Below are 144,179 nucleotides of genomic sequence, written 5' to 3'. Positions count from 1 at the left end.
AGTTTAATATGTAGGGTCCTTGTTGTAGATTAACGTATCAAGCTCAAATACAGGTATGGGATCCATTATCCAGAAACCCATTATCCAGAAAGCTACAAATTATGGGAAGGCAGTCTCCCACAGATGCCATTATGATGAAATATTTCCCATTTTTAAGATAGATTTCCTTTTTCCCTGTAATACAAAAACAGTACCTTTTACTTGATCCCAACTAAGATATAAATAATCCTTACTGAAGGCAAAGCAAGCCTATTGGGATTATTTAATGTTTCAATATTTTCTTAGTAGACTTAAGGCATGTAAATGATTGTAGTTAACAATAATCATAATTATGTCATTTAGGGGCCTGAAAACCCAAATAAAAGAATGGGCATATATATATATAGCCAGCAAGTTACACAGAACTTTACATTAATTTATACAATGAGAAAGGAAAATTGCCAGTGCACGGTTTGCCTTTAAAAATAATTATGGCCAAAATATGTAAGCTCACATGCCATGTCAAGGCCCCTCATTGTACGTGAGTCCTACACTATCCATTAGCATTCTAAGTATGTATTGCATTTAAAAATCAAGTCCCCCAGCAAACAGTGTGACCGAGTAGTAAGACCAACAGTGCACTTACCCTTAACTCAGAAGCTCTAGTGAGAAAGCAGGGAGCTTTTAAGCCCCAGTCCATTAACAACACCACAGTGTGGGTTAGACCCTGCGCTGGCAATTTCTCTCTGTCTTTTGTGTACAAATTGTAGCCAAATTTTGCTTATAGCTGCCATTTAGCCTTTAAACAGGGAATAATTTACAGGTGTATGTTAATGTATGTCTCCTCTCACTCCCCGCCGTCGCTCTTTCTGTGTTTAGGGGCTATAAATTAATTTAACACACAAGGGTTACAAAATACATTTAGGATCAGAGGGCCCTACTCACAACAGCTTATGGTTCACAGCTATTGTTAAGCAGATTCATCTTTACAAGGGAAAATAATTTCAACTCCTTACTGGCTGACACTTAGGTTTTCCAAACCAAGACATGTAGATTTCTTTTCTTGATCTATTTTCATAAAAGTAGACTGCATAGTGAAATGGGCAGGTGATCAGTTTTAATTCCATATATAGCAAAGTCTAGTTTCCTTCTGCTCTATTCTACTGAGAATATAACAACAAAATTAACAAAGAAGACAATTTCTGGCACATCTATTTATCTCAAAGTTGTCGCCTCTATATTTAGTAGTGTATCCTGCTGCCCAACTTGTAAGATATGATGAGCACTCTATGTTACATATGTTTCCTTTATTGTATTTTCTGCAAAACATAATTTTCAGACTTTTCCCAGGCTTCTGCAAATGATTTGTTCTACAAATTCTACAAACTTGTTTTAATACAGGGCCCCTTGCTCCTCCCTAGATTTACTTAACACCTCAAAATGATTAGGCTCACATTAAGTACATTATTAAGATTCAACTGCCACTCTGGTCTTGATATATTTCTTGATATATTTGGCACCATGTCAATTTCCTCTATAACAATTCTGTTTTCCCATGTAGTGTGCTGATTACCTATATTTTCAACGATTGTATTATAGCAAAACTTTGGGCATATGGGCTAACTGGAGGCCATACAGGCTTTCAGTTGGATATATCATCTTAGAACCAAACTTCTGTAAGGTCCCTCTTGTCTCATGTTTTATATTTTCTTCATATTATTTATGAAGAAAGTATAAAACATAAGACAAGAGGGACCTTGAGGCACATTTTTGAGGCACAGATCTGCTTTGTACAGATGTTAGCCGTCTCAGGCACAGATATTACAGCTTTTGTTCCTTAAGAAATTAAGACATGGCATTTCTGTTGCTGAGATGATTACCTTCCAGTGTTCATTATGTAAAATATCACTTCTGAAAATGACAAGTTCACTCATTAATGACTGATTCTTTGCCACTCAGTTTTTCGATGTAATATCCCGTTAACCTGCCTTTCTTTTGACAAGTATAAGGGTAGCAGCTTTATGAAGAGAGAAGCAAGATGACAAGGTTCATCAGCTAATGGGGAGGTTGGCAAGTGAAGAGTAAACGTGTAAATCTGTTTTTATTTGTGAACTCAGCTATGAGGTGTTGAGTAGCGATCATATTGATGTGAAGTCAAAGCTACTAGCTTGTCAAAATGTGCTGTCATTCATTCCCACCCACCCGCTTTCACATGAATAGGTAATTCCTGTTACTGAGCAGCGTATTACTACTTCTCTCTATATCTTCTCCTTGTGTCTGGGTTTAGGTTTAGAGATTATTCTTCTGTATCTATCTCATTTTTTTCCACGGCAAGTTCTGACCTACAGTATACAGAGCAAGTTTATACTAATGAAAGGTGCACGGTAGATAATTCAAATATTTCAAAAGAAGACCAGCAACTCCGGGATATTTGTGCATCAAAATAAAGGTGTATTCACATGCAAAATGTGAATACACCTTTATACGTGCTGTGCCGGCATTTCCAGTTCTAGATATTTTATATATAATACAGGTATTGGATTGGCAACCGATTTTCCAAAAAACTCCAAATTACAGAAAGGCAGTCTCACAAAGACTCCATTATAATCAACTAATGCACATTTTTTAAATCATTTTCTTTTTCTCTGTAATAATAAAACAGTACATTCTACTTGATCCCAACTAAGATATAAAAATCCTTAACGAAAGCGAAAGCAGCCTATTGGTTTAATTTAAGGTTTGCAGGATTTTCTGGTAGACTTTAAGTATGAATATCCAAATTATGGAAAGATCCCTTATCCGGAAAACCCCAGATCCCAAGCATTCTGGATAACAGGTCCCATACCTGTATATAAATAACAAGCAAAGTTCTACCACACACTCTCAATAATTATTAATAAATGCACAAGTGTCCTGCCTTAATAGAAGAGATGTATAAAATATTTTTTTGTGAAAAACTGTTGTATATAGTGAATAATGTAAGAATATTATAAGTCACCGATGAGTTCCATGACTTGCTTTTATACAGGTTGTGAAACTCTGAAGTGACATCTAATATCCTCATATTTTACAGGGTGTACATTATTATATATTATAATACACGAGAATCTTGTGACAGATATTACATTGCTAAACATCATCATTTATTAGGATACTAGACATTAAGCCTGTTAAATTAACGGCGCTAGAGGTCCGTGGGGCACATGCGCAGTAGCGCAATCCCAGGGACACAGGGACTGGACGCAGAGACACTTCAACTTTATTATATAGGATAATTTAGAGAATATTCATGGCTCTTGCATATTATATATAGGTGCTTTAAAATTTCCTTTTCTCCTATGTCTCACTGGCAGGCTGGCTGCAAGTTCTTTACCATTATCACTCACAGGCGTGCAGATGGAGTGCCATAATGTTATTGATAGTATGGATATATAAGGTTACCAGATCATCTGAAAGCCAGAACATGTCTGGAAAATTAATTACTCCTAATCTAAAAGCAATTTACTAGTGATGGGCGAATAAATTTGGCAGGTGAATTCACGGCGAATTTCCACATTTTGCCACTGATGAATAAATTTGCGAAACTGTAGAGAAAATTCACTGGTGAAAAATCCGCGGCGTCAAAAAAATTTAGAATAGTCGCACGCATAAAAATTGTTGCGCGTCAAAATTATTCGTACGCCCATTGACTTTTATGCATTTGGACAAAATAGGCGTCAAAATTGATGTGCATCAAAATAACTTTGACGCCCATTGACTTCAATGCGTTTCGCAAATTTTTCGCCGTTTCACAAATTTCACGGGAAATTTGCGCATTTTTTGGCGAAGCAAAATGGGACAAATTTGCCCATCACTAGTCTTTACTCTTCACACATTAAAGGGGAAGGAAACCTAGTTGGCGCAAAAACCCTCCCCCCCTCCCGTGTGTTGCCCAAATCGAACGATTCGAAGGATTTTAATCCATTGATCGAACGATTTTTCTTCGACCAGAAAATTGTTAGAAAGCCTATGGGGACCTTCCCCATAGGCTAATATTGCACCTCGGTAGGTTTTACTTGCCGAAGTAGGGGGTCGAAGTTTTTTTTAAAGAGCCAGTACTTCGAATGATTTTTAGTTCGAATCGTTCGATTCGAAGGTCGAAGTAGCCAATTCGATGTTCGAAGTAGCTAAAAAAATCTTTCGAAATTCGAAGTTTTTTTTATTCTATTCCTTCACTCGAACTAAGTAAATGTGCCCCTAAGTCTACTAGAAAATCATGTAAACATTAAATAAACCCAATAGGCTGGTTTTCCCCTAATAAGGGTTAATTATTTCTTAGTTTAGATTGAATACAAGGTATCGTTTTATTATTACAGAGAAAAAATTTCTGGTTACCGGGGTTACCAGATAACGGATCCCATACCTATATTTTAAATGAGAGAAACAAGAAGTTCATGCCAGCATAGCTACTGTAGCCCCTGTAGTAATCTCAGTTTTGCAAAAGGCTTAATGCTACAACAGTGGAACTATAATTTGGGTTCTAACATCCCTAAGCATAGGCTGGTTGGGGAAGAAGAATTCTCTTCTTGGGGTATTGAAGCCAACAACCACTTTAGGTTTCCTCAGCTGTGTTGCAGTTAGTAGGCTTAATAAATGAATGTGCAACATTTCTCTGACTGTACCAGCACCAGGGTGCAACATATGAACTGTGGCCATTTTATTTTTTCATTATTCTTATTGAAAACAGACTCAGTCGGTAGCCTAACTGTCATATTTTCCACTAAGAAAAAATCAGGTTGCTTTTCAATACAGAAACTCAACATCTCAACAGAATTTAAAATTTCAAACAGGTAATCTTAAAATATTTAATTGATCTCGGTTGGCCTAGAGCAGTACTGCCCAGCTTATCACATGTATATTTCTCACATAGCATGTTCAACAGCTGGATTACATTAAAATGATGATGTCATTCAGTGAAGTCTTTGGAGCCTTTGAGCAAAGTGAGGGCCATAAAAAATCTTTTGGAGGGTCACATGCGACCCATGGGCCTCCAATTGGACAGCTCTGGCCTACAGCATGAAAAGCCTGACTCTTCCTTTTCCTCCAATTTCTTGCTAGATAAATAACCTTAGATATATATGCTCTGATGAGTTTATATCAGAATGTCAGACAAACTATTTCATTCAGTTGTAATTATGCCACTAAATATTAACTGTAAATGAGTTATGGCTGGCTTCTGGCACCCATGGGTTAATCATTACCTTGTTAGCTCTGGCAGCCCTCTGCTGACTTGGATACTATGTTTAGCAGATGAGGATTAAATGGAGTGAGGAGCAGTTCCATTAAGGAGCCTTTTCGGATCCCTTGCCTTCTATTTAACTTTCCATTAAATCTTCCATCTGGCTTTCAATCTGCTTTTATTTCTTATTTCCCTCAATGTCCAGCGGTAATATTCTAACATTTCAAGCAGATATACTTAGGAACTGTTCTAAGGTTCAAGGGTTTGGGATTGGAAATTGAGCAATTTAAGTTTAAATTCCAGCTGCACTGTGCTTTTTATGATGGACCTCAGGGGAAGAGATATAAAGCACAGACTGCCTTTGGATTCCTGGATTATTTTTATTACAGAGGAAGCATCAAGTATCAGATACGGGTAACGGATAAGCATTTTTACTGCAGATGTTCATCCAGCATTAAAATGTTTAGGCCAGTTACCTGCCATGCGTGAATATTTTATTTTCTAGAGCATGTATAAAGCATAACATTTTGGTTTGGATTCAGTCTGCTAAGATCACGTTCCCTGCTGCCACAATGACATATTATGTCCTTCAGATCAGAAGTAAAGTAACATTTCCATGCCAATTTAATATGCAGGCCCCCAAATGTATATACATATATATATATATGTAGCGCTATAGTAAACTGACTTGTGCTAGGGCAGTTTTAGCTACTTTCCTTGGTGGGCTGAGACCACCGATGAGCTCTCTTTCTCAGGGGTAAGCCCTCGCAGCGGGGTGGAGGCAAGGGTGTAGTGCAACTGTAACCTGATACGATAGCACAATGATGGGCGCCAGTAGTTCTTTAACAGTTGAACCAAGAACAATATTTATTGAACAATAGCACAAAGATCATTTAGCACATTGATCCACAATGGAGTATAGAACATACACATATAGCAGCATAAAGGAAGCATATACTCACAGCACGTATAGGCTGAATCCCCACAGGCTAGGGAATATACAGCAGAGAGTAAGTTGACAGCATGTGATGGGTATTGCCCGTTTTTCAGGATATCTTCCAGTGGCAGACTAGGGGAACTCCTGACATCCCTATCTCAACACTTGGTTCCTTACTCTGGGTCAGTAATACCCTGGGATCTTAATCCCTCTAATCTCCTCGGCAGAGCCTTGAGCTGCTCAACTAAATTACCTCTCTATCACTCCTAGAGCGATCTATAAAACGAGTATAGCTGTCTAATTACTAGGGCCAAGGCTCCTAGGGTCAGCACTACCCATTCCCTTCCAGCCTGCTTGGTTGGGCTAAAGCAATGGACCCAGAGCACATGGTTCCTAAACCTTTTATACTCTGGCACAGTGCCATCTGGTGTACACTGTGTGAACTGCAGGGGTTACACAAGCACAAGGTCCCCATAAGGACCCACTGAGGTGTCCATATTACTAGGGATGTGCCTGTCTGTAATGTGTAAGGGTGTCTAAGATTTTCACATCCCCCCCAACTCCCACTGTCACTATATATATATATATATCGATAGATATATAAAATATATAGTGAATAAAGTACCCCCTATTGTAAAATATAATGATATTATAAGTTACCGAGGAGTTTCATGACCATATAAAAACACGAGGCCGGAGGCCGTGTGTTTTTATACAGGTCATGGAACTCTGTGTATTATATATATATATATATATATATATAATCAAACTGATAATCTGACATTCTGATTGGCCTGCTCAGAAAGCAGTCCCGACCACTGATCACTATCTACTGGATATCTCCCTTATCTTCTAAGCTTTCCCACCATGGTACAGTTCATGTACCAAGGGGATATACTTTGAGAAGGGAAAATAAAGGTTTAAAAAGAATACAGTTTTAACTTTTTGTGCAAATCACAACCAAATGAAGTTAAACTCCAAAATGGAAAATGATCATTACGTTGGTTTGAAAAACCAACATACTGTTCTTCGACTTCAGCTTATTCTTGCACTTCTTATTCTTAGAGCCCCCTCATTTTCTGAACACTTCTGAACAAGCATCCATGACAATGGAATACATGTTATATCAATGATAGTTTTTCCTTATTAGTTATTATCCTTTTCTTATATATGAGTGCTTTATATAGGCTTCACCCTCACTGGAGCTTACAGTCCATTAATATTACATTCAATACTTGTTAACACCTGAGTGGCTGCTGATCAAAGACACAGATACCTTTTAGCACAGCAACACAGCTGATCCATAAAACAGGAGAGGGGCTTCAAAGTAGATTTGGTCATTCAAGTATATTGGAGGAGAAATATTAATGTCCTCTCCTGTTTTTGTACCACTAAAAAGGTTTATGCATTGATTTTGATCATTTTGCTCTTTAACACCTTTGACATGCAGTGCAGTCTTCATGCAAAAGACTTCAGGTTAAGGTGACCATATATTTAAAGATTTGTTCACCAAGCAAGCTGCTCTTTCCCCAATATGCCCACCTTGAGGGATTCAACAATGTAATCACAGAAATGGTGAATGCAGGCTGTTGGTGCAAATGACTGCATCAACAAACTGATGCGATTCTCACCCTGAGGGCATTTTTGAACCCAGATAGCAGGCCAATCAGAGAGCCCGTACACAGGCCGATAAGCTGCCAACTCAGTCCAGAAGGGCCGAATCAGCAGCTTTTACCAGTCTGTGTATGGCCACCTTAAGAGTGCAATAATTTTAGTGTACAGTTGGACTGGTCTGCTGAAATTAGACTCACTGGTTCCAGAGGATCCCCCAGTATGTCCCAGTTTGTAATAGGTTTCTGTAGCAACTATGTATTTTAAAATATATAGTAGAGCTAAGTCTAAAGCAACTGGACTTGAATACTCAGTTCAAGAATAGTCCAGATGCTTCAGACATATCTCTACTGTATGGTTTAAAATGCAGTAGTTGCTACAGAAACCTATTGCAGACTGGGACTTACTAGCATGACCTGGAAGAATGAAAACCTTCATAGACTTATCCATACTAGATACTGTATATCATGACCTGGATAAATGAAAAACTTTACATATTGACAAATTTATTTACAAACTTCTTCATTATGATTCTTCTGTATTTGGGCCATCAATGTCAAGTATTTTGGTGGGCCCTAGGAATATCATTTCAACAACAGAGCAAGAAATTACTATGATTCCAGGCCTAGTCCATAGACTGAAACACCTAATAAACCAGTGTCCAATGTGTGTCCCATATGCAAGAATTATATGCTCTACAAAACATTCATTTCAGTACCCAGAAGATGTACCTACAGTTAAGAGAAGTCCATCATATAGTGATAGTTAAACTGCCATGGCACCCATCTATTAGAAGCATGTGTGTACCATCCCACCCATAGTTAGGTGTAATACTGAAGTGCCATAGATCCCCCAAGAAACTTTGCACCAGGCCCACTCACTATGGGTAGGACAAGGGTGGTTCTGGTGAACTATTTGCTTGGGCTCTAAAGAGACAAATTAATTCTTCATTTACATCCATATCTGTAACAAAGACCATTATTTTGCAAATTATATTAATGTATATTGTGTTACCCAATAGCAGCAGCTACGTGTACTACTGAACTCCAGACCACTAAGATATTTACATTTACATTACAGTAAACGGCATAGCGAGTGAAATCTCGAAAGCCAAAATCCACTGTATGTCCAATATTTGTAAAAAAAAAGTTAATATTCCCCATTGTATTGTGTTTTTAATGCAAAATGGTTTGCAGAGTTTGCAATCTGTGCATTTAGGGTTCATATGTAGCTGTAAATTGCCTGTGTTTTGTTCCTTCGTCTCCAGGGAGTCAAATTGCTTACCTGTTTATTTCCTGGAATTTGAATTCCCCAGACCACTTTGTGCAACCCTGCAGAGGCTCAGTGTTGTGGGACCATGGGATGAGCACACCATTTCCCCCAGGCGCTCGGAGAACAACAAACTGCTCTGAGAAAAGCTCAGTACTTTCAGGTGTTTACTACCCTCTAACACAATTACTCGTTTTACACTTACAGTGATTACAGCTTTAAGTGGCTCAGTAAGAAAAGATAAATATTGCAACAGAATTCAGAACCATTTGTGAATATGACTGAGAAATACATAATATATATATATATATATATATATATATATATATATATATATATATATATATATATACAGTGTATATATAGAACAATGGCTCAGTATCTATATATGGTAAAAAATTTAAAGAAATAGATTGTAGGTCTATGACTTTCCTTGGCTGGTATGACCAACAATGCTTTTAAAATGTGTGTGTATGTTGGACATTTGACACAATATGAAGAAAAGAACTGGCCTGTAAAGTAGAACTGTTATGAACAAGATGGCAGCTCACATGATTCTTTCCAAATCCTGTGTTTAGCATCCCATAATATTTAGAACACGTGTGAATGCTGAATTCAATGGCAATACATGCTAAATACAATGGCAAACTCTTATTTATAGGATTTCTAGTTTAATTCTATTAGCTGAATAAAGCAAAGCAACACAACATGGTGCAGTATTTCTGCTCCTCAAATGCCAGACTAAATCTAAATCCATGAAAACAGGAGTTTTAATTAGTTGAAAAGATGGAGTAATGATCTTTGTCACCAAAAAGGGAGACTAGAGCAATACGTTAACAACACAGATCAAGAATGTCTGGGCAGTACAAACCCTGTCTCCAAAGTGTTACTTTTATTAGAGAACTTTAAGGGCAGAGACACACGCTGCAAAATACTTCTTCTTCAGCGACTAATCTCCTGAACTTCCTTCCCACCGGATAGAATGTAAATCGAAGGCAGTGGGATCGATTCGGCTTTCTGAAGTCGCCAAAAGTTTCCTCGTGAGGCAACTTCAAGTGACTTCGGAAAAGAAAGCGGTCCAAGTGCCATCCCACCGGCTATTTACATTCTAGCCAGCTTGGGGAGATTAGCCGCCCGAAGAAGAAGCAATTTGTCACTGGACAACTAATCTCCTGTAGCAGAAATGCTGGGAAATTGATTGAAGGGGTCTATGTATCATCCAGATTTCTGTCATACTGTTTATAAGCAACCCGGTAAATGTAAATTTTTCACGGGTCTGTGGCTAGAGTGTAACACGAGAGTGTTGGGCGGGATCTGATTCCAGATGGACAGTCCGGGTTTGCCCAAGACCTGAGAAAATAACAGGTGTTTTCTCTCCTTAAGTAGGAAAGGGATTGTGTGTGTCTCTCTCTCAATCCTGTGGAAAAGAGCAGGCAGTGCAGGCCTGTTAGAGAACCAGATTCATGTGAGTACGTGCTGTGCCACAAATACTGTTTTCTGTTAGGTGCTGGATTTTAGGTCCTCACCTAGTTAGTTAGAAGCTAATTGTTTAGTTAGTGCTGGACAGGCAAGGTTTTATTTTTGTTTGTTTTGATTCCTGTCTTCCTGACAACCAGACAAATAAAACTGGTTGCGGCCAGTTGCACATTACCAGCCAGTTTTGTGTTGTTTTGCGTGGACTCTAATACTGCTGTGCACCCGTCTACCCCCAGGAGATGACAAACCTGTTACCTCAAACGGTTACAATCCTGAAATAGCAGTGTGTGTCTCAGCCCTTAAAACCTTTATTGCAGCCAAAGATTAATATTGCCCTAGTGATTTCTGTCTCTACTATACCTTCAAGAATGTTCCTGATGACTTTCGCAAGTGCTTCAGCTAACTGGCAGTTGCAATATGAATTGCAACAAGGCAATAGCTGATGCATCTTCTTGGAATTCTTGAATTTCATCATGGACATCTGCCTTACTAAAATATGGATTTTAGGATAACATTAGTGTTGTGTACAGGCATGATGCCTCACATTTATCACTTCTTATTAACCACCTGATATCCGTTCAAATTCAAAGTTTGTGGGTCAGTGAGATAAGTCCTATCAGCTTAATATATTATTTGGATTTATACAAATATTTTTTACAGATAATGAACGGTTATGCAAATGTATAGTACTATTTCCTAGACTGAGCTATTTAATTGGCAATATATGGTCATTGTTCCTTAAGCTTCCCAGACTTTTACCACCATCTTTGTGTATCAAATTTAAAATTGTGCTATCAATAGGAGGTCATGACTGCCTCTTAGCTCACTTGCACATTTACTTGTAATATAACAGGGCCTGCCTCTTGTATTGTGCCACTAAAGCAGATAAGGAGGCTGCTTTCCCATAAATACTGATGCATGAATCAGTCATTTACAGTACCCGGTGCTGAATAAAGGACAGACAGGTAAAAGGCACGTTCTAGAATAAACTCTTTATTGTAATTGTGGGAATCTTATTAACAATAATTGGGTAACGGTTTTACTGAGTAAAGTGTTATGTTGTAGGGGGAAATTCACTTCGCTTGGTCTGAGGTGGTGAAGGCAAGTCTGGCGCAAGAAGTAACGTTCATTAAAATGCGCAAATTACTGAATTAGTGTAGTTACGTCCCTTCACTCCACCTGGTGTAAGGGTGCGAAGTAGCGCTAGAGTATGTCTAATGTATAATTACATCACGCTGGCGAATTTTCGTTAGCGTTAGCCACTTCGCCTTTTAGTAAATTTGCCCCTAAAGCTGGTGCCTTAAACCCATTTCTTTAAGTTAGAACCAGAGGGAGGCTTTGCTAGGGCTACAGTATATAAAGCCACAACAAATGAAAAGTCATTCATGTGCCAATCACCCTAAAATGGCCATATATTGCTTTTTTATGATTTGCACATTTCTTACATAAAAATCCACTGTTAATTTTTTACTTTTGACAATTCTACTGTATTGCTGAAAGCATTGCATAATTAAACAGATGCAATTTCTGTTCTCACACTGCAACTGCTGTCCTGCCACAGACAGTCTTTCATTTATATATATCCCAGGACCTGTTGTCTGACAGAACAATGCTTTATCCTGGCTGGGAGCACATCTGAAATTAAATTCTTGCTCTTGTCTGTTTTACTGATGACAAGGTGGTAGAAAATAGGCATTTAAAATGTTCAGATAACAGTTCAGTTTTCAATCTTTCCATTTAGATTGTATGCCTTATTTGTTAAATTACTGTAAGACCTATTGCAAGACCCCTGTTCATTATAAATCAATATAAAATGCTGTGTAACTTGTTGGCGCTATATAAATAAATGATGGAAATAATGTTATTATAATTGTTACAGTGTGCACCTCCCATTCCTGAGCTACATAGCTTAAGAAACATGGCAGAACATGACTTGCCCCCCAAATATTCCTTTTCTTTCCTTTAAACTGAATGAGACATAGGCTGCCTACATAAAGGGAAGAACTTTTTTACAGTTATATTTTTATTACAGAGAAGTGGAGACTTTTTAACCAATTTAACATTTTTCATTAGTAAGGGTTATGTGTCCTCATTATTGCAGCACTGATGCCCAACCTTATTGTCTCTATAACAACAACAGCGACATGACAGAATGTTTGGACAAGGATACCATCCGGGGAGGACAAAGGATACTACAGTCCATGGCCCAGTGGTAGTAGAGGGCCAATAAGTGGGTCAAGGGGAACGATGGGGCAGGGTTTGCAGAGAGAGTGTGAGACTTGGGTGGATCATGGGTGGTGTGCTGGCATAAATGGGGGTAGTATGTGGAAATCAGGGGCATGGCTATGTGTGTGATGGGCATTGTTTTTCCACTGGGTTCCTATTTAACTGGTTAGCAGGACTCATGACCCAGGGGGCCCAGATAACTGGTTGGCTAATAATTGTTAAAAATTCCCCCTGGGAAGGAACCCTGCTAAGTGAGTAATATGGGGCCACATAATCACTGATGGCAGCCCTAGGTTTGGACATCTTCCACATGGGGTGACAGAATAGTGCTGCTTAGTGAGCTCTGTACATTACCAAGTCAAAACATATCTTGTATACTGCCCCCCCCAGAACATAAGTTATTGTATTTGTATTGTATTATTGCTATGTGGTTTTCCATAAAACTCTCTGTCCAAATATTTAGATGGTCAGGTGTATAGCCAGCTTAAATATTTGTATGCAATCTTAATGTTCGATGTGTATACCCTTTTTTGCATACCTCCCAACATTTTGGAAATGGAAAGAGGGACAAAAAAGATTTACCGCATGGAGCACGGCAAAATGTTTTAAACATGCCTGTTTTGTGGTCACAACCCTTACCATGTCCAATTTACAAAATTTGGCAGGTTATTCTGTGTTTTTATGTGTTATTACAGTTTTGCTAATGAAGGTGAATACCCTTTAAACCATGAGTCTAAGTTAATCAAAGAGACCTCCTTGTCTCAAATTGTTACAAAAGTATCTTAAGTATCTATTTTGGGCTCTCTGCCAAAAGCCAATTCAGTTAGAAACATTGTATCTTTTTCTGGCTGTTCAGTGTAGGAGATCAAAGACAAAGTTGGGGCATTATCTTCTGAGATGTCAAATCGAGACTGTCCAGTGACCTCTAGTTGGGAGGTAAGTTTTTTGTACAACTCTCTCTGAACAATATGTTGGTGCTTTAAATATTATTTTTAAGAATGTAGAGACCCTGGGGTTTAGAAATGTTTTTTTACTCTGCAGTTTCCCCTGCATCTTGGACACCCCTGCATGTTTGTTTCACCCAGGCAGCTATTTACCTTTCCTGGGGTCATTTGATCTAGTGCAAGGTTTGCCCAGTAGGTGACATTAAAATTTGGTATAAAAGGGAAAGCACACGAGTGCTCAGGTCTCTCTTCCTGTATCCCACCTTGCGGGGAGGTACAGGACTGGGTCTGAGATGGTGCCCTGTTTAGGGACAGTTCTATTTAGTGCTTAGTGAGCAGCTTTTTGGCTCCAACAAGGAGAGTATATGGGGTTAGCACCCTTGCAGTGATCAAGTGAGTGAGCTCATGAGCAGGGAACATGCCAGGGAGCAAGATACTCCGTGAGATCCATAGTGTTGGGGAAAATCACCAAGACAAGCTATACTATGATCCCTAATATGGTCTGAACTGGATTTATCTCAAAGTATGATGATTTAAACTGATTGATCTGAATGTGCCAAAGAGCTTTAATTTCTATTTAACCTCTGCTTTTCTGCTTGTTATTCAATAAAGACGTACATCTGGTTTGAAGCAACAACTAGACTGCAATTTATTTCAATCAAGTTGATCGATACACCAGGAAATAAGCCAGGATCCACCTGAGAGTAAGGTGCTAAAAGTGCCATTGCATACCTCTGGGAGTTGCCCATTGACTAAGGGTAACCTAGGTACACTATCAGCAAGTCACACTACTCATACACATCTCAGGCCAACCCACGGGTGCGCCACACCAATAATAATAATAATCATAACATCACAAATAATGTGATGAACAGGACAAAAGCAGTGTAAACCACAGGTGTAATGGAGTATCTATCTGTCTTCATGGCATGGCATCTATATCCTATTTCATTCTGCCAATATATATGTAATATAGGTCTCAGGCTTGTGCTATTCTAGAACAACCGAATTTGCATGGAGAAGGTCATTTGGAGATTACGTTGGGGTTCAAATTAGGTTTGGAAAGAAATATGTTACATAAAATAGGATCAAGAATCCACATCAAAAGCTTCAATAACTTTCATTGTTAACATTTCATTAGAACTCGGTTTCCTTCAGTAATATACAGAGTTATCTACTTAATCTTTTACTGAATGTCACGTTGGATCAGAGTGCCACCCGTGGTCTATGAAACCTACACAGAAACGTATTAGCAGCAACAGGGTTAAAAAACTAAATGTGACAGGTTACCGTGACAACCTCAGAAATGGAAACGGCAATTAGGCATAATCTAACAATCATGCATGAATCCTCCTGATACATTCCACCCTGTTATTGCTTTATCCTCATGAGCAAAAGATTCTTAGAAGCTCAATTAGGTTTTAATCGCTAGTTGAGGTATAGAAGCTTTAAATTAAAGTTTACGGGTGAAAGGCTTTTTCACGGGTCTTATCATCTGAAACCTGCTGGCTTCTGTGGGTTTTTTTTCCCCGTTGGTAAGTAGATAAATATTTAGAAGCTTAAGCAACTATTCTGAAAAGCTTACAGTCCACAGCAGAATGTTCAGCCGTCTAATCAGCTATATGGCAGCAACCCAATTATCTGACTATGTATTGTTTATAAACCTTATTACTTATAATCCTTTTGGCACATTCTCCTTAAATTACCGTCAAGCACAGAATAACTCCAGATATTTTTGTTTTATCCTTGTTTTACGTGTTGGGATATTGTCCAACATATTAAACGACTATTAAAATAATGCATTATGTATCATGCCTTACAAAGAACTGTACCTTTGCGCCAGCTATACAAGCATCCTAGAACAGAGCCCAAATAAGTTAAATAGCACACCCAAATTCCACACATTGGTCAACCAATCTGAAAGCGGACACACAAAGGCAAAAGATTGTAATTTCTCCCACACGACAATTTTCTGTGGGCCCCCCCATAAAAGTTCTATTTAACAACATTGGCGGCCAGGGTCCCCCATAAAAGTTTTTTAAAAAAACATTGGTGGCCAGGGGTGTTCAGAGAAACTTACCCAGGCCAGGATTTGTGACAAGGCCACAAAGGCCCGGGCCCAGGGCGGCAAAATTTTAGGGACGGAATGCTGCCTTGCCGCATCCTAAGGAGCATTGGGTGCTCTGGTATTTAAGACCGCAATTGCGTGCGCACAGGGGCCGGCACTAGGTCTCTGCACCCAGCGGTAGGACCGTGCGGCCACAGAAGGGGGCGCTCGTGCAAAGCTTCCTGATTCCCCTCTTCTTCAGGTATATTTGCCAACTTTCGGCTGGCTTTCGTCTCCAATTTGTGACTTTCCACTACTTTTTGTGGCTTTCAGGACCTTTTGGTGACTTCCGGCAGCTTTCAGCGACTCAAAGTGAGCCTGGCTAATCCAGGAAGTGCAGCATGGCCAGGCTCCCCTTAAAACACTGGGCCCAGTATAATTGTGCCCCCCTGATGGCAGCCCTGCCTCTACCTATGTACACAGTACTGTACAGCAGAAGAATAAATTGATAGACACACAGGAGTCAATACAAAAAATAAAAAACAAGAGGAAGGAGGTCCCTGCCCTGTAGCGCTTACAATCGAAGTGCGAGTGCTCTAGTTTCTGGTGGTTATCACCAGAACTAGTGCCAACAATTATATGCAGAAATATCTATATACATCTATCTCCAAGCACATAATCCAAAGGTACTATGCACACTAGTTACACACAAACATAAGAGTATGAAATAAAATATACACATATAGTGCAACCATAACCCCTAGTTAAGTATATTTCTGGCCACCAGCGTCACCCTACATGTGGCCTACTATCACCCCACAAGTAATCTACATGAATATCAGGTAGTGAGGAGCCTGCAAGTACAGAAAACATCATGGCATTTTTAACTCTTTACTGGCACCAACTTCTAAAGTGGGATTACATTCTATATTCTCAAGCCATTTACATGCTGTCAGTCAAGCAAGTCTGTAGCCCTTTCTCTGGCTCTCACAATGGTAGTCCCACTAGAAATTAAAATACTGACAGTCCAGTATGAAAATATTGTTGTATTTTATATGAGAAAAATAAAATAATGACATAAAACCTTCTTATGGGGATATCTGATGGAGGGTATCTGGTTAATTAGCATAGCACAACCTATCTTGTTGGCTACTGCATTATATTTAAATTAATTTATATCCTCGGAAACTCTGGATGGGCAAAGAATAATGGCATAGTTGGATGTTTACACAAACTCATGCCATACCGCTCAGTTACAAGTGCCAGCTGCTTATTGGATGACTCTTGCTAGCCTCTGTGTCATGCATACAGTATGAAAGGGAATCCAATAGCCAACCCTATTGCTGTTGAAAGAAAGGTGATTTATTAGTCTATTAGCATTCACCAAACAGGCTGATGGACTAATAAATCTCTTTATTTTCACCTGGCAATACAATATGCTATTGGATTGACTTTCATACTATTTGCACAAAGTCCTAGCAGGGAGTACTTTTCTACCCAAAGTACCTTTACTAGGACCAAGGCAGCTGCTTTCACTTTCATAAACAAAACCTGTCCCCAATTCCTGCCAAAAGATGGCATATTAATTGTGGTGCTTTCAGGGGAGCCATCTCACTGCAGATAACAGGCAGCTTTGAAGCATAGGGATTCTTAAGAGCAGAGTTGGTTAACCCTTCTATGTAGCACCAAAGCGAGACATCTTACATTTGGCTGAGCTCGGAAAGGGCATCTTTTTCTCTTCCTCCCTAGAAAGTGTTACCCACAAAATAGGCTGCTAGGGACCTTTTATATATGGCGGCTGAGCCTCCTCTCTACTAGATGCTAAAACCAGGCAACTCTAAGCTCCATCTGTTTCCCCAGTTCCCTGAGCTCCCAGCATGTTCTGACCATTTGGTTTACTCTCCTGCCAATGACACATCCTGATGAAGTTACCAGTGAATGGGGCTCCAAGTGGGGGCAAGGCGATCCAGGGGGACAGATGGAGAATAATGCCATAAAGGGTAATTGCTGTGCTAATCTTAAATGGTGGCTTAGCAAAATGACAGATTGACACTTTCATTTCGGAAAAAAATTATTTCATTTACACTGAAAAAAGTATACTGTTCAGTTGAAAAAAAATAATTTTATCTTGGGAAAAAATAAAGCCACTTTAGCCATTTTCTAATTACAAAAGTCAATTCACTATACCAAAATATCAAGACACAGAATACTACCAAAAGCATCTGAACCCCCTTCTAAAAATCCATGTTATAAGCTGGAACACTCACTACAGAATTACGAACTATTCAACATATACCAGGAGCAAGTTTTCTTTATGGACTCACAAGGCCAGCATCACCAAGTACCATGCCTAGAGTCCACACTTGTTTGCACTAGTGATCACTATCAATTCCATTCCCATTTGAAAACCAAGACTACTTAAAGGGATACTGTCATGGGAAAAAAACATTTTTTCAAAATGAATCAGTTAATAGTGCTGCTCCAGCAGAATTCTGCACTGAAAACCATTTCTCAAAAGAACAAACAGATTTTTTTATATTCAATTTTGAAATCTGACATGGGGCTAGACATTTTGTCAATTTCCCAGCTGCCCCTGGTCATGTGACTTGTGCCTGCACCTTAGGAGAGAAATGCTTTCTGGCAGGCTGCTGTTTTTCCTTCTCAATGTAACTGAAGGAGTCTCGGTGGGACATGGGTTTTTACTATTGAGTGTTGTTCTTAGATCTACCAGGCAGCTGTTATCTTGTGTTAGGTAGCTGTTATCTGGATACCTTCCCATTGTTCTTTTGTTTGGCTGCTGGGGGGGGAAGGGAGGGGTGATATCACTCTAACTTGCAGTACAGCAGTAAAGAGTGATTGAAGTTTATCAGAGCACAAGTCACATGACTTGGGGCAGCTGGGAAATTGACAATATGTCTAGCCCCATGTCAGATTCAAAATTGAATATAAAAAAATCTGTTTGCTCTTTTGAGAAATGGGTTTCAGTGCAGAATTCTGCTGGAGCAGCACTATTAACTGATTCATTTTGAAAACATTTTTTTTCCCCATGACAGTATCCCTTTAAAAACCTTTATGGGAAATAATGTTTCTTTCTTTTCCATGCTTATGGAATGTACCGGCATTATTTTATACAATGAAGCACAAGCTTTGCTATTGCAGCTGAAGCTAACAAAAACAGAATAAATATCATTAGTTCATTCAGATCATTAGTTTCTATATTCTGATGTTTGAACCATCCCCAATCATTGCAGTAAATCATAAATGGATCTACAGCAATCCTTTCCTTGATGCTTTCATTAGTGTCTTTAATGGTCTTCCAAAATATTCAATCCGATGGAGCAGACTCCAGCACAATTAATCAATAGTTTCATGTATGTTGTGTTTCTTATGTAGCATCTGTTGTGTGTTATCTGCTATTACCATGTTGAGCGCTGTCACCTCATTCTGTCTGATGACAATCTTGTCAAAACGATACATGCCTATTTCACACATTCACAGACCTTAGATCACCTTTAAGACCTTCTTGATGAACTGATGTTTGAGCTGTGATAGCACATCATCACTATCATTCACAATGTCATTAGTCATTATGTTGTTCACTTGATTTGGGGGTAGAAAGTTCAGTTATAGAGATATTTGGGGTAAATACTTGTTAGTGCTCCTAAATATTCTTTGGATTATAGATGAATAGTGGATATGTTAAAGGGATACTGTCATGGGAAAACATATTTTTTTTCAAAACGCATCAGTTAATAGTGCTGCTCCAGCAGACTTCTGCACTGAAATCCATGTTTCAAAAAAGCAAATTTAATTTTGAAATCAAACATGGAACTAGACATATTGTCAGTTTCCCCAGTGCCCCCAGTAATATGACTTGTGCTCTGATAAAATTCAGTCACTCTTTCTGCTGCACTGCAAGTTGGAATGATATCACCCCCCCCCTTCCCAGCAGTTTATCAGCAGAACAATGGGAAGGTAACCAGATAACAGCTCCCTGGTAGATATAAGAACAGCACTCAGTAGTAAAAATCCATGTTCCACTGTGACTCCCTTGAGTAGGAGAAACAATAGCCTGTCAGAGAGGTTCCACTGTATATTGTTCCCCACCCACAATGCTGCAAATGGCCCAGGCCACATACTGCTTAAAATTGTCCCATAGCATTATTGTGCTTAAACCCTATGCTTTATATACTGTAGATCTATACTAAATGCATAGTACAGAAGTAGTAACTATGTTTTTCCTTCAATGGTGATGGAAGCAATAAGGTAACAATTATGCTTAATATGGCAGCAATGCTCATTAAGCAGCTGCACTCTGTTTTCTGAATTATTATTATTATTAATATATTGCTCTTGTGCAATTATTTTTAATTACAATTATTATTCTTACACACTTAACAATGCTTTGAATCAGAGATGGTGCAACTATGATGTACAGTTAGGTCCATAAATATTTGGACAGACAACTTTTTCTGATTTTGGTTCTGTACATTAATTCAGTGGGTTGAAGAAAAAGATTGCGGAACTAAACCCATTTTTTTTTTTTTTAAAAAAACCAATCCATTTCAGGGGCTCAAGAGTAATGGAACCAGGGATTCAAAAGTAATTGGACAAATTAAAAAACTGAAAATAAAATGTTCATCTCTAATACTTGGTTGAAAACCCTTTGCTGACAATGACAGCCTGAAGTCTTGAACTCATGGACATCACCACATTCTGGGTTTCCTCCTTTTTAATACTCTGCCAGGCCTTTACTGCAGCGGCTTTCAGTTGCTGTTTGTTTGTGGGCCTTTCTGTCAGAAGTTCAGTCTTCAACAAGTGAAATGCACGCTCAATTATTCCACTTTTTTGCTTTAATAAACTCCTGGGTTGCTTTGGCTGTATGTTTTGGGTCATTGTCCATCTGTATTATGAAACACCTCCCAATCAGTTTGACTGCATTTAGCTGGATTTGAGCAGACAGTGTCTCCGAACACCTCAGAATTCAATTGGCTGCTTCTTCCCTGTGTCACATCATGGATAAAAACTAGTGTCCCAGTGCCACTGGCAGCCATGCACGCCGAAGCCATCACACTGCCTCCGCCCTTTTACAGATGATGTGGTATGCTTTGGATCATGAGCTGTTCCCCGCCTGCTCCATACTTTTTTTCTTGCCATCATTCTGGTATGGGTTGATGTTTATTTCATCTGTCCAAAGAATGTTTTTCCAGAACTGTGCTGGCTTTTTTAGATGTTTTTTTTTTAGAAAAGTCTAGCCTTCTATTCTGTATTTACTTTCATGCAGTCTTCTCTTTAAGGTAGACTTGGATATAGATACTCCTACCTCCTGGAGAGTGTTGTTCACTTGTTTGGCTGTTGTTAAGGGGTTTCTCTTCACCATGGAAATGATTCTGCGATCATCCACCGTTGTTGTCTTCCGTGGAAGTCCAGGTCTTTTTGCGTTGCTGAGTTTACCAGTGCTTTCTTTCTCAGGATGTACCAAGCTGTAGATTTTGCCACTCCTAATATTGTAGCAATTTCTTGGATGGGTTTTTTTTCTGTTTTTGCAGCTTAAGGATGGCTTGTTTAACCTGAATGGAGAGCTGCTTTGACCGCATGTTGTTAGTTCACAGCAAAATCTTCCACATACAAGCACCCCCCCCCCCGAAATCAACTCCAGGGCTTTTATCTGCTTCATTGATAGACATAACAAAGGAATTGCCCACACCTGCCCATGAAATAGCTTTTGAGTCAATTGTCCAATTACTTTTGAATCCCTGGTACAATTAATTTTGAGCCCCTGAAATAAAGTGATTGTTTTAAAAAAAGGGTTTAGTTCCTCACATTTTTCTGCAATCTTTTTGTTCAACCCACTGATTTAAAGCTGAAAGTCTGCAGTTCAACTGCATCTGAGTTGTTTCATTTAAAATTCATTGTGGTAATGTACAGAACCAGAATTAGAAAAAAAAGTTGTCTGTCCAAATATGTATGGACCTAACTGTATGTAAATGATAGGGATGGTAAATAAAGGGAATAACACTGCACGTTCGGAAGGGATTAGGACAGGTTAACCCTACAGACAATAACCATATATTATTTGACAACCAGACAATCTGTGTTATTCTATTTCTCAATTCTCAGTAATCCCTCTGGAGTTCCTAACCCATCTTTTCAGAAATACTAACTTAGAGCAGTTATATTTGTTCATGTATCCTCCACAGTAGTTCAGCAGTTACCTACCTACCTCTTTCACATTAATTTGCTTTATAAAGCTGTTGCCAGTAATTGCCCATGATCTCATCTGATTGTAATTAAAACTCAAATACCTGTACAACTATAAATATCCACACCGATGGAAAAATATAATATTGGTTACTGACATTACTTACAGTAAGTCTCCTTTCATCCATCCATTTAGTCAAAGCATTTCTTTCAGGCCAGAAAATATTTGTTTTGCAGATAGCATATTTTGAAAACATGCGGAAAAAGATATTTATTCATGCAGAAAGACAAAAACATGACTATAATCACTCCATCCAAGTATTTTCTAAATGCCCAAGAAACTAGAAAAGAACTGGGAACAATAAGTGACAAATATGCCAACAAGGCTATTGCTGCTGCTTTGCCCTTGGAATGGACAATGACAGACCTACAGGCAATACAAGAATTACAATCCAGGAAGGCAATGAGCACTTAATCACTTTCCATGCCTCAGAGTTGAATTCCCCTGGAAACCTGCATGAGACCTGCAAATATGTGACACGACAAGTATAATTCTGCACACTTTTAATTGGCTATTAAATTGATCAGGGGGCTCCACATAGTCCATGAGTCTTACAGTTTGTACTGCCATGAAGAATGTTTGCATGTGTCAGTATATTTTCTCCTTCCAGTGTATCCATCCAAAGAATGAATAGCCTGAGATAAAGAGATAGGTATATGGTTAACTTGTTTTGTTGTTTTCCTACAGAAAATACTAAAGCATATATTGAGCCATCCTTAAGTACTAGCTACCAAACTCCCTGAGCCTCATATAATGTTTCAAGAGGATCTATAGTCAGCCATTATTGGTACTGAAAAACAACTTATACTATTTATTGACATGCTTCTGGGAAGGACAAACAAATTGACACCATTACAAAAAAAGTAAAAAAGTTTAAAATGTTTCTAAACCCGCAGCCTTTCAAAGGATTGGATGGTAACTAAAAAGTTATTTATGAAAGCAGACCAGTAAGGGGCAGATTGATTACAAATGAACCGGGGAATCCAGAGGGAATATTCTCCTGCCAGTCAGAAATGGATTTTATCCAATTGCCACATTTATCAAAGCCTTTTTAAAATGTGCCACTTTGTCACAAGTTGTTGCAAGTTGCCATGTTTTTCCCGCTTTGGATCCGCTGGGTGTATTGAAGAATCACAGACAGAAATGGGCACTGGAAGTAATTGAGTTTGCATGAAAGAAATCAAGTTTTTTTGGCCAAATGGAATTCTGTGTAAATATAAATAAGCCACTTAGTCTAAAGTGTCTGCCACTTGTACTGTGAGAGAAAAGGACAGGGGGAAGTAATGAGGCAATGGAAGTGGCACATCACAGACCCAAAACCTAGCGCTGCTGCTGCTGCTGAAACTGTGAGTGTCTGACCAAGTGCTTCTTGTGCACTGACTGCAGCTCCCATCACTGTGTCTGCTTCCAAGAACTGTGTAAGTAGAATGGACTGTGTGTGTTCAATCCCATTCAAATACAACCAATCTTCATTCTGCCTGGCATAGGGGGCAGGGGTGTGTGAAATATGCGCCCAGAGACCGCACTATATTACCAGTGTCAGACTCTGCTGTATAAAACATGACTGTAGTCGGCTTTTGCACTTACTCACCCCCTCTGCTTCTTTCACTTCACCGATTCTATAAATCACCTAGGAAATTGCAGCCTCTAGTGTCTCCCAACCAGCAGAAAGCAGCTGAAACAAGTCAGAATTATTTCCTGCACTGCTATGGGACCATGATGGGTGCAATGTCGATTCCGCACCACTCCTTTCTCCCCCCACACCATATACCTCCTACCCCAATAACACACAGGCACGCCACTGGTTTGGAAAGAGATGGCCACAGTTGTTTATTAAACAGAATAACAATAATTAACCAGTATAACATTTTACACACCGTTTGTATAACAAACTTTTAACATTCTTTTTAATATTACTCCCCCATCTGAGGGAAAGAGGAATGGGGGTGGGGATGGCTGTACCCAAACTGCCAAGGTAGGTTCCTGTTCTATTTCTCCCAAGCCCCAAACTGGGCTGTCAACCTTCCCATTGGGACACAGGCCTACCAGGCTACTTCCACTCCCTATGAAACACCCCCTTTTAACTTCCCCTTGTAATGGTACCCTCCGACAACTGCGACGAAACCAACCCGTATATAAGGAGGGCGGGCGGGATGCTGCGTCCTGCTGCCTCCTCGTCCCGGCGCCGAATGGTGAGTACAATCACCGCCTCAATCCTTCCACAAGCCTGGGAACCTTTTCCTCCAATCAGGCCCTGCAACAAAAGAAGGGGGCGAGGCTTGGCGCTACTCCTAAGCCCCGTCAAGTCCCTGCTTACCCTACTAGTCATTGGGTCCCAGGACAAATGCTGTATGTTGTTATACACTGCACACCAGGGCTGGAAAATCTAACCTGTGGCCCTCCAGCTATTGATATGAGATACAGCTCCTTACACCTTCAGCTGTCAAGGATCAGCCTTATGTGTCACTTATTTCCCATCCCTATTGATTGTAAGCTCTGCCATTCATGGCCCTACTTTTTTATTCTATAGAGCTGCATAACTTGTTGGAGCTTTGTGAATAAAGGATGATGCTGAAAATTGTATTTCATCAAAGAAATTGGGGCTACAGGCTGGATATTTCTGATATGAATACAAAACTACAATATAACTGTATATTATATACAGCATAATAATAAGCCCTTTGCTTGGCCAAGGGGCCCAGGATAGATGGCCATACATTACTATGTATAAGATATACATTTGACTGCCAATCTTTCCTCCCTCTCTCCTTCTGTATGTGGATGTGGGTACCTTTGCAAAACGAACAAAACAATGTTGTGCTGATTGCTTGCACACATTACACATTAATAATAAGACTGCACAATAATGAAATAATACTAGAACTGGAATAACTACAGCTATAATTGTCAAATCCATTCATGGGCTGAACAATTGTATTCAGTGTTAAAAATAAACTGCATGGAAACATTCTTCTTGTTTGCTTTCATTAGGGAAGCACAATCCAGTTTGCAGAGCTGGAGGTAATAGATTGAGCTGACAGCGGCGGGGGCCTGCAATATAAAATTAGTGAAGTGATAACATTTTTATTGTTCACAAACAATGCCCTCCCGACTTTATGAGGATAGACAATAGAGAGGTCAAAGAGTGTTAAAGGTCAAGAGAGGTCAGTTGTAAAATAGAGTCTTTCTTCCCATACTCTTCTTCCCATACATTTCCATAAATATGTAGGGCAGCCATGGTCGCAGTGTATTTCTCTTGCTACAAATGCTGTGGAGGGACAATGATGACCATGCGCTGGTTAATGCTGAATTATACTGGGGAAAACTGGAGGATCCCCAGCAGCTCAGATTGTGCTCATAGTTATTAACACTTCGTTTTCCTGACAGACAGGAAAGTGTTTAATGAATTAACACAGTTATCAAAGCAGATCAATGTGTCAGTTTGTAAGAGTGAAATGAACTTTGAGCAGTTGAATCCATTCATTTCCTTGTGGGTGTTCGAGTTCAGCACACAGAAATGAATTCACAGGCTAATGGTACATGTGTTTTGTCACGTTTCACCCCCATATTCAGTTAGATGCACTGTGCCTGTCAGTGCAAGCACAAGAAGGGTTTAAGCCTGAGAATAAATACTTTTTTGGGGGGGAGTAACATTTGCCCTCACATGCAGATACTGTGTCTATCAGAAAATAAGGCATGTAAGCATTAATGAAGCTGAAGGTAAGATCAAATACAAGCGGGGAGCAGATTTTGCCCCTGGATCCCCTAGTTACATCACTGGGATCACTGAGGACAGGTGCAGGGAGAATGTGTTTAATAGTGTTTAATATGAGCTTGCTTCCAGTGTTCACCTGAATGGAAAGGAACCAAAAAAAAATTTTTCCCAGGGACTCAGGGTCCATGCAATTAAATCTTTGCCTCTTTGTAAATCCACTCATAAAAAAAACAACAAGATTTCATTAATCAGCCCCCCAATGTATTTTCCTAAGATAAAGGTATTTGTTAGGAGTATGACACACACAATAATGTAAGGCCTTGAGTCTACATTTCCTGAAGTGGCCCCTGTTGCACTCTATGTGAACACAGCCATCACACAATTCTATTTTATAAACACATTGTCGTTATAAATATTTCGACACTTTGAGTCTTTGTTATGAGAATAGAAACAAAAACCTCTTAGTTGTGCCATATAGAAGTTTTTGGCATCAATTATACGAAAAGCAGCCTAGTTAGTTCATATAGTGTAAATCCTTTATAAAACCACTTTTTTACTTTACAGAGCAGCAAATATGTCTAGCTCTAGCCGGTATTATGAAGTAGCACATCTTCTTATATTCTATTAGTAATATGAAAATGCTCTTTCCAGGGCGCCGCACATCTCTGTGTTTATGGTGCCTGTGAAATTGCACCATAAGGACAAACTGTAGTTCCATCTTGTTTATAACTAGCTAGATATTGCCATCTGATGGTAATGAGGAAAACAGCTCTGGTATGTTATACAGTGCTTTACAGAGATCAATGTCAGTGCCTGCCCATGTGAACTTATGGTCTTCATTACTAGCATTTATTTGATTTACCCAATGAGAGGGAATCGATCAATCAAAGAATTCATAGGAATATTGACCTTTAAATTAAAATAATTATAGCAGGCAAAAGATAACTATGAACTGTTTAGGATATTGGCTACTTTGAAAGTTAATCTGCATGTACAGTGTATAAATCCATTTATTGCACCGCTCTTCAGAATATCTTGACAACTTATAAATATATGATAATAATCATTATGAAGTGGTAGGGTGACATCACACTGATGCCAGGATACAAGGTTTACATACAAACTCATTGACAGTGCAGTGTATATATATATATATATATATATATATATATATATATATATATATCTATATTGTATCATAAATATAACTCTCAGGCTGTACAGTCGGAAAAATAATACCCTAATCCCAATATAACCTACAATAACGGTAAGATGTTTGCTTTTAGTGATGAGCAATTTTTTTCGGCAGACATAGATTTTTCCCGAAGCGGCGGCATAAAACAGCGTGAAAAATTTTGATGTGACAAGAAAGTTGCCAAGACAAAATAGTTACCAAAAGAAAAAATCGACCATTGAATTTAATACATTTGGACAAATAAGTTGCCAAGACAAAAAAAGTCGCTGAGACAAAAAAGTTGCCACAAGAAAAATGCCCATTGGCTTTGCATTCAGAGTGAGAATAAATTGTCACGCACATAAAAAATTGTTGTGTGTAAAAAATGTTTTGACGCCTATTGACTTCAATGTGTTTTGCTAATTTTCCGCCGTTTCGCGAATTCTTAAGCGAAACAGGACAGATTTGCTCATCACTTCAGATGACTGGAAAATGCTAAGTAATCTGGTTGCTACAGGTTACTCCAACAGGGCAAATTTAGGGTCCAATTTATCCATATAATAATCAGTTGTCGGTGGATAAAAGCAAGAAAGAATGAGGACAAGACATTTTGAGTGCTCAATTTTACACTAGGAAGACAATGGGCAAAGTGCAAAAAAACATGCACATATTGCACCCTGCCTTCCTGGATAAATGAATTGCAGCAGGTCTCTGCACTTTTGGAGCACACAGACCTGCAGCTGCTCCGTGGGCACAGGGAGGCATACAGATGTTGCCCCTACCTGTTTATTAAGGAGACTGGACCAGACCCTGTACTTACTATTTGCTCTATGACAGGTGTAGGCACAGGGCTGGCCTGAGCCAGTGAAAGCTGCAGAGTGCTGCAAAACGTTCATGCATACTTCCCAACTGTCCCGTTTTCTGCAGGACAGTCCAGATTTTGACAGCTCTGCTTGCAATCCCGGCTTTTTATTAAAAAGTCCAGTTTCTCTTTGATCTCCTGGACTGATGCCAGAGAAAGATACAAAGTTACTGAAACTTAATTCAGCAAGTCAGAACACTCAGCAGCTGCACTTAGATACATTTAAGATAAGCAATGATACATTTGTAACTATTTAAGATAAGCAAGTCTCTTGGGAGAACTGAGACACAGCTTAAAGGGCAATTCACGTTTATTAGCAAAACTGTTATAACACATAAAACATGGCCCTTAAACTCCCAGAAATGTGTTGAAACTTTCATAACCTGCCAACATTTGTAAACTGGACATGATAATTAGGGTATGTGGCATAAAATGGGCATAGTCAAAATTTGCTGCTCTACGCAAGCCAGATCTTTTTGTCCCTCTTGACATTTTTCAAATGTTGTGATGAAACTGGGTTGAGTAAGCAGCATTTTATCCATTACAGGCATGGGTTTTGCTTTCCGGAAACACATTATCCAAAATGCTCCAAATTATGGAACGCCCATTTCCATAGACTTCATTTTATCCAATAATCCAAATTTTGTGGTGGTTCGCCTTTACATCAACTTTTAGTATGCTGTGGAATGGCTAATTCTTAGCACTGTTTCAATTTGTCTTCATTCTTTCTTTCTTATAGTTTTTGAATTATTTGCCGCCTTCTTCTGACTCTTTCCAGCTTTCAAACCAGGGACACTGACCCCTGTAAAAAACAAATCCTCTGAAAGGCTAAAAATGATTGTTATTACTACTTATTATTAGTAATCTTTCTATTCAAGCCCTCTCCTAATTATAGTTCAATCATTCAAATCAATGCATGGTTGCTAGGGTAATTTGGCCCCTAGCAACCAGATTGCTGAAATTTCAAACTGGATAGCTGCTAAACAACTCAAAAACCACAATGAAAACCAATTGCAACTGTCTCAGACTGTCACTCTCTATATCATACTAAAAGTTAATTTAAAGGTGAACAATCATTTCCCTTTTCTCTGTAATAATGAAACAGTACCTTGTACTTGATCCAATTTAAGATAGACAATTAATCCTTATTGGAAGTATAACTGGGTTTATTTAATGTTTACATGATTTTCTAGTAGACTTGGTCCGAATTATGTAAAGATCCATTGGTGTAACTACTGGGGGTGTGGGGGCTCCTTGGGGCCTGCCGACAGTCTGCGCTAAAACAAAATCGCAGTGAAAATCTTTTCTGGAGGGTGGTGGGGGGCCTGGTTGTACGGCCTGTACCTTGGCCCGCAGCCTATAGTTACGTTACTGATTATTTGGAAAACCACAGGTCCCGAGCATTCTGAATAACAGGTCCCATACCTGTACTAGCAAACTGTATTATAACAGATGAGTGCATAAAAATCACAATTGTTCTATTCATATCTATTCATATTATTCCTGTTCCACAACCCTGCCCTAAATCCAATCTTATCTTGCAACATATTGAAATTACATGTACCTTCAGGGGGGAGTTGCCCTAAAAAAAAGGAAAGGGTGGCCCTTAGGGTTTCCACCATTTCTGGAAAAAAATACCGGCCTTCCGATGTTTTTATCAGGGATGCACCGAATCCAGGATTCGGTCAGGATACGGCAAGGATTCGGCCCTTTTCAGCAGGATTCGTATTCAGGCGAATCCATCTGGCCGGCCGAACCAAATCCAAATTAGGGGCGGGAGGGAAATCGCAAGGAAGTAAAAAATGTTTCACCTTCCCACCCCTAATTTGCATATGTTAGGGATATGCAAATTAGTATTCATATTCGGCCGAATCTTTCGCGAAGGATTCGGGGGTTCGGCCGAATCCAAAATACTGGATTTGGTGCATCCCTAATTTTTATGGTTTTTCCCTATAAATAACATTGACATCAAGCAACATTTTTACCAGCCAGGCCCGTAAAATACCGGCCAGGTGGCAACCCTAGTGGCCCTTCTTATATCCACTTTGGAAAACTTCCAAAGTGGGTTTACCCAGCTGTTAAAGTCTGGGATGACATTAGCCTTAGGGCTCTTACACAAGGCCATTTTTACCAGCGCTCCCCTGCATTGTGCTTTCTTCCGCAGGAGTAGACGCACTCAATTATTCTGAAGGGAGCTGTAAACAGACGCATGTATGCACCAAACGCAGGTGAAATGCAACATACTGCATCCCACCTGCGTTTGCCGCATACATGCGTCTGTGTGAGTACAGCCCCCTTCACAATAATTGAGTGCAATTACTCCTGCACTCCCCTGCGGCTGAACGGAAGAAACCGCAGCGCAGGGGATCACAGGCAAATACGGCCGTGTGTAAGAGTCCTTAGGTAGATATCTTGACTGAGAAGGTATTATAAGACACAAACTTGGATTACTGGGGGAGCCATTCAGAAGAGGAATGTTTGGCTATGGTATTTGTGAAGACAGGAGTGACTACAAGGGTTTTATGACTTTGGAAGGTTGTTATTTTTGGTGAAAGACAAGGGTAATTATCTGCAATCCACGAGCAGTTTCAGGCCTAATTTCATTACTGCTGTACAATCCTTCCCAAGTTGCTAGTCTATCAATGTCTCACAGAAAGGATTAGCTGGCATTTTCTTGGTCTTCAAATGAATCTCAGCTGTCATGTCCATGATAGATAGCGCCTGGCTAGAGACAGTCACAGGTAGAGCTATTGCAGCTTCTCTTGTATTTATTAACTCTTTCGGTGCAATTCTTTTGATAATTATCTTATTTTTATGCCATACCAGAGTCTTATTAATAACATACATCTAACTAGTCTGCTAAGGTGCATTTCATTTAATAGAGCTCTATGTAGGTCATTCTAGACATGCGTTCACCCTGGTTTAATTAGCTCTTTGCTAAAGTTTTGAAGAAAGGCAGACAGGAAAAATGAAGGACAGTGAATGTATCAGTGTTGTAGCAGGTGCACAGCGTTGGGGTGCCTCCTCCTCCTTCATGCTCTCTTTGTAGGGTCTAACAGATTAAGTTAATGACTATCGAAGTGTCATAAATATTTGTGAACTCCCATGCTTTGGTTCTGTCACTGATTACTGGAATTTTTAATGTTATTTAAAAGAACCATGCAAGATGGATATATGCCAGGATTGCAAGAATTTAATGCCTTAGAATGTAATAATACTAAGGTTCCCAGGTTGGGACTCTTTTGAGGCCTTCATCAGTGCAGAGTGCAGTACCAGCCAAGTACAGAATTCATCACTTTTTGACCTGAAACAAAAGCTTTGTACCCTTGTCAGCAGCCTGGCACTCATCACATACTTCATTCAGAGACTTCTATCTCATTTCTAGTTATGGGTTTGCTATTAATCAAGCATTCATAGACCATATATCTAAGCAAAGGGACCTATTTCACAAACATTTGCATCATGGGGTGCTTTAGTTGTCTTTGGTTGTAGTAAAGTGTTTAATGTGAATATTATAATAAGGAGTACTAATAATGTCACAACAGCAAGTTTCTGGGACAGATGTCTGCAACCAAAGTCTGGGGTCAGTCTGTCTGGGTTGGTCTTCCCACAGCTGTTCTCTGATGGTTTCTCTGTATAGTTCACTATAGCTTTGAAAGGAAGCCTATCAGCTTTCATTAGTAGTGGGGCAATCAGGCCTTAATGATAGGCAAAGTAGTAATTATCTATTCAGCTGAGTGAGAGAGAAAAATTAAACTGTCTCCTGTATGTCCCAGATTGCTAAACACCAATTAGCATCCTATGGTTACATCACACGCAAACCTTTAAAATGCATTCATTGTTAAGGCCAATACTGGCTGGCAGCATGATTTCATTACACAGCCATGCAAATGTGAAATGTAAAAGTTCTGTTGCATGGAAATGAGCATGACTTGTATTGGTCCAATGTGACAGTTTTGCAGTGTCCTAAATATACTGTATCTTTTGAGACCAGATGGGCCAGGAAGGGTGGAGCTGATGGACATTAACGATTAATGCTCTGCAATATAGGTTTGAGCCAGGCAATCCTGGCTGCTATTTTAAAAATGCAAAATGAATATAATTCTACATGATTAGTTGTTTTTTACAGTTTGGATGAGAATTTGGGGATTTATATTTCCAAATGACAATGAATTGGGGGGGGCTCATTTAATTGTAGGTCTTTCTAGTACGTTAGATGGCCACATTCTTTCCTTCAAACAGTGGGTTTTTTTTTTAAAACTATACTGGCACTTTTCTATGCCAGTTTTCAGAGACTTTGGGGCAAATTTACTAAAATGCGAAGTTGCTAACGCTGGCGATAATTCGCCAGCGTGATGTCAATTTGGCACTTCGCAAATTTACTATCAGTGACCCTGGCGAAAATTCGACAGCGAAGTGGATAGCCTAGCGCAACTTCAAACCCTAACGCTGGTGAAGATTTTATTTTTGTGAACATTACCTCCTTCGCCAGAGTTTACTTCGCCAGGTCAGAGCAGGCGAAGTTCAATAGAGTAGATAAGAGTTTGTAAAAAAAAAAAGTTGAAAAAAAAGTCCAAAAAAAAAAATCGCTGGCGTTTTTTGGGTGATACGCTGAAAAAGAGCAAAAATTTTTTAGGGTGCCCACCTTCTCCCCAAAATTTGTCAACATATGGCACCTTGCATATACTGTGGGCACATGTGTAGGGCATTAGAACACCTATGTAAACTTTTATTAAGTTTCCCTGGGCTTGTGTATGCTGTAGCATACACATCCATTCAAATTTAAATTTGGCACTGTATGCAAATTAGCCTTTGCTAAAGCAACTTCGCTTAGCCTGAAGAATTAACTCTAGCGCAACTTCGCTACCTTTCGCCTCCTGAGCGAAACTTTGGATTTTAGTGAACTAGCGGCGGCCTGGTGAAAATTTGCCAGGCGAAGTGCGGCGAAGGCTGCGCTAGCGCAACTGCGCAGGTTAGTGAATTTGCCCCAAAGTGCCCCCTGACATGAGGACATCCTGGAATTAAACAGAATAAGGTATATAGTGTACCAAGGTGGAACACTGTTGCCTCCCCTTTGCACCTTACATGATGTTAAATAACATGTGCCTTACATGGGTATATTCTAGGATGTAGCTCTTTAATAGCCTCTGTTACAGTGCAAAATTCCCTGTACCTACCACCTGCTTTTCAAAGTATTTCTAATCAGTTCTCCATGCATATTCCTGGTGCAGTTTTTGTTTTTACTGTCCTACTACTTAAGCAGTATTGCACACTTGCTGTAATTTAAATACAGGTGCAGGATCCGATATCCAGAAAGCTCTGAATTACGAAAAGGCCATCTCCCATAGATTCCATTTTAAACAAATAATTAAAAAAAGTGATTTCCTTTTTCTCTGTAATAATAAAACAGTTCCTTGTACTTGGTCTTAACTAAAATATAATTAAACCATTCTATTGTGGTTAAAGGGGTTCATCTTAAAACACTTCAGTTGGTTTTAGATAATTCACCAGAAATAAAGACTTTTTGCAATTACTTTCTATTTTCTATTTGCGATCATTTTTCTAATATTGAAGTGTAAAATTACATTTTTCACATTCTAAAGCAGCATGGTAGTGGCGGGTGAAGAGATTTGCGACCCGCACCCAACCCTATCCTGCCCGGCATTCCCCCTCTATTTATAGACCCATGCCCTCCCCACCCCACAGTGAAATCACAAAAGTCTGTAAATTTAGGCGCCAGAAGCCAGCAGTGCTAGGTCACGGGCAGGGAGAGCAGGAGAAGACCCAAAGATTTCGTGCAGGAGTCGGCCCAAACATGCCCAACCTGCTGGTAAACCCGCGGGTTTTGGGCCAGCCCACACATCACTACAGCATGGGGGGAGGGTCACCTGCGCTTAATTGTTCTACATTGATACATTTGTTGAGCAAAATCCCTGAGTTGAATTAAAGGCAGCTGTTAGAATCAATGCTGCGCAATATGTTGGCGCTCTAAAACTACATGTTAATAATAATAATAATAATAGAATTGATAATACTAATAATAGAATTGATACAATAGTTGCTAATATTCCACAGATGCTGCTGAGAAATGTATCAACTAATTGCAGCAACTAAATGTAGCAAATTGTAACAGTTCAGATGCTCCTGAATCACTGAACTGCCGGACTGAAACACTAGAAAGAGGAACGTTACACTTTAAACTTCAATTTTGGGAAACCGGTAAAAAATAAAAGATGGAAAGCAACTGAAAAAAAGTCTTTGTTATGATGAACAATCTGAAAACAACTCAACTGAAAAAAAAGTGTTTGGAAGGTGTACAACCACTTTGATAAATGTTAACATTTTTGTAAGTAGACTTAGGGTCAGGGCACACAGGCAGATTCGGGAGATTAGTCGACCGGCGACAAATCTCCTCTTCTTCGGGGCAACTAATCTCCCCGAACTACTTCCCCTGCCTTCCTGCCGGCTAAAAAGTACATCGCTGGCGGGATGGCACTCGGAGCAATTCGTTTTCCAAAGTCGTCTGAAGTTTCCTTGTTAGGCGACTTCGGAAAATGAATCGCTCCAAGTGCCATCCCGCCGACGATTTACATTTTAGCTGGTGGGAAGGCAGGTTGGGGAGAATTGTCGCCCTGAAGAAGAGAAGATTTGTTGTCGGGCGACAAGACCAGATGCAAGACCGTCCAGGGTGCACTGGCTGCACTAAGCAAATGTATTTTTTAAGCTAAGGAAAACCTGCTTGAGTGCAGATAATAGATATAAAGAACAGCGTTCTGGTGTTACACACCAATTTGTGGGGAAAGCGAGGGATGGTGAGCCACTAATCTTTCTTATGGTGTTAGGTAACAGATCTCTTGTAAATGAAGATAGTTACATCATGTTATTGTGAGTTATTGAGCCATTGCAAGGAAGGTGTCAACACTGAAGAGTAATGTTTATGCTTCCTTCACATCTGTAGCTAAAAATGAAAACCTGTTCAGGAACCTAGAGGTCGCCATGCCTGGCACACAACTTTGGAGATGTTTAATGATCCTTCCAGGCACTAATGAGATTAAAAACACATTTCCTTTCTACAAGAAGTGCATATCAGCACCTTCATATTTCATATCAGACATCTGCCATTGATTACATTATATTTAACTAAAATTAGATGATACTTGCGGAATGAAAGTGGGCTCTGCCAAATCATCCTCAGCAGATCATTGCAGGGCTGGTTAAGACCTAATTTGTAATTAGGAGCAACTTTTTAAGCTCAGAAATTGGCTGTTCTTATTAATCATCCAGAGAAACAGGGAAAATTGCCAGATTTTTTCCCCTTTTTTTATGAAATATCAATCAATATAATAGGACTTTTTTTAAAGAATGGATTTTTTCCATAGGCATTTTATGAAGGTTGATGAGAAAAAAAGAGTAATTACCATGCTTCTACTACATATTAACAGAACTTCAGATATTTATCACTATATTTGCCTTTCTATAAATAAAAGTAAAATACTGGAGGGAGAATTTTTTTTGCTACCCATCCCTTGCTGTTCTCCAGAACAGAAAGCTGCTCACAGCATGATATTATATTACACTGAAAGCTATGGATGCACACCAGTGAAACATATATAAAGTCTTAATAAAAAGGGAAATATAGAATGATGGTGCTCAAGGGTATTAAAGTCATGTAAACTCGTCAGCGCATACTAAATCCTCGCTTATTCTCGACTAGTTGTAATTCATAAAAGGCAAAATCCTAATCAGAAAAATGAATGTTCTAATATATTACTTTAATTAATTTAATTCAAAATTGCTAAAAGTTCATACAAGACACACAAATCTGAAGGACATGTTATATACTGAAATGCCATCCTGAAGTTGGGAATCATATGTTAGAAACAATGTAAGTTACGTTCATTATGGCATTTATACTTGCCTGGAAACATTAGTTAATCTCTATCTGTACATTTACCTTCTATATCTTTGCTTTCCCAGAAGCTGCAAACAGGACCTACTTGGGGAGAACAGCTAATTAAATGGTTCCTTCTTCTATGCAGCAATGAGTAGGTCTAGGCACTCATCTATAAATATTATGTGATTGTGATGTCTCCAGTTACATCTCACCACCCCTCTACATCTACTCTAGCATGGGATCCTAAGTGGGGTTGGAACCTCTCCAACGTTTTGTCCTTAGAACCTGTGCAAATTCTCTAAGCATTACAGACAAAGTCTGTGCATTCGTCTTGTACATACAGGAAATGGGTTGTCCTTATGATTTTATTCAGCAAAATTAGGGGATGGATTGACTGTACAATTGTGAGGGCTACTCACCCTGGTGGTCTAGTGGGCCGGCGGGAACGCCCGCCGCTCTCTTGGTGGGGACGCCCGCCACACCGGTCTTCCTCTTCTCAAACGCCGGTTCCTTAGTGCGCACGCGGCACGTCTCTGCTAGATTTAAAGGCGCAGTAAAGCTGGCGTAATGACGCCAGTGCGCATTGCATTGAAATCTAAACACTATAAAAGGAAAATTCCAGTGTGCAATTCTTTGCCCGTTATAGGTTTTCTACTAGTGAGTTCCTGGTGGTGGTTCTGTGCTGTTAAGTTTCTAAATTCTGTGATCTGATTACCTGTTGTGACCCCTGCCTGCTAATGACTATTCTGATTTCTGAAATCCTGACCCTGCCTGGTAACAGACTCTTCTGTATCCAAATCCCTTCTGATTGATCTCCTGGTTTGATCCTTGCCTGCCTGACTCCGCTTGTACTCTGCCTGCCCGACCCGACCTGATCTGTCTACGCTTTCTGTCTATGCCTTGTACTGTGACCTTCTGCCCAAAAGACTTTGCTTTACCGTTGTGCCCCTTTGCTCGTTCAGAACCCTTCGCTTGGCACCTCTCTTATTAAGACCTGGCGGCATCCGATACCGAGGGCTCCTCCCGAGGTGAAAGGCGACTGTTAAAGGCGGAAGCAAGAGCCGAGAACAGGGTGCTTAGCATTGGTTCTGAATTTAGGGTGCCGACCGTGACAACAATGTAAACTAGCACAATAAAGGATTGGACTATCGGTGCATTATACTCGACTAGTACATTCAAATAGTGGGGGCACATTATAGGCCCAGTTAGGAAGTGGTTTATCTGTACATTAAAGACTACTAGAAGTTCCTTTAACTGAGCAATCATGGCTTCTTTTATATACAGACACCCAGATAAATAAGGCACCCTGTGCAGTAAAAGGAGGAATATTTTCCTAATAAGAGAGAACATATTCAGACATAATTGTACACAACTACTAGTTATTTTTCCATACTGTCAAACACTACAACCCCGTCTTATCTTCCGAGTAAATATTTTATAAACACTATTAATTATTTATTTTGTTTAGTTGTAATAAATGTATTTTGTTCTAAAATATACGAAGATATATAGTTAGAGGTAAATGCTGCACTGGTGTCCAAATAACAAAACATATGATTTATCTCTATATTCAATACTGATAATTATATTCATGATTTTGTTTCCTATTTCAGACTGGCAACATAGAATACAAATACAACTTATATATACTTTGAATGTAACTGTGTGTGATACATATATTTGTTTTTCTACTTGCAGCTGGGACACTTTGATGAATGACCTTGTACATGTCTGCAAAAGGAGAGAATATTAAATAATTGATGAGCTACAGTGTGCTTTAGCAGGCTGCTTGATACATAGCCCATCCTTTGTTTGGTTTAAGATGGTCCTTCATGCTCCTGGGATGTATAAGCTTCTATAAAGAAGACTGGTTTTCATCTTATCCAACAATGAGTGGTCTTTGTTTCAGCTGAAACATGATTCAATGATAATGCCTTTCCTCCTGAAACCCAAATCCCAGCAGATCAGTCTTGTGCTGGTGTGAGTTCTGAACTGACACTTCAGAGATAATTTAGGAATTTGTGACCACAAAGCCTGGCTTACTGTGAAATATTCAGTGGGCAGCTTTTCAGTGAGGAACAAAAGCATGGCTCTGACTTCTGTTTCACATAGGTCTGTCCCTTGTCATTCAAATCAATTGCCATTTCTGGATCCATTATTAGTAATTACTCTATTAAAAGTATAAAGCCTTACTTCCCAAGTCTACCCCACTACGTTACTGTAGTCAACAGGGGTTTGTGTATGCATATTGAGCATCAAACTGTTCAGAGGACCCCAGGAGTTCATATTTAGGGTGTTTTATCTTGGTACAGAATATTATGTGCCAGATAAGATGCTGCAAAGTGGACTTTTTTAAGTGATTTTCAGAAATGTCATCAAATTTAGGAAAGCTTTGCGGGTTGCTACTTTAGAGTAGAAAGACATGTGTACCCATTTTGTAGTCGGGGGGAATGCGTACTTTCCAAACATATATGGCTTTCTAGGGTGAGTGTACTTTATTGTAGCTTTCCCCTCATAAAATGCTGTAAATGCGTTGATTTTGCAGTTGTCGGAAATGATAGCTTGTGTGGAAGGCCCCGAAAAGGCTCATAGTTAGGTAAAGCTATTGGGCATCAAACTGTTCAGTGGACCAACACGTTTATAAAAAAATTATAAGTTTAGGAAAGAAATGCAACTTGGTAGTTTGGAGTAGAAAGATATATTTACCCATTTTGAATTTGTCACAATCTCATTTCCAAAAATGAATAGTTTGCATGAACCAGCGCCACCTCAAACTCAACCTAACGAAAACACCACTGTCAAAACTTGTCACTTTTTCTTGCACAATATTGCCAAAATCCGTCCCTTCCTTTCACCTGATACATCCAAGACGCTCATGCATGCTCTCATCCTATCCAGACTAGATTATTGTAACCTTCTACTAACTGGCCTCCCTAACTCCCATCTCTCCCCTCTACAGTCTGTATTAAACACTGCTGCCAGAATTATCCTCCTCTTATCCAAAAGGGTACAGTCCCCCCTGCTGAAGTCCTTATCATGGCTTCCTATAAAACAAAGAATAACTTATAAACTCCTCCTCATAACCTTCAAAGCCCTTCATTCCTCTGCACCTAACTACATCTCATCTCTTGTTTCTCTATATGTTCCTGGCCGAAACCTCCGCTCCTCTCAGAGCAACCGCTTGGTTGTACCCCCCACTACTACTGCTGTTTCCCGTATTAAACCTTTCTCTCTTGCGACTCCTTATATTTGGAATGTCATTCCTGAAACTCTCCGGAGAGAGTCCTCCTTCAGTGTTTTTAAAACTAAACTCTGGGAGCACCTGGATAACTGCTGGGAGAATTTGACCTATACAAGTGAGAAATCTGCAAACTATATATATTTGGTGTTGGCGCATTCAAGAGACATGGACCTTCCCAAATTTGCTGTGTTTTCGTGCATAAAATAAATGATGTTAAAATAAATTGATATTGAGGGACTGGGCACCACAGGGTACACTCACCAACTTTACAAATAGCAAGTGCTGAATGATAATGGCATGGATTATTGGTTGCAGGGAAAGCTGCAGCTGCTGTTGTGGAACAGTATGTGCTCAAGTGCAGGGAGTTGCAGGGAAAACAAAGCTGCAGCTGTTATGGGACAGTATACGATCAGGTGCAGGGAGTTCCTGGGAAACCAAGGTGCAGCTGCTGTTGTGGAACAGTATTTGTTCATGTGCAGGGAGTTGCAGGGAAAATACAGCTGTTGTTGTGGGACAGTGTAGGATCAGGAGAAGGGAGTTGCAGGGAAAACTCCCTTCTTTGATTTGACTGACAGCTTCTCAATCCTCCAATCGCAATAACCGAGCAGGAAGAAATGAGCAGGAGAAGGGAGGTAACTGCCTGGCTGTAAGAAATGAGCATTAGAAGGGAGGGATCTGCCTGGCTGTCACGGAGAAGCAATCTATGGTCAGAATGAAGCTCAGTACATCTGTGCCAAAGTACTATAACTTATTGATTTAGCCAGCACTGTTGGTTAAAGGACCCGTAACATCGAAATATTTTTTTTAAAAATTCTTTATTATACATTGAAAAAACCCACCAAGACAAATGAAACTTTAAAATAGCAAAGCCTTAATTAAGAAATAACTTTCCGAAACTCCGTTTCTCCTCCTCTTCAGAAAAGGCGACAGGGCGAACATCCATCCTGCGGTGCTTGATTTCTTCTCCCTGGCTATTCTAATGACAGTGTGTCCTCGGGTGGGCTGGAAAGAGAAGGTGGCACCGGGGTGGTGGTGCTGGTGGTAGTGGTGCAGCTGCAGCCCATAGTTATAGCCGTAAGGTCCATATCCAAAGGCGGCAGGCAAGAAGCTGCTGGGGTCCCTCGCTACTTGTTTGCCTTTTGAACCTTTTTCTCCTTCACAGGAAGCTGCCATTATCAAACATGTCGGCTGACTCCGGGTCCAGAGTCCAGTTGTTTCCCTTGCCGGGGTTGCCGGGTTCCCGGGGAGTCTTTACGAAGCAGTCGTTGAGCAAGAGGTTGTGGCGGATGGAGTTCTGCCAGACTGGAAACTTCTCTCGGTAGCAAAGGAAGCGGTTGCTGATGAACTCGCAAATCTCGCTGAGGGTCAGTCTCTTCCTGGTTACTGGTCCTTTAATGCTTTCTTTTTAGGTTCATGTAAGTGTATTATAGAGTCTAAGCAGGTGTTCTTCTTTGAGTCCAATGTATTAAAGTTTTTGATCATGACTGTAGCATGCTTTTGAAATAACTAGCCTAGAAGAAGAATAAAAAGTGGGTGTTTCATGCTCATTATTTTATTTTCTATGGCTAATAATCTATATATCCATGATGAACTTGTTTTCTCCTGGGATGGTGAACTTGATATTTACTTTGCATTAATTTTACTGTGTATTCTTAGGGTATATTATGTGTCATTTTAACTGTATTTAACCTGATGTGTTCCATGGCTATTAAACAATAAATCTGTACTGAATTTAACCAATGATATGTTCTATATGTTCTAGGATTATAAAATCACTCTGTCATATGTTCTTGTAGTATTATACATTCTATTGTAATTGCTTTATCCTACCATGAGTTTTTAGGGTATTAGACAGGTTTTAGAGTATTATACATTAGATTGTTAAATGTATCCTGCCCTTCATTCTGGAGTGAATTAACGGATTAAACTTGATGGGCGTGTGTTTTTCTTCAACCTATCTTGTTATGTTACAATTTTGAAGAAAATTGGTCTGCGTAACAAAAACAAGAGAAAAGCATTTTGGGATAAAACTCATACCTCCCAACTGTCCCATTTTTCGTGGGACAGTCCCAATTTTGACAGCTCAACCTGCAGTCCCCAGATTGTTACTGAAATGTCCATACTTTCTCTTTGATCTTCTGCACTGAACAGCCAGAAAAAGATACAAAGTTTTTAACTGAATTGCCTTTTGGCAAAGACTACAGAATAGATACTTAAATACTTTTGTAACAATATAAGATAAGTAGGTCTCTTGGGAGAACTTAGACTCACAGCTAAAAGGACAAGTCACCTTCATTGGCAAAACTCTAATAACGCATAAAAACCACAAAAATTATTTCAAACTTTCATATCCTGCCAAATTTTGTAAAATGGACATGGTAATTGGGGGGTGGCCACAAAAATGGGTGCGGTCAAAAAAAATTCACCAGCCCGGCAAATCTTTTTGGCCCTCTTTCCATTTCCAAAATGTTGGGAGGTATGGATACTGCATAGCTGTGGTGTCAAGATCTTTATACTGGGAAGTGAAAACATGGGAAAAAAAACATATTAATAAAATACTACAGCCCACAGTGTATTTTTCGACGAATGAGTCGTGTCTTGTTAATCATCATGTTAAAATTGTAAATGCTTGTTAAAGTAAAGTAAAGTTTTGGGATCCCTTAACTGGAAACCCATTATCCAGAAAGCTCCAAATTACAATAAGGCCTTCTACCTTGTACTTGATCTGAACTAAGTTGTAGTAAATCAAGATTGGTGGGTTTATTTCATGCAAATTTTTTAGCAGACAGTTATGGAGATCCAAATGACTTATATAAAACACCCCAGGCCCCAAGCATTCAAGATAATACATCCTATACCTGTATAAACATTAACTGCAGAAAAAAAAAAATATATGACATCCGTATCTATAAGAGTTTGCGTAATGTTTGTACATGTCTTGATGCACACAGGCTGATCTTAATATGTCCCTTTGTAGCTGCTATGTTCTTTAGCCACAGGAGGGAGCTCATGCTTTTTCTGCAGTGGTCTTACTAACTGAATATGCTGCTGATTGACTGAGTATAGAGAGAGTAGTGCTCCCCACAAGCTGAAGCAGGAAACGGCTTATAGAAGAACTGTGGCTAGGAGCTTGCACTTCAAGTATTATGTATGATGTTTTTCATTTAGAGAGGCTTTGAATGCTGTCCCCTCAAAGATAACGTTCTTGGATCCATTTGTTTTTGCTTTGTATGAACAAAAACTTTCTACTTCCCAATCATTCCCTATGTTTGTGGAGTACAGTTTATTTATTTTAAGATACTCATGTGTGACCATCATTTATTTTGTGCATATTTATCTTGTGTATATTTATGCCAGAGCAGCTTTCCCCTACAACGGTATTCACTGTACAAAATATTGGAGAATCACTATATGTGTCAATTTATTTTCCAAACAATAAGCTAAAGCGAAGATGGGGCAGAAGTTATTTCAGTACCAGCCATGATACTGAGTGAATAATTCAATGAAGAATGGGGATTGCACTGCTTGTTGCTTGGATAATTATCTATCCCAGCACTGTGTCTGTACGTGCTTGGGGCTGACATGGAAACATTTATCCATATCATTTTCTGATTGTAGAGGGGCTATGGGACAAGTAGTGTTCTGTCTGACATTTCTGAGCAATCAAAATGCAATCTCGTCGGCGGTTGCTACCCATCAATGACAATGTATATACAAATGTGTGACAGTTTCGCTGCTAATCTAGGCAAGTCCAGACATAAGCAAATAACGGGATAAATACAGGCATGTAAGGAGGCTTGATGTTCAGCTTTCTCTGTTATATATGTTATATATAATGGCATATGCAAATTCTTATCACAAGAAGCAGGGTCTATAAGAAGAACAAAGAACAACAGTAAAATGAAAACACTAGAGTTTACAGAGAAAAGAACTGTGAGTTTAGTGCAAGGGAAACAATGAACAGTTATGTGTTATAAACAAAAGGACGTGGTGTCTAGACTGATTTGCTGGGGTTTGTATCTTTCCAGCTTAGTTCAAATTAATTTTTGTTTCATGTGACTCCCTTTTTATTTTGTCTTTCTAATTGTCATGTTGTTGTTCTCCGTCATTTCTCTCCCCATTTATCTACTTCCTCTGACATTTTCCCCCTGGCCCGGCCCTGCTGCTGCCTTATCGTATCTTACATAATGTCACTGCCTCGTTTGAATCAATTCATCAGAGCAGAAATTAACAAGTGCTGACGGCCATAGCAAAAGAAAATCTGCCATCTGTGCATAGGCAGACAAACTGCATTGGTGCAAACAACGGCATTAGCTGAATCAAACAGTACTAAATCCCCACTACAAAAAAAAAAAATAGTTCTAAGGCTTTTTAATTCCTAAGATATGCAATACAGGGGTCTTTGTTTTATTTTTAAAAAGCGGCACTAGAAGGAGCCTGTGATGCCATAATTGTAGCCATGATGTCATCTTGTTTCAAAGAGATGTCCATAGTGAAAGTACAGAGAGGGCACTGCAGGGGAGTTCACCCTTATCTACAAAGCCATGGAATAGTGGGAGAGAAATCCGATAACAATGCAGTGCTCCGATCTTCATGTAAATAACACTATTTATGACGTCAATTAAAGTTGCACCATAACTAATTGCATTTTGCATTTGGACCATGCAACAATGAATTTGAATGGGAGCAAAAATAACAAGCACAGTTCCATGAGACTCTAAAGGAAAGGAAAGAAGGCAGGGGGAAGGCAGTTCGGGGATATCCCGATTTATCCCCGAACTGCCTTCCCCCTGCCTTCTGCCTACTATAATGAGAAAACGCCAGTGCAATGGAACTCGCGGCACTTCGATTTCCGAAGGCGCCCCACAAGGAAACTTCGGGCGACTTCAGAAATCGAAGCGCCGCGAGTGCATTGCCACAGATGATTTTTCATTTCACCAGGCGGAAGGCAGTTCGGGGAGATTGTCACCCCCGAAGAAGTGACGATTAGTTGCCAGGCAACTAAACCCTCCCCCGAATCTGCCCGTGTGCCCCTGCCCTGATCGGCAGCTTATTGGCCGTGTGTGGGGCCCTCTGACGGGCTTTCCAGATCGATATCTGGCCCACGATTGGATCAACCCAATATCGCCCACTTCAATGTGGGCATATCCGGGAGAGATCCGCTAGTTTGTCGACATCGTCAAACGCGCGGATCTCTACATCGATGGCCACCTTAATGCAAGCCAACATTCACATATATACAAAAACAAGTCATAACAGAAAGACAATTAAAAGATATATATCTTTGTGTTCACTACATGAGGAATGTTGTATAAAATACATCTATTTGTGCTATATAACAGAGACCCTTATGCCTTGCCTTATGTTTCCCTACACAGACCGGGATTATGGATGCACTTGGTACCAAGATCATTTGTGTTTAATCCAAACATTTATGTTGCATTCATTTACAGCTTCTCTTGTCAATGACAGGCAAAGTCTTTTGGCCGAGGGAAGGTCTGATACAGAATAGTCTTTCATACAGGAGTATGTGGCTGTCCAACCCGTGTCCTTTAGATGTAGCCAAATAACATCTCCCAAAACGGCAATAACAGCTATAGGCTGGTGTAGCAGGGACTTGAAGTTGAACACCACCAGAAGGGTTTTCTATTTCTGCTTCTTTTTAACAGTACATGTATATTAAGTAACCCTGCTTCATACAGCTTGTGTGAAGAAATTCCCAGAATGTTACTGTGAACAGCAATGCTGGTCACAATTTAAAATAATGGTTTATAAATACAGAATGAAAATCCTATATCTCTTCGCACCAGTGTTTTTGGCATTAAATTTAAGGGTGAAATGTTGTTCTGTAATATGTATCACTACATGCACAGCGGGGACTGACAATGTCAGCTGGCACATCTTCTTTTGGAACAACATAAATGACCTTTTAAGCAAGGGCTGATGCAGCAGCATTTTGTAAATTGTCTTGCAGCAGTCATCTTGTCGATCATAAATTACTGAATGCTTCTCTAGCATCCTCAGTCAGAGATGAGGCCAAATGTACAGTAACTCCCAGGGCCCAGATACTTGACTCCCAGCACTGGAATCCATAGTCTGTGAGTTCCTGTTTGACTGTTTCCACCACTGCGTGATCCGTATCTAATGGGGCACAAAAAGGTTAATTGAATCAGAACTTGGCATTTTCCTATTTTCCACTCAGTAGTAAACTCTTGATGTTTTTCAAGAAAAAAATTAATTCTTTAAAAGGATTATTCGCCTTCCTATCACCTTTTGTAGTTCAGGTGTTTTCAGACAGTAGAACAGGAATAAAGAGTTTTTTCAAGTGCTCTGTATTTAATTATTTTGTTTTTGGTCTTTAAAATCTGGTGAAATGATCACACTTTGAAGCAGATTTATCAAAATGTGAGAATAGAGCTCACCACAGAAAAGCTCAACCACTTTTTATTCATTCCTATTGGATTTTTAAATGGGGATTTATCAAATTATGAACTCTAATTTTGATTGATAAATGAATAGGAATTAATAAACCTGACACCAAATGGAAATTATTTAATAGTATTTTAACTCACCTTTTAAATTGCATTGCTTTACAGCAGTGTCAAGAGTTATTGTATATTGATTTTATCAGTCATAATTGCAAGAATATATATGGCAGCAAATCCCCCCCCAAAATCTCACCATAGCTACTAGTAGCAGCTACTTGTCACGCCTACAAAACAGACAAAAGTGATAATTGGCTCTGATAAGGCACTACGTGTGTTTTAGGGCAGAGACACAAGCTGCGATTCGGGGAGATTAGTCGCCTCACGAGGAAACTTCGTGTGACTTCGGAAATAGAAAGCACTCCAAGTGCCATCCCACCGGCGATTTTTATATTCTACCCGGCTGGAGGCAGTTAGAGGTGATTAGTCGCCCCTGAATAAGAGGAGATTTGTCGCCGGGCAACTAAATCTTCCCGAATCTGAGCGTGTGTCTATGCCCTTAGGGGAAGACACACATAGCTACTAGTAGCTCCAGAGCGACAAGTTGCTGCTACTAGTAGCTATATGTGTCTGCCCCTAAGGGCAGAGACACACTCTCAGATTTGGGAAGATTTAGTTGCCCGGCGATAAATAGCCTCTTCTTTGGGGCGACATCTCCCCTTCGTTTTCCGAAGTCGCCCGAAGTTTCCTCATGAGTGCTTGTTCTGCTAAATTTCAGATGTCATTGGTCATTTTACAGTTATACTAAATTATTAAGATTTTCTCTTAACAAAAGTTTTGAAAGTTTTTGGGTTTTCTTGCAAATCACAGGATTGACCTTTACAATTTTTTTTCTAATTTCTAATACAAGAATCTGGAATCTTTTGCCTCGTTTTGCAATCAAATATCTAGATAATATAGCTTCGGCAATCAGTTAAATAATTAACAGTATACTGCACTTACCAAGTTGAAGCAAAGTTGTTGCACAAACCCCTCCTCCAGCTCCAGTTAATTTACTTTACAGTCTATGTGATTTAGTCACTTGACATATAGTTTCCAAAGATGGGTCCCAACACCTATCACACTTAAGTAATGTTGGTTGATATCAATTAATTCCTGGAGAGTAGTAAATGACAAAAAATGAAAGGTCAATCCATTCCAAGCAAAATACAAAATGCATAGAAAAGAGTAGCAATACTACTGGCCCCCAAACATCTTGCAAATATAATGCTATAATAAGTATAATGATACAGCTAATTGAGCACTGTAAAAACATGGCGGAGACTTCACTTGCAGCCATTCAACATGGTTTATCAAATGGAATGAATATAATGTGGGTGAGATTTTATTTATTAAAATCTGAATTTACATTTTGATAAATTTGCCCATAAATGTTGAAGGTGATGGGCTATGGTGACCTTCTTAATGGAGGGAAGTGGGGTGAAAAAAATGGTGTCCGAATATCATTTTCAATTCTGTATACTAATTTAAATAATCAGATAGGAGGGCAATCATAAAACTGAACAATAGTCAGTTTGGCCATTCACAGTCCTATAGACATCTCTGGGGTGACCAAATCCTGATTCAGTGCAACCCTGGGGGAGGCTCCTGTGTATTTAGTAAGGTAAGACTAATTTTCCTATGGCTAATTTGCACATTGGCAATAACCTATAGCAACCAGTCAGGGAGTAGTTATTTTTTTAGCCTGCTGAAAACATTTGATTGGTTGCAATGGGTTATTGGCTAGGCGCAAACTAGGTGCAATGTTGATAAATACGTTTGGGTGCATGTACTGGTCTTGGGATGGTATAATACAAGAACAGTGAAAAAACTATAGAAATATGTAAGCAACACTGTGATTCTAGGTAGACGTTTCTAGGTAGAACAGAAAGTGGGGGGTCCATTTGTCCATTGGCATCCCATCAGTCATCTCTTTCAGAACTCGCTGGCACTCTTGGGAAACGGCATGACTGGATGAGAGGACAGGTTCCATGGTATCTGGAAACTGCAAGACAAGAAGATTTCATTTCAGCCCATGCAGCTCTTATATTCCTTAGTGTCAATTATTCAAGATGCCAGACCTGCTTTCTATTTGGGGAAGGACATGCATTTCATATCTATGTGTATAACCCCTGGGCACAGGAACGAATGACACTTTATACATGAATAGGGAAATGAATCTCAGTGCTTGAACTAAAAAAACAAGAGTAGATCTATTATGTCACAGGTAGAGTCTCTCATTAATCTTAAACCAGCATTCCTAAAAGATAAAGGGGTAGTAAGGGTTATTAAAGGTCTACTGTGCCAAACAATACTTACATTTCCTGTGTACTGGAGGTGCCAATCTGCACTTTATAAACATGTCACTGGCAGCTTATCAGTTCTAATATTACAGTGTGTGCATTTATGTACAATAGCGTCTGTACTGCTGCCTCTGAGCCATATACAGTCGTTAAACCCATGACAGACTGCAGCTCATTTACCTATTTAACTGAGTTATAACTTATTTTGAAAAATAATCTACCCATGGTATTTTCAAAGAAATTGCAGCTTTGTTTGCTTATACATTATATCTCACACCTGGCAATTTAAAGGTGAACATACACCCCCTGCCTTACTTTATTACAGGGGTGGCAACACTTTAAATGATTCCCTAGGGGTGCCGTTTCATTAAATTATACATGCAGTACCAATCTGCAAAGGCATATTATGGCATCTTTTGCTTCTATATATCAATGCAAAGGGGATCATCTGTGGACACAATAAGCTTTGTGAGAGAATGTCTTGTGAAATGGTCTTGTCATCTCCTGTTCTGTAATGAGTGTGAAGATATATATATATTTTTTAATATGAATGAGACCTAAAACATCCGCTTTTCAAACAAGTCCTAAAAGTAGATGTAGAAAACCTACAAATGAAACAAAAATATTAAAGTGTTTTGTAAATATTTACAGATGCTCGTTTATGTGTATTGGCCTATAGATTATAATGGTGCATAATTTCTCTAAGAGAGATTATGGGTCATGTGATTGCATCATGTGATCGTATCATGTGGTTGATAACTTGATGTGCTTTCTAAACCTGTGAAAGATAGACCAGACATTTATGGCTTGATAAAGAAAGTAGATGCTTCCTAAATGTTAACGTTGCTGTCTGGCCATTATATATCACTGTTATGTGATTTAAATTCATTAAAAGCAATGCAAGGAATTATGGTAGTGCTGTGACCTGCTGAATCGTTTGTATTCTGAAGGAGTGGATCCCTTGTACTGCACTCTGATACCTGCATTAAGTTTCTTTATTCAGTGCTGCCATATATATATATATACACCCACACACATACACACTTGCATGCCCAGGCACCTCTACTGCAAGTATTAATGTGAGTGCCTGCAAAAACAATATATATATATATATATCACATTTTATCACATTAATACTTGCTGTAGTGGTGCCTGAGTGCAGTATATAACACCCAGGAGATATATATATTGTACCTTTGGTTATAAGGGACAACACTGTTATTCAAACTTACAATATAGAACCATTACCTCTCCATTGGAGTTATGCTTCCAGACTGGTACTGTAAAGCACCATCTTGAAAAGAGCAAATTATATATTTATTGAGCAAATCAATGTCAAATGAACTTTTCCTGTTGCTATTATACCAAATTTATGTTTCAATGTTTTTTATTGGGGTTTTTCAAGAAAATTATTACAGCCATTGGAAAGAGAAAGAAAAAATAGGCATGTTGTAAATAAGTAATATGTTTACATTAAAGGTTGTACATATATGCAGCGGACCAACATCAGCATCGCAGCACAATAAACAAATTACCAATATTCCACTAACTGTAAAACAGTGTTATCAAAGTGGAGCAGAGTCTCCCTGGCAACCTCCGGAAGACGCATCCACATCTTTATATTAATATGTATCATAAGATGTGTGACACTTAACAATAAACTTGTGGAATACTATATTTTTATTACTTAATGATACATTTTTATTAAATAAACGATTTTACCCCATGGTCATCAGGTAACTGTTTTTAAATTATCTAAACCTAAATCTAAGGGGGAACTAAAGAAAAAGGAAATTATCCAACCGGACAAATTGCTTAAGACTTAGTTATTCATTTTTCTCTGTCTGATGGAAATATTACACAGAGTCAACTAGAAAATATAGGACTGTGGGAGGTCAAGAATTCAGTGCTTCAAGAAGCTATATCTCAAATAATTTTGACTGAGGATATAATGAGGACCATAAGCTAGTTCTATTGAGGAATGGTTGTAAGTTGTCTGATTTCATTGCCCAGGACTTTTCTGCTCGTAGGTTGAACTCCACCATCTTAAGGATGTCTTCAAATCTTGGTAAATGTTCAGATTTCCAGTTATCTACTATCTGCATTCTCGTTGCTATAAATATATGATTAAATAAGATTCTCTCTTTGGGGGGTAATTCAATTGTTTTTATATGCAATAATGACATATATGGGGGAATATGGACAAGGTTTACTGGTAATTTTTTGAGACAGACTTCCACTTTTTTCCATAAAGGTTGAATCCTTGGACAATGCCAAAAAATGTGTTCCAAGGAGCTATTATACCAAATTTAAATGCTAATACAGCCAAGTTTATCATCTACAAGGACTCCAAGGTCTTTTTCCATAATGGATTTGCCTAGTGCAGTCCTATTAAGGGTATAAGTGGCTTGCATATTTTTACATCCCAGGTGCATGACTTTACACTTTGAATCTCATTTGCCACTTAGCTGCCCAGATTGCCAGTTTGTCAAGATCCTGTTGCAAGGATGCCACATCCTGGATGGAATTTATTGGGCTGGATAGTTTTGTGTCATCTGCAAACACTGATACATTACTTACAACACCCTCCCCTAAGTCATTAATGAACAAGTTAAATAAAAGTGGACCCAATACTGAGCCCTGGGGGACCCCACTAAGAACCTTACTCCAAGTAGAGAATGTCCCATTAACAACCACCCTCTGTACCCGATCCTGTAGCCAGTTTCCTATCCATGTGCAAACGACTTCATTAAGCCCAACAGACCTTAGTTTAGAAAGCAGTCGTTTGTGGGGCACAGTATCAAATGTTCTGGCAAAATCCAAATAGATCACATCTACTGCCCCCCACTGTCCAGCATCTTACTTACCTCATCATAAAAAGCAATCAAATTTGTCTGACATGACCTATCCTTCATAAAGCCATGCTGATTGCTGCTCATAATGCCATTCACTCGGACAACATTTTGAATGTGATCCCTTAACAATCCCTTAACAAGCCTTCAAATAATTTGTCAAGCTTACTTGCCTATAATTGCCAGGCTGAGATCGTAATCCCTTTTTAAATATTGGAATAACATCATCTTTTCTCCAATCCATAGGCACCATACCAGATGAAAGTGAATCTGAGAAAATCAGAAATAGGGGCTGGTCTAAAACTGAACTAAGCTCTCTTAGAACCCGGGGGTTTATGCCATCAGGCCCAGGAGCCTTGTTTACATTAATTTTTATTAAAGCTTTATGAATCATATCCTGAGTCAGTCACTGACTAGATTGAGCTGAGCCATTAGTGCAGCTATAAAGTGAGCCTGGGAACTCAGACTCCTCTATTGTATACACTGCATAAAAAACTGATTTAACACATTTGCCTTTTCTGTATCTGTTACAACCATACTGGTCACAGAACACACCGGCACAACATGGGTACTACTAGCAGGTATAACCTTGCTCGTTTATTGCGGATGCAACGTTTCAGGGCGTGACCCCTTTCTCAAGCATGGACGGCCAGGGTGTGCGAGTGTAAGTTTTTTCTTTTTACAACCATACTGGTACCATTATTTAATGGAGCAACACTCTCAACCTGCATCTTTTTACTATTAATTTATGTAAAAAACTTTTTAGGGTTAGTTTTCACCTCCATCGCATTTAACTCTTCATTTCTTTTCTTTGCCTTCCGGATTGCTGATTTACAACATTTATTACAGTGTTTATATTCATTAAATGCAGCTTCTGTCCCAACAGATTTGTCGTTTTTAAATGCCTTTCTCTTCTTCCCTATTAACTTCTTTACTTCTGTATTAAGCCACATAGGATGATTCTTAGAGCTTCTATATTTACTTCTTAAGGGAATAAATTGAGAACAGTAATGATTTAATATCATTTTAAATGACAACCATTTTTCTGTTCTGTGTTTTTGGCTGAAAACTTAATGCCCCAATCAATACTCTGTAGGGCAGCCCTCAAGGCACAAAAATTAGCTTTTCCAAAATTCATGGTTTTTGTTGTCCCAGTATATATTTGTTTTTTGCACCAGACATTAAATGATATAACATTATGGTCACTATTACCCAGGGGTTCAATGACTTGCACATTTGCTATAAGTTCTTAATTTGGTCATTTGAGATCACTAAATCCAGAATAGCAGTTTTTCTGATAGGCTCCTCAACAACCTCTGCCATAAAATTGTCATGCAACAAGTTTATAAATTTGTTCCGATTAACTGATCTGGCAGTACTGTTGCTCCAGTCAATATCTGGGTAATTAAAATCTCCCATTATCATTACTTTACCCAAACTAGCAGCCTTTTCTATTTGCATGAGGAGCTTAGCCTCCTCCTCCTCACTTACATTAGGGGGTCTATAGCATACGCCTACAATTAATTTGCTGGACTCTTTACAATTGGTGAAGAACTCCACCCATAAGACTTCTGCCCCCTCATTTTCTAACATAACCTCCTCCTTTATATAAGCTTTTAAATCCTGCCTAACAAACAGACATACCCCTCCTCCTTTTCTATTGCCTCGGTCCCTCTGAAACAATGTATAGCCACTGATATTTCCTGCCCAGTCATGTGACTCATTCAGCCATGTTTCAGCCTCATCAATCACATCATATTTTCCCTCCAGCACCTCCAGCTCTCCCATTTTACCAGTCAGACTTCTTGCATTTGTAAACATACATTTAATACTGGTACCATATTGAACATATGACATGTGGTTCTCCCTATCCTTAACAGTATACCAACCAAATCTCCTCCCCCATTTTCCCTTTCTTTGCCCACTATCTCATCTAATCTGTCTTCCACTGAATCTTTTACTGAACCCCCCCACACCTAGTTTAAAATCTCCTCCAACCCTCTAGCCATCTTCTCTCCCAAAACAGCTGCACCATCACCATTGAGGTGCAGCCCATCACTAGCAAAGAGCCTGTAGCTGACTGAGAAATCAGCCCAGTTCTCCAAAAACCCAAAACCCTCCTCCCTACACCAATCTCTTAGCCACGCATTAATCTCCCTATGCTCCCGCTGTCTCCTTAGCTTTGCTTGTGGCTCAGGTAATATCTCTGAGAAAATTACCTTGGAAGTCCTCGCCCTCAACTTTACACCTAGTTTTTTAAAATCGTTCTTGAGAACTTCACTACCTCCTCTAACTTTGTCATTGGTACCTATGTGTACCAAGACCAATGGGTCTTCCCCAGTCCCTCCCAATAATCTGTCCACTCGTTCCACCACATGCCGAACCCTAGCACCATGCAAGCAGCAGACTGTTCGGCATGTAGGGGCCTTCCAACAGATTACCCTATCCACCTTTCTAATAATTGAATCCCCTATAACTATAACCTGCCTTTCCTTCCTTGCACTACCCCCACCACCCGTATTAGAACCACTGCCTCCTGGGGTGCTCCGAGAGTCAGCCTGCTCCATACACACCAGTTCGGAGTTTTCCTCCCCAGCATCTGCAGCCAAAACTGCGAATTTGCAGTTTTGGACAAGCTGTGGACCAGCCCCCCTACCCTTCTGTCCCCTACTTCCCCTCCTCATACTACAGAATGTTTTCCTACTGTAGGCATGTATACAGACTGCGTTCATTTTAAAGGGGGAACTGCAGGCTTGTAAGTATAATAAAATATGCATAAAGTCCTCCCCTCAGTACTGGCAATTTGTTGGGTTAATTCAGAAGCCTCCTTATCAGCACTTTCAGGTATCTATGCTGAGCTGGCCGCGAGAGATTCAGCGATGTCACCTACCCCCGTCTCTCCCTTTTTGTTATTTGTCTTTCTTTTCTGTTCTCCTCAGTCTCCTTGCTTTAGAAATAGAGCATTATACACATTTATTAACATGAGTGCAATAAACAGGAAAATCAAAGCTATTCTATGTGTGTCCATGTGATGTAGATAGATTATCACAACACGGACAATCCCCTGCATCATGAACTTTTGTTTATCTGTTCACTGTGAATCTAATTATTAACATGGAACCAAACGTGGAGTAGCTTTAATTTAATTTAAAAGAACCCGTCAGCAACATTCAGAAGTAAAAGGGGTTGGGGAGCAAAACTAGCATGAAAAATGTTCTTGGGGTGCCAAATAAGTGCAGTGATTGGTCATTTGGTAGCCCCTATGTGGATTGTCAACCTACATTGAAGCTCTGTTTGGCAGTACACCTGAGTTTTATGCAACCAAAACAAGCCTGGAATTCAAAAATAAGCACCTGCTTTAAGGCCACTGGGAGCAACATCCAAGGGGTTGGAGAGCAACAAGCTACTGGTTGGGGATCACTGGTTTACAGAGTCCAGTGAGTCTAGCGTGTAAGTGTGGACCCCAGACCTGAACCCAATCAATCGTTTGGGATGAATAGGAAAGATGACTGTGGGTCTGGCCCCATCACCCAACATCTGTGCCTGACCTTACTAATGCTCTTGTATGTAGGCTATTTCTGCACATTTTGTTTTTCTAATTAATAAATATATATATATATATATATATATATATATATATATATATATAAATATATAAACAAGCATTATTATTAGTATATATTATTATTTGTGTAATTGGATATATATATATATATACAGTATATATATATATATATAGATATATATATATATATATATATATATGTACAATTAAATAAATTAGTCATATAATAATAATGCTTGTTCATTTATTTATTGAGAAGAAACAAACCTTAAAGTAAGTGGTTTGCACATTGATCCTTGATAGGTGGGCTTCCTCACATGAACTACCCACTTCAGGTATTTCCACAAACTTTCTTTGGATTAAGTTTAGGGATTTGACTTGGCCATATTAAAACATTATCTTTCTTATGCTTTAACCAGTCTTCTTAAACATGTGTGGCTGGGGTTGTTATATTTTTGCATGACCCACCTTCTCTTGAAAAAGGTCATTTTTTTTAACAAACACAAGCTCTATGTTTTTGGCTCATTTGTTTGATTGGGTTCTCAGTATCTAGTTTTACAAGTTCTGGAAAAAAACATCACTTTGGAAGTAATATTTATGATATATATAATATGATATTTATGATATGTGCAATACATTTATTTATTTGTACAGGATCCAAAGAACTTTCATAATTATATTAGTGGAAATCTGCGGAATGTTAAAATCTTATTCGTATGAAACAAATAACAAAGAAGCCTTCTTCCTAGAGTAAACACAACCCCCTAGGATTAAGGAATAATGATCATTCATCCCCACAGTGAAAGAATTTTCACACACTCCAATGACTGTTTCATTTGTATAATAAAGTGTGTCAGAGCAGATTTCACTACATTCATTACAAAGCAACAATTTCTACATTTTAAGAATAATTTTGACCATATGGTGGATATTAGGCCAAGATAAAGAGTCTATTCTTGGCATTCTAGAAAGCATAGAGAATATGGGCATACACCAGTTGTTCAGACTATAGTGTTAACTTAGCTGGCATTGTAGTGATATTTGTTTTAGGGAGTAAAAATATAGTCCAGTTTCATACATCCTAGAACACATAGCAGGATAACAGTGCCAATTCCATATATAATGCCTGAAGAACCCATGATAGTATAAAGTGCCATTTTCATGTATAATACCCCTGAATATACAGCAGTATAAATGCAATACTGACTTTATGGTTAGAATAATACTTTCATTCTGTATGTCATGGGAATTCATTAGTGTTAGTTTGGGGTGGCTAATCCTCCCCAAGTTTTATTATGATCCGCCCATGTTTAATGCCACACAATGTGAAATGCGGCATAGCTTCAAGCCATTGGTGCTCCCCAAAAGATTCTCTTCCCACATTACTTAATACAGACATCAGTAATGCTAATTTTGGAGAGTGTGATTTGCTGCATGTTAGGTAAGTTCTCCTACTTAAATACAATACTCTTTCTGAATAAGTACAGTTCTTAGTACCAACTACCCTGCACTTACAAGACTTTTTATGTAGAAGAGAGCAAGACCTTATTTAAAAGAATATGAATAAATATTTTGCAATTGATCCATTCTTGAATTGCCTACTGAGACTAATTCCATGTCATTAGGGAGAACTTCATCCAATTCTAGTAGTCCAGGTCACCCTTTGAAGTAATATACAACATAGTCTTGGACATGACCCCCACAGAAGAGCATTATGAAGTGTATCAGAACACTGAATGAGCTGGCATCACTAAAAAACTTTATTCGATTTTAAAGGCTCAGTATTAAGTGCAACATTTAAATTGTAAAATGTAATACTCACTTCAGACATCAGTTGGCTTTCAGCTTTGGTTTATTGCCAGGGTTTCCTCTTGAACATATATCCCTGTCTTCTTCACTCCTTGCCTCTTGTTTGTTTTATTGTGGCATTTGAACTTGAGGACTATCTGCAAGGTCTATTTCTTTTCCATCTTCTAGTATTCATATACAGTTGTGTTCAGAATAATAGCAGTGTGTTTAAAAAGAGTGAATAAAACTCAAAATCCTTATAATAGCTTTTATTTCCATTGGATTAAGGTCTGAGGATTGGGCTGGTAACTCCATAATGTCAATCTTGTTGGTCTGGAACCAAGATGTTGCTCATTTACTGGTGTAAACACACAAAAGGGTCATGTTGCCTAATGCCAAAGAGGAAATGCCCTTGAAATGGGTGTTTCAACAAGACGACCCCAAACAGCAGACAAGGAAGTGGGCAGCCCACTTGAACCCACGATAGAGCAGCCCCTCTCGCATTTGCCTGAATGGACAGATTACTAGTCTGGGTATTGTTGACTAGTTACAGTTTGCTAAAGATCACCAGACGTTTACTGGAAGAATGTTTTGTAGACTGATGAAGCCAAAATAGAACTTTTAAGGAGCGTTATAGCAATGGACTGGGAGTCATTTGAAGGACTTTTTGTTGAAATATTGTCTTATTGCAATCCAAATTAACCGGGTAACTATGATCATTTTACTAAATCAAATGGAAACCTCAATGTTGAGCACCAATAATCTGAAAAAACGGGCAGTGATCTAGCAAGTGTGGCTGAAAAGCAAACAGTGAGAGAAAAGCAGGTTGACAAAGTATGAAGTGCATGTGTGAAGGGAGAAGAGGAATCTAAAGGCAACCTGACCTATTGGAGACAAGCTTCTAGCAAAAACTTTAATACAAACATTTTTATGAAAAAGAACATGGATATAAAAATGTTATACTACACATAGCATAGATATGGAATAGGACAAAGCATCAGACTCAGAGACCTAAACACTACAGAACCAGTTGTGTTTTTTATTATGTATTTTAATTGCATGCAGACAAGAATTAACCGTATCATTTTCAGAACAGTTTCTATAAATGTAGTAAAAGTACATAAGTTAGAGGGTGACATTTCTGTTATAAACAAGTGACTATCTGCTCACACAGGGTGTCTGTAGCTAGATTCCAAAAATAATAGTAAATGCAGCTAAATGGATACACCGAATCTTGCCTTTTCCTATATACAAATGTAGAGACACACTTACTACACACGTGACATGTGCTTTTCTGGAATCCAGTTTGATAACCTTGGTGAGCAGCCATGCCACATTCTGTACATGTGTCTTCATTTACAGTGCAGGATTGGAGTTCTTTAAAAACTATATACATAACAATTAGCAGGCACGCAAACTTAAAAGTCCAGAATCCTTTTCCAAAATCCACAGTTAATGCAAAGAATGGGAAAATATGTAACATCTTTGATTTGAACTGAATGGTTTCAGATTCAACAAGGATCACTAAAATGAATTTATGAGATTCTTTTTACATACTTCTTACATTTATGTTCTTTGTACATTAAAGTTGCCCAACCAGGTACACAATGGCCTTAGATCAATGGCTTATTTGACTACACATGGTTGGTCAAAGTAGTTGTATTGTGGAAATTGCCTCAAAACACTGGATCATGCAAATGTGCTAACACCTCCTGAATGCAATTACAGATACGGTACTTGGCCATAAGGAATTTACCAACATGCCCAATAGAATCTGGTTAACACTATGCAGTTTTCAATAAAAATTATATCATTTACCAAAAACACAAGGGGGAGTTATTGCGATTATTTAGTTTGGATGTCATATATAGCCCACTCCTAGTCCTTCAGGAGTAATATACACACAGTCAGATGAGGAGTCATGTTGTGTGTCAGCAGGTGATCTGTACAAAGTCTTAATTGCTTGTTTTGTTGCTGTTTTTTCCCAACATAAAAAACATCAATTTGTGCATAGTTTTTATCCAAATTTATATAATTACAAACAGTGTTTCTGAATAAAGCACCTTATATTTTAGGTTTAACGCTCCTTTAATATTTGTCAGCTAGAATCCAACCAAAAAAAAAAAAAGTGACTTTGCTTTTGGAGGGTCTCTCTCTGATTGTATATCTAGACTGGACACTACACAGTGGGAGGGACATGGACGAGAGTGCTGCACTTCTTCTGCAACAGGAACAGCAGGGAACAAATTGACTTCACTGTCAGTAAAAAAAAAAAACTGGTTAAAATACTGGTTATAAATAAACGAACATCAAACCTAATGTGAAAATGAAGAAAAATAGAAAACAAAAATAAGCTTAAAAAAAAGCTTAATTAAATTTGAAATGTTACATGCTCTCTTCTAAATCCTGCTTAATATGGATTCTTTTGAAATGACAAAAATGAGATCAGTTCTGAGGTTTAGAGTCTGATTAATAAGCTCTGGTTAGATTACTGTACTAGAAACTGATCAGGTTACTGGAAGGTGTATGTGTGTGCTTGTGGGGTGGGAGATAACCAAAGGATCAGAAAACTGTTCAAAATGATGTTAATTTTGTATACAGTTCAGATTCATTTCTTGTTCTTTTGTTGCTATTCTAGCTTTACCTTCCTAAAGGTAATGTTCACTTTCATGAATATTTAGGAATATGTTATGTATGTTGTCTGTAGAATCCCGAGATCTTGGCTGCATGTAGAATTATAAAGTGCAGCAGTATGCATAGGCCTGTGTTTATGCATGTTTCAGGCAATAAGGGACAGCGTATGGTGGCCTGTGGCATTTCCATTAATTGTAAAACAGGATACCTTTCCTGGTGCTGCTCTGTTTGGTATACACAATCAAAGCAAAATCTACAGTATAAGGCAGGGGTCCCCAACCTTTTATAGCCGTGAGCCACATTCAGATGTAAAGAAAGTTGGGGAGCAACACAGGCATGCTAAAAGTTCCTGGGGTGTCAAATTTGGGCTGTGATTCGCTATCAGTAGCCACATCCAAGGGGTTAGTAAGCTCCCGAGCCACTGGTTGGGGAACACTGGTATATGGTATTACTATAACAGACAGTTACAGTGTCTTGTTATAAAAAGAATAAAAAGTGCAGAAAATCTCTACTTCTGCCTACTTCAGCACACTTAAATTCTCCCCAAGGTAGCCCTGTATTACCATATGGTAGGACTAAAAAGTATTTTTAGGGAAATGAGAAGTTTCAACTCTATGTGGTTGTTGAGTCAGTCAGTGTTGTTGAGAACTTTTCCTCTTAAAAAACCTATGGTGATACAATCCTTTCAGTCACAACCTACACTGCAGATATAATACATTGCATAGTGATAGAACCCTGAGTTTGTTCCACAGGGGACTGAGTCAAAACGGTATAAATTCTGGGAAACCACCAATCCGGGAAATAAAAAATGCAGCTTGCCTGAATGGGATGACGACAACATGGGTTCTACGGCATACAAGTAGTAAGAGTGGAAAGATAATATTACAGGTATGGGATCCATTATCCAGAAACCAGTTATTCAGAAAGCTGCAAATTACGGAAAGGCCATCTCCTATATACTCTATTTTATCCAAATGATCCATCCAAATAATAATAATAACACAGTACCTTGTACTTGATCCAAACTAAGGTATAATTAATCCTTATTGGAAGCAAAACAATTCTACTGGGTTTATTTAATGTTTACAAGATTTTCTAGTAGACTTAAGGTATGAAGATCCAAATTACGTAATGATCCCTTATCTAGAAAACACCAGGTCCCAAGCATTCTGGATAACAGGTCCCAAACCATCTCTGGGACTTGATAAACAAATTCCAATACAATACTATTCATACTATTCACCCTATATTAAAATTATGTGTTGAGCCTGGGTTAATTTATTAGTTTGGTATAGGTCTTTAGTTCTCTATTGCAATTCCATGTGTATATTTAATATATATATGATTTTTTAACCATTTTTTTTAAACCCTACCAGTGTTTCCATATAAATTCATATAGTGCAATTTAGCCAGTTCCACTTTCTAATAAGAGAGCTAATGGGTATGAACAAGGGTTCTGACGGCCTACAGCAGACTATTTGATCCTGTCATGTGATGGTCGGTCAGCTATATGCATACAAGACGACATCAGGGGAAGAGTGATGAAAAACAATAGGTATTTGGAAAGAGAATCCCTAAAAAAATACTGCTAGATTCTTGAGGCAGAAAAGAAGTAAAATTAGAAACCTCAAAAATAAATCTGTAAAAGAACTGCATATTTTAAAGATGTTATCATAGGCATTGCAACCAATTTCATTTCAGTGATGACATTTCTTGCAATGAAACACTAGGAGAGCTCAAAGCCAGTGTTCATGCTGATAGAATAGCGTAGCTTCTCCCGTAGAATTCCTTTTTTACTGTAGTTGGGAAGCTTCAGGAGATTGAAGCAAGTGGAGGAAGTGGGAAGGCGGCCACCAGGCTCTTTTTTTCGGATGGTGAAGAACCCACGTAGAACACTGCCCAGGGTGTCACCTGTATCCTAAAAAGAGGGAAGTTGAATTTGATGTTACAACACAACAAAACTTCACAGTTTACAGTTCTTGGCTTTAAGATAGGCTAGGAAAAAAACTTGTTAAAGCCTTACATTGTACTGACAACCCATTAAATACATTGGTGGAGAATTGCTGATATTTGCTCATAATGATCTTCCCTATCATTACCTTTGCCATTAATTTTGATTTAAAGTTTCTTCTCTTTTTTCACTTGCCTATTTGTCAACATTCTGACCTTAAAGGATAAGTCAATCTTTAAAATAAGTGAATGCAAAATTGATGCAAGTGTTATTCTAAGAACTTTTGCAATGTACATTGATTATTTATTTATTTTTTTCCAAGATATTAAAGAATACATGCACCGTCAATATGAATGAATTTTGTTACAACAGCGCCACCTGCTGGTCAGTTTCAGACCACTAAGTAGTCAAGGAAGTTGTCAGGAGAAAGAAAGAGACTGCTCTGATGTTCTTCTGTTTAGAAAAGATTTGAGAAAGGCTTCTAATTCTTTTTCCTAAGCAGAAGAACATGAGAGCAGCCCCCTTTTTATTCTCCTGACAACTTCCTTGACTATTTGGTGGTCAGAATTATCAGAAACTGACCAGCAGTCAGTGCTGTTGTAACAAAATGAATTTATATTAATAGAAAATATATCCTTTAATATCTTGGAATTAAAAAAATATAAATAATCAATGTACATTGCAAAAGTTCCTAAAATAGCACTCTCATCAATTTGACATTCACTTGTTTTAAAGGTTTACTTATCCTTTAACCCATGGATCCCCAACCTTTTTTACCCATGAGTAACATTCAAATATAAAAAGAGTTGGAGAGCAACACAGGCATGCAAAAAAGTTCCTGGGGGTGCCAAAAATGAACTGTGATTGGCTATTGGTACCTCTGTTTGGCAGTACACACGGTTTTTCTACAACCAAAACTTGCCTCCAAGCCTGGAATTCAAAATGAAGCACCTGCTTTGAGGCCACTGGGAGCAACATCAAACGTATTGGTGAGCAACATGTTGCTCACGAGCCACTGGTTGGGGATCACTGCTTTAACCCAATGTTCTTGATATGCTTCTTGTCTCTAACAATGATATAAATTGCCATCAGCCTAAAGCTGGCCATAGACGCAAAGATCCAATCATATAATCGAGGATTCGAACGATTTTCGAACTGTGCGTGGAGAGTCCAGACATTTTTCGTCCGGCGGAGATTGGTCGTTTGGACAGGTTAAAAAATTTCTGTCGGCTGCCGATAATATCTCTGCATTTATTGCCGATCGTACAATTTTCAGTGGGAGATTGTCACTAGCTTTGTCGGACATAACTTTCGTACGATTGCTGTCAGGGGCAGAACATCGGCTGATCTGTTCTTTTACTACTTTATTTGATCTGAATGGTTAGTGGCAGGTCGGGAGATGGGGAAGTCCAATCGTTCGAGGATTCGTACGATCGGGTCTTTGCATCTATGGCCAGCTTTAGACATCTTCTGCAATTTTGTATAATTAGCTTCCAATTTAAAAACAAACTAAGGTCCAGAAAACTGGTAGTACTACAATTGAAAAAAACATAGGGCTACTGTCCACAAAACTACTATTTGGGATACAATCCACAGAACACCCTAAATGTCCTACAGATTGTCGGGTTTTCTATCTCCTTCTCCTTCTCTTCTGGGGTAAAGCTCATGCTCAGTGTGCTAATTCAAAGCATAGGGTATCAATTCACTTATGCATTAGATGTTCTGAACCTTGAGGCACTGCGCTGTGTTTGTTTAGACGTGTACTTACAGTCGGAGGGCTATGAAGGAAGAGCCATCGAATAAACGTTTGGCTACACAGAGACATAATTTACAAACTGCTCCATACTGGAAATGACACATGGGACAATCCCAGGAGTTTTGATGACTAAATCACCCTCCATTTATTTCAAAGAGTATGACCCAAGCTTATGGCTGCATCTGGGATGGAAGCTATTTCCTTCTCTGTCTATTGTTGTTAAAATTGTTAAAAATGAAAACTTTAAAAAAATTAAAAAAAAACATGAATTGAATAACTGAGTGGGCTATCTACCTACATATTTGGTCTGGAGAAGCAGACATTGAGAAGCACCAGTGTCTAAAAAATTGGTGTGCAAAGCAACTTTTTTCACTAGTTAAACGGATTCTGTCATGATTTTTATGATGTAGTTTTTATTTCTAAATTACACTGTTTACACTGCAAATAAGCCACTCTATAACCAGCAAGTGTATCTTTTTTAGTTGTAATAATGGTATGTAGACAGCCATCTCGGGTCCTTTTGCCTAGTCATGTGCTTTCAGAAAGAGCCAGTGCTGCACTATGGAACTGCTTTCTGTCAGGCTGTTGTTTCTCCTACTCAATGTAACTGAATGTGTCGTAGGGGGACCTGGATTTTACTACTGAGTGCTGTTCTTAGATCTACCAGGGAGCTGTTCTCTTGTGTTAGGCAGCTGCTATCTGGTTACTTTCACATTGTTCTGTTGTTAGGCTGCTGGGGGGGAATGGAGGGGGGTGATATCACACCAACTTGCAGTACAGCAGTAAAGAGTGACTTAAGTTTATTAGAACTCAAATCACATGACTGGGGGCAGCTGGGAAACTGGCAATATGTCTAGCCTCATGTCAAATTTTAAAATTGAATAGAAAAAAATCTGTTTGCTCTTTTGAGAAACGGATTTCAGTGCAGAATTTTGCTGGTGCAGCACTATTAACTGATGCATTTTGAAAAAAACATTTTTTCCCATGAAAGTATCCCTTTAAGAAAAAAGCTCTTTAAACCTATGTGGTGGCCTCACTGATGCAGCATACCTGATCATCTGACACCTCTACACAGCGAATGGAGAAGGGAGGCTTGAGGTAGGCAAATCCCAGAAGGGGAGGCCGTGAGCAACTGGTGACAAACTATAAAAATAATAATACAATAAAGATGTGATTAGTCTTATCTCAGATTAAAATAGAGAATAAAAACAGCACAATCAGGAATTTATAATATGTTGAAAGGTATACAGAACCAGGCTTTGGCTTTACTTGCCTTAAGAAACATGGCTTTTTCTTCAGAGGAGAAATCATTGGCCAGAATATCCCACAGCCAGATAATGACACGGTGACTTCCATGAAACCCTCCATAGTAGACGGTGTGTTTCCTGTCAAAAAGGACATGTTGCTTGGACATTTGTAAACTGATACACGAGTGACAACATTTGTTTAAAAAAATATATATATATTCTTCTTCTCCCCTTTAATAACCTACCCTGTTAACAAAATTTGAATTTGAAAAATAGAATAATGTTATAACAATTATAAACATTCCATCACTGTTACTATAAATGTCCAATGATCAGTGCAGGGCTGTTCTCCTTTATTCCTACATGAATAAAAACTCTAAAGTCTGGGAAATGTAATATTTACTCAAGTGCAATTACACAGTCATATTTTAAACTCACATCCACATATACACACAGACATGCAGTCATGCGGGCTACATTTAAGAGTTTTACTCACTTGAGATCATCCAGGTCAATCTCTGCATTGTCCCCTGATATGAGACGTTGCAGCTCTGGTGCTGAGAACATGCGGATCCACTCAGGCCTTATGATAGAGTGGAATCCATTAATGAAGGCAACTGTCTGGTTCTTAATCTGCGTGTGCATTCGGAAATGAGCCATAAGGTGGATATAACTGATTCTATGACAGAGAGCAAGGGAAAATTATATAAGAGCATAGACAGGATGAAACATCTTCATATATATATATATATATATATATATATATATATATATATATATATATATATATATATATATATATATATATATATATACACACACACACACAAGAAGAAGAAAAAAAAAATAAGAGGGAGGGGATTAGAAGAAGCATGAACAAAACCAATACGTTTTGTATGTGATCCATTATCCGGAAAACCATTATTCGGAAACCTGTTATCTAGAAAGCTCCGAATTATGGAAAGGCTGTCTCCCATAGACTCCATTTTATCCAAATAATCCAAAATTTTAAGATCCCCTCATCCTCAACTCATTAGTTTGTAAAGGGCTCATACAGACATCTCACAGGAAGCTATTGCAAGGAAAACAAGACCACTAATTAATGTGGATCAATCAGAAGGAATATACACAAACACACACAAAAGAACTGCCTTTCATTTTCAGGCAAATTTCTAAGTGCATTGCTGGTTATAGACCTACAGTAAGCAATTAACACTACTGTTGTGCATCTTGCAAAAAAAAAAAAAAAAAAATTAAAAAATAAATAAATAAAATAGAGGCACAGCAGGTCATATAACTCCAGTGTGTATTATTCCCATATTATAAAATCAACATATATTTTTTTTGTTTTTCAGAATGGATGTCCCAGCACTCTATTAAGAGTAATACTCACTTGTTTTCATTGGTCACTGGCATAGATTTCCCACCTGGGATCAACTCATGACAGACCAGCTGATGGAGACAAAAATATCATCACAGTTTTACTGCACCTGCTGCTATGTACAGTGGTGCAAATGTTTGTGAACCCTTTAAAATCTTGTAAATTTTTTATGAACATTCATCAAAATAAAAGAGGACTTCAGAAGTTACCCTGGGTTCCTTTGTAACCTCTCTGACACCTTGCAGTTCAAGTTATCTTTGACTGACCCACCGGGATTCCAGGTGTCAGTGGGTCCTCTTGCTCCTAAGCATTTCATGGTCATTCCCTATTTCTTTATGGGAAAAAAGCCAACTTAATATTGGAAGAACAAAGTATAGGTTGTAAATATAAAAGACTAGGAGAATAAAGAGGTTGAGTGAGGAGAGAAGGAATAATAGTTTAGAAAGTGGGACCTTGGTCCAAAGTTTTCTGGTGGGCCCCTGGTATCCCAGTCAGACACTGGTCGACCACTTCTGGGTAGGGTAACAACGGTCTTGAATTTCCTCCATTTGTACATAATCTGTCAGACTGTTGATTGGTCGGAGTAACCTTTTGCAGATTTTTGGCCATCAACACCTCTTTTTCTGAAGTCCTCAGACACCTCCTTTATTTGAGCCATGATACACATCCACAAATGTGTATGTGTGAGCAGGTTTTGCTGATTGTTAATGTATCATTCTTTTCAGTAAATACATGACCAACTATAATATTTTTGTTCCATTTGTTTAACCAGGTTTTTTCATCTTTTAGGACTTGTTTGAAAATCAGATGATGTTTTAGGTCACATTCATATAAAAATATACATTTTAAAGGGTTCAAAAACTTTCAAGCACCATTGTATGCTCTAATAACAACTTTGCTAAAGCAGGGATTAGCCTTCATAATACAAACCATGCCAATAAAGAATCATGTCAGTAGCAAAGTTTACTTGTGACAGGGACGTGGCTAATTGTTTAGTTTCCCAAGGGCCAGTGAGCAGGTTACGACACAGACTCTCCTAAAATAAAATATAATTACACAAATACACAGCCGCAACAAAAAATTCAAGGGCACATCTGACCCAAAAGAGCAGTTTTCAATAAAACTGCTGTTATCTTGTGGAGACATAAAGAAAGTTAAACATACAGACGGCAAAGACTAATCAATTAATAAACAACATACCTGACCCATAACATCCTCGTCGTATGAAAGCGTAAGTCCCAAATCACCAATATCCCCATCATATCGCTGCAAAAATACAACCATTATTTAAAAATGATTAAAATAATTACAAAGCAAGTTCCCAGTAAGGTAAGCAGATGTTTAAGAAAAGAACCTCTTAACTATTGTAGTGTTTCTTTTATAATACTAGGCTTGGAAGCATGGTTGCAAAAAATAAGGTCTACTGCCAAATAGAGCCTCCTGTAGGCTGCCAGTCCTCATAGATGCTACCAAATAGCCAATCACAGCCCTTATTTGGCATCCCAATGAACTTTTTCATGCTTTTGTTGCTCCCCAACTCTTTTTACATTTGAATATGGTGAGTAAAACAGGTCGGAGGCCCCTGCCTTAAACCTACTGTCACAACGGGACCAAAGTGTCTTTCAGGATTACCCCTCTGGTATAAGCAAGGTTGCAGTGTGTCAAGAGGGTGAAAAGGCCTGTCACTAGATGAACACTGAGCTCCCAAATTTAGCTGCAGCCACAGATCAGTATAAGATATAGGACTGGCTCTGCATTACTAATACGATATAATGTAAACCAACAGTACAGAGCAGTTCGTAATTATAATTATTAGCATAGCCAAAATATAAGCAGCGACATCCTACAGGTTGCATACTGACACACTTCTCTTGGACACAGAGCAGCCAAAATGGGAAATTTCATCTTCCATGTAACTGCAGTCTCAAAAGTGGAAACATCTAAAATGCGAACACATCTCAGGTAACATCAGGCTGGAGATGATCCAGCAATAATGGAAGCAAATAGCTGGTTGCTATGGTTTACTGCTCTGCATTAAAAAAAAAAAACTCAATAACCCCCGAGTTATTCATAAAGGCAGATATTATAGACAATGACTTTGAAACTAAACAAAGTGATTCTGCACAAGAAAGGTAATCACTGTATGAATAACTCAAATTTACTGTTAAATCGCTTCACACTGACCTTGATGGAAGTGAGGTTCTTGTAGAATTCAGAGTCCAAGGAAGGCAGCTCATCCACGGAGCTGTAGAAAATGCTATGATGGTGCCCAAGAAGCTGGCTAAGAAAGAATGATGCAAATGGTACATCCACCACTATACCCTGAAAAAAGTAAAGTGCACCAGGCTGAAGTATATTAATTAACTTTGAGCACTGATATTTGCACTTTTGCAGATGCATTGCACAACAAATGGTGTTTCCACCATCCAGGTAACTAACGTCAACATTATTTATGCTTTTGAAACAATATACATAACTTACACACAATGACCTTGATAATATAGTGTTGTCTGTGCAAATCTAAATACCTAATTTACAGTGATGTTAATACTTGAAATATACAATATTTTTACTTTTCTAATGTAAGGCTTATTTTCTCACTAAAATCCTGTAATCTGCCCGAGATGCCAAGTTAACCAAACCAAAAAAGTTATTTTGGTATAATAATGTGTTGTAGTTTTGTAACCTTGATAAAAAAAACACATTGATATTTTAGAATTAAATTGCATAAAGTAGAAAAGCTTACACTTAACTAAAATGATTGCAATTTTTGGACTTTTCTATACATTCTATAATGCAGGGATTTCAGAACAGCAGACTATGGGATTTTTAGAGACTTATTTGTCAAAAGGTGAACTCCCATTGATAATTACGACTCTAAAAATCTCATAGGAATGAACAGATTATGTTTACAGTGATGAGCTCTAGTTTCACACTTTGATAAAGCTGCCCCTTAGTGGACATAACTATGAATAGAGTATTTTACTCTATTTAAAATATGCATGGGCAGTGAATAAAAAAAAAAAAAAACAGACTGTGCAAATCTGCAGAATATTAGTGCACTTAATCCATGGCCATATACTAAACTGAATGGAAAACAGTAATAAACACGGCTTAAAATTATGTGCATTTACACTTTAAAGTTTACAGTTTCATTGGATACAAAGTTCTTAAGAAACCTATACAGCTTATAAGGATGTCATTCAGAAAGAAACTGTTAGCTAACAACAGATATGATTCCAAGAGCTATGTGATAATTTTTCTGTAAAATGAGTGTGGCAGAGTGTAAATGTTTCTTACCTCATACACTGCTTTTCCCAGCATCTTTCCTACAAATTCAAACAGTTGGAGGTAGTTTTCATGTATATACGATGTAGGAGATGGGTACAACCTATCTCCAGAACTAGTGGTCTGAAGAAAACATAAATATGCATTTCAGCTTTGTCAGGTTAATAATGTGACCGTTCACAAAACAGAATTAATAATGATTTTGTCATTTGCCGGGGTTTGCTATTACCTTGAAAAGATTCAGTGCAGGGTCAAATACTCTCTTGATAATTTCCTCTAAGAACTCTTTAAAGACACCATCCTGGTCTATCCCAGCCTCATCTACTCCTAGATCGTTCACAAACTTTACACGTATGACACCTTTCATGGCATTCTGGGAAAGCTGCCTTAGTTGGTCGTATCCATCCTGAAGGTATGAAAAATGTTTAACAATTACAAGTATATTGTAAAGGCAAAAATGCTTGGAAAATACATTAATAACTGTTGGCGTCAAACTGCAGTAGCTAGGTACAATAGCCAGTGTTGCTAGCCGACTTTGAATTAAATTAATCTTTTAGACCAAGATGAGACATGTGAGTGTTGATTTCCTTGGACAATGGACATGTCTAGTTTCTACATGAACAGCCCCCCCTTTCTTCTGGGAGTCTTGTCGATCATCACAATTATCACTTACCTCTAACATACGTGACCTTCGAATGGTAATATGGGTGACATGTGGGGAGGCAGTGTTTGTTTCCACTAAACCCAACTTCTCCTTTTCCTTGGTGACAATATTTCGGAACAAGAGGACCCTCTGCAAGAGATTAGCGAAGCATTAATGTAACTGTATTTTACACAGTATATAGCCAAGGGGTTTATTTACTAAACTCCGAATGCAAAATTTTTTTAAAAATCATGAATTTTTTGGAAATTTATTCAACCCACAGGATGGAAAAGTCAGAATCTGAAAATCCGGCATCTCAGACCTGTCGAGGTTGCATATAAGTCAATGGGTGAAGTCCCAATGATTTTTTGATGTGCGCTGAGTTTCGTGCAATACCCTGAAGTTTTCAGGCAAAAAGCATAAGAAATCTTAGTTTTCAGGTGAAAAATCTGAAAAAATCATGAAAATCTGAGAAAAAACTTGAAAATCGGATTTTTTCTCTCAAAGCAAATTTTCGGGAAAATGTAATAATAAATGACCGTAAAAAAACAGAACGGATTTGATCAGAGTTTGTAGCAGAAAATATTGAGATAAATTCAGACTTTGATAAATAACCCCCCTAGTGTCTCTTAGGGAAATATAGCGTAATAGTATAGTAGTAAAATTTAGGAAACAGAAACATTGACACTCACATTCTTGTGTGGGATGACATGAGGGATATACTGAAGTAGGAGTTGGGCTCTCTTCCTTTCCTTATCCAGTTCTTGGAACAGAAGGGTTGGTTTAAGATCCCTGCAAGAACAGAAGAAGCTGTTTTCCTGGTGCATGGTAATCATTTCTATGTAACAACTAATTAGTAGGGTATAGAAATAGCTGATGTGAATATGCTTGAAGGCAATAGGGATAATACTTTCCACAATGCCTTGCCCTTCCACAGTTCAGGGCAAGACCAAGCTAGGCATCTTGAACTGCAGGTTGATAAATTAACTCAGTCATCTGATCATCATATTAGGGTAATTGTTTTATTTGCAATTTTGTTGCAAAAGTACTGACAAAAAACAGTTTGGCACTGAAATGTTGCTTAAACCTTAACATCCCAATATAAAATATACATAACTTGCATTGCAAACTTATATTAACTTACATAAAACAGAGCTGATTACAGCTCACCAGAGGGATCAGAGGAATCACAGCTCTCTATTTACTTGTATCCTATACTATTAAAAAAGAGCTGGGTAATTTCTCCCTGGTGATCTCTGTTTTCACTCATTGATAAAAATGTCCCACTGATGCTGGGAGATTATTTCCCAAAAACTGGACAGGGCAACAATATCAGCATCTGTAACTTTCAGCAATAAACATACTGTATAAGTTAACTCACAGTACATGTCATTTTGCACATTGCAAGTCATGGTGCAGAGGTTAGGGGCATTCCTGTGCAAATTTGTGCACTATTACAAAAAGTCACAACTGTGTTCTATAAATATATATTAACAATTTCAAGTCACATATATTTTAACAATTTAGCAGTTATATAGGGTTAAAGAGAAACGTTCTTTTTGGCATAACACAGAGCAGCTGTAACCTAGACAGTAAGGCCTATAGAAACAAAGCAAACTCACTTGCGCAGCCAATGATCCTCTGGGGCAAAGCGCCTACGACAGTCTCTTTCATACAGGACCATGAGCCAACCATGCACAGAGTGGAACAGCTCCAGAGTCTCTCCTTTGGCATTCTCTAAAAGTAACACATTAAATAACTTCTATAGATATATTACTTAAAAATACAAAAATTACATTTTATTTTACTTGCTCTTTACTTGTAGGAAATTTGACAAATTGGAGCAACTCCTAATTTTTCTGGGGAGATTCCTCCAAAGCACAAATATATATTTCGATGATTTGTACAGAAACACACTTTTCTTTAACTGTAAATACTGGTACCAGTGCCAGGTAATATTTATTTTGGTATATTATAGAGCTAGGCAAAAACACTCCACACTTCATTTGACAGGAAGCTATAAACAGAGAGCAGAGCAAATAAGTGTGTTATTAGCTTGATATTAATACTAGCAAAGGAAAAAAGCAGACCGTGTTACGACTGCAAAATCTTACCAAGAAGTCCATCCCAGATCATCTTGAACACAAAGGAGTTCAGAAAGGAGGAAATGGTCACAAGTTCCTCTAGTTTAAATGATACCTGTTCTTCGTACACCTCAATATCATCCAAAATCCTAAGAGAAAAAAGCAAATTGATTATAGCAGGAGTGCCCACACTTTACTAATGCAAGGTCTACTTTTAGTGATGTTTATCTTCATCCATAAAATCATTCTGTTCCATGGAAATTATTACTTAAATATTGATATATGAGAAAATGTAAATTGCTATATTTAACAAATAACTATTTCTTATGTAACCTTAATGTAATAAATATGTGAATGAAAAGCAAGAAATAGGAAGGTGATTTAGACAAGCCATTTGTTGGCAATGTCTTGAGATCTACTGATCACCAGCTAAAGGTCTACTGGTAGATCCCTTCTACCTTTTGGCGCCCCTGGCGTAATTCGCTTATTTTAATTTGTAAAATGCTTAGCCAAATGTAGGTACAAGGTTATATCTGAATGATATAACAGTTTTTGCACAAAGAAGCAGGAAAACAGAGCTATTACATTTTATATTGTTTATCATAAAATTGCAGAGTCACTACCAGAGCATGTATTCTGGGTATCTATACAGCACCACATGTGAGCTACTCAGCTGAAAAGGTAGATCTGTTAGTATTCTCCATCCACAGGCACAGCTTTGTCAATATACTAAAAGCATACTATGTTAGGAAGCACCAACTGGAAAACCTCAGCAAAACTTCCATAGTCACTGTGTATTAGACGCAGAGCTGTGGAATATGTTGATGCTTTATAAATGCGTGTTTATAATAATAATTTTAATACATTAGACTATACATAATAAGATTAGAAGAAAGGAGATTCCGCCTAAATATTCAGAAGGGTTTTTTTTCAGTGAGAGCTGTGAAGATGTGGAATTCTCTACCTGAATCAGTTGTACAGGCTGATACATTAGATAGCTTTAAGAAGGGGTTGGATGGTTTTTTAGCAAGTAAGGGAATACAGGGTTATGGAGATAGCTCATAGTACAAGTTGATGCAGGGACTGGTCACATTACCATCTTGGAGTCAGGAAGGAATTTTTCCCCCTCTGAGACAAATTGGAGAGGCTTCAGATGGGTTTTTTGCCTTCCTCTGGATCAACTACCAGTTAGGCAGGTTAAAATAGAGTGAAAAGGTTGAACTTCATGGACGTGTGTCCTTTTTCAACCTAACTTAGTATGTTAAGACATACTTGAGAACTGCAATATTGCAGTTGCAAAGCTGTTGCACAGCTATGTGTATCAGCAGTGTATCACGACTAATCAATAGTGGATCATAACATACCCCAATAACCAACCATTGAGTGTTTTTGTGTTAATAAAAGATGTCACATTCCTTTAAAATCACAATATATAAGAACAGAACATTTTTTCAAGAATGAAAAACAAGGTCCTCACGTAATTAAATGCCTAGAGCAGTCGCAGAACAAAACCAGCATGGCTAAAAGTCTACGGGACTCCTCTGTGTCGCTGCTCAGACATTCCAGGAAGAGTTTTAGACCTCCCTGAGGTCCAAGTTCACATATAAATGCCCACAACTTAGGCAAAAGGTCATCCAGATAGGTAAGCCCTGAAACAAAATATAAGAATGCTAAAAACCATCTCACAAAATCCTGGCAAGTTCTACAAAGTAAAACAATACCAACCTGTGAGAATCTGTAGCCGTATTTGTGACAGGGTTGTTAACGCCATCTGGTACAAAACGCAGATGTTGCAAACTTTTTGCACTTCTGGAGAATCCACCTTTTTCCCCCCAATTGGTTTAAGTATGTGTCGAACAGAAGCAGATTTCTGGAACGCTCGTTTAAAGAGATCTGTGGGATTGGGACAAATTGCAAACCAGATCTTGTTCATTCAAACATGTCTTTATTAGGAATCATTCCATTTGAAACCAAAGCCCTCCCTGTTTTACTTTTTACAAAATGAGAAAAAAAAGACCTCATGGGTGACCTGATAAATCTTTAACGTCAACTGCAATAAAAAACTTAAATAACTGCCTTTAAAAAGTTTATCCCATTTATCCCCATTTAAATAAAGCATCCTTCCTGCAGTGGCAAAGTAACTCACTTTTCATAGGTAGGTTATTCTGTGGGGAGGAAGATGAACTTTGTGATGCAACGACAGACGCATCTTGGTTTTCTGCCAACTTCTTACTCAGGACCTCACGGAACAAATTACGGATCATGTGGACACCCCACAGATATTGCAGTTGCTTGGTAAGTAAAGGCATGGACTCGTTGAGGCTAAAAAACATTTAAAACGTAAAATTGGATCAATGTAGATATTTATATATTCTTCAAGGGTGCTAATGCAGCAAGAATACTTGGTACCAGGGTTTACCAGATAATTTAAAATCAAATAAACCCAATAGAGCCATTTTGCATCACTATGGGTTTATACAGTGTAGCTATATCAAGGTACATGGTAATGTTTTATTATTACAGAAAAAAAATATTTTTAAAAAATTAGAATGATTTGCTTAAAGGGGTTGCCCACCTTCAAACACTTTTTTCAGTTTAGTTGTTTTCAGCTAGTTCACCAGAAATAAAGACTTTTTGCAGTTACTTTCTATTTGTGATAGTTTTTCTAATATCAAAGTGTAAAGTTAGAATTTTCAACTTCTAAAGCAACTGGGGGGGGTGCAGACTCTGGAACTGTTCTAAATTGATATATTTAGTTGATACATTTTTTTATCTTTGTCCCTGCTGAGCAGAATCCCTGAGTTTCATAAAAGGGAGCTGTTAGAATTGAGATATTAGTTGCTAATAGTCCAAAGATTCTGCTGATAAATGTATCAACTTACATAGCCACTTAATGTAGAAAATTGTAACAGTTCAATGTAACAATTTCTGGTGCACAATCTGAAAACAACTCAACCCGAAAAAAGTGTTTGGTAGGTAAACAAACCCTTTAAAATAAACTGTGTGGGAGAAGCAGGCCCAGATTATCAGCGAGGACGCAAAGGCCCGGTCCTAGGACGGCAACTATTATGGGGTGGCATGTCGCCCAGCCGCACGGATAATATCCTGATCCTTTCTTAGTGTGTCACTAAGAAAATATGCGCGTGTGCGCGATCTTGCAGGAGAGGGCCAGAGGACGCTGGCCTCCGAGCGCCCTGTGGGGAAATCCGCGCCTGGGGAGATGGCTTTCCCATAAGGCTGAGCTTACTGGATAGGTCCCATACAAGTAGAGTTGCCACCCGGCCGGTATTTTACCGGCCTAGCCGGTAAAACACCTGCCAAGGCCGGGGCCGGTATTACAAATTTACCGGCAATGCAGTTGCCGGTAATTTGTAATACCCTTTAAAAAAAGCCCCTGGCCTGCCCCCAATTCGCATAGAACTTACCTTTTTTCCAGCGCTGTGGAGATCTCTGCGATGTTGTTCCGCCCCTTTTGTGGCACGTTGTGTAGCTCCGCCTCCTTTTACGTCACAGACTGCCCCTTTTTTGTGCCCGCCCCCCACTGGCCAGTATTCTTTTTGAGTAAAAGTGGCAACCCTACATACAAGGGAAAGTGAAAATCTCACTTTCCAAGATTGAGCAGCGCTTTTCTCTTATTCACCTGCAGGTAGGTAACTTGGAGATACAAAAAGCACTTAAAAGCAAAAATTATATTATGAAAGTAGAGGGACGGGTGGATGTTAGCTTAAAGGACAGTAGTTTGTCTCATACCATAGCCTCAGTAATTAAAATACAAAGTTCAGTGACCGAATAAACTATTAAAATAATAATAATAATAAAACTGTAGCATTCTTTTTACAAAATCTTGCACTGTGTTGATACAGAAAAAAAAAAGACTAAGATCTGGGAGGATTTTTTTTTTTAAACTGCTCCATATGCTACTTAAAAGACCTAAATCAAATGATCTGTGTGCCCCACAATATGACATATAATAAATTGGAGAAGGCAATACGTGTGACTAATGGGCCCATTTACTTAGCTCAAGTGAAGGAATAGAAGAAAAAATACTTTGAATTTCGAATGGTCGAATATGGCTACTTCGACCTTCGACTTCAAATCGAATGATTTGAACTAGAATAAGTTCAACTATTCGACCATTTGATAGTCAAAGTACTGTCGCTTTAAAAAATACTTCGACCCTCTAGTTAGCCACCTATATCCTACCGAGGCCAATGTTAGCCTATGGGGAAGGTCCCCATAGGCTTCCTAACAATTTTCTGATCGAAGGAAAATCCTTTGATCGATGGATTTAATCGTTCGATCGAACGTTTATTCCTTCGATCATAGGAATAGCGCTAAATCCTTCAACTTCGAAGTCGAAGGATATACATTCGGCAGTCGAATATCGAGGGTTAATTAAATCTGCCCCTACATGTGGTAAAGAGGTGAGAAATAAAAACATGCGTGTAAGTAACTTTAGGCTATACACAACAAACAGCTAGAAAGACACAGATGACAGAGTGTAAATTCAGCTGAAAAGGAAATAACAATGTAAATATAATGCCTCTATTTATTTACAAATGCAACCACCTATTCCTGCAATACAAAGACATTATCAGTAACATTGTAACATACCCATAGTCCACCGTCTGGGAGAACCAGCCCAGAACAGGATGCCAGTGTGTAAGATTGGACTTCTTCTGAGACACATATTTCTGGCAATAAGATAACATTTGGGTAAGGACACTGACAAAGTGACACATCTCCTCCTCCAGCACCTTCTCTGTCATGTGGCCCAGGTGAATGAGGTTACCTGAATACATAAATGCACAGACATTAGATATAATATCTGTAATCACTGTGGAATATTTTTACACTACAAGTTGCACTGTCCTACCGACTTCATATAATGTGACTAATGTGGCATAAGGAATGACAAAGCTTAAAAATATATACTGCTATATAAAAGCCATACTTTCAGAGATCTAAGTGCACTACATATACATTACTAGTACTCATGTTAAGTATTTGTTTCCCCGTAAGGATAAGGGAAATCCCAGCAGTCCAATTTCACAGATACTGGTTAAATAAGTGCAGCTCATTGGATACAATATTTGCCATTATTTGAAAAAGGCTGGTGTATTATTTACACGTGACAGCCAGGGGTGTCTTTTGATATGTGTTCAAAAAATCAATATCTCTACTATGTAGAGCTGTAGTTTAGAAGGAAGGTCACACTGACATTAATGAACTTTTGAGGATTTCTAGTTGCAGTTTGTACTAAAAAAAATGAGACTGAAACCCTGACTTTAGACTTGATGAAAACTTCCAATCTTAATCATGAAACAAATTAGTGAGAACCCTCTTTCTCTAACAGGACTAGCCTTAATTAAGATGACATTTAGGAAATAGCTGCTAACTTGAAAGTAAAAAGAAGGCAAAATACCTAGTAAACAAAGAGTATGGCTACCCTCAAGGCACACGCACACATCACTGCACTGATCCTCCCGGCTCAGGAACAAGATGAATTTATGGAAGAGGCCATTAGATTCTATTACCGAAAGCCTCTGAAATGTAGTAATAAAAATAATTTTGGTTAATTGTGCAATCTCTTATATTATCTCGTATTTTAAAAAGTAAAGGATAAAAGACAACAACTATTCATTTATAAACTGCATGTTTGCTGTGCTTTGTTTCCACAATTATAACACAATGTTTATTCATATGTCCTGTGGCTGCAACAGCTGGTTAAGCTCGAGTGAAGGATTCGATGTAAAAAAACTTCACAGCAACCACAGTCATTACATTTATAAATACTGTACATTATTATATGAAACCAGAAGGTTTGCATATTAGAGAGGTTCAGGGTGCCATGTTTTTTTTCCACCAAAATGTTTCCTTTTCAACTTGGACACATTTATTCTGGGTGATAATTCAGAACAGGTAGGTTTCTGTGGTTAGATCCGGGTACACACATTGCACCTTATTTTTAATGCATATAGACTGAATACAGGGAAGAGGCATTCCTTTACAGGACAAGCAGTAGTTACAAGTCCACTACCACAAATGTATAGAGGCTTCTACACTGACTTTCCAACAGACATGAAAGTATGCTAACTTGCTTAGTATCACTGGTCTGGAACATAAAAACATGCAAACGTGGATTACATATTCAGTTGAAAGATTACATAGCATCCATAAATTACTCACATCTGGAGTAAGGGTATACAGGTGGAAAACCAAAGCTGGTACAGACATTATGTGGATCAGAAAGGATCGAAGAAGGTTGTCAGAAAATTGAGCTGCTACTACTGGACTGGAGAAAATAATGTAGAAAAAAAAGAGAAATGTTCACTAGTGCACAGATAAATTACAGCTAAAGTTTAACTACAGTAACTATAGTTTTTGCGCTCCCAATAACATACATTGCATAATGCATTCCCCTAATTGTACACTTTTCTTTTTGGGTCATCTGAAAAACATAAAATGGGGGTTCTACTGTGTTCACTTATTTCTAGACTGCAATAAACAAATATAATATATACTAATCAACGGGCCGGAAAACAACAATGGTCTAATAAAGGGTCAAAAGGTCTGACTTAGCTCACCCAAACTATTAAGTACAAACAAGATAATTATTCAGTTCAAATCTTACCGCAATGCCAATGAAAACAGAGCTGTTAGCGTGCCTTTGGACAAGGAGGGTCGTGATCTGGCCAGGCCATTGGTTAACAGTATCTGCAAAGATTCATGCCTTTTTACTAGCTGTATTCTAACACATGACATTACTCAGTAAAATTGTGTGTACTTTATGACAACCATGGTATTAGGGTGACATTTGTGTAATGCTTCTTTTTGTGTTAACTATCACATTTTATAGAACAGTATGTTTGTATGCATCCTGGAACTGCTAGTAATGCTGTGCAAGCTACATAGGTTGAGACACAGAACACCCAGTGAATATGTTTTAGGAGATTCTGGAGATTTAGTCAAAAAAATAAAAACATTTTTAACAATTTTGTGAGAGATATTGACCACTTCTGTTTTGTAACCAGTAAATATACCTGTAGCACAGAATAAAATCCTTTCTGGTTAAGGTGTCCCATAATATTTGCACAGATGTGGTTCATTGCTGGTCTCAGGCTCTCACCTATAAAACATGCATTACATTAGAATGTAATTCTACCAAAAAAAACTAGAAAATATCCCCCAGACATTTGCATAATTCAGACCATCACATATTCTATATCTACATAATAATTCCAAAAGTCAGTTGATCAAATGATTTCTGAATTGCAGTACATTTTGATCTGTACAATAAGCCCATGCACAAGTCAGTGAGGGACTTCTATCTTAACTCAGTTTTCCATTTTAGGCAATCACTTGTGGTATAATACTTCTCCTCTAAAATAAATACAGTAAGTAAAAAAGATCTGTATGAAGTAAGATATGTTTGCAGCAAGATTATCATGACTAGAGAATAAGCTAAAAGAAGGGAAACAATGTTATCCTTTTCAGGAATAGATACAATTTCGTGATTTCTTAGGTTCATGATTGTATTTACTGGTTCTCACCTCCCCTGACTAGATGAATATTTAATGACAAATTGCTTTTAGCATTAGATTTCAAGACTTATACTTGTATTTCATAAAAAGAGTGATTGTCTCTATATAATGAAGTGCGTGTGTGTCTGCTCTATATAAGAAAATGACAGGCAACCCTACCCTTGATGGTTAATAAGGCAACTCCACCCACACAAATAATGTACCTTTTCCTCTAAGTATTTTCCAGGTTAAGGTGTCTGTAAAGGTGACCAGCATAGTGAGGTAGACTGTGATCAGCTTGGAGTCCTGCAGGATATCTGGCTGAGAGATTATATAATATGATCTTTATAATATACACATTGTAGAAAACAAAACCTACATTTTTTTAAAAGCTGATATTTCAAATCTGCTTGTAAATTTTGAGAATCATGTTTGTATTTGAGTCCAGCAACTGCCTCAAAGGATCCTACTATTGTCACTGCATGTATCACTGTCTTGTTGTCCAGTCAAGGTGTCAGACACCAATGTGCATAAATCAGGTAAATGGCCAGAAAATAGATCTTAAAATTGGCATAGCCAGCTCTCCATGGGTGACTGGGACCTGAAATGTTATTCATTGATTACCCCCCTGTCAAGATAATGTAAAGCCTAATAGTATTAGGGGCATTATGGAACATGCACACAAAATTGGGTGCAAGAACTTTGGTCAACAAAGGCTCTGCCAAATTAAACATTTAATTTTGAAAGTACTGAGTTGAGCTTAGACTGTTCATACTTATTAAACACATTGTGCACAACTACTCCAAAATATCAGGACTGGACTACAAGAAATTGTCCATTTGTAGGCGGAACATACACAGTAAGTGGGTCAATCAGCAATATCACAATTTCATTACCTTTAACTGTTTAAGGAATTCACAACAGTGCCACAGAATGTCTTTTATCTGCTTTATCCAGAGAAGAGTGAGATCCTTGGAAAGAGCAAGAGACACAAACCAAACCTGCAGGAGACAGACATTACTTCTAAGAAATGATTTGGTAGATTGAAATGAAGCTTTATACACTTATTTCAGCCTCCCCTGTTTGCCAGGTCACACATTCTACAGACTGTTACACATAGGGACAGATTTATTAAGGGTCGAAATGTAAAATTTGAATGTGAGATTTATCACACCTCAACCATGAAACAGTCCTAATTCAAATATTTGCCACCTAAAACCTGCCAAGTTCATGTAGAAGTCAACTGCAGAGGTCCGTTGAGCCATTTGAAAATGTTAATAGCCTTTCTGACATTCAAGAGCACACTGACTGTAAGGGTTAAAAAAAGTAAAAAATGCAGCTACAGGGGCAAGTTAGAAGGCATGAAGTGTTACTGTGAGAGAGCTACTCTAAAAATGAACTGGCCCAGTAAATTAAGAACAATTTTTTCAGTCTCACTTATTTAGGCTTCAGTTCTCGGCAAGGTAAAATAAACTTTTCTCATAACTAAGCCAAACTATTAGAAACCAACATTTTTGAAGCTTTTATTGATATTAGAGGTTCAGTCAGTTACCTTTGGTTCATTGTCACTCTCCATGCTGTTGAGAATACACCGACAAAGTTTTTCAAACCTCTGAAGAAAAAAAAAAAGCAAAATTGAAAACGGCTTAACCCAAACAGACTCTTCTGTTTATGTATCTATACAATTATTTACTAGCTCTGATTACGATAGAAAAAAAAAAAGACTGTCGCCGACTCATGAAACTGGCTACAAAGAACTGATTTCTTGTATGCCAAGAAAACTCATCTAGCCTGTGAACACACAGGAATGCACAATATATACTTTATATTTGTTACTGTGATGTGTAAGTATTGTTGACAGGGGAATCCTGAACATCACAGCTTATATACAAGCAATGTTTGATGCAATAAACTGAATTCAATGATCAGACTAATTTTGTTCAGTCATGACACTGTGAGTTGAGCATTTTCAATGTGAGAAGCAACCACCACCAGCCATCTCTGTTTTAACTTTTTCTTATGTTGCAGTAGTAACATTATAGTTATATGTTAATACATTTTCTGCTCTGTCTATAATTAAAAAAACTGTTTTCTAATGAGACTCACCACCCTGTCCTGAGAAATCTGAAATACTATCAGCAGCTTACGAGATATCCGGAATATTGAAAGTGCATTGGCTTTGACTGAACCTTTTTCTGTGTTTTCTAGAAAATCATCAACTTCTTGTCTATGGTCAAGAGATGAGAGAAAGAAAATTCTTATCATCTGTGGATTAATGTGCATTGCTCTTTGTAAGTAATGTATACAGTGGAGACATAAAGAAGGCTTTTCACATTACCGGATTTCTTTCTGTAGTCGACATCTGCACAAAAACCTTCTAATAAGTGCCTGAATTTTGATTGCTGCCCTTTCTTTCTCTTTAAGACCTTTTCTCTCTTCACGAGCTTGCCTGGCTTTGTCTAAGAACTGGTCCTTCGAAACTTGAGCTGCGCCAAACATTTCTGCATATGCTGCAAAAAAGAAAGGAAAAACCATCAAACTCAAGAGGCATATCACAATTAAAAATATTTAAGTAAAAACACCCTATGTTTCTCATTAGTGTTAAATACCACAGATTATTCTTCATTCATTCATTCTTATCCATATGCGTGGCAGTTGATTCAAGCCAGAAAATCATTGCCCTCTGGTGTTTAAAATATTATAAGGAAGGGGAAACAGTTTGATGTTACCAAGCAGTAAGTCTTGAATGGAGTTTAAAACTGTAACATTGCGCACTGCTCAAGGTAGGAATTTTTGTTTTTCATATTTACTGTAAATGTAGACAAGTTCTGATAGCTAAAAGTATGTATAACTTTTAACATATATGTAAAATTTTTCCTGCCACTACTTTAATTAACATAACACATTCCACATGAAAATAAAGCATTTTTATTTTGTTGTCAATGCTTGTTTAAATGTCATTTAAATGTATGTAAAGTACATATGTGTAATTTTTACAACAAATTACATTAATCAGTAATTATGGGGCAGTAATAGTAACTGTATTAAAATATAGTAAGGCTATACCTTTAAAGGAGAATTCAACCCGTAGTTTAAACCCCTCCCTACCCTGGGTAGGCTGGGGGGGGAGGAGGGAGGGTTTTTTTTATTAAGGGTTGAATTCTCCTTTGAAGCCAAACTCATTCTGATACTTGCCTTATAAAATAGCAGCCATGGGGTTAAGTTAGATGATAAAATACTTTACCTTAGGTCCAATTACTGAAGAAATCTATTTACACACACATACTGCTTGGTTTAAGGATTGCTGAATCCAAAGCTGCAGAAAAAAATGAAAAGAACATTTTTAAATGTGAATTAGTGCAATACTGATTCAATTCAAGGTGCCCCTACAGGTAAATAAAATGTATATAATTGCTATAAGAATATAGAGTCTTATACAAAAAAAACAAAATAGATCAAAAATTCACTTTTATAATGGCTATAAAACTAACTCCCAGAAAAGAAAGTATTGCCAATACCTGTGTTTGCTTTCAACGGGGTGCTCCCACTTTTATTCAACGTGCTTCCAGACACTTTACAATGGATCCATTGTAAAGTGTCTGGAAGCACCTTGAATAAAAGTGGGAGCACCCCGTTGAAAGCAAACACAGGTATTGGCAATACTTTCTTTTCTGGGATTTACTACTGGCGTGTGGCTAGGCCAGGGCCATATATACCTGCATCCCCTGCTACGATTGTTATAAAACTAACTGGCAGTACTTCAGAAAGTGGGAATTGGCAAGTGTCCCCACTGAGTCCTTGAATGGAAACCACTCCACCTACTTGAGAATTCCCATAAGTAGTTCCTTTTCCAGTAAAGTCTATGGGCACCATAAACAATGAAAAATGTCTTTCATGCCTTGTTTGTTGTTGATTGCCACCAGAGATCTATTGACATAAAAGGGTCACTGACCAATGTTCCCTTTAATTCCTTCTAGGATATGTGCATGTCTTAAATTTTTGTGTGCAATTTTTAAAAATTGTGTGCTTTATACATTTTTTTGACTGAAAGAGCATTTTTTTTACCAAAATGCACCTGATAACACAAGTTCCACCCACACCTTTGCACTCCGTAAACAGAGTGGGAAAGAGTAAGTATTTACAGAGGAAAAATGTTGCTCAGCTGGCAAAAGTGCAGCTATTCTATAATAGTGATAAGTAGAAGCACTGGGTATATTTCACACTAATTTCCACAATTTGACCTTTAGTACTTGCACCTGATTTGGTAAATAAGCACATGGGGGTTCATTTATTTGCGCTGGTGCTAAAGGCCAACAGTAATGTGGTTACGCATTAAAAATTTGTGCATGCTTTAACCAGCAACAAGATTCTTGTGTGCCAGCGTGTTTCTATTCCTACAACAGTAATGTGGCCCATAGCAACCAGCTACATGTTTTTGATTGGTTGCCATAGATAACTGAACTTTAGTCCATATGTTATGTGCATTAGCCCTAAAATACCTTTCCAGTGGGTTTTAAGTATAGTAACTGCTGAAGGGTTAAAGAAACAATAGACATCTGAGGTAAAATAGTGTAAGAAATCATTGCCACTTAATGTAACACATATAACTTAAAGGGGTGGTTCACCTTAACGTTAACTTTTAGTATGTTATAGAATGGCTAATTCTAAGCAACTTCTCAATTGGTCTTCATTTTTATTTTTTATAGTTTATATATTTGCCTTCTTCTTCTGACTCTTTCCAGCTTTTAAATGGGGCTCACTGATCCCATTTAAAAAAATGCTCTGTAAGGCTACAAATGTATTGTTATTGCTACTTTTTATTATGTATCTTTCAATTTGAGACCTTCCCTAGTCGTATAGACAAATACTCTTCCCTGTTCAGATTCTAGTCTCTTATTCAAATCAATGCATGGTTGCTAGGGTAATTTGGACCCTAGCAACCAGACTGCTTTACTTGCAAACTAGAGAGCTGCTGAATAAAAAAAGCTAAATATCTCAAAAACCACACATAATACAAAATGAAAACCAAATGCAAATTGTCTCAGAATATCACTCTCTATGTCATACTAAAAGTTTATTTAAAGATGAACAAGGCCTTTAAAGGAATGAGACCCAAAACTTTCTTCCACAGGCTACAGTATTTCTTGTAACAAGCAACTGAGTATAATAAAAAAGTCAACACTGCTTGATAAGATGAGGTACAGGTATCTCAAGTCAATGTTTAAATAACGGTTGCCTTTTCTGGTTGCTTGAAAATTATTTCCACTAATACATAATATAAATATGACCTTTATAAGCCTGGGTATAGTACACCTCCAATTACCCTGTAGATCCATTATCTCCCAGGTCCTGTCACTTTACAATTCAAAAGAAAGCCTTCATATCTATACTATGAATCCTTAAGACTGGAGAATACCTGACATTAACAGGGCCAAATCTTTCTTAGGGCCCAGAAGAAGGGCCACTCCCGATCGCAGTCAAATGCTGTCCTCTCTGGTCGGTATGTTTTTGCTTGTGCACCAAATGAGGGCGGAAGTACGTCAGTAGTCTATGAAGGCAGAACTGGCAGCGAGCTGTACAGGAAATAGGATGCGTTGGATTAGTTGCCAGTAGTAGATGATCTGTCACACACATAATAAGAGTGATATTGTATTAAGATTGTAGGTTAGAAACGATTTTATGGCTTACTGAATGTCCTATCATTACATCTCCAGAAATCCAGTTAAAGCCTTACATTAAATATATTTTTGAGGGACATTTTGGCCCATATCAGACATGGCGGCTGCTGCTGCTCTGAGGATTCCATGCTCCGCTTTCACCCCAAGCCCTCGGCGGAAGTGCGTTAGTGAGGGGAGGAAGTGTATTACGTAGTCTGGGTGGTTCCCATTTCTGGCCCAAGGGAACTTTATCCGGTTTGATGGTAAGTAGCTCTTAGTTACTTGAGATTAATATGCTGTTATGTATGCGATTATTTAGCGACCCTTCCACAGCAGCGTGTTTAAATGCCACTGTCATGTTAATTGCCTTTATAGTTATTTACAGCAGGGGCAGTGAGTGCAATATTTACATACAGATATATGTATTTGCTCCACCAGTCCATCCAGGGTATGTAGGGCTTCTCACCAGCCAGCCAACAATATACACCAACTTGGAAGAAACAGGACTCACTCCCTCATCTTTAAAATCAAACGTTGCTCTTCCTTTTGAGGATGAGGGGGTACAATGAGCATGAGGGGTGCCAAGAGCAGAATGAAGTTACCATAAGCATGAGTCTACCAGTTACACTCAGTCCAGGGCTGTGTTGTCCAGCTTTTGTTGATTTAACCCTCTGGTGACATGTTCTTGGCTGAAAATGCAGTTCATTTGGAATGTGTGTGTGTTCACCAGCATTTTCTCTCTTACCAATTGTGTACTATTCGGGCATTATTTTGCTGAGGAATTAAAGAACCTTCCCAATTGGTAGAAGAGACAGGGGGTCATTTATCAACATTGGGTAATATTGCCCGTGGACAGTTACCCATGGCAACCAATCACATTTTTGCATTTGTTTTTCTACCTGCAGCTGCCAGAAAAAAAAGCCAAGCATTGATTTGCTATGGGTTACTGGCCACGTGCGAATTTGCCCAGTGCTGATACATGAGTGCCACAGGCTTTTCAAGGATGTTACTGTAGTAATTTTTGTTGGAATAGGGGCCCTAGTCTAAATCATTATTACTCCTCTGACAGACTTTACACTTGTCGGTAGGCAGTCAATATGTAGCAATCTCCTAGTACCCACAAAAATACACTCTCAATTAGGGATGCACCGAATCCACTATTTTGGATTCGGCCGAACCACCGAATCCTTAAAGATTTGGGCGAATACCGAACCGAATCCTAATTTGCATATGCAAATTAGGGGTGGGAAGGGGAAAACATTTTTTACTTCCTTGTTTTGTTACAAAAAGTCACGCGATTTCCCTCCCTGCCCCTAATTTGCAAATGCAAATTAGGATTCGGTTCAGCCAGGCAGAAGGATTTGGCCGAATCCTGCTGAAAATGGAAGAATCCTGTCAGAATCCCGAACCGTATCCTGGATTTTGTGCATCCTTACTCTCAATACATAATCAATCAGTAATGGGAGAAAACCAGACATTCTGTATAAAAGCCCCACAAGTATAGGTAGAACATACAAACTCAATCGAGATACTTTCCTGGTTTTAAACACCATTGGAAGTCCAGCACATTGTGGCAGCAATGATAACTACTGAACCATAAGGTAAACCAGCTTTTCTCAGTATTCTAATAATACATAGGAAAAGTTCAGTATAACAATAAAAACTGGGTAAATAGTCTTTGTTTTCCAATATCGTTAGTTGGCTAAAAAAATCTATAAAGTCTGGAATGACTGGATGTCTGACAGAACACTACCTCCTGCTTTTCAGCTCTCTAACTCTGAGTTAGTCAGCAACGTTAAGGGGGGCCACATGGACATAACTGTTCAGTGAGTTTGCAATTGATCCTTAGCATTCAGCTCAGATTCAAAAGCAAACAGTCATGACTCATGTGGTCCCCCTCAAGTCACCAATTGGTTACTGCCTGGTAACCAATCAGTGGAAACCAAGAGACCTGCAAAGTAGGTAGTAGTGTTCTGGTGATTATGTTAAATAGTCTGTTTCCAATATCGTTAGTTGCCTAAAAAAAAATCTATAAAGGCTGCAGTGACTGGATGTCTGACAGAACAGAACACTACTACTTTCAGCTCTCTTAGGGCTCTTACAGACGAGCGTTTTTAGCTGCACTCCGCTGCGTTACGCATGTAATCTCCAAACGCAGGTTGTGATGCAGCATATTGCACTTTTCCTGCATTTGGTGCTTACATGCGTCTGTGTGAGTAAAGCCCCATTGAAAAGAATTCAGTACATCTACTCCTGCGCTCCCCTGCGGCTGAACGCTTAAAACCGGAACGCAGGGGAGTGCAGCTTAAAACGCTCGTCTGTAAGAGCCCTAACTATGAGTTAGTCAGCAACTTTAAGGGGGGGCGGGCACACAGGACATAACTGTTCAGTGAGTTTGCAATTGATCCTTAGCATTCAGCTCAGATTCAAAACAACAGTTATGACCCATGTGCCCCCCTCAAGTCTCTGACTGATTACTGCCTGGTAACCAATCAGTGGAAACCAAGAGAGCTGAAAAGCAGGAAGTAGTGTTCTAGTGATTATGTTACACATCCAGTCACTCCAGCCTATCTGTTTACCCAGTTTTTATTTTATACTGAACAATTCCTTTAAGTTAAATTTGTGGCTAGCGGGACATCTTCGTTAAGTAAATCTCTTAGTAAACTTTAGCAGCTATATAATTCTACCACTTATGTTCAGAGATTTAATCTGTACCACAATTAAAATGCACAATATTTAACTCTCATGGTTTTCCTTTTATGCATTCAGGAAGAGATGTCAGGAGAGAGTGTGGTGAGTTCTGTGGTGCCTGCAGCTACAACCCGCACCACCTCATTCAAATGTGCGAGTACTAGCTCTAAGTATGTGAAACTGAATGTAGGTGGTGCCCTCTACTACACCACCATGCAGACTCTGACCAAACAGGACACTATGCTGAAAGCAATGTTCAGTGGCAGAATGGAAGTGCTTACAGACAGTGAAGGTACGTCTGTGTGTGTTTCTCTTTTTTTGTCTCTGCTTGTGCATTTTTTAAGCCTTGGTAAAACTTATGGAGACAAAACATACCAGTATGTTGTTTGAACAAACCAGTAACAAGGACTGTGATCAGAAATAATAGTGCTTATTCCATCACTATGCCAGATGACCTAGTTTAGCTGATCATACAAATACTGATAAATTTGTGTAACTTCCAATATGTGTGCGGCAGCATGCCGAATCTGACCAATATCCGTGTACTATGATATAGGTCACTTCACGAATTGAGTTATTTTGAAAATCTTATCTGCTGCTATGTGGTGCTTTGCCAGATGAGTTAAAGGAAAACTAAACCCCCAAACAATGTAGGTCTCTATAAAAAGATATTGCATAAACAGCTCATATGTTAAAACCTGCTTCATGTCAATAAACCATTTTCATAATAATATACTTTTCTAGTAGTATGTGCCATTGGGTAATCATAAATACAAAATTGCCATTTTAAAAAATTAGGGCCGCCCCCTGGGATCGTATGATTCACTGTGCAAACAAACATTCCAACAAACCATACTTGATGTCATTTATGGCCTTTAAATACTATCTATAAGTTCCTAGCCCTTGGGCTGATTAGTTGTATTGTCCTTGGGGGGGGGGGGGGTTGGTGTATAGCTGTACTTATCTGTTCTATACAAATAAAGATGTACAATAAATTTGTTTCCGCAGATTTTTCAGATTTTTATGGGTACCATAAAAATAAATTCTATACAAATAAACATATTGTTTATTGCCAGAGTAGTAGCCAGAAGGATACTGTGTTTTGTGCATTCCAGCCATGTGTCTTGGGTGTGACCATATATTCATTGTTCTATTGTCTTAACGTCCGCTGGTTTTATATTTTTGTCTCAGAAGTCACACCTTCCTTTCTGTGATTTAAAATGGATTTGATTATTTGCGCCTGTTAATGAGACTTATAAATAACCATTTTTAGATTTAAAAAGCAATGTTTTGTATAACATGAAACTTAATTAAAAAAAAAAAAAAAGCTGCAGCTGGAATTGTAGCAAGAGGGAAAGGGTTGGCAAAATATTAAAAAAAAAATATTTGTTTTCTCCTCTAATAGCAGAGGGGATCCACAATCCTTATAAACCCATCTGTCTTTTGCTTAGTAAACTTCATATTTAAAAGAAGGCAGTTCTTGTTCAGCTCTTTTTCAAACCATGTGCAGGTTCTGTGACCAATAGCAAGCAATACGATTTTGGCATTTTTACAGGTGACCAGTAACTGTGTCCTGCTGCTCGATTGCTATAAGTGATTAGACCAGTAGCAAACTTTACACATTTTATTACAGTACCCTAAAAGTACTGATGAATGAGTCATTTTACATATGTGAAGAGCTTTGATTCAGCACAGTAACACAGTCGATCAATGAATGCTTCCTATTTATAACACTTTCCCATTCCTCTGTGGTATAACAATAGGTAATTCATCTGCTGTTAGAGCAGATTGTGATATTGGTTATATGTATTTTAAAGTAAAAATTGCCCTCGATGTCTATATATTTACTCTGGAGAGCAAATAAGCAAATATGACTTGATTTTGCTCTCACCTATTCAGGTTGGATTTTGATCGACCGCTGTGGAAAACACTTTGGGACTATATTAAATTACTTGCGGGATGGAGCTGTACCACTGCCAGAAACCCGTAGAGAGATAGAAGAACTTCTGGCAGAAGCAAAGTATTATCTTGTACAGGGACTTGCAGATGAATGTCAGGCTTCTTTGCAGGTAGGGCTCTCAGCACTATGCATGTAAGTAATACTGTAAGGGCTATGCACATGCCATTTGAACCCCATTCACTTTAATTGAAAGCTTGAATGGGATGTTAACTCTTAATAATGGGCACTGTGCTATGACCCTTAGTAGAGGCTTGACAAAGGGCTGGAGTGAAGTCCGGAACGTTGCCAGTGGCACTTGATTAAATTTATACTTTCTGCAAATATTAGTGCTGCTATTTTTAATTGATCTGTACAAAGGCCCTGTTCTGTCTGGTGTTTCAGTAGTGCTATGTAGTCAGAAGACCATTCCAGTTTTTAAGATCCTTGTTTTCATACAAATTATACACAGTTTACTGGTCCTTTTTTCAATATATTTGAGATTCGCTTAATCTATAATGTTTGGATTTGGACAAACAGCATATTGACTTCATAAGATTTGTATGAATCTCAAACTGACACTTAATTGTCATTTTTACCAATATATTATTTGCTTATTACATTTTGTATTCACGTCTCATTTACAACCAAAGATTTCTTGTGAAGTCAGGGGCTCTGTGCCAATGAGGCGAGTTGAGAAACTCGCAGCAAGCTGCCTCAGGCGGGGAAGGGGCCAGGATTACCCCTTTGTAAAGTGATCCAGAAATTGTTGCCATCATTTAATTTGTTAATCTATTTAAATGTGTTGGGTGCGGGTCAGTACAGTAGTAGTCTGCTCCCAAAATGTTCCTGTCTTGTAACCAAAGGTGCATACAAAAAAGTATTGTACATAATGGGAAGATGATGCGGGTGCAGGTCCTACAGTGGCAACCTTTTTGCTGCTTAAAGTCAGCGGCAGGTTGAGTTTCCTAAAGAGATTGTCATTTTTAAATTGCACCATAGGTGGACTATCTGTGTTATTTACTTAGTGTAATAATAATAATATGCGTTAGAATAAATGGGCACATGCATACACATAATTTGTTTAGTAAAAGAACAGAGACCTCAGTTCATTGTGTGCTTAACTCTGCTGTCTATACGGTATGGGCAAGTGTATGGGGCTTTTAATTATTACATTTTGCTTTCTTGATATTACTAGTCACCCTGGCCCTAATGTCCAATGGTCTCAGACCCCTATACCCAACTAGTTTGAGATATGCAAGATGTTGGGTTCAAAATCAGAACTTTGTAACTGTAAAGGGTCTGTAACAGTATCTCATTATTCTCCTTTCATACTCCCAGCAGAAAAATGGGAGTGGGAAATTGAAAGGGCATGGGTTAGATGTGTTTGGCTTAATGTTGAATGGATTAATAACACTGATCTTAAATGATCAGGTGCCACATAAATTATTTAGTGAATCTGATCTTAATTCAGATATTGTGTTACGGTTCACAGAGAAATTTACTAGTATTTATGAAAATTGTACTCTTTTTGCCATAGACTAACCATGATTTCTGTCCAGCAGAATAAAGATGTCTATGAGCCTTTCTGCAAAGTTCCAGTTATCACTTCCTCAAAAGAAGAGCAAAAGCTTATTGCCACATCAAACAAGGTGAGGAGTCAAAGAGGCTATGGCATTTATTCAGACTGGAAGATGGAGTGCAAATTATTTTACCTAAAAGGGTTTGTTTTTATTTGCATAACAAAAGGAAATGTAATTCTAATTCAGTGGTTTTAAATTTATTCATCAGTGTAACTGTTGTTGAAAGTTTAAAACTCTGCCTGATATGGATCCCATTGGCCCATTAATGCACTTCTGAAAAGGGCACAGGCCCTATGTTAATCCAATAAGATCAGGCCAGTTTGGTGAAATGGCAAAGATCTGCTCACCAAGCAGTGTGATATATGTTCTCTGGCTTCCAAAGGGCCTTTAAGGGGGTGTTCACCTTCCAAACACTTTTTTCAACTCAGTTGTTTTTAAGTTCACTACAAATAAAGATTTTTTTAAATTTGCTTTCCATTTTTTTGTATTTCTAAAAACAGAAGTCTAATGTTACTGCCGCTGGTGTTTCACTCTGGCAGTTCAGTAATCCAGGTGCAGATTCTGAACTGTTTCAATTTTCTACATTTCTCAGCAGCATCTATGGAATATTAGCAATTATTGTATCAATTCTAACAGTTGCCTTTAATGAAACTCCGCGATTCAGCTCAACAGGGCCAAAGATAAGAAAGAAAAAAGCTTCAGAAAGACATAAGAAAGTAAAACTGAAACTTTACATTTCAATACAGGTATAGGATCTGTTATCTAGAACCCATTACAGGTCCCGTACCTGTATTCAAAAAATAATTTTTGGTTAACAATCTGAAAAGAACTGAACTGAAAAAGAAAGTATTGGAAGGTGAGCAACCCCTTTAATATTACCCTGATGTGCTAAGCTTGTTGTAAAGTAGAGACATGGTGAATGACTAGAACCATTCACATTGGAATATGTATGACGTTAATGATTGTAAGCTGCAAAAGGGAACATACTGGTTATTAATAATCTAATAGTATAATACTAATACAGGGTCTATGTTTAATTTAAAATGGTTGCAAGATTAATATAGACTCATTCTGTAGTCAAACTATACCTGAGCTGGCACAATAGAGGTGTTCTTGCTTTGGCATAAACAAAGAACATCTGTCTGCTGGCTTTTAAGAAGCAGTGGTGGGCTAATGAAGTAGTCTGCTACAAGCTCACAACATAGGAATGCTGGTTAAATAGGAGCTATTGGGAAAATGAGCATTGAATATAAGCTTTTTCATATTGAGATAAGGAATTATGTAGATCAATTTGTACCCTTTATAAAGAAATTTATACCCCTCTCTGTATCCCACTCCCCAGTATCTCTGCCTGCAGCATTGTCTTTGAGTTGATTTTTCTGAAGGCCAAAAAGCTCTAATACATCATTTAGGCAAATAAAGCACACACTAATGATTTATAAGAGCTACCTGTCCATCAAGATCTGAGTGCTATCCGGCATGAAGAGAGACAGATTCCTTAGATATAAGATACTGAAGATGATTGTTTTAAATGTTTAATTGATTCTATAATTCCATGAGCTGAAACATCTGTTATTTGAATTTTCACAACCATTCCCCTTTAACAAAATACTGTTGTAAATAAAAATGGGGTCAGCACAGGCAATGTAAGTCAATTTTATCTGTAGTTCCATTCAGCCAAAGCTTGCTTGGTTCTAGAATTTCTCTTGTTTCTATACATAATTGTTAATTCCAAGTACATCAGTTGTATAACCACTGTTCCCATTTTAATTACTTGACTGAAAATATTATGAGGGGCATTCTCAGAAGACCTTTTAAATGATGCTCCTTTGGAATAGTGTTAACTTTTATTTGCATGGAAACAGATCATATTTTGTATTATAAAGAGTTTATTAGAAGCTATGCTTCTATATGTGTAAAGTCTGTCATCAAAAAAATGAAATGATCTTTTTATTTTGCTTTCCCTTCTGCAGCCAGCAGTGAAACTCCTCTATAACAGAAGCAATAACAAATATTCCTACACCAGGTACACTTTTAAAAACCAATTTTATCTGTCGGGCTAATGTTCTATGTTTTATGGCAATACCCTTGCTCATGTGTATTGTCACAGATTTGTGCAACTAAGAATCGTCACATAAACTGCTGTATTGTGAGATCATGTCTGACTGCCCTCCGTAGAGCCTAAATAAAACTAGTTCAAGGAGAAGAAAACATTGTATAATATTTGCAGCCTAGCTTGGTTATACTTTGCTTTGCTGTTTAAATATGTTTTCAACAGGGGCACAAATTTACAAGGTGTTTATTAAAGGTTGATTGCTGGCTTGTCACTATCCGTATTAGTGTAGAGAGGTTTATTCAATTGAAGGTATGTGTTCTTCCACTTAAAAAGTGTTGGGGTTGCTTTTTAATTGTGGTCACCAACCAAATTCCCATTTGCACCCAGAATGTCAGTGGTTACCTTTGTGTAATTAACATCATTAGTTTGAGATGTCCGTCAAAATTAAATATCTGCGTTTATTAGTGTCCTTACTGCATCTTCCCAAAGTGTTTTTGTTTCCAGCGGTGCTTTACAGTGAACATGTGTTTAACCACTCCAAGTCTCCATTATGTTGGCATGTTCACTATTTCTGTTATGGAATATACTGCTACCTTTAATATATGTAATATAGACACTTTATAACTGTGTTTTTCAGTAACTCTGATGATAATATGCTGAAGAACATTGAGCTGTTTGACAAGCTATCCCTAAGGTTTAATGGTCGTGTCTTATTCATAAAAGATGTCATTGGAGATGAGATTTGCTGCTGGTCCTTCTATGGCCAGGGACGCAAAATTGCAGAGGTTTGCTGCACTTCCATTGTGTATGCTACAGAAAAGAAACAAACAAAGGTAAGATGGCTCTTTCTGACATGGTCAGCATTCCAGAGAACAGTAAATATAAAGCTGGTTAGTTTGTAGGAACATTCTTAAATTATAAAGTTCAATGTGCATTGCTGTATATAAAAAAACAAACTCAAATGCTTTCACATTTAATTGTTACCCTTAGAAAATTCAGCACATGGCTATAAAAAACAATCTGTGATATGAGGCTCAACTTAAATGGACAACATTTTTGCTTGTTGGGCTTTGAGTTTACTGCTTTGGAGTGGTTTGCCTTCTGCCCAGGCAATCCTATCATTATCATTTATTTATATAGTCTCTAACAGCTGGGTTTACTCCTCTTGCACTTGTGCTCACAGTGTGGGGGGTTATTGCTGGTGTATAATCTGAATACAGAATAAACAAAAAGTTATTATTTAATTAAAAGCTCACGATTATGTCTAGTTTCTGTTTATGACCATGCATGTCATTGTCTCACAGGTAGAGTTTCCCGAAGCACGAATATATGAAGAGACATTAAACATTTTACTGTATGAGGCTCAGGATGGGCGAGGGCCAGATAATGCTCTTCTTGAGGCTACAGGTGGGGCTGCTGGGCGTTCCCATCACTTAGATGATGAAGATGAACGAGAGCGCATTGAACGAGTTAGACGGATCCACGTCAAGAGGCCAGATGATAGAGCTCATCTTCACCAATAAGACCTTAATACATTCCTTCTTTTGTGTCCGTCCAGAACTGGCATCTACCTCCTCAAACTTAGCCTTGCTCACACAGGAGAAGGCATTTCATACCAACAGAGGGGGAGGGGGTTTTTATACGCAAACTTGTGCTTTCAATTTGAGCATCAGCCACTTATCACTTTGTCATATCACTTTTAAGGGACAACAACATAGTATATTTGTATTTTATTCACTTATGGACATTTGCTTTCCTCAGACTGGCATGGAATATTCACAGAGGCTCTGGCCTCTAACAATGTTTTCTTTGATATTCTGTGATGTATTACCCATATGCGGCACTGTGGCAGTAGCTGTGACCTGTCAATATTTATGGAGAATATCAACAAACCAATGAAGTTACCATATACTATCATAGTTCCACCAAACTCCAGATGCCTTACAAGTTCATGTTTAGTAAAGCAAAAAAACTGTCCTCTCGAGAACAATACCAAATTTCCCAAACAGTGTTATTTAAATGCGCCTTTGTGGCTGTTTTGAATAATAATACATAACCTATCTGTTGCTAGAAAGGACCATGGTCTTTGTAAGCGAGAAAGGGTTTTTTACTGAACTGTAGTCTGGGAATAAACTTTTTTACCCAGATAAACACAATGCACCTTTTTGAGTTTGTTTTTATGTTAGGATTAATATTATATATAAATATGTATTTCTTGGGTTTTTATGAATGCAGTCCCTTTTGTGTAAAAAAAAAATGATACCATAACTTATACTGTTTTCTCCAATAAACACAAACCTGGATTTAATTTTTCTCTCTGCCATCAAATCTTCCATGTTTGATAATTCATCTACAAACATTTTTTTCAAAACCAATATAAACCAATATAAAATTGATGACTGTCCAATAAGAAGTAAACATTTGCATATAAAGGAATCCCAGCAGAGTAGGTTAGCAGGCATTGCATAGAGTGCCCGGTCAGCATGTGGCAAACTCCGATCCTGCTATTTTTCAGGGGACCAGAAAAAAAGATCCAGGGAAATGTAAAACTGAGGTTTGACTGTACTTTATGTAAAATCTGGATTTCTGGTAAAAAGGGTGTGAACTACAAAAAAGCTTAAAATACTCAAAAAGTTGCCATAACTGGGTAAATTGAACAATTTCTGATATAATTTCTGTATAATGCAGGAAAACATCATGGAAATGCTCCCATTGGTATATATTAAAACCTGAAGGGACTGTAAAAGAAAAAATTGGGGAAAAGAAAGGGGTACGGTATGTAAAATTGGAGTTTGACTGTAAATACCTATTGACATAATGGCTGATGTTTAGACGAAATTGGTCTGTAGTAAAGTCATGGCTTGGTTTAGTTCCTGTGGAATCAAGTTTTCATCTTGGGGAAGTCACATCATTTCTGTCTCCTTATAGATATTGAAAGCCCTAAAGCAGCGGTCCACAACCAGTGACTTGTGAGCAACCTGTTGCTCACCAACCCCTTGGATGTTGCTCCCAGTGGCCTAAAAGCAGCTGCTTATTATGGAATTACAGGCTTGGTTGCAAGTTTTGGTTGCATAAAAAGCAGGTGCACTGCCAAGCACAGCCTCCTGTAGGCTGCCAGTCCACATAAGGACTGTCAAATAGACAATCATGGCCCTTATTTGGCACTCCAGGAACTTTTTGCATGCTTGTGTTTCTTCCCAACTTTCTTTACTATTGAATGTTGCTCATGGGTAAAAAAGTTTGGTGACCCCTGCCCTAAAGCATACTGACATTATAAGCACTTCAAATGCAAATTCATTGCAGCTTTCTAAATGTGATATTCATTTTTCTGAAAGCCAAAATGAGGTTTTACGGGTAAAATTTACATGGTTATACAACTGTGTTCAGAATAATAGCAGTCCAACATCAGTAACCTGATCAATCACTGTTTCTGGTAGAAATTATATTTCTACATGGCAAAAAATTCACTAGTAGGTGTAGTAGAGTAATCGAAAACCAACAGATCCAACAGTCATGACATGAATGCTTATGATTCTTTGTAATTGAATCATTAATTGAGTCTTGTTACAAATAATAATAGATTGTTACAAATAATAGTGTGGAGTTCAATTAGTGAGGTCATGTCAATATATATCCCCAAACACTGGATTCAAGCCACAGTACACTGTGAAGACATTGAAGCATGGTGGTGCAAGAATCATGATATGGAGATGTTTCTCATACTATGGTGTTGGGCCTATTTATCACATACCAGGGATCATGGATCAGTTTCAATACATCTAAATACTTGAAGAGGTTCTGCTGTCTTAAAATAAAGAGGAAATGCCCTTGATATGTGAGTTTCAACAAGACAACAACCCCAAATACACCAGTAAACTAGCAACATCTTGGTTCCAGACCAACAAGATTGATGTTATAGAGTGGCCAGCCCAATCCCCAGACCTTTATCCAATAATAAACTTTCTTTTCTTTTTGGCAAAACCAAGAAATGCAGAAGAATTGTGTAATGAAACAGGTGCCAGAAGTTGGCGGATTCCATACAGTTAGGCCCATAACTATTTGGACAGAGACAACTTTTGCATGTGCAGTGCTCCCGTTGGATTTGTGTGTATGGAAATAAAATCTATTATAAGGATTTTGAGCTTTATTCACTTTTTTAAACGCACTGCTGTTATTCTGAACACAAATGTACATCTGGTTTCTGCAGGTTGCTCCTGGTTCACATAAATAGTAAGTACCATGAGTAGCACTTAAAAGGCAAATATCTGAAAAAATTCTCGCCAACTCAATCTTTCAGGAAGCTTTCAACCCAAATCCTGTGTTATGCCAACTAGAGCAAGCCCTCTAATTAAAACATCATGATTAACATAATGCAATTGCAGGCCACTAGGTGACAGTAGCAAGCCAGTGTATAAATTACAGAGATTAAAGTGAGAAATCCTTCTCTGGCACTGGGGGTTCACCCAGATGTCTCCATGTTAGTAGTCTCTCTTTTATGGCATTCCTTTTCATGGAATACTCGTGCTTGAGTGATATTCTGAAACAATTTTCAATTGGTTTTCATCTTTTATTATTTGTGGTTTTTGAGTTTTCCCTTTTTATTCAACAGCTCTCCAGATTGCAATTTCAGCAATCTGGTTGCTAGGGTCCAAATTACCATAGCATGGAATATGAATAGGAGAGGCCTGAATATAATGTTGTGTAATAAAAAGTAAAAATATATTTTTTAGCCTTACAGAGCACTTGTTTTCTAGAAGGGGCCAGTGACCCCCATTTAAAAAAAGGCAGAGCGATTGAAAATCTCTGTAGATTTAGCCATTGAATAACATACTAAAAAGTTAATTTTAGTGACCTACCCCTTTAAAAGAAAAGGATTTAATGGTATAACAAAATCCACTTTTTCTTCTTTTCTTGGCTGAAATGACATTAAATTTGGTGCTCTTTGGTGGGAGTCTGCTGTTACTGTCCCTGGGTGGGTTAGTAGTTTAAAGGTGACTCAATTTAACAGATGTGCAGAAAGTTGCATAGGTACTGGAGAAATGTTCAAAACTAGTGTGTCATAACTAGAGCAGTGCTGTACAACTTCTGTGGTATTGAGGGCTGGAATTTTTCTGGTCTATGTGGCGCAGGGCTGATGATGGAACCAGTTCTGACCACACCTTTTTCAAACCACACCACTTTAAAGCACACCCTTACTATTACAAGACATGTTAAAATGATACCCATTAATGGTGGTAGCAAACCCAAAAAAAAACAAATGGTTGGTGCTCACTGTAGGAATATCACCCATCTCTCATATGTGGAAAAAAAGTTTGTTATATGAAGAAATACCCTTAAATCCATATGCCTCCTCTCCCCTGTGGATAGTACAGCAACCTCCAGAGCAAAATGCTAACAAACCCCCACAGAGTTCCACAGGCAGACTATAGCACACAGAGTATGGCACACCCAGATAAAGTAAAGCAGTCACAGGCAGAGTATGGCACACACAGATACGGTAGAGCAGTCATATATAGAGCAGGGTAAGACTGCTCTAAGATGAATATTATATATTATATATTGTGTTACTGTACAATGACACAATGCCAGTGCTGCTCTTACAGCCTGTCTGAAGTATGAACAATGCAGGGTACTACAGGTGTAAACAATGTAGGCCCGTACAAGTGAGAACAAGCCCTTAAAATGCAGGGCTTTTACAGACTGAAATCTGATGTGTGAACAATGTAGGGGTTCTGGTACCCTTTGAAGCTTACGCAAAGGTAACAATCAAATTAGCCAGACTTTAAAGAAGAATTCAATCCTTAACTCTAAATAGACCACCCTCCCTCCTCCCCCCCAGCCTAGCTGCTACTCCGGGGAAATGCCCCTAACTTTTTAGTTACCCCTCGGTGCAGATTCAGGGATTGCAGTTCACAGCAGCCATCTTTTCGGGTCTTCTGTAATCTGAGAATGAGACCAGCAAAGCGGCGCATGCGCAGTTGCAGCAATTTCTCGGTTCGCGACAACTGTGCATGTGCCGAAATAGATGCAAATTGCCGAATCGTCAGAAGAAGACACAAAGACCCGGAAGATGGCTGCCGTGAACTGTGATCCCTGAATCTGCACCGAGGGGTAAGTAAAAAGTTAGGGGCATTTCCCCCGGGGTAGCAGCTAGGCTGGGGGGAGGAGGGAGGGGGGTCTACGTAGGGTAGGGTTTCTTTTAGTTAAGGGTTGAATTCTCCTTTAAGGGCAGAACTCTACGAAGCAGTGCGCTGGGTCACGCCGTGATGTAACGCAGGCGCGAATATAATGTAAGTTATAGAAACATCACAGCTACAAACTACATGTATCGGATGAAGGTGCATGTAGTTTGTAGCTGCGATGTTTCTATAGCTTACATTATATTCGGCGTCTCAGACTGGTCGCCTGCGTTTCCTCCCAGAGCAACCCAGCGCACCGCATCGCTTTGTGGAGTTCTGCCCTAATAAAGGGCCACCAGTTGGTCAGCACTCAATTAGAGTAACTCGAAGGCAAATAGTTACTGTACATAACAGTATGCCACAGCTGTGATGTTTATGGGCTCGCTCTTTTCCCTTAAAATCTCTCCTAAAATCAGGATGGCTTGCCTTTTAGTCCTGTGTAATAATGTGCAGTGTATAGTCTAGTGTATAGTCTAGTGTATAATGTGCAGAAACCCATTTGTTATGACTGCACCCCAACACACTTTAGGAGCATTTGGTAATATATGCCCCCAAAAAATGTGGAAACTGTAAGCCAACTACAACTTTAAGAGTCAATTTAACCTTTTTCTTTAGTTACTAGAAGGACCATGAGTGCAAAAGATCCATTTTACACCCCTGCTAAAAGGGATGTCAATTTTGAAGGATATGTAGCTTCAACTGTACTGTATGTGACAAATGGGAATTTCCTCCTTGTCAAATTGGCATCACTCAATGATTTAACTTTCATTCTCTTTTATTGCAACAGAAATGAACCATCAGGTATCATTTACTGGTTAACTATAAGTAAACCAGGGGCTGCTTACTAGACCTGTTGTTACATTTATAATACCGGTTTGCTTACAACTGTTTGGAAGTGTATCATTTGCTTTAGCGCTTTAATTCGTTTTGTAAAGTCAGTATGTATTAAGTCTAAAATATTCAGTGTTTATGACCCTCTAGGAATTAGAATGGAGCAGGTATACATCTAATGTTACTCTTGCCATTAAATACCACAAAAAAAGTAAATTACATTAAGTATAAAACAGATGTTGATATTGCTTTATTGAAAACAAGATGCCAAACCATGGGATAGCTTTAATTTCCCAAAGTGAAAAAAAAAATATCCTTAAACTATAGTAAATAGTTGAAGGACATCAGAGTTATGTTAATAATATCAGCAATTCTCCAAAGTTGATGTAAAGTACATGATACGGGATGATTCTGCGCACGTTCATAGATTATTGTTGTGCGTTGAGTGAGTGGGAATTTCTCCCAGTCCCTTTTGCCATAATGATGAAGAGCCGATGTTTCAGGTTAGGATTTCATTCTTGGTGTGGCCTAAAACAAAGACAGAAATGTTTATGGCTAAACTAACACGATATGTGTATAAATCAATATTTACCATGTATACGTAGACAGATATAGTACAATCTCTGTGCAACATATATTTTATTGTCTGTTATTAATATAATGCCAATAGATTTACAATGTGCTTTTACAGAGATCCTACATCATTATCGATCCCTGATCCCAGTGGAGCCAACAGTCTTAAGTTGGCTATATTCGGTGCGTCTATGGTGGGAGACAAACCAATATCGGCAGAAGACTTGGTTGGCTCGTTGATCAGGCTGGCAGGAAAATTTAGATTGGGTGCGTCACGTACGGGTAGAATTCTATTGTTTCTACTTGTACATCTGACAATCCAGAGTTAGTATTGAAAACAAACGATCCTAGGAAAGATCGTAGTTGTAACATCTATTGCTACCATAAGCCTTAGGGTCTCTATCACATTCACACAATAATATTGTCAATTTTATCAGGAGCCTGTATAAACAGAGAGAGTTAAAAAAGCCATTTGTATCACCTAAATTTACTTACCACTGTTAAGTGCCCATTCTTGGCTTTGTACACTTGTGCTTCAGCCCCATGTGTAAAATCAATGACGCCTTCTTTGCGTTGGAAGTTGAAGGTTAAGCTAAGTGGAATAATATACATAGTAACATTGGATGCTGCCAAGGAAGAGTAAAGGAATCTAGCTCTTATGAAAGCAGTTATGGCACACGGTTGGGTGATGACAGTGTTTGCCAGGTGTCTAATCAGATACCAGGAGAAGCCTTTGCACTATTGTCATAGCAAAAACATTGCACAATGTTTGGTGTGGAATTAAAGCTGAGAATGTGTGGTTCAAGTTCTGTATTGGTCTGTATGCAAGGCAGCACTGTGACACACAATAAGAATGCTATTCAGCTATGCTTACATTGTTGCTCACTTATGAACATATGACTTAGAACATATGATTCTGCTATATAAAGTACAAATAATTGCATGGTGGCAGGTAGAAAGGTAATGGAACAGTATGGTTTAGTAATAATGTGTTGCATTAATCAAGGCAGCAGTATATAAGTGGTCAGAGCTCCCATCAAGGGGAATAACTGAACCAGACCCAGTGGTTTTTGTAAAGGGGACATGGCCATGCTGCACTTCCCAGATAGCCGGGTGCCTCTTGAATTTCTGAAGCCACTGTTCTTTTAACACCTAACCACCAGAAAATTTTATTTTATGGGGCCCTAAGATGGCAGCCCTGTAAGTGGTCTAACACATATCCTAGAGTGTATTGTATACATACCTTCCCTGGACTACAGTAACTGCATCTAGCTTTGAAGCCAGCATGCACAGTTTGGTTACTGCTTCAAAGATGTAGTCACACTGTAATATGGCATCTCCCTGTATACAAGAGAAGAAAGAAAGAAAGAAAGAAAGAAAGAATTACCTTGTTGCCACAGATAAATGATTATACTAATCAGTGCTTCTCTGCTCTAGTTACCTGATACCCCTAATAAATAATCAGCTCTTCTGACTAAACTTTGGATTTACTTAGGAGGACCCATTTTCATGCCTCCAGGACCAGGAAACTCTATATTTGAAGGTAAGTATAGGTGTTCCACATTTTTCTCTATTATTTTATAAACTGTTTGTATTTCTTCTCTTGCCTGTGATTCTTACTTCGACCAGAAGCACTCCCCACCGCCCTCTTGGCAGCTGCTGGCACAGGTACATATTTGGGGGCAAAATTGTGGATTCTGCTGGCACAGGTACAAATGGGGGCAATATGATAGGTACTGGCACAAGTACATGGGGCAACATAATGGCTGCTAGCACAGGTACAGGGGGCAATATGAATGGTAAGGTGGGAAATGGTAATGCAGGACCCTGGGGGGGGCACTGATTGAAGCCCTTGCCTAAGGTGCCAAAATACATTGGCCTGGCCCTGGCTATGTCACCTAAACATTCGGGGAATAATAATGTAATGTTACAGCCAAATGTCTGAAAATAGTATGTGACTTGCTCTCCAGAAATCTCAGGACAGGGGGCTTTCCAGATAAGGAGTCTTTTTATAATTTGGAAAGACTGCTAATAATCATTTAAACCAAATAGGATTGTTTTTCCAACAATAATGATAATTTATATCGTAGCTTGGATCATGTACACGGTGCTGTTTTATTATTACAGAGAAAAATGCCATATGTTTTAACATTTTTATTTTTTCATTAAAATTGAGTCTATGGGAGATGACTTTCCCTTATACAGAGCTTTCTGGATAACAGGTTTCTGGATAACTGATCCTTTACCTCTAAAAGCTATTTTGTCTTTCCTGCTTTCAGAGGAAAACAATGAAGGGGATAGGGCAATCATGTTACCATGTTACCTTCTGCTTGTTGCCCTCTGGGGACACATGGATGATTAGGAATCCATCACTCAGGTTACTGACCGAGATTCCTGAAATACAGGTACAAGAAGAGAGATCAGTGAGTATCCTACTCCTAGCAGTAAGCCTTACCAATTATTAACAAACCATTTGGGTATTGGAGAAATAAATCTGTCTGCCCAGCACTTAAACTCTGATTAAAGCTCATCCCGCAGTGCATGCATCTTACCTTTCAGCATAGAATACTCGATTTTCTGCTTAATCTTGGCTTCCTCAGTCACATACACCGCTGACTGGGTCAGTAGGAGTTGGCGGGGGCGAGCTTTGAATCCACGTCTGTCATATTTCACTGCTGCTATTCCATACTGAGTCAAGAGTGATAGTTTATATTATTAATGCGTTTTTATAAGGTTATATTAAAGTCCAGCCACATAGTAGTAGTGATAGATGAAGGTGCAGCAGAAATTTAAGAAGCTTTTGATAAATGTAATTCATTGTTATAGAATCTCTTTCAGAATGTGATAATGCACTTGCCATTTAAATGGAAGATAAGTAAAAGGGAGCTGCTGTTGCTGCAGATGGCAACAAACTTATGAGTGTTGAAACTGGCATTTATATTTAAGGTATGAGCCAAAATAAAATATACATGATCCTTTGCTAAGCATATTGCACACAGCTCCCTTAATAGGCAGATAAGGTCAGATCTGCTAATTTAAACAGATCTTTAACAAAATCGGGATAATCTAATTAGTAGTTCTTAAGCCAATGATCAGGTCATAGTGGGAGCCTAGAGGATGCTCATGTATTTCTAACCTCTTTGTTATATACCTGCTTCATACACAGGCCAAAAAAGGTTCCTGGACCAACCTGGAGGGACTGCATTTATCTTTTGTATTAGTATTTTGGAAAATAAAGAGGATATACAGAGGTCTAGATTTGTGGTCATCCAACCAATAACTTCAATATTATACAATCTGGCCGTATAAATGGATGGATCTTAATAGAAGCTGGAAATAGTCCTCAGTTCCTTGGTGTGCTCTTATTGCACTTTTGCACTAAAGGGAAGTGCATTCTGATCACATTTTCTGTTCAGACAGACTTAATGTGATCTGATAGTGTTTCTAAACTGCCATATTTGTTATGACGATGGAACTGTGAGGCAGAACCCAGGCAAACTGCCCAGCCATTTCCACTGTAGGATAATTGTGGAACCAGAATGGTTATGGTAAGGTGGGCTAATAGATATGCTAAAGTAATGAATTTGAATCACTAGGGAAAAATAAATGCTGTTTCTCATTTTTGTTTACCTTAATCCTGTCATTATTCATGAGCTGAAGAACTTTTGGGTTAATATCTTGTTCATCTAAAGATTAAGCAGTACAAAGAGATACTGTCATTTAGATAACCTATCATACATTGCATTGCACTTATTAAATTATTTAGAGACATTTTTTAATCCAGATCAGCATAAACTAAAGGGCGTATATTAAAATGATTCCCCCTAGGCTGCTAAACTGACCCGCTCGCAACCGCCCACCCTACCCCGCTCGCACAGCTGGCACTGGGGACTAGGTGGGCTGGAGATTCAAACAACTGTCAAAATCTCATGCCCTGTCCCCAGTACAAATGCAGCCAGCAGGCGACATGCTGCCCCCATCTCTTTACCGCCCTAGCCCGGGCCTTTATGGCCTGCCCAAAAAATCTGACCTGATAAACTATATCAGGATTAAAAAATTACTCTAAATAGTGTTTCTATCCCCTAATAATTAACAGACACACATTATGCATCTAATGCCACTTTTTATATGTAATAGGAGTCCTTAAATATGAGACTGGATACAAGTATGGTTTCATGGTTTCAGACAAAAATGGTGTAAAATTGGGGAAATGTAATTGTAAAGTAACAAGCTGCACTATTTACTGTAGGAAACAGGGCAACATGTACACCTGGTTAGTACTTAAACAGCATAATTTCAGAGCCCACTCTCCAGATAAATGAAACAATAATATTTGTATAAGGAAAGCCCCCTAGCAAGCACTCTGACCCTCTGTGACAGTCAATATTTGCGCATACACATGTGCATAATGAGCAATGTGTGTGATGTAGATCGCTTAGCACACCGCTAAAATATGCCCCAATATGGCTGTCCATACCAGGAACTCCCAGTGTGGGACCAGACCACTTGATAGGGGACTTTTCTTAGATATATTCAGAGTGTGGGCTCTGTTAGCCTGCAGTTCCAGTGAGGGAAAATTGAGGTGATGGTGATTAAAATTATACAGTAAAGGTGGATAACCTAAACTGGGTTGTGCAGTGCCTTCACTATTTACATCCCCACAATAATTATAACCCAGGGGTTCAAAACATTGTTCCAATACCCTATATTTCTCCATGTTCCAAGGTCAAACAAGGTAATATTAACTAACAAACACACCCTGTTGGTGCATCTTCCCATGTGCAGAATCCCAGACAAATGAGTAGTGGGATCATTTTAGTGAAAGTTACAGCAATATTAAAGAGATTTTAGTGAACGTTATAGCAAGGGGGTGCCAAATGTTAAGGCACACCCCAAGGATTGTAATGACTTACCTGATACCCCAGGCTGGTGCTCCTCATAGCAGAAAACTGCACTGGCCAGCCTCACTAGCCAGTGAGTGATCCTCTTCCTTCGTGTGGGCCCGCATGCACAGTAGAGTTTAAAGCTGGACTTTAGCAAACAAGCAGGCTTTTTTGTTCTACTGTGCATGCCTCAGCAGCTGGATTCTGAAGAAGGGAGGAAGAGGATTGCATGCTGGCTAGTGCCTTGCGATGGTGCAGTTTTCTGTTAACAGGATAACCGGTCCGGGGTAAGTCCTTACAATCTTTGGCGGGTGCCCAAACATTTGACACCCCCTTGTATTCTCCTTTAACTAGATTAGACCATACAATAATGTTTGAACTTAAAGGGATCCTGTCATCGGAAAACATGACAGTGCTATCACTCCTTATTATGGAGTGCTCACCTCAAAAAAACAAACACTATTGTTGTGCCAGGTGCTGTAATGGAGGACCCACTCCTTTCATAGGGTCATATCCATATACTGAAGAAAATCACTAGCAGCACACTGTATAAGCTGTATAAGACTGAAGCAAAGGAAACCTTGTACAAAACAGCCTGCCAAAGCCATGCGTGGAGTTACGTTATTGAACAGATTGTATTGTAGAGGGATAGGGTGAATACTCTTTAGAGTCTAATTAATAGCTCATTTGTGATTTATTGTATGTAATGTAAACTCACTCAAACGCGTCTCTTCAAAAGGCTGGCTGAGAGTTTGTTTGTAACCCTCCTTCTTCCCTTTGAAGATTTGACTGGTCACAACTTTCTGCTGCAGCTGTTGAACAAAATAGGTTCAATTAATATACAGTAATATACAGTAGCTTATGTAATGTAAATGAGTGAGGAATCTAAAGATAGGTGATCCTATTTAATAAACTATTTACATTTTTCAGTTTTGAAGCAGAAAGGATAGATAAATGGAAGTCACAGTTAAATGCATGGAAGTGTTTTACCTGGTGTGTTTTCTGAGGGGTGACTGTCCTGTAGTATTTCCTCACTAAGTTTCTCATGCATACCTTGTGTAGAAGTTCTGATGTCTGAACATGAAGAATACATTTTTACTAATATCGTGCATTTATAAAGTACCACTATATGCTACAGGGCTTCATTTATCACAGATTTCATACAAATACTAACCAATACAGGAGGCAAAGAGGACCCTGCTCATTAGATTTAATAATCTAAAATGAGAGAGGAGTTTAATGTTCTCCAACATACAGTCTCCTAATCTACTCCTCTTGGGCGCAGATTTATCAAGGGTCGAAGTGAATTCGAGGGAATTTTCGAAGTAAAAAAATTCGAAACTCAAAGTAATTTTTTGGATACTTCGACCATCGAATAGGATACTACGACTTCAAATTTACTTCATTTCAAAGTAAAAATCGTTCGACTATTCAATAATCGAAGTACTGTCTCTTTAAAAAAACTTCGACTTCAATATTTAAACCTGCCGAAGTGCTATGTTAGCCTATGGGGACCTGCCAGAGCATATTTCTAAGTTTTTGGGTTTCGAAGGAAAATCGTACGATTTGAAGTACGATCGGAGTACGATCATACGATGAATAAAATCCTCCAACTTCGAATTCGAATGTCGGAGGATTCTATTCGATGGTCGAATTTCGAAGTATTTTCCACTTCGAAATTCGACCCTCAATAAATCTTCCCCTTAATGTACTATACTGTCGCCAAGTGTTGTTCAATATAACGTTCTAACATATTTAATGTATTACACATTTTTGTGTCTTATTGCATTCAAAAAGACTCCTATGGTGTATTAGAATGTTCCCTTTACTGACTTTTGCAATGTTCTCTTCTAGGTTAATTTGATTTTATACCATTTGGTTGCAGAGTACCTTTTCCATGGCTACTGGTGGGGTCAGCCATGTTTTATCCAGCAAATTTTTGGGCACATGTTCCCTCAGTTTCCAAAGATAGTTGTAATACATCATGCTTGAGAAGTTTTTGTTTGAATCTACATCTGCATTCTTCCGGTTGATAAATCCAACAATGAACCTTGAAATAATTTTAAAAAAAAATCATTCCTAATTCTTCCTGGGTCAACTTTATCTCTTATAAGGCTCAGTAGTAAGACCTATTTATTTCTTGATTGAAAAACTTGTCTCACTTGGGTTATGTAATTGGATATGTCATGTTAGTCTGTTTTCAGCCAATAGAAAAAAAAAGTAATCATCGTTACATAGGAACAGAAGATTCTTTAGATCAGAAATAAGGCTGCCATACAAAAGCTTGTAGTCAAATCCCAGACTGTTTTGAAAGGCAGTCAATATGAAATGTCCTTTTTCAGATGCAGACATGCATTTAATTCTAGAACTAGCCACATGGCAGAAATATTATTGGATATCATTAGTCAAATTTATGAAAGCCTAGGTCATAGTTCAAATTTCCAAGAACTTTATTAACGTGAGCATAATAAATTATAGGTACCCTTTCATCCTTAAAGGGGACCTGTCCTTTTCAAATTAAACAGGAAATCTATTTTTAAAAAAAAAAACAAACATAAAACCATCTATACCTGTTATAAAGGTATTTAGAACTCTCAACTGTCAATCATATATTGCCTGCCCATCTCTATACGTCAGGCATGAAGGTGGGATGCTTTCATTGTTTGTTCTGCACTTTCTACATATCACTGCCCTCCTCACATTCCCCTTGCCTCCTCACCATCTAGCCTCATTCTAGCCCATAAACAGGATTTTGGAATGATTCAAAGCTTGCTTAAAAGCAGTGTTCACCAAATGGCGCCTGCCTGCTTGAAGACTGAAGAAATTTGAATAATTTATATAGTTTAAGTTTATTTTGCTCAAACATGAAAGAAATTAATTTGAAACTATTTCTTTGTGCTGTAGGATGGTGCAGGGCTAAAGAAAAGATTTAGTACGTCCAAGATAGATGGCTAAGGTTAATATAGGGGTTGAATATAAAACATACCTTCTGATGGTCTGCACAGCCCACGCACGCTTCTTTGCTTCTCTACGAGATAGTACCCCTCTCCAGCATGACTCTAGCTTAATAGCTAAAAGAACAAGGTGAAAGTTAATATTAGCCTAGCACCCTTCACATGACATTGGAATCATTTAACTCAAAATATGTGCTTTTGTTTCTGTAAAGATTACAAAAAAAAACCTACACCGTGTCTCCCTCTGATTCTAAGCATCTTCCCTGATCATAAGGCATTTGTATCTCTGTTGCTAAAGTACATACAAAAATGATAAAAGGTTCACTGCCAAATGTTAGACACCCCCAAGTGATCGTATATACTTACCTGAAACCCTGGGCCGGTGCTCCTATCAGCAGAAAACTGCATCGGCCCGGGGTTATTCCAGTGAGCACCACGGAGCGATCCTCTTCCGTCTTCCTCTTTCTTCGCACAGCTGCGCATGCACAGTAGAATGAAAAGCCGAACTTTAACTAAAAAGTTGGCTATTTCTTTCAACTGCGCATGCGTCTGCCCTGGGAATAACCCCGGGCCGTTGTAGTTTTCTGCTGATCGGAGCACAGGCCCGGGGTTTCAGGTAAGTAAATACAATCATTTGGGGTGCCTAAGATTTGGCACCCCCAAGTGCACTAAGACTTTCCTTCTCCTGAAAGGGATAATTTTACAAATAACTTTAAAATCACTGTAAATTTTGAATGAATGTATTATTGGAAAGTTGAGTGGAATTATATTTTCTTTCATTATGCAAAAACATTCTTTTTTTGGAAACCTTTAAAGGGACACGGTCATGAGAAAACATGTTTTTTTCAAAACGCATCAGTTAATAGTGCTGAATAGAATTCTGAATTCAAAAGAGCAAACAGATTTTTTTTATATTCAATTTTGAAATCTGACATGGGGCTATCCATATTGTCGGTTTCCCAGCTGCCCCCAGTCATGTGATTTGTGCTCTGATAAACTTCAGTCACTCTTTAATGCTGTGCTGCAAGTTGGAGCGATATCACCCCCCCCAGCAGCCTAACAAAAGAATAATGGGAAGGTAACCAGATAGCAGCTCCCTAACACAAGATAACAGCTCCCTGGTAGTTCTAAAAACAACACTCAATAGTAAAAGCCAAGTCCCACTGAGACTGATTCAGTTACATTACGTAGGAGAAATAACAGCCTGCCAGAAAGTAGTTCCATCCTACAGGCACAAGTCACATGACTGGGGCAGCTGGGAAACTGACAAAATGTCTAGCCCCATGTCAGATTTCAAAATTGAATATAGAAAAATCTGTTTGCTCTTTTGGGGATTGGATTTCAGTGCAGAATTCTGCTGGAGTAGCACAATTAACTGATGTGTTTTGAAAAAAAACATGTTTTCCCATGACAGTATCCCTTTAAAGATCAAATGCAGCCTGCTGGGTTACGTATGTTGTTTACATATAACAGCACAATCCATGCCAAATAACCACAAATACTTGTTTGTTTTTTTTTGGAACAAAGTTAATAAAGTTATTTCAAATGCATGTTTGGTATACTTTATGCATCTCCATTAACAACTGCAGAAAGGGCGCAAATATGGAAGAGTAAACAATACCTGCTTTTTTCTTCTTCTCAAAAGCTCTTTTTCCTAAACACCCTTTGTATTTGGCTTGGATTTTTGAAACTAGAAGTACACAGAGAATAAAGTAATATAGGACCCGATAACAATTGAGACACTTTTCTTGACTCTTTTGGCAGTCTGGAATTTTCAACATAATAGAACAATACAGTATGTACATTTCTTAAAAATGTGTGCAAACACACTGATATTTGCAAACAACATCTATGTGTCCAGCAGAATGGAAAATGTAACTGGAAAATGTTTGTTGTTATTATTGTAATTCCCACAATAATTTACTCAATGTTAAACAACAAGACATGACGAGAGTCCTGCTCATTAAATGGGTTATAACATTTTCCATAATGAAGGCAAGCTTAATTGGAAGCAACTTTCCAACATACTGTACATGCATTACTGTTCTTTCCATGATTCTAAAGTTATTTGTAAATGTAATTGCTAATGAAAACAGTTTGTCTGTGCTTTGCCTTCCTCTGCACTCTTGGTTCTGACTACCTGTACAACTGAAACATTGTGCAGTTTGTTAGCTCCACCAACCAAAACTCCTTCACACAACTATCTTTCTTTACATAATTGTAGAAAGTGCAGTTTTGGCTTGGCCAAGCACATACAGAAACTACTTTTAACCGTTATAATCACTGAGAGTATAGTGGAAAGTTGCTTAGAGTTAAGTTTCTCTTTCATTATACAAATATTTATATTTGGATTTACAACCCCTTAAAGTCTAATGTCATACATGGCATTTTTCCAACGACAGAGAAAAAAGTGGGGTCTATGCCACACGTTCCATGAGCAATAACAGGAACTGTATCAAGGTCCTCATGGGGCACATACTGTCTGTGTCAGTGCTCTCTGAACTCAAAGCAGAATAAATACCACATGTGACAATAGCCTAAAGTAGTTTTTTGGAAACCCTTACTTTCCTAACATTGAAATGGATGTATTGACTCCAGGACTTATCATTAGTATGCCAGACTTTTTATGGATGCATCATGCTGATTTAACTGAAGTATTCTGCTTCCACCTTTCTAAATGAAAGTACCAAAAATTGTTTGCATTTATGTCCTATCATAAAGAATATGTCCATTTACTGCAATAATGGGCTTTTACAGACTTGGATGTGTTTGGTTTCTGGGTATCAATAGTATTTTTAGAGGGGTGGCATGAAAGGTTTACCCAGCTGATTCCTCCTTATTTCAAATGAGTCCACAGTGGCAAATAGTGTACGTGGAAAACGTATGAACAGCTTTGTTCTGTAAGAGAGAATGAAAGACCACAACAAGTTACATCCAAAAGAAAAAGCAGTATTGCAGAATTTCATTTCTTTCCAATGTTCGGGGGCTTACTAAAGATTTGTTGGTCCCATGAATGTATAGTTACAACACTTATATATTGTTAATAGAGAAGAGGCCACATTGTAAATTCTGATAAAGAAAGACATGGCATTTAGAAATGTGGCAAATCTATGGCTCAAGTACAGTAAATAGCACAATGTTTTAAAATAACACAAAGGTGCCCATAGCACTCCACTCATTAATCTGTATTTAGAATGAATATGCAATCTTCATCCGCCATGACTCAACCTCAGAAAAGCTACTCAACTGAGTTACATATCACTGATATTTGCCAACCAGATACAACATAGCTGCAGTTATTAACACATTTGGAAACTGAAATTGATATCACCTTCCCAACTTATATTCGTTAGGTTGGTATCCAAGGTATTTCACTAGTTTCTCTACTCCTTCTCGGGCTGGGCCTGCCCAGTTAGGCCAAGTTTGTGGACACAGTGCTTTGTACCTAAAGCAGAAAAAATCAGATTTATTTCTTATTTGTATTATTATGAATTACTTAAACTGACTTGTATGACAAGCACAGGGCAAAGAAAAAGAGCAGGGCACAAAATAGCCAACTATATTCTGCATTTACCAATACACAAAACATACATTAAACTGGATTGATCAAATAGCTGTACGTATTCATTTTAATTAAGTAATATTTATAACTTTAAATGGCCACTACATCTAAACAATTATTTTATCCTCTAATACAATATATAATGTACTGGGAAATCTCTCTCTATACACATCATGCAGTCATGGTCTAAGCTGTGGATTATCAACAGAAAAGTTGGTGTGCTATCTAAATTTAAACTGTCCATAAACCAGAGAGTAATGTGAGAATTTATACCAACTTTTTACAATACAATATATGAGTAAACTTAGGTATCAACTGGTTAGTAAAAACATGCCTACTTTATTTTATGAAACTTTACTAAGAATGTAAGTTACCCGCAAGTTACTAGACTTGCGTGACCTTTTCTGTCGTTTCAATTGTGACTTAGGAGTTACTTTAAGTTTATATTTCTAGAGTTACCTCTCTAAGAATATCTCATATTTCCTTCGATAGGCAAATCCGGCTCTTCTGACCCGTAAATGCTCCATCAGGCCCAGGTACTTGACCTGATGGCGAATGAGCATATCTTCAAACTTTCCTGCAACCAACAGTGAATGCAAACAGAAAAGAGTAGAAGCAAGGTGATCCATTAAGTTAAATAGGTTGATGTAGCCATGTTGCAATATCCCATTTTTCATCCATTTCTGTCTTTTTGTATTTGCTGCTTTATATGCTTTTGTTTATATCTCCATGTTAATAACAAAAAAAATATAATAGTGGGGTTCTCCAATGCAGATTCAACCAGGCCCGGATTAGTGGAACCGGATTCGTTGCACCCCTGCCTAATGTTTTTAAAAATTAGTGGTGAGCACAACTTTCGCTTGTTTGTTATAGTTAAACAGGAGCAGTGACCAGCTCCATGTTGTACCTATGCAGGTCACCCACTTATATATGGTTTTTGCCAGTGTTGTGATACCCTTGTTTTAAATAACATTTAGATATTTTGATATGACAGCCTATTTGCAATTTTCAGGTATAAATTTTAACACTTGCCTAAAAAATGCATCATTGACAATTCAATATATAAGTTTACTCTGTCTCCATACTAAAGCAGAGTGAAAAAACAACCTGTTTTCATTCAGGCAATGTTCTCACCGGGTTGTTTGTTGTTATTTGGCTTAATACACCTGATGTATGTTGGTTCCTTCAGCAGAATGATTTCTATCAGGGAGGACAAGGTGTTCTTGAACTGTGTTGTTACCTGGAAATAGAGAAGTGAGGACAAAAACTGGTAAAAAGAAAATTGAAAAAAGTACAACACAGCTATTGTTTGTCAGTTATACTGGCATGTTGATATTCCTACCATTTAGGGTGAAGACATGTGGAGCTACTAGTGGCAACTACTTGATGTGGCTACAAAATGCCAAAAAAATATGCTACCATAGACAATACAGAGAGATGCCTCTTATAAAACACACATAGTGCCTTAGCAAAGTAGTTGTGACAGGTAGCTGCTAATAGTAGTTCTTCACCCTTATATGAAAGTGTCAGTGCCTCTTTAGTTGCTACATAATAAAAACAATAGCTTGATTTTTGTAAATATAGACATGTATCACAAGATGGTTTATCAGTACTGTACAATTAATCATTAACTTTGCTTCAATAGCCATGTATAAACTAACTACATTCACTTACAGTCTCTGGCCTCCTCCTGTTGTCCAACTCAGAGGAATGAAAACAATCCCTTAAGATATAGTTTTTAGATTTCAGAATCACCTGCAAACAGCAAACAGACTATTACTAAATATAATTTATGATGTATAAATAATAATTTGTATTATTTAATTGCGTTGTGTGACACAGATTATTTTTGGAGGAATATTTTATTACCTCTTTCGAATTTCTGTAGAGCAAGTCATTATTTTTTTCCAAAAACCCTAAATGATCAAAAACATAATTATACATTTACATGACATAAACAATCTGACCTCTTTCAATTGATATATATCATTATCAGCAATTAAAATGAGTGTCACTGCCAAGGAGACATACTTTACACCGAGTGGTGTTTATTTATTTTCACAGTGCTCGGTCAGGATACATTTATTTTTATGAACACACTTAGAGCACACTACCCCCAGGACACTAATAGTGGGGGCAGGAACAGTAAGTGGAAAGCCAAACGGATGAAAATTAAAGGGGGAACTATCCAAAATTGAAAATTTTATATAAGCGTCATCACACTGAAATAAGAAACTTTCTAAATACAATCAATTAAATAGTCCACATTGCTTCTGAAATAATCAAGTTTATCTTCACCATTCCTCTCTCAGCATCTGTTTCTCTTCATTCTTTCTTTATGCAGCAGTTGGTTGTCAGATACATCTTCTAGGCAAAAGGAGCCCCCATAAGATAAATTGGATCAAACTGTCAATGACTCTGACACCAAACTGCTGCAGGAAGACAGAATGAAGAGAAACAGATGCTGAAAGAGGGATAGTGATCATAAACTGGATTATTTCAGAAACAATGCAGAATATTTAATTGATTGTATTAAGTAAGTTTCATATTTCAGTATGATGAAGCTTATATTAAATTTTCATTTTTGTGATAGTTCCCCCTTTAAGCTATAGAGAACTTGAACAAATAATGAAATGGAAAAGTGGATGAACTTAACAAGTCCAAAATACTCTGCTGTATAGTTAAAGTATTCTGTTTCTTTTACTCACCAACTGCACAATATGTAACTTCTCCTGCATAGTGGATAAGCCTGAAATCTAACCAGTCTATGGTTTTTCTGGCTATGGGATCTGCAAGTTTGCGTCTATTCACAGAAGATAACAGAAAATAAGCTTTTAGAACACAATTCTCAATCAAATTATGGTAACAACCAATGATAGAATGATACCTCAATTAGGGTTAGAGGCACAGTAATAATTTTCTCTTATTTTTATATATAAACAAACAGAAAGCTGAGCACGTACGTTAACAAATGGGGGTGATCGCCAACCTTCTCTTCCAGTTTTGCTAAGAAGCTCAAGTCTGTGGCTTCCCCAGGTCCCAAGCACTCTTCATTCTATTAGAACAGGAAAAAAACAGTTCTAAAAATACATATGAATTTTTAAATATAAATGGGATGCAATCCCTTTAACAAAATCAGACAGGTACATGTATTTTTGTTTGTCAGGGCTGAGCATAGACTACAGGCCATACACAAAAGAAAGTCTGACTAACAGAAGAGCATAGAGAATACTGATTACAGGTAGAAGTGTCAGGTATATGGTGAGCTCTAAAAAAAAGAAAACTACAATATCTGTTTATAGGAAAGCTAACTCTCAAATGATGTTCTGTAGGCCTCAAATGTATTACCACTGTGCTTAGGGAAAGGTTTACCAAGAACTTTCTTAATGTGGGCTTTTGCCCTGTTATTCTAGAAAGGGTTTGAACCTATTCCGTAACAGTTATTTGAACATTTTGCATACACAGTTCTTACCATTATGGCAATGATCCCTTTGTACTTCTCCTCAATTAGGTCACAGATAATTTTATTGTCAAAGTACTGAACAGGTTCCCACTGATATTATAAAATAAAATACATTGTCATAAAAAGATTGTTGCCAAAAATACAAATGTATTAACCAAAAGCAATCAAATAAGGGAGCAAAAATAGCAAATAAATTTATTTCATACATCCCAGCTATGCCAGCCTGGAAAGTTCCCTCCAGAAAATAACTGTTCTATATGCAAAGCCAGGCCACTGGCCTGCCAAGCCTAAGTAACACTAATCTCACTAATATGGAGGCTCCATTACTTTATGAAACATGTAAGGTTGGTTAAACAGTAGATACTTCCTTGGCACTGTGAACTTGGTTTAAAAACATTATACATTGTACAGTCCTTGCTTCAAGTGAAATTGATAGCGGTAATTAGAGGAGTGATTGAGGTCTAAGCCTTGAATATATTATCTGGCAGGACAAAAAGAGTAGACAGGGCATGACTGTATTTGCTAACAGACTCCAGCTTTGTATGCTCTATTTGTGTATATATTATGTAAAAATACACAAATCTACTTTTAAATCAATGTTTCTTACCTCAATACCCTCTATTTTATATTCCTCTTGTTCTGCCTTTAGTGTCATAGAAATAAAGAGCTGCTGTAACTTCTCATTGCAGTAATTAATGCAAAACTGTTCAAAGCTGCAGATAAAAGTAAAGTTAAAAGTATGCTATTAGAAACTACAATTGCATTTTATGTTTATAATGGAAAGTGTTACGTGCAATTGATATTACCTGTTTGTCTCCAAAATCTCAAATCCATAAATGTCAAGGAGTCCAATAACTGGTTGCTGTGGTGACTCCTATTAACAGTAGAGACTTTTAATACAAACAGTTATACATTATGCTTCATAGAAAAACCACACTACAAAATTATTAAAATAAACATATTTAGATACTCTCCCAATTAGATTTTGTTTAACAATGCTTAGTTTTAGAGTTTAGCAAATATCAAAAAACTGCAAACTATTTTCCTACACATGTAAAAGAAGAAAAACACTCCAGAAGGAGAGGGTTGTTTTAAAAGTAATTCGGTAAAACAAAATTGTGTTTGTATTTGACTTTCTTTTACAAAGCTGTCCAGCATATTGACCTGACTATGTGATATATTATACTACTTTAAATAGTAAATACAAAGTTTCATACACAAATGTCTATGAAGCAAGGTTGGAGGCCATTCAATCTCCTGAGAGGCTACATCTGGCCTGTCATTTAGCTTTATAGTTCCCATATTGTTGGCAAAATTTGTGGCCATATTAGACCTGCAATATTTCCTCCACTTCCCACATACTGGAATACCCGTATATGACGGCAAGTAGACGGTTGGCACTCAAGATTAGATGCTACTTTAGAAATTTTAAAAAGATTATTATGTTTACATGATTACATTGCCAGATTATTATGTTTACATGATTACATTTGCACAATCAGCATTTTAATGTGCCTGTTGGCAAGAGATCTGTAGTTGATGTATTACCTTGTTGGACAGAGAGCTATTAATTTTGTTGACCAGCCAATTGAAAGACCTTCCATAAATAGCTTTGGCGAGGGCATCACGAGCATAATAAGCCAGCTCCAAATTCAAAGGACTGAGAACCTGCAAATAAAAAATGAATATAAAGCATTTGGCCTTCAGAACAAACAGCCAAATGAACTTCAAAACAACAATGCATGAGAAACTGCATTCAATCATTTATTTCAAGTAGTTAGTCCATATAATATATAACATTTCATGCAGTAAGTTATTATAGTATCATAAAGCAATGTTTGTAAAAGGCATGTTGAATAAAATTAAGTCTCTCTTTCTCTTTTGAAGAATTGCCCACCTATCTTGAACCTCAGTCTTTTGCATGTAAACATTCCTACAACCTATAGTCAAATTAAGTAATGAAAGTCTGTACATACAGAATTCTGTGGCTTTCATGTACCCTATGCACACAGGGAGGTTTATAAAGGAAAATATGAGGGCTCAGCCTAAACCCCTAAACCTATATACTTTTTGGAGAAGAACACTACATGGCTTTAGATATTACTATGTAGTAGCACTGTGTATTTTCCATGATGCTTTTTACAACTATATATTAATATATCTGCAACTGTGTTAAGAGAAAAGAGTGACCTGAATATATATTGGACCACAAAGAGGAGCCTGAGATCAAGAGGTCGCCAATACAAGATGTTCTCGATAGATGATTTTGGTGTACCAAAATAATGCATAATATAGCAAAGCACTCAAGGTCTGCTTCTTTAGGAGATCACTTTAATGCTCATTAATATGTCACATACCTCTTCTGACCTAGCTTCAATCTTTTTATTTGTCAGTGCTTCTTGCAAAAGAGATACGGGAACACCAAGCAACTGTGGGAAGTAAAACAAAGGGGTTATATACGGTGTTCTTAAATGAGAAAAAAAGAAAAAAACAGAGAAGCAAATTTAATTCACTTACAAATACAAAGAAAAGGCAGCTAGAAAAGCTGTAAGCCACTACATTACATAAATTACAGCTAGCAAACAGATACTGTATCATATTTCTGAAAGTATATACACTGCTCCAAGGAATACCTTAGATATCCACTGAAGCTGAGATCCATTCTTAATGATTGCATGACCATGGGTGTCTTCTTCATACTTTATATTCCCCAGATGTAGAACACTGGCTACTATTCCAAACAGGTGCTGATGAGAATTATAAGATGGTGAGAATGAGTGTGAATGCCAACGATTAATCAGTTAACATACTACTTCAGGTTATGCAATGTGGCTTCCATCTGTACAGATGGTACAGACCTGATGCATCTGGTGCTCACAATGAACATAGCTCAGCGTGCAATTCAATGCAGACAACATATTGGCTATGTGTGGCACGTGCTCTACCTGAGCACTGATATTTTGTGAACCAAATAAATACCTGAACAATACACAGAAACATATAGATCGGAACTATCTAGGGTTCAAACAATGCTGAATTACCATATAAAACAGGGGTATATTTTTTATTCTGACTTTTTACAGTATAAACCCCAGAGTTAGTCATCCCTTTAATGTGAGACATATATCTCATATAAAAGTGCTTAAGATACAGAAAGCCTAACAAACTGTTGTCCAAATTGAGCCCTGGTGTGGGATGGGGCCCTCCTATCTGTGGATTGTACTGTAATCAATGTTTCAACAAAATCCAGCTCATAAATATGCTTTAACAGGTTATCATTTTATCATAAAAAAATAATAATAATTGGAAAGCACCAGGACACTAACACAGTACCAAACATATCTCTCTCTCTCTTTATATATATATATATATATATATATATATATATATATATATATATATATATATATATATATATATATATATATATATATATATATATATATATATATATATACATGCATACTGTATATATGTTGATCATACTATAAGGTCAGCTTTAAGGTAACATAGAATTATTACTCTACCTCAATATCTGCTTCTGTGAATTCAAGGATGGTGAATGCCCTACGGACAAGCTTCCAGTTGGTTTTGTCACAGATAGAGCTTACTTTGGCACACTCGCCCTAGCAAAGGAAATCAACCATATATAAAAAAAATATATTTCATTGCACAGAATTTATAAAATTAAAGGGCCTTACTTGGATCAAGTAACTGTATTTCTGTGGATTACGGTCCAGGCCCAACCAATTGATCAGATGATCTTCTCCTCCTTCTAGCAGTTGATAGAAAATGTGAAAGTTCCTCTCCCCAGGATTCTGATGAACCACACGTGACTTTTCTATCAGGTAGCTCAGGATGTGTCCTCCACAGGGGGCTCCCTGCAAAAAAATAGAAGCCGCAGAAAATGGAAACTTTCACAGTGACACTTTATCATCTCATTGATGAAGTCCACCACCAATAATTAGATATACAGTTACAGGCTGACAACTACAGGCATATTGTATAAGCTTTAGAAAATACCTTGTAGTCAAACTGCACATCCATGTATTTTCCAAATCGACTTGAATTGTCATTGTGAATTGTTTTGGCATTTCCAAAAGCCTAAAAAATAATGATACATATACACTGAACACTGCATGTGCATGTAGTCATACAGTGCAACACTTTACCCTCTACCATGTAGTTTACATTTATAGGTTTGTATACACCTCAGACATCTAGTGGGGCATCGAACACCTCAGTGACAAATAAGGGGTACATTATTAACTAAACACTTTGAGCATGCCGTGTTTATACTTATAGGTTTTCACCAAATATTTTAACTAAAAATAAGGCAGTCTTTCATTTGCTATTTCTTCTTTTAATCTGAAGTATTCAACTTTTTAGTAAGTGACAAAATTGTGCCTATAGCCCCATATTACCTTTACAAAGTGCTATAGAACTATTGGCAAATACAGAAGTTGTACTTTGGCATCGGCTACGTAATCACGTTGGACATTGTGTATTCAAGTGTTACATTACAATACAATTAGTACTTTGATAGATATCTTTGTATTCCACTTACTTCATAGGATCATGTGACCTTGAAGTTGGAAGTTCTTTTTATTTGTTCAAATTAAAAGTGAAGCTAAGTTTCTATCACAAATTTACAAAAAAAACTTATTTCAATCTCACTTTTAATTTGCACTACAATCTAAGATAGAAATAAACTAACATAAATGTATACTTATTTTATATAGTTTTCTTTTTTTACCTCTAGTACAGGATTAGAGAGAAGGAGACGATCTCTGAATGTCTGAAGTTTCTTAGTGATTGGACATGTTATGGCTAGGAACTGGAGGATTTTCTTAGAGGTCTCTGTCTTGCCAGAACCACTTTCACCAGAGATAAGAATAAAGTGGTTATTACGCTCTGTACACATTACCCTGTATGCGTTAGCAGCAACTGCATATCTAAGGACAGAGAAATGGATGCAGATAAAAATAGTGAGTGAGATAACAGAATAATAGCTTTATTTGTTATGCATTTAACTTCAGTTATAAGAATTTTGTGGCACTATGTTGTGTATAGATACATTCCTATGCTGAAATAGTTTTATGGCACAATATCTGTATAGGCCACAAGCACAATTATGGCTTTGGTATGGAACTTAAAATGTTGGTCAACCACTAGTCAAAACAATACATTATGGTTTCACAATCAGGGGAGACTTTTAGGGCTTAAGCACACAGGCAGATTCGGCAACAATCACCCTGAAAAATCGCCAGTGGCAATGCACTCACGGTGCTTCAATTTCCGAAGTTTCCACTTGAGCGCGATTGTCTCCCTGATGAAGAGCCGATTAGTTGCCAGGCGACTAAATCTCCCCGAATCTGCCTCTGTGCTAAAGCCCTTAGGCCCTGTCCCTATTGTAAGGAACGATATTGAAAAAAGGTATGAGAAGTTGGATGTCAGCTCTATATTGGACTTCTGCCAATATTGAAGCCTATCCTCTGTAGTTCTAAAATTATGACAAATATATTAGTTTGCTCTTAATGACTAGGTGCAAATACAATCCATGGCTAACAAATTGGAGTTAATTCAAATATATTTGAACAGAGCTTACATGTGTGGTGGGAGCTCAATGTAATTTACTCCTTGGTACAGTTCCATCTGTCTCTGGGTGTACAGCTCAAGCTCCTTGTATGGATTCACAGACACCAGCATGGTTCCTATGTATGTCTAAAGATTGCAGAAAATATTTATGTATGTTTATTTAGAAGTCTATATATAATATGACAAAGACACATTAGATATGTGAAGAATGCAAACACAACAGATATAAAAAATAGTATAAAGGGTTTTACATAAATGAGATTCTCCTGGAATCTCTTGCGTAGATTGTCCATGAACGCTGCTTCGCTGGTGTGGGAATCCAACAAAACAAAGTCCTGTACACCAACTTTGTCCCGTGCAGACAAAGACCCTTCCATGTGCATTCGCGCATTCTCTTTTCCTCCCTGCTGCTGGAGAGAGGAACACAGTTAAAAAAGTTTGTAAGCCAAGTCGTATAGCACAGTGTGGAAAAGTACTGAAGGTCCAATTTCATTACAATGGTTATTTTATCCTCAAGTAGATCTTTAGTTCTCAAATAAGATCTTCTTACCATTCAAGTCACCCAAGGCTTTTCCTTAAAGGACCAGTAACATAAATTTTTATAAATAAAGATTTGTTAGTATACAACAGTGATCCCCAACCAGTAGCTTGTGAGCAACATGTTGCTCTCCAACCCCTTGGATGTTGCTCCCAGTGGCCTCAAACCAGGTGATTATTTTTGAATTCCAGGCTTGGAGGCAGGTTTTGGTTGTAAAAAAAAACAGGTGCATTACCAAACAGAACCTCAATGTAGTTTGACAATCCACATAGGGGCTCCCAAGTGGCCAATCACAGCACTTATTTGGCACCCCAAGAACATTTTTCATGCTAGTGTTGCTCCCCAACTCCTTTTTCTTCTGAATGTTGCTCATGGGTGAAAAAGGTTGGAGATCCCTGGTATACAACAACAAAAAAAAAAACACAAAGACAATTGAAACTTTGAAATCGCTAAGTCTTTATTAAGAAATAACTTACCAAAACTCTGCTTAAGCTCCTCTTCAGAAAAGGCAACAGGGCGACGATCCATTGTGCGGCAATCAATTTCTCCTCCCTGGAGAAGGCTGGGAGGAGATCGAGTGCCACACGATGGATCACCAGATCGTCTTTTCTGGAGATGAGTGCAAGTGGAGTTTTGGTAAGTTATTTCTTAATAAAGACTTAGCGATTTCTTTGTGGTTTTTTTTTTGTTGTTGACTAACGAATTTTTATTTAAAAAAAAATTATGTTACTGGTCCTTTAAGCAGCCTTTTTATAAAGGGACTTCGAAATTCGACCCTCGAATTAAAATCCTTCTATGTCTAATATCGAAGTCGAAGGATTTTTAGCATATTCGATCGATCGAACGGTCGAATAGATAGAGTTCGATCGAATGATTAAATAGTTTGAATCGAACGATTCTAATTATTCAACCGATTTTTAGTGATCGATCAAAGGATTTCTATTCAATGTGCAAAGACTTAGAAAAGTGCTGTGGAAGGTCCCCATAGGCTAACATTGGACTTCGGTAGCTTTAATTTGGCGAAGTATGAAGTCAAAGTTTTTACAAGACAGTAATTAGATTATCGAATGGTCGAATAGTCTAACAATTTTTACTTTGAATCTTTCGAATCGAAGTCGAATGGTCGAATATAGCCTATTCGATGGTCGAAGTACCCAAAAATTTACTGTGAAATTCAAACTTTTTTTAACTTCAAAAATTCACTCAAGTTTAGTAAATCTGCCCCATAGTCTATGTCAGGGCTGTCCAATTGGCGGCCCGTGACCCCCCCCCTTATGTGGCCCTTATGTGGCCCTATCAAAGTCTGCCTGCTGTGTCTGTTTACCATTTGTAAAATTTAAAAGGTATCACTACAGAGATTAACTGGCCCCTGCATTGTTTAAACCTCAAATTCACACTGTAATCCCCTGTATTGTTCACACCTGTGATCCTCCTGCATTGTTCACACTTGTGACACCTCTATTGTTCACACCTGAGACCCAGACTGAAACTGCCCATATTGTTCATCTGTTCACACTTTATTCAAAATGCTAATGGAGCACCAGCACTGTGTCACTGTATGTAGTACATATTAGACTGGTCCTGATTTTCCTGTCTCCTGCTCTGTTCTGCCTTCCCTATGCTCCCTGTGTGTGTCATACTTTACCTGCTCTTTGCACCCTGTGTTTGCCATACTCTGCCTGACCTATGATCTCAATGGAACATAAGCCTGGTATTTGTTCTGGGGGTTTGTTAGCATTTGATTTATTGTGTGAAATGTTGTTAGGGGCCCCTCAGGTGTTTAATCATATGCATATGGATTTAAGGGTATGTCTTAATATGACTTAACTTTTTTTACATATGAGTGGCATTCCTGCCGGTGCCGGGCCAAGGTAGTTTGGCACCCTAGGCAAGAGCTTTAATCAGCGCCCCCCCCCGTCCTGCATTACCATTTACCTCCTTACCATGATGGTTTTTAAATAAAGAAAGCAAGAAAATGTACAACCATTTTTCATTTATATTACTGCCCCCTGTACCTGTACCAGCAAGTCCAGCAGCCATCCATAATACAGCCCCCCTGTACCTGTGCCAGCAGCCCTCCATCATACTGCCCCTCCGTACCTGTACCAGCAAGCCCAGCAGCCATCCATCATACAGCCCTCCAGCAGCCATCATATTGCCCCCAATCTTTACCTGTGCCAACAGCAGCCATAAAATAAATCTGATCCACCGGACTGAGTGACCATGATTACTGAAACAAATGATTAAATAAACGCTTGAAAAAAAAAATGAAAAAGGTCTAAAACAGGGAGTGGCTAACACTGGCTTCCATTATCGGCCCTCCACCATGTAGATTAGAAAAATTCCAGCCCTCTGTACCATATAAGTTGGACAGCACTGGTCTATGTGAAGGGAAGCATACTTTTGGAGGCAACTTTTACTTATAGCACAGTGCTGACATATGGTTTCCAAATCAAAGTAGACCCCCAAACATGAAGTTCTATCCCTCTGTGTTTTCACTGGTTTTGTGGGTTCCCCTTCTTATTGATGCATTCCCAGTTTGGTATATGCATCAGTCAGTCAGTTACAGCAGTGGGCCTGGCTCTAAACTTTCTCTGTATCACCAACAAAGGCAAGAGGACAAGATATCTGTTGCAATAATTCAATAAGTAAAAACGATTGCTAAATAGAGTTTGTAGCCATCATTCAACTTCAGGAAAACAAGCCTGAGTTACTAGCTTACTTGCCAAGAAAGTAAAAATAAACAGTTGCCAGGAACATATATCAGTTTACAAGAAAAGTCAGTTTTGCTAACTACAGGGAGAATAAACCAGTTTACCATTAATAGAGAAAAAGGTGCAAAAGAGAAAACAGAGACCGCCACAGGGAAATATTACACCACTCTCTTCACTAGTATAGGATTTTTAGGAGAGGAACTGGTCAAAGATGACCCCAAGCAGAGTGCTGAGTTAACAGGGTTAATGGTCATGCCATCAGTAGTAATGGTGAAAGGAAGAGATGGGCTAGGTTTGTGTGGAAAAACGACGAGCTCAGTTTTGGTCAAGTTGAGCTTGAGGTGGCATTAATTCATCCAGGAGGAGATAGCTACTAAGCAGTCTGGGCCTGATCAGCGGTTAGTGAAAGAGTGTCTAAATATATCTGGATGTAATCAACAGGTGATATTTAAGGCCAAATTAAGATTTAAGTTCTCCTAAAGCGAGTGTGTATAAGGAGAACAGCAGATGACCAATACAGAGGATTTCTTAGCAAAAGTAACAGAGATGGAGCACTCAGAAAAGTAGGAAGAGAACCAGGATGCAGCTTGATGCCAGATACAGATTAAATTGAGAATTTGCATTAGGACAGAATGGTTAACAGTATTGAAAGCAGAAGATAAGTCCAGGAGAATGAAAACAGAGTAATGTCCTTTGGCCTTAGCAATCTGGAGATCATTTGCAACTCTACATAACGCAGTCTTAGCGGAGTGGCCAAGTCAAAAGCCAGACTGTATAGGGTCAACCAGATTGTTGGTGCAGAGAAAGTTAGTAATACAGGAAAATATTGAGATGTTCCAGAAGTTAAGAGTCTAGCAGTAAGAGAGAGACAGGCTGGTAGTTAGGCAAACAGGATGGGTCCAGTGTGGCCTTTTTCAGAATGGGCTTGACACAACCCTGTTTTAATAATGAGGGGAAAGTAGTACTGGAGGAAGTAAGTACTGGAGTAAGGATGGGAGCACACTTTTAATAGAGGTAATGGCACGGTATCAAGTGAGCAAGTTTTTGATGGAAAGGACAGGAGAAGTTTTAAGACTTCAGACTCAAGATCAAGATCAAAAGAGTTGAAAAGGTAAAGAGGAGATTAGGAAGAGTGAGAGCATTGGCACCTGAATGGTAAGAAAATGTATGTATGAAAAGAGAGAGCTGGAAATTCCCCTCTGGTGAACTGTGGTGACCATTATATTCACTCTATATATAAACCAAAGAAGATATCACCCACAATAGCGAAGAACCACTATACGCTATGAATTCCCTAATATTACCAGCAGAACATACATTTTGGTGAGCAGGATGGTCATTGGAATTAATGAAGGCTGTGACTATAGACCCAAACTTAAGTTATATGTGGGGTTTTTTTTACTGAATAACTGGACAGCAGTGTAGGTGTGGAGTATATTTGTTTCTTACCCCCTTTCCAAATAAACTGGACCTGATCTGTTTGGAGTAAACCTTCCTTTCACCACTCCAATTTACAGCTTTTTATGTTATAATAATAAAAATAATAATAATAATAAAAAAAAAACATTTTCGAAAGGGTGGGGGTTGTGACTGCATATTGAGTACATGTATGAATCTTTATTATAGTTGAAGATCTCCTAAATGAATTAATCAGTATTTGGAGCAATTCCTAAAACATACTGATTAGTCAGGAAGTTCTAGAAATGTCCACAAGAGGTCTTAACAGAGCTTTTCTTGATTTAGTTCAATTCAGGAAATATGTTTACTTTATTTTTTAAAATATTAATCCTGGTAAGCATGCTTATGTTTGAGAAGTGTAGAAAATCAACACTTCCAGGTATAAAAGAATAAACATATTGTATTCACAGAGTGAAAGCATTTAAGGCAGAGCTTTGACCTCATACAGTGCTGTCAACTGTCAGAGGGGCATCACCGTTTTTTTTTTGGCCACACACATTAGCACATAGCATTCACTCCCCAGATAATCAGTACTGTATCCATTTCAAATTGATCAGGCTTTTTGTGTCAGGCATGATAAATGGCGGAGCAATAATTATTTTAAATATACACTTCAGCCACAATTGTGTTGTATAATGAATGAAAATACAACTTTAAGTAAATTTCCAATATACTTGGCTCTTAGTTGTTGCATGTTAAATTTTGTTTGCAAGTCTGAATAAATAGATAACTACAAATGATAATTCTGAGAAAATGTCAACGGTCCACATATGACAAAGTCAACAAACAAACATTCTCCATTTTCTTTTACACCCTAGCACCCAAAATGTTTGTTTTTTTCTAATCAAAAATGTTAAGCAAATTTGCCAATTAACTCCATCTTCCTAAATCTAATACTCCAACTTGATTATGCCAACTTTAGCTTGGTGTAAATTGTACTCTGGATAATTCACTAACACTGGTGTTCTAGGGCAACAATGTAACTTCAAATTATCCACTGTATTCACCAAATAGGTTATGGTTATTGTTAAACTCCAGTTTAACCCCAATAAAAATTTCTTACTCCAATTTCAGTTTACTTCATTTTTGTGAATTGCCCCGTTAGTCTTTGCAGGTTCCATCTTCCTTTAGTACAGGTATGGGACCTGTTATCCAGAATGCTAGGGTCCTGGTGTTTTCCAGATAACAGATCTTTCTGTAATTCGATATTAGTAGTGTACTAGGAATTAATTTAAACATGAGATAAACCCCATAGGCTAGTTTTGCTTCCAATAAAGATTACTCATATCTTACTTTTCAATTACAATGTGGTGTTTTATTATTATTGACAGAAAGGATATCATTTTTTAAAATTTGGATTATTTTGATAAAAGAGAGTCTATGGGAGACATAATTCAGAGCTTTCTGGATAATGGGTTTCCAGATAACTGATCCCATGCCTGTATATGAATGGATTTTAATTGTTTTCTCTAGCAAAGAATAGCATAGTATTTCCTGTATTAATTTATAAAATTACTCCTAGGCATCCTAAACAGAATAACCTATTCCAAGTAAATACAGTGAATCTTAACCCTAACTTTATGGGGCATATTATTTCCTTTCTCAGTATTGACTGAACCAGTTGCTGACATTCTCTGAAAACAGCAAAGCATAATATACAAGTACAATCATAACATTATATATAATTCTCTATGCAGGTATGGGATGCATTATATGGAAACCCATTATCCAGAAAGCTTTGAATTATGGAAAAGCTATCTCCCATAGACTCCCATTTTAATCAAGTAAATCAAAATGTTAAAAATAATTTCCTTATTTCTGTAATAATAAAACAGTACCTTGTACTTGATCCCAACTAGCATATGATTAATTCTTATTGGAGGCAAAACAATCCAATGATGTTTATTTCATTTTTAAATGATTTATTAGTAGACATAAAGTTTGCAGATGCAAATTACTGAAAGATACAGTAAAATCCAGGTCCCAAGCATTCTGAATAACAGATCCCATACCTCTACCCACTCTATACACACATGCTGCAAGCAGACTGGATAGGGGTGAGTTCAATAACTGGAGGAACAGGAAAGTTGCTTAATAGAGTTTAATAAAGAGGATCAGACTGACATTGTTATATGTTGGTAAATGAGGGATAAAATAAAGGTCAATAATAAGACAAGAAGGTACGACTCATTGGTATAATAATTTCCATGTATCCTACCACTCCAAAAATGGTGCTACTATTAACTCTCTCATACGCCTCACTGTTAAGAAATGAATTACCAACAAGTCTAGTTGCTAACTTTGAAAGCCCGGCAATTAGTTGCTTTTTGTACACTGATCTCTTAATATATTCTTGGAGGACGGCTCCTTCTCTAGATGGTTGGCTGCCTCCTTTCTACAGCAGCCATCTCCACATTCCTCTTTCAGTCCAACGTCTCCCGAGTGAAAGATTTGACAGTAATCAAAATGTTATTTTATTTGTTAGTTGACATGGGCATCAGTGTCAAATTAGAACAAGTCTACACACACTTTGTAACAAACAGTACACAAAATACATTGCACAAATTGTCAGAATCTTTTAAAAAATTAATTTGATAAGTTGTGATCTATATACATGCAAAGTAAATTTCAGGGGCCTCAAGCTATAATATGATTCTGTGCATTCCACTATGCAAGGGTAAAAAAAATTATCTTATTTGTAAATAGCTCACAAATTACACTCAGGAAATGTTATACATGACTCTCAGTTGTGCATAATTTTGGAGGGACATGTAGAGTACAGGGCTATCTTATGCCTCTGCATACTGTGCCTCATTCACATAAATCAATGCAACCAGCTCATAAGCGCAAGGCAATAAGAGTGAAATCACTGGAAAGGGACACTGAGCTATCTGGAGCATGCAGAGTTGAGGCCAGTCTGTATTTGCGCCGACCGTGCATGTGCCAGAAAGCCCTTTAAATTGCTGAAGGAAAGGAAGAAGATCCAAAGAAAACTGAACATGCAGAAGATGGCTGCACTACTGTGCATGGATATGTGATATTGACATTCAGGGACACTTTTTGCACTAATGCACTATGCAGGGAGAAGGTGGGAGGGTAGTGGATGGGGCTTGTCTCATTAGGGGGGTTAGTTCTCCTTTAAAAAATGCATATAAACACAGTATATGCATTTGTTCATGTTCAGCATGTGTTTGCAAATGCATAATAAAACACCCATGAGTAAGTGCTCTAACGCTGAAATCAACTGAACATGAATGCTCAGCTTGGAACTAATGATTTACCAGAATCATCCCACCCTTTCCAAATGAATCCACTACTGGAAATATTGATTACAGAAATAGTTAATAGAGGGTTAAAGCCAGTACAAAGTTAGTGCAAGCTATTTTGCTTATTTGATTTTGACCAAGGCTTTGCAACCCTTTTAAGGCAAAAGGGACACATGGGAAAAAATTAAAAACAATGCACAAAAATCTCGATGGCTATAGGCAATGGAAATTACTGGCAGAAATAAACAATAATTATCAAGAAATTCCAGCGTATAGTTAAGTTTTCCATTGATCCTATTTAATTTTCCCTTGCCATTTTCCAGTTGCAGAACAGATACTGTATATATTTACAGAGGAAATTAGATGCAATTCCATTTAATGTGATTCTCTGCCAAGTCCCTACAACGAAAGCTTGATTAACAGGTAACTGGAGATTTACATCTGAAACAAGTTACACGATATAGGATGTCCATCTGCAGGGCTTCTCTGCTTGTATTATATATTCGTCTGTCCTTGTAAGGACCAATTGTTTGGAAATAATGTGTTCTGTCATTCATTATTTACAAGACCGTTCAGTCCCTGCCTATTTAACCCTTTATTTTACTCTTAAGAATAATGCCTTTCGGTTTCTATACTGCTAGATAAAAAAGCAAAGATTTGGATCCTCATCTTAAGCATGAACAACAGTGGCAGAACTTCTGAGGGTGCACCCCCTCGGGGCCTGTTGGTAGTTTGCCTCCATATAAATTGTCGCTGGAGGGGGGTAAGGAGGCCCAGCTGCCCTGCCTGCACCCGGGCCCGGCAGAATATAGTTACATTACTGATGAGGATAGGCTCCCACCAACAGAGGGTTGAAAAAAAAATGTATTAAAAAAAACTTAGCTAATTCCAGTCCAATCAAATCAGTGGACCTGTAGCTAAAGGTGGCCATAGACGTAACTATTACAATCTTTCCTGCGATCATCGGTCGATCAACGAGCCGACCGATTCCAAGTCTTTTACTGACATCAGTCAGCTCGTCTTCTGCTTCGTTTCATACAATTATATCTTTGCTTTTATGGTCACTTTAAGACTATTGTAATGCAGGTGTTCAGGTCACACAAGTGATAGACAAATTGTACCTACCCAATATTTTAAGGTGGCTATACACTATAAGATCCTCTTATCGGCAACGTCACCAAATGAGTGGATATTTTACTAGGGATGCACCGAATCCACTATTTTGGATTCGGCCGAACCCCCGAATCCTTCTTGACAGATTCGGCCGAATACCGAACCGAATCTAGGGGTGGGAAGGGGAAAACATCTGTTACTTCCTTGTTTTGTGACAAAAAGTCACTCAATTTCCCACCCCACCCCTAATTTACATATGCAAATTAGGACTTGGATTCGGTTTGCCCGGGTAAAAGGATTCGGCCGAATCTGAACCCTGATGATAAAGTCTGAATCCCGAACCGAATCCTGGATTCGGTGCATCCCTATCTTTTACCCACCTAAGGTGGACTAACCATTGGATTACAATTGCGGATATAAAAGAGGTCAGTGCAGAGACCACATCAACTATCAGATGTAGTCCTGGATTATCGGCCAGATACTGGTAGGGTGGGCACTTCGGAGGTCCACATACATGGGCAGATAAACTGAATACTGAATGTCTAAAGATGGTACAGATTCATTAATTTCCAATACTCTGCACAAAAGACAAAATCACTTGAGTTGGAAATGTGTTAAAAGTGTGTGCATGTGTGCAGAGGGCCTTGTTTACTAATACCAGGCACACAGGGTCGTAACCATACAGGAAGCAGACCCTGCAGCTGGGAGGTATAGGGAGGTATAGGGACCTCATGATGTCCTAATTCATTTACATTTTATATAAATACTGGTAAAATAAGTCAACCTCTTGACATTTTTTGGGGCCTGAAAAATAATTTGTGGGGCCCAACAATATCTAGTTACACCACTGCAGGCACAAACTTATGGCTGCAAAAATACACAATACACATTGTATCTGGTGCAACTCAGCTGCACTCTGTGCCCCTGTGCAAGACATTGCTTTTAACTGTGTACTCTGTGCAAGTTGCTTAGAAAGTACAGAGCTTTGGAGTGCCTTGCATTCTCTGGCACTCCTTCTTGCACATCATGAATGGCACAAGGGTGCAATACAACACCCAATAACTCTCCTTTAAGTCCTGTGATGTTATGGAAACATTGTTTAACATTTCTTTTGCAGCAAAGGTATGCAGAGAATACTTTTTCTCCACCAGCCTCAAACCAGACAAATAAAAGTAGAGGGAATATTGCCCTTCATAAAAGGATAAACAGCCATCTGCTTGTGATACTAAAACATTCCTTTGTTGCTCATCCCTGTGTAACATCCTGCCACTCTGGGGAATATAGCTCAATAGTGTATGTCAGACCAGACAAGTTGTCAAGTGGGCCTTTTGATAATGGAACATTATATAGAATACGCTGCCAATCATGACACAAATGGTTGCCCATGAACGACTGGATTTCATAGCTAAGAACTTTACTTACAAATTTATATAACTACGCTTGAATTGAAAATTTAACTTTCATACCTAAAACATACAATAAGTAACTCATGGATTAGCTCATCATAAAATATTATTAGATAGAATATTAAATATCTGACAGCTTCCCAAAATACTAAGTCAGACAAAATCTTATTCCTTACTTTCTTTCTTAGAATTGACTAGAATTGACAAGAATTTGCAAAGATACAAAGGGACTCATATACATAGCTTGCACGTGCTTGGAATTGGTGGTCCTCAAAATTTTGAAGCTGTTTTGACTTTTTTTGTATTAAACGGCACTGTTAATTAAGACGTTTTCTTTATCATATCCTCGCCAAACTGCAGCCGTCCTCTGTATAGAGGCAAATGTTTGTCAACTTCAGATGTAAGAATACCAAGTATTAAAGAACTTCACTGTGTCATCAAACAACTCTGTTGGGGATGGTGGCTCACAACGATGGTCCAATTCCCCTACCCTGTCCCCTGAAAGAAACTGTGCTTACAGGGAATGCTCCAAGTCACTGTGCTGTGCACTTATGTATAAACCAATTATACACAATCAATGTATATATATAGCTAGACACACAAGTAACAAAGTAGTTAGTAGAAAGTGGTCTACGGAGGTCACGGAGGACAAAATAATGAACTATGCATCATACAATAGAGATGTGATCACAAAATCTGGATCCTAAAACATTTTATAATATTCTGTTTGTGCCACAGCTCTGTCAACCAAACATTTTATAATATTCTGTTTGTGCCACAGCTCTGCCAACCAAGGTTGTAATTATAAACATTATACATTACCAAGTACTCTATAATTCCACACGCTAACAGTGGGATGAAACTGCGAGTTGTAGTTCTATGAGGTCTCATAAAAGGTTTTCAGCTACAACAAATTTATCATGTAAACATTAAAGGGGAACTGTGGCTTCCAAACCAAAATTTGATAGAGGCCCACATAACACAGAAACCCCTAAAATACCCATCACAGTTACCTGTTTCCTCAAAAAGTATGAATAAATGCCATTTTCTATGCTGAAATCCAGCTGTTTGACAGTTCTTCTCTTTCTGCATCATTTGAAATCCTGGCAGGGAAGGAGGGACTAAACACTGATGTTACAAATTGTAACAACTACTCCACAGCTTACAGACAGCATGCAGGAACTACATAACCCACAATGCATTGCACCGTGATGTTCCATTCCTTATTGAAATCACATGTGCAGGGAGTTGTGGGGTTTGGAGGAAGCAGTCTAAGGACAGCTGGATGTTGATACAAAGAAACAGTAGTCAGCCCGCTCAGCAAATTAGTCAGAAAGATCAGCAGAAGAGCTTAAGACTGTCAGAAACCATTAAAATCATGAAAAGTCTGTATTTTTTTAATTTATGCATATTGCAAAGTTGTTTTAAATTATGTTTACTTTTCAAAAAGCTTAAGTTGTGTTTTTGTGGAGTTCCCCTTTAAATTAACTCAATAGGCTGGTTTTTCTTCCAATAAGGATTAATAATATCTTAGTTTGGATCAAGTACAAGGTACTGTTTTATTATTAGAGAAAAAAGAAAACAATTTTTAAAAAGTATTTGGATACAATGCAGCCTATGGGAGACAGCTTTTTTCTATAATTTGGAGCTTTCTGGATAAAGGGTTTCCGGATAATGGATACTATACCTGTTCAAGTAAAATTGCTTCTACCACTCTGGACCCTATGGAGAGATAGATATAGGTGAACTCAGACTCCCTGGCCTCTCCCCGGTAGTTATGCCAGTGTTATTGGCCCCTTTTGTGGGGCCATCCGACGGATTTCTCCGATCAACATCTGGCCAAAAGTTGGGCAGATCTCGATCGGGCAGGTTAAAAATCCCGTTGGATCACGGCCACATCTGTGCGTCTATGTGGTCCGGTGATCCGAGCACCCGTATCCGATCCATTATCCTCTGATCGTTTGGCCCTAGGGTCCACAATCGTATCAGCCCGATATCGCCCACTTCAATTTGGGCATATCAGGGAGAGATCCACTTGTTTGGCGACATCACCAAACGAGTGGATCTCTACGTCTATGTCCACCAAAATCAAAAAATGGTAAAATGGTCAAATACTTCCCATATAAAAACTGTATTAGAGTATTCACAGTATGACCTACTTTATACTTCTGATCCACTAACTGCCAACAAGATATATAAAGAAGGAACCTATACAAATACATAGTACATAGTAACTGAGAAACGGCGGTTTTAATACTTTGCACTGCCTGAGGATAAAGAAAATATACACAGCCATTAGTTGCACTTTTCTTGTCACAGTGGTTTTGACAAGGGCCCTTTGATTAGAAAAAGCCCCACCGCTTGAGAACAAGCCCCAGGTTCGGCGCATGAAGCTCCCTGAGGTAACAGTAGGGCAGCCTAGAGTGGCTTAGCGCTTGTGAGGAGCTCAATAGAAATGTACTAGAAAGGGAGGGAAAAGCATTCATTCTGCAAACCACAAAACGCAGGGCCGGGTTTTATAGCTGCCCTCTTGAAACCGTATTTCTGTTGCCAAAGACTGTCTTTGATTGTTGTTGTGGAATGTCAGACTATCAGATCAGCTTTTCAATCCCATGAAGCCCCCTCCCTCTCTCTCTCCATTACAAAGGCTCCCCCATAACAATTACCATGCTTGTGATGGATAACATTTTTTGTAGTCCGTATAAAAAACATTTTAACGCTGTTACAATCCATTACACATATATTGCCGAATTCCCTTTGAGTAATTATTCATTAGAAAACATTTAATGTCGTTGTGGATTTCACACTGGGCAGTCTGCGGACAAAGACTCAGAGTAAGGCCATTACTGCAGGATTCTCTCGCTTCTTCTCTGCCTAATCTGAGAAAGTCCAGGGAGGAGGAGCCCACTTCCCAAGGTGGGGGGGGACTAAATTGGGCAGTTAACGGTCAAAGAACCCCCTGTGTGATCTGACACTCATTTCTGGATAAGGGGAAACAATGAGGAATTGTCTGAGGAAGACACAGTTCCATACGTGGGACAAATTGCCTTCCACCTGCTCACAAGCATTTTCCCCCCCACTACTACAGTCTCTTTTGCCCAACCCAAGTTTTACATTGAAACTCTCCTATATATAATTTAATACAGACAGACAGGTGAAAGCACTTTAAAGGAACACCCTCCTCGACACCACAATTAATTCATTTTCTGACCCTCTTCAGACTAATAAAAATCATTTTATTATTATTTATTATATATATATATTATATATATATCTGAAGGTTACTAAGGAAAATCCTCACAAAGCGCACATTCCATAAGCCACATTTCTAAGTATGATTTTCTTTGACATGTTAAATGCTTAAAATGGTTTTAAATAGGAAAAATTATTTTAATAGGTAAAATAATACCTGAAAACTAAGCCAATAATATATAGTAACTTTTATATTGCAAAGCCTCCATTATAGTCCAGTGGAAAGTCTGTCATTTATAATTAGTCATATTTAGAATATAAATCTTATCCAGTAAAAAGACTGATGTTTTAACATTACATATGCAGTGGTGTAACTACCAGGGGTGCACAGGGTGCATAATCCTGCACCTGGGTCCATTTGACCCCATTATAAATGACAGACTTTCCACTGGACTATAATGGAGGCTTTTCAATATAATAGTTACTATATATTGGCTTAGTTTTCAGGTATTATTTTACCTATTAAAATAATTTTTCCTATTTAAAACCATTTTAAGCATTTAACATGTCAAAGAAAATCTTACTTAGAAATGTGGCTTATGGAATGTTGCGCTTTGTGAGGATTTTCCTTAGTAACCCTCAGATATATATAATATATAATATATATATAATAAATATAATAAAATTATTTTTATTAGTCTGAAGAGGGTCTGTAAATGAATTAATTGTGCATATGAAAATTAGAGTGGGAAGGGGGAAAATTTTTACTTCCTTGTTTTGTGACAAAAAGTCACACAATTTCCCTTGTTGCCCCCACTTTGCATATGCAAATTAGGATTTGGATTTGGTTCGCCCAGGCAGAAGGATTCGGCCTAATCCAAATCCTGCTGAAAAAGGCTGAATCCTGGATTCAGTGCATCCCTAGTAATAATGCACTTGGTTGGCACAATAATGGTCAGCAAGTCTAACTGGAAAAGAAATTGTTGGATGGCTTCACTCCATGGGGTCAATTTACTAAAGGGCCGAAAGTGACTAACACTGGCGACAATTCACCAGCGTTACCACTTTGCAGATTTACTAACGGGCACAGGCGACAATTCGCTAGCGAATGAGATAGACGCTAGCTCTGATTCGCACTCTAACGCCAGGCGACTTTTTGCTCTGGTGAATGGACGTTTCTCTGCAAATTCACTAATATGCAGACTTTACTGAACGTTACCTCATTCGCCAGACTTGCCTTCGCCAGCTCAGACCAGGCACAGTGCATTGGAGAACATAGAACATCCTCAATCTTCAGTTACTTACATCATAATTTTTGAGTGGAAAAGTCCAAAAAACGATGGCGACTTTTCAGTTTTTCAGGGTGATAGGCTGCAAAAGGCATAACATTTTTTTCTCTCCGCTACCCGGTTTCCCCCATACATTGTCTAACATATGGAACATTATTTTAAAGTGGGCTCATGTGTAGGGCATTAAAACAACTGTATTGGCTTTATTTAGGTTCCCTGCACATGTGTAGTTATCAGTGGAAATGTAATGTTATAGCTGTAACATACAGACCTCCATTCAAGTTTAGCCTGAGTGAAGTCCTCTAACAAAATTGCGCTAGGCATATTTGAACGCTAGCATTTTTTTGACTTGATTTGCTCGCATTGCCGAAGTAATTCTAGCGAAACTTCGCCAGCATCCAACGCCCAGGACGAAACTTTGCATTTTAGTAAATTAGCGTTGTCTGAGCGAATTTTCGCCTGGCGAAGTGTTGCGATGGCTGCAAAGCCGTCAGTGGCAAATTTTTGCCGGTTAGTAAATTTGCCCCCAAATATTAAACTACAAAGCCAATTCATAGAAATCAGGATGCCGTGGTTGATACAAAGTGGAAGAGAGCATGTTTAACATCATCGCTCTTAATAAATTAACCAATATATATTCTCTATGAGTGGCCTTGTATAATTTTTGGAGATGAAACATCAAGGGTAATAGCAACAGCACTTAAATCACTCTAGAACTGTGCCGTTGCTAAAATGCCCGAAAGAATAGTTGCAAAGTCTGTGTGTGCCACAATAATCTTAAAGCTAGGTTATTTGGAAGCTGTTGTAGCGCTTGAAATAGACCTCCCACATCCACACAAAGGAGCAACAATAAAAGCAAACTCTAGTAAACTGTAAATAATAATGAGGCTACCTTTTTCATACTACATTGAATCAAATTGAACTGTTTCTGTAAAATATGTAGAGTATATTCTGTTTAAGAAAAAAAAACATTATTTTCACATTTCACTTCCACACTCATACAATACTGCTAACTTCATTGAAATTAGTTGTTTTGATTGCAAAATACTAGACAACAAGTCATAATCATACAGTTTTAAAAAAATATAATACCTAATTAAAAAATACCTGTGTTTTCATCTTCCTCCCCCTTCAGAGGGTAGCGGCAACTCCCAGCAACCTGCAAAACTTGTTCACTTCTTGTCTATTATCCACTGTTGTGCGTCACTGTATGGTCAGTATGGTAAGTCCTGCTCTTTCCCTCTGCTACTGCCCTGAATAATTCACACTCAAGTCAGTAGCTCAGCCCTTTGGTCACATCCTGCTACACAAGTATCCTGACTGCTGTATCAATAAGAAGTGGTAACTGTACCTTTTTCCCGATTGAGTTTCAGCTGTTCTTGATCCTTCATTAGGTTTGTTTCATTACAGAGTAATTACTTTCGATTGGGAGAAGAAGGAAAAAAAGCTGCAAGCTTGCTAGGTGAAGATAATATTCATAGTATACAGATATTCTGCATTCAAGAATATTAAATCTATTTACTGTATATGCAGTAATTGTGACTCTTTCTTGATCAGGGTATACCTGAAACCACACTATAGACACTTTCCCTCAGTGTACACCATTAACTCGATACATAGAAATTCTGTTCTGTATAAATGCATTAACTGAGTTAATAAAGACATTCATTCATAGATTTTAAAGGTACTGAGAAATTGGCATGAGAGGCATTGCATCAACAAAGGGATATTCCTATTAAAGTACTGAAACACCTATCATATACAAGAAGAAGTTATTGGAGAACTGTTAACTGCAGAGAAACATCCTGAAGGAGGTTATGGCTGAGACATAATCATGTGCCAAATCAAACTTTGGTACAAACAAGTAATTAAATGCGTTAAAGAGCCAATGAGACAGAGCAAAGTCAGAGCAAGCAGTGGGCATCTGTAAAAAGAGAAACAGGCCAAGTTTAGGGCAGGCACTCATGGTGACTGCCAGGGTACAGTGGAGACTCTGGTTGGCACAGGCCATAGTGGGCCCTACTTTAAGATAATACCATTTAATTCAGGTTCTTGTCTGGGCCTTAACACTCAGCAGTCTAGCCAAAATTAAGAATAGTCCAACAATCAAATACAGTAGGTTGAACAGCAAACGTGTGCTAGCAGAATCTCACATAAAGCAGACAAATTGCATATTCAAAGCAAATGCAAAGTAATTAGGCACGAGGTATCAGTGCATATGCAGTTAGCTTTGTCTTACACACAGATATACTCAAATATGTGGACAAATACATTTTAGGAGTACAGCCACTGAAAATGATTGCTTTTCTGGCACTTATATTACCCTCATTTTCTGACTCTTGGTGTGCACCATAGTGTTCTTGGAAATATGCCAGGGAAAAGACTGGCTAATTAAGGTATCTGATATCAGCAATACCACTGGGATCTCTTTTAAAATTGTCCTGTAGATTGATTCTCCCAGGGTAGTAGCTTTTATACTGTTTTTAATGATCTCCCACACAAACACATAAAAATTCAGTGCCACAAAAAGTTTAGCCTTCTGTGTAGTGCACTTCACCATAATTGTACAACTATACAAAGGAATTGTGTCCTTTGGACATGTATTGTTATAAGTCAATATTTGTTTCTTTCCTACACTTTCCATGTAGTGGTCCCTGAGGTGGAGTCCCTGAGCAGGGTGCCGGCTAAATAGAGTACAATCTATGGGTTTCTAATTGAACGGCTCTGGCCTATAAGAGCATCAAGCACAATGTACTGGTTTAGTATTACAGAGAAAAACATAAGCAGTTAAGAATGTACAGCATGTGAAAAAAATATGTTTTTTTTTTTAATGTATGCACATGCAGAGAATGCAATGTTTAATAATATATGATAATTGGGAGTGTTTGATGCAAATATACTCCTCCGTGACTTGTAACATTGAAAAGCCATGTATCAACTGGTGTGAAGCATTGCTATACTAAATGAGCACCAGTGAGACAGGTCAACACATGTAAGTGCATGGGATTTGAATAAGGAACATAAGAAAGTCAGTAAGAAAAAGTTAGAGGATAAAATTCAGATATGGTTCCTTACCAAGAAATTAGATCCAAAAATGCTCAGGGAAAAAACTGATAGCATTATCAAGTAGTTGAAAGAATTTGATTGCCATAGTCAAAGTGGACTGAGAGGCTGGAAGATGTGGTTATATAAGATTTGTTGGTGCTGTTATATTACATTTTTCCTTAAACTGAAAAAAAAATATCACAGGTAATGGAATATTACAGTTTTAATGATTTTAATAGCTAACTGAATATCTGTGGTAGTATTCAACTATTATCAGTATAGGTAACTGGCCCTCTTCTAGAAGTCTAACAGTTTTTGACAGTTTTTAAACTCTGTTTAAAGTAATATTTAAATCCCTGTTTTCTCTGGAAAAAAATTAGTTTAGGTTCCTTTCTATTTATATTGCTAGATGATCATTATCATGGATCTATAAACTGTGGTTGTCAGCCAAGTTTAAGTCTCCCACCAGGGACATCGGTGTCGCAGGGAAGAAGCCTACAACTTTAGAGTTCAAGTGTCTCAGCTCTCAATACTGGGAAAATTTGCATCTAGGCAATAACATATCGTGTCATGTCAGAGAATTATTTATGCCATATTCCCTGGCATTGTATCATACAATTATAACTGTAATAGTTAAATAACTATTCATACAACATAATAGAATATAATTTTCATGTAATCCATATTCCTGTAATACCGTAATTCCTTGATTTCAGATTAAAAAAGCTATTTTATAAGATAATTTGTGCAACTGTTGTCAAAGCTTTCATTGTACTGCAAAATATTACTTTATATGTATTTATAGGACTACACTGTAAACTATAACCATGCATCCTAGGAAGTTTCTTGCAAGACAGGGTCTTTATGAAAAGCAGATCAGGTGGTTCAAAACCTGATGAATTCTCTGGCTGGAGGTGTAAGGTTTTTTCTTAAGTTAATAATGTATATTCCTCAGGATCCTATGTCATTCAACGTGCCTTTGTTTGAACACCACATCAAATTTTTAGGACACAGATATGCAACAAGGGCAAGAGCTAGTGCTTACAAGAGATCAGCTTAATATTTAATGTTCTTCTGCTGTGACACCAATCTTTACTACCAACAGGCCTCAAAATCCTTAATTTCAGATTTCTTTCTCAAAAGAAGTCAAGACAGCAATAGCGCAGAGGCAGCATTTTCTGATAGACTGGTGTAACAATCAGTAGGACAGTTGAAATTTTAGAATTGGAAGTCATGAGCTTAAGTAGGAGAGTGACAGACTCAAGTGGAAATATAAGGAGTCACTCATTCACAGAAAGGAATGTGATTTCTTAGAATAGCAGGAGTGTCAAACTCAAGCCTTCAATGACGCCTACTATATCAGTAAACTATAGTTGAAACAAAAGCTACTCTTCAGTGGATAGACTGTTTTAACACTGCTAAACAATAATGTATTAACATTAGGAGTAAACTTGTATGGGATTTACTTTTTTCACAGGGGTGGGTAGAGAATTTAGCCCTTAATAATCCACATCCACATCGACTTTAACCTTTTTTTTTTTGCTTAGATATGGGTGCATTAAATTCAATGTACATTTGCTTTGAATCCCACTAACTGCACGATAATTTCGAAGGATTGATCGGACTTCTCTAAAATTGGTTGTTCGGCAAGAAGAATCGTCACGTCTATGGGGAACTTAAGCTTTGAATTTCATAGGCAGGTGTGTCCAATCATTAGAAAAGGTATTTAAGGTGGCAAATTGCAAGTTGTGCTTCTGTTGGACTCTCCTCTGAAGAGTGACAGCCTGTGATCCTCAAAGCAACTCTCAAACGATCTGAAAACAAAGATTGTTCAGTATCATGGTTTAGGGGAAGGCTACAAAAAGCTATCTCAGAGGTTTAAACTGTCAGTTTCAATGTCAAGGAATGAAATCAGGAAATGGAAGGCCACAGGCACAGTTTCTATAAAACCCAGGTCTGGCAGGCCAAAAAAAATACAGGAGCAGCATACTGTATGCGGAGGACTGTAAAAATGGTTACAGAAAGTCAAAGATCCCCTCCAAAGACCTGCAAGAACATTTTGTTGCAGATGGTGTATCTGTACATCGTTTTATAATTCAGCGCAGTTTGCACAAAGAAAATCTGTATGGCAGGGTGATGAGAAAGAAGCCCTTTCTGCACACATGCCACAAACAGAGTCACTTGCTCATTTAGACAAGCCATAGTCATTTTGGAACAAAGTGCTTTGGACTGATGAGACAAAAATTTAGTTATTTGGTCATAACAAAAAGCATGACAGAAGAAGAACACTGCATTCCTAGAAAAACACCGGCTACCTACTGTCAAATTTGGTGGAAGTTCCATCATTCTGTGGGGCTGTGTGGCTAGTTCAGGGACTTGGGCCCTTGTTAAAGTTGAGGGTCGGATGAATTTAACCCAATATCAACAAATTCTTCAGGATAATGTTCAAGCATCAGTCACAAAGTTGAAGTTTGCTGGGGTTGGATATTCCAACAAGACAATGACCCTAAACACACTTCTACAAATGCATTTATGCAGAGGGAGAAGTACAATATTCTGGAATTCACAGTCCCCGACTTGAATATCATCAAAAATCTATGAGATGATTTGAAGCAGGCTGTCCATGCTCGGCAGCCATCAAATTTAACTGAACTGGAGAGATTTTGTATGGATGAATGGTCAAAAATACCGCCATCCAGACGCTCATCAAATGAGGCTCAACTAAGTACTGATGTAATATCTCTGTTGGGGTGCCCAAATTTATGCACCTGTCTATTTTCTTTTAAACCAATAAATGTTATGTCACAGCTGAAATACTACTGTTTCCATAAGGCATGTTATATATTAAAAAAAAGTTGCTACTTTGAAAGCTCAGCCAATGATAAACAAAACTCCAAAGAATTAAGAGGGGTTCCCAAACTTTTTTACATGACTGTACTTATTGATAATCAGCATGGCTTTATGAAGGATAGGACATGTCAGATAAATTCAATTGCTTTTAATGATGAGATAAGTAAGATGCTGGGCAGTGGGGGAGCAGTAGATGTGATCTATTTGATTTTGCCAAAGTGTTTGATACTGTGTCCCACAAACAACTGCTTTATAAATTAAGGTTGTTGGTCTTAAAGAGGTAGTTTGCACATGGATAGGAAATTGACAGGATCGGGTACAGAGGGTGGTTGTTAATGGTACATTCTCTATTTGGAGTAAGGTTCTTAGCGGGGTCCCTCAGGGCTCGGTATTGGGTCCACTTTTATTTAACTTGTTCATTAATGACTTAGGGGAGGGTATTGTAAGTAATGTATCAGTGTTTGCAGATGACACAAAAATATGCAGCCCAATTAATTTCATCCAGGATGTGGCATCCTTACAGCAGGATCTTGATAAACTGGCAATATCTGCGGCTAAGTAGCAGATGAGATTCATTATTGATAAATGTAAAGTCATGCCCCTGGGATGTAAAAATATCCAAGCCACTTATACCCTTAATGGGACTGCACTAGGCAAATCCATTATGGAAAAGGACCTTGTAGTCCTTGCAGACAACAAACTTGGCTGTAGCAAGCAATTTCAGTCAGCAGTTTCAAGGTCAAATAATGTCTTGAGCTGTATTAAAAGGAGCATTGATTCACGGGGGGAGGGGGTCATTCTTCCCCTTTATAGAGCACTGGTAAGGCCCCCATCCAATATGCTACAGAACTTTATTGAATTAGAGAGGGGACAGAGAAGGGCAACTAAGCTAGTAAAAGGTATGGAAAATTTTAGCTATGAGGAAAGACAGGTTCCGGATAAATATTTGGAAGGGGTTTTTTACATTGAGAACTGTGAAGATGTGGAATTCTCTCCCTTAATCAGTTGTACAGCCTGATACATCGGATAGCTTTAAAGGAGAAGGAAAGGTTAAAACTAAGTAAGCCTTATCAGAAAGGTCCATCTAAATATACCAGTAAACCCCCAAAGTAATGTTGCTCTGAGTCCTCTGTCAAAAGAAACACTGCATTTTTTTTCCTTCTATTGTGTACACATGGGCTTTTGTATCAGACTTCCTGCCTTCAGCTTAAACCTCATTGCCCTGGGCAAGAGCATGCTCAGTTTGCTCCTCTTCCCCCGCCCCCCTCCCTTCTCTACTGTAATCTGAGCCCACAGCCGGGAAAGACTCAGGCAGGAAGTGATGTCACACCATGTAAATACTGCAGCTCCTATCCTAAACAAACAGAGAGTTTCTAGAGCTTTTTACACAGGTATAGTAAAACATTCTACAGAATAAATATAGCATTCTAGCTTGCACTATTGCAGCTAATCTATTGGCAATAAAATGCCTCCGTAGCTTTCCTTCTCCTTTAAGAAGGGGTTGGATGAATTTTTGACAAAGGAGGGAATACAGGGTTATGGAAGATAGAACATAGTGCAAGTTGATCCAAGGGGTTATACCTCTGCAGCCTGCTGCAATAAACCTTTCAACCAGAGTGCCGTCCATAGGTTTTTTATTTCACATATGGATACAGTGGGGACACTGCGGACAGAGCACCTGGCTGTGGAAGCTGACATTTAAAGAAAGTAAGTTTGAAGCTGTCTTTCTTTTTTGTTTTTTTAGATCCAGCGACTAGTCCGATTGCCGTCTTGGAGTGAGGAAGGATTTTTTTCCCCTCTGAGGCATATTGGAGTGGCTTCAAATGTTTTTTTGCCTTCCTCTGGATAAACTAGTAGTTAGGCAGGTTATATATATAGACTAAAAAGGTTGAACGTGTGTCTTTTTCAGCGCTTAATAGTTCATCATTCAGATGGTCCAGACTAGTGATGTGTGGGCCAGCCCGGACCCGCCCGGCCCGCAGGTAAACCATGCACCAAATCTTCATTTTGGTGCAGGTCGAGCTCTTGTCCTGCTCTCCCCACCCGCGACCTAGCACATCCGGCTTCTGGTGCCTAAATTTATAAATAGGTCTATAAATAGGGGGCAATAGCATGCCGGCCCGGGTGCGGATTGGGAGGGGGTGGGTTAGGGTCGGGTCGAGAATTTCTCGACCCTCACATCCCTGGTCCACACCCCAGAGGAGCTCAGATTCACTATTATGCACGAAGACCAGGTTCAGTTACATCAGAAGGCATTTTTTAAAACATGTTTTTATTTGGAAACTCACACCAATACAGTGGTAACATCCAAACTCTATGCAGATAGTGTACTGTCAGAATCAAACCCAGCATTCCAGTACCGGAAGGTGGCAATGTTAACATACTTAATTATGAGGACTATTAATAGGTATATTTGTACATTCAGATTAATTCTGTGTCATTCAACAACACCAACTACAATTTTTGCTAATATATTTCTTCAGATATGTGTTTGTTTAAGACAGGTAATGCCCCATGATTTGAATTGGTAGGAAAAAAAATTGTGTAGAAATATTTGTCACAATATCTGGAAATTAACTAGTGTAGCTCATACTACATAGCATGGTTCTTATAAATGAAAAAAAAAAACATAAAATAACCAACTTACTGTATATGTTAACATTTGCTTTGCTAATATGCAGTAGATAACTGTAGCCCATATGTGAGAATAAAGGTGACCATAGACTTTAAGATTTTTCTCTCCCTAATGACCAATTTTAGTGTAATTCGACAAATCCGTCACACTTTTTTAGTTGATTGACAAATCATACGTTTTAATAATTGTTTCAAGATAAGCTTGGTCCTACGATAATGAAAAGATCTTTTGAAAATCTATGGCCACCTAAATTGTCACTGTCAGATGGATTAACAGTATCTGGGGAGTGAGCCATCTTCAAAATGACACCTGTATAAGTCACAGCCTTGTTATTTACTGTATCAGGTTGCTATTGTTGTCCTCTGAATGATGT

The 144,179-nt window shown here is 38.2% G+C and overlaps 2 protein-coding genes and 1 pseudogene across 3 annotated transcripts; 1 reads left to right on the top strand and 2 right to left on the bottom strand.

The window, feature by feature from the left end:
* Positions 1-59,492: 59,492 nt before the first annotated feature.
* Positions 59,493-84,157, bottom strand: ube3b.S (ubiquitin protein ligase E3B S homeolog). The gene is made up of 29 exons (XM_018244018.2): positions 84,069-84,157; positions 83,751-83,907; positions 81,579-81,650; positions 80,673-80,844; positions 80,441-80,561; positions 79,887-79,946; positions 79,231-79,335; positions 78,559-78,655; positions 77,855-77,940; positions 77,446-77,528; positions 77,001-77,106; positions 76,237-76,357; positions 75,426-75,603; positions 72,958-73,133; positions 72,537-72,704; positions 72,289-72,460; positions 70,842-70,960; positions 70,350-70,464; positions 69,420-69,519; positions 68,758-68,877; positions 68,314-68,490; positions 68,097-68,207; positions 66,981-67,118; positions 65,997-66,062; positions 64,809-64,867; positions 63,912-64,094; positions 63,442-63,553; positions 63,219-63,311; positions 59,493-60,379 (listed from the first exon to the last, which is right to left on the bottom strand). The coding sequence occupies exons 4-29, from the start codon at positions 80,831-80,833 to the stop codon at positions 60,188-60,190; spliced, it is 3,219 nt and encodes a 1,072-aa protein (XP_018099507.1). The 5' UTR covers positions 80,834-80,844; positions 81,579-81,650; positions 83,751-83,907; positions 84,069-84,157; the 3' UTR covers positions 59,493-60,187.
* kctd10.S lies at positions 84,095-94,565 on the top strand (annotated as a pseudogene). Its single transcript, XR_005965057.1, has 7 exons — positions 84,095-84,254; positions 86,761-86,974; positions 88,582-88,751; positions 90,181-90,270; positions 92,175-92,227; positions 92,895-93,090; positions 93,562-94,565. The product of XR_005965057.1 is annotated as a potassium channel tetramerization domain containing 10 S homeolog (transcript).
* A 4,923-nt stretch (positions 94,566-99,488) lies between these two features.
* Positions 99,489-120,707, bottom strand: LOC108705061 (unconventional myosin-Ih-like). Its single transcript, XM_041580254.1, has 31 exons — positions 120,552-120,707; positions 120,311-120,426; positions 119,459-119,657; positions 118,726-118,806; positions 118,404-118,583; positions 118,230-118,328; positions 117,336-117,449; positions 117,060-117,131; positions 116,251-116,370; positions 115,509-115,576; positions 115,310-115,415; positions 114,712-114,792; positions 114,203-114,294; positions 113,948-114,042; positions 113,109-113,155; positions 112,914-112,994; positions 112,374-112,479; positions 111,699-111,816; positions 111,009-111,122; positions 110,499-110,575; positions 109,299-109,367; positions 107,710-107,794; positions 106,614-106,773; positions 105,714-105,797; positions 105,442-105,535; positions 103,471-103,526; positions 102,393-102,528; positions 102,164-102,234; positions 101,084-101,181; positions 100,336-100,432; positions 99,489-99,795 (listed from the first exon to the last, which is right to left on the bottom strand). The coding sequence occupies exons 1-31, from the start codon at positions 120,681-120,683 to the stop codon at positions 99,772-99,774; spliced, it is 3,072 nt and encodes a 1,023-aa protein (XP_041436188.1). The 5' UTR covers positions 120,684-120,707; the 3' UTR covers positions 99,489-99,771.
* Positions 120,708-144,179: the final 23,472 nt, after the last annotated feature.

The sequence above is a fragment of the Xenopus laevis genome, chromosome 1S, assembly GCF_017654675.1.
Source record: "Xenopus laevis strain J_2021 chromosome 1S, Xenopus_laevis_v10.1, whole genome shotgun sequence".
NCBI lineage: Eukaryota > Metazoa > Chordata > Amphibia > Anura > Pipidae > Xenopus > Xenopus laevis.
The sequence above is the reverse complement of the archived record's forward strand: the minus strand, read 5'-3'. Positions and strand labels throughout refer to the sequence as shown.

Bases quoted from the DNA above. Each gene is read 5' to 3' on its own strand.
- ube3b.S (XM_018244018.2), bottom strand. From the start codon at position 80,833: ATGTTTGGCGCAGCTCAAGTTTCGAAGGACCAGTTCTTAGACAAAGCC. The intron at 80,562-80,672 runs GTAATGTGAAAA...TCTTGACCATAG, and splicing joins CGACTACAGAAAGAAATCCG to ACAAGAAGTTGATGATTTTC. The intron at 79,947-80,440 runs GTGAGTCTCATT...TTTTTTCTTCAG, and splicing joins AGATTTCTCAGGACAGGGTG to AGGTTTGAAAAACTTTGTCG.
- LOC108705061 (XM_041580254.1), bottom strand. From the start codon at position 120,683: ATGCACATGGAAGGGTCTTTGTCTGCACGGGACAAAGTTGGTGTACAG. The intron at 111,123-111,698 runs GTAACTCTAGAA...TTTCTGCTTTAG, and splicing joins TATGAGATATTCTTAGAGAG to GTACAAAGCACTGTGTCCAC. The intron at 105,798-106,613 runs GTACTCTGCAAC...CTTCATGTTCAG, and splicing joins CACCAGTAGCCATGGAAAAG to ACATCAGAACTTCTACACAA.